A 121,896-nucleotide genomic window follows, 5' to 3' on the forward strand; every position below is an offset into this window, starting at 1 on the left:
CATGTGTGTGTGTTGCATGAATGGGTGATGCCTCAGTCTAAATGAGGTCTGTAGCTTAGACATCCCTCCTGGAGAATCCCCTAGTCCGCCCCCCACCCTGCCTCTTAAACCCTGTACACAGATTCAAAAGGAGAACCACATTAAAAAGGACAAGCAGGAAGGGAGGCAGTCTGCATCTCCGCCTTGCATTGAGATCCAAACAGCAGGCAAAAGAAGGAGAAGTGAGCCTCTGCCCAGTAGTCTCCCCCAGCCCCAAGCAGAGCCCCCAAGAGAGACTGTAATTCATCTGATGGTCACCTCTGAACAAAGGTCTTAACCTTCACTCATATTTCCTCAATACCAGATATCAACATCCCCATTCCTTTTTGTAATTAGTAGTTTTTGTTATGTTTTTCTTTTTTTATTTGAGCCATCAAGTTTATTTTTGTGCTTTTATATGTTTTTTCTCTGATTTTTTTATTCTAATTCTTTTAAATGTGTAAAGTCTTTAGGTGGCTGCAGAGAGCTCTGTGTAGTGTCACTAGAGACAGCTAAGGTGGGGGGTGGAGGTCAGAAAAAGTAAATAAAGTAAAATTACCACACCACTATCCATATCTGCCTTAAGCTAACAGCTCCAATGTTAAATAAAAAACTAATAGCATGACACTGTTGTTATTCTAGACTCCAGTTTGATAATAATATATCAAGCTGACAGTATTTAGATTTGTTTGGTGTCAGAATAGGCATTTTGGGTGGGAGCACAATAACTGTATGGATTTTCTGTCTAATTTGACAGAAATGTATACATTTTCTGTAAAAATCTGACCATTTGATTGACATTTATGCATGCTGTTTGGAAAATCAATCACCAAATTAGCAAAATTGAAACAGTTTTGCGATACTGATGATTTTTCATTTGGCTCTGCCTAAAACTTTCTTGGGAATGCCAACAATTGGTTTTTGGTTTTTTCTCTTTTATTGTTGGTCATGAGTGGAGTCAGCAGTAATATTTCAGGTGAACTTTTGTTTTTGAAAAGTTCACGTATTCCACATCAAGTGGTATCTTGCCATGTTTCTTGTGAAAGTTTTAATATATCTGACTCTAATCCTCTTGAATGCCACAGAAAACACTGAAAAATTGACCTTGATTATTTCAGCTGTAGCGTATCTGTCCAAAACCAATGTTCGCGATAGTCAGGATACTCAACAAACATCTCTAAGAACAGTTTTCTTCAGGACCGTTTCCTTGGTAGAAAACTCTTGTCATTTTTCCAGCTGGTGTTTAATTCTGCTTTTTGGCATTGCTTTTATCAGATCATCTTTTCCACTGCTGCTTTTATCCAGTCTTGGGTAACAGTAAGTTAGCAAGAGGGTCACTTCTTATTTAAACCAGTTTCAGACACACTGTAATGCACTTGCAGCCTTTTGCTTATAGAATTTCAGAAAGTCTGTACGCAGCAGGACAACCCAAAGTCTCAAATCATAGATTTGGTGTCAGGAAACAAGGTGAGGATTATGAGCTGTCAAAGAACAATGCCATTGTATATTTTACAGCTCACACAAATCCAGTGTGATTGCAGTGTTCCTTGAAAAATGTCAGTTTAGGTCTGTTATGTAATTTCGCAGTCCAGCCTTATCCGGTGTTATTTCCTAGTCAAGCCGACGTTTCGTTCACAGTGCTGTTGGAGAGTCACGCCTCCAGTTTCCAGTGTTGTCTTCTGCCACAGATGTTGTGACATTGATTGAATATTGAGAATGTTAAGGGAGTGAATCCTCAATAGAAATCTGATGGTTGTCCAAGACAAAGGGGATTTGTAGGATATTTGATATGGAGTTCCCCATCTTGCATATTTCCTGAATAAAGCCAAGGCTAGAATTTTTATTTATTTATTTATTTATTTTTTGCAATTTCAGCTAATTGGTTTTTGCAATGTTGACACATCCTTTTTAAGAGCTTTTGCTGCCTCACTCAATTAGTTGAGTAGAGCAGATACCCAGTGCCATTTTTAGCAGTTTTTTGTCGTTTGTGCAGTAATAACCAAATGTGTTTAACATCTAAAGTATTAGAAATCTGTTGTGCTCTATGCTTGATTGAAAAAAATCTGAATTTTGACAAAGTGAAAGAGAGAACAAAAGAAACAAGTGGTTGCTTTCCAGTTATATCACATTATTTCTCTCACATCTGCAATCATATGCTAGGAACAAAGCTGCATGCACAACTGAAACATGGACTCAAATAAATATATATTGTGTATATATAATATGCATGCACACAAGAATGTGCTGTATGTGTCCACACACAAACAAACATTCACAGAGAACATGAACATTCGACCCACCCTCAGGATGTAAGGAAATGAGGCCTTCTTCCTTCCCTGACCCTGAGCAGGCTGGGACTGAAGCCTGGCCTTTTCACTGCCGGCAGCTGGCCAGTCTCTCCCTCCCTACCATGTATTCTGGGAATTTACAGTCCAATAATAAGCCTCCCAGAAAGTAGCTGTTCATCACAGGATGACAAACAGCAGACTGTTCTGTGAATTTTGCTTTGACTTTGTCTGCTCTGAAGGAATTTGTGACCATGCGCTATTTTCATAGATTTATGTCTTTTTGAAAAAAACTAGGCTTCTCCAGAGGAATGCTGTCTTATGATGTAGGATAATAACCAGGCAGCAAAACGTTTTAGTTTGCTTTGCTTTCTGCAGTACTCCAGCTCGCTCGTGCTCAGAGGAATTCTTCCACCAGTCGTCGACTCTAGCAGCAAATGCCACGGCCGCCTCCGTGTTTCGAACGAGCCCCATCAACACAGCTGGGAAGCATTCACCTGTGACACACCAGGAGGATGTCGCAATGAGGAAAGGAGTTGCTGGTTCTCTGGTAGCTGCAGATGCAAAAGGAGATGATAAACAGACTTGTCAAATGCCGACCTCACCCAAATGTATCGTCGCCCTGAGTCCGTCTAGCTTCCTTCCTGTGCCCACTGCCATGGCAACCGCATCAACAGAAACGACGGATACGTGCCGACAGAAGGGAAAGCCACAGACTGAAAGGGATGATCCACATGAAGGCACGTCTTGGGTGGACAGCAGTCTTCCAGCAAAGTGAGCTCACTCCAACAGCTACACTGTTATTTAATGAAACTTTGCTGCATTAAGCTAAAACGGCTTAATTCACTTCAAAGTGAAGGGATCTTCTATTTCCATGATCCCTTTGAATTTTCTATATCAGCATGTGATCTTGACCTGAGACTGCAGTGCTTTTCTGTGAATGATGAACGTCATTATCTGAAGACTGCATGACCTTTTTTTTACCTGTTTTACATGAATGCAAATAGATAGTGCCAGCTAAAATCTGTTGTTGAAAAGGGCTGCATGGAAAGTCTGAAAAGTTGACTTTTGTTATCCTTGCTTTTTTGTTTCTGATCAATTTGGGAAAATAGAAACATTTGAGAATGTGCTTTTTGATTAACTGTGCATGACTTTAGTTGGCAGCTTTTGAGCTGTTCAGGGATTTCAAATTAGGAAACAACTTCAGTGCATTCTGAAGTAAATTTGATCCAGTTTGAACCAAAATTGATGAGTAATTCTTCAGTCTATATCTTTGAATCCAAATCTAGATTGGCCCAACTACTCTTAAGCAATCACACAATGGTAGTTCAAGTGTGCCAATAAAATTCTATAGTAAAGCTGGCTTTAAAGGATATTCTCAGCCACACATCTATCTACCCCAAAACATATGGCAAATAGATGTTTTACTACGACATACCATATGACAAATACCATTTTTAGCAAACAATCTGTCTGGTCTTGATTTAGTCTTTTTTTTCATCCTGTGAGATTCAAACCACAGGCCACACTTTCTCTCACACCCCTCCAACATCACAGAGACAGCTTTGTATGAAGACCTTTGTGGTTAAGGCCAAACCTACAAGTGGTGGTCACAGACACAAAGACAGCCGCATCCTTGATGTTACCCTTGTGCTGTCTAATAAAACATGCATGTGCTTTTTTTTTTTTTTTTGTTAAATAGTTTAGTGTCAACTGCATTCTAAGATCATGCCCATATAATGTGGGGGTTTTTTTTATTATTTATTTGTTTTTATTTTATGCCAGCAGTGCTTTTAGTTCTGCAGTAAATTTGTGTTCAGGATAAGACTGCCCCCTTGTGTCCGGCTTGAGCTTTGTCATTTAACCTAGGAGCTAACATAACACAAAATCACCACACACATTTGTTTCAAGCATTAGTAATCAAATTTAGCTGGTGCGTAGCCATAAACTAACTCATTATCAGCTGCAAACATGGCTTTTTAATATTTGCACGCGTGGATGAGATGTTTCTCTCTTCAGAGTGTAGTGTTCATTTGTGATTGTGCTTTCTCTCCATGCTTTCTGACTTCTGTAGATACAGCCACACAGATAGTGTGTCAGATGATCCGCAGTAAGTTGTCTTTTTACCACTCACAGGCTCAGCTGCCTGGCACTGCTCTGCAATTCAAAATACAGCTGGCTCAATAAGTCATTAAATCATTTGTTCATTGTTGGAAATAGGTCATGGAAGTTGGGAAATCTGCCAGAAATTGAAGGAATTTAGAAAAATGTCGCCACTGACAGCAATTTATATTTATAAAAGTTCTATTTTTCCCTTATTAATTTCATATTGACAATCTTGTGTTTAAAAAAAAAAAAAACCGCTGCATTATGGTGTCTTTTAACCAACATATGCTCTTACCAGGGTACGGATCATGTGAAGTGGCCCATAGAACCTCAAACTTTACTGGAATTGATACCCTAATGTCATAAATCATTCCTTTAATTCATCTTTGGGGCAATTTTGACATGACATGTTAAACACCACATAATCTAAAGAAGCATGGAATAGAACCAAAATGTTTTCTGCAATGACAGTAATTTATCTGATTTCTGTTTTCGTGGAGGTATTAGTGGGAATCAGTGCAGCCAGCCAGTGCTGATGTATGACAGCATTTGTTACAAGGCGATCTTATGTGACAACTTTTTTCTGCATGGAAAACATAAATGTCTCACAAATAAGCAGATTTTCCTGCTTGCAGTTAAATGATTTGTGGTGGACATTTTTGGCTGTGTGCTTCAACAGTGTCAAACAGTGTCCCTGGCTCTTAGGCTTATCATAAAAAATATGGCTTCAATAAACCTAGTGCTTTTTTGCCTTTGCCTGGCAACAATCCATTTCTCTCAAATTTATTCAAAGTGCCTGCTGCCAAGGATGTGGAGAGGACTTGCTAAACTCATCCTCAGTGCTTCTGCGAGCCAGCTGCATGTGTCATGTAAAGCAGCCATTTCTACCAGCCTGCCAACACCCAGTCATTTTAATCCCATACACAACAGCTAAAAGTGCAGCATGATGACAGGGGATGGCTTAAGTGCAGTTGCCCCTTGGTGTGAAAACACTCTCCTGCTGCAATGTTCTTTAATGCACACACTGCTCACTGAGATCCAAAAAGCATTTGTGAGTGAGTACCATCCAAGTGCCACTCTTTTGTAACTTTTATAACTGTAAGCCAAGCGATACCTTTTATGTGCTGGCAGCAGGTCAATTTTCAAAGTACTAAAAATAGGCAGGTACTAGGGATGGGTATTGATAAGATTTTAACGATTCAGATTCCATTTTCGATTCTGTTTAACGATTCGATTCTTTATCGATTCTCTTATCGATTCTTATTTTTAAAAAGGAGAACACTAAGGTCGATTAGCTTAGAACTGTTTTATATCTTCTCTTTGAACAAGATAGAAATTTAGGAGTAACATGGCCTTACGAACCCAACAGTGAGATCTTAAGAGATCCACAGCCTACGGCTCTTCAATGGGGTGTCACAGGGTCCCCGGGAAAAAAATGTAAATGTAAAATAATAAAATAAATATTGTTCTGTAGCAATAACAAATGTAGCAATTACACAAGAATATCCAGTAATGTCCCTGCCTACAATTAAACACATTCACTTACCGAAAATCGGGGGCATCTGCTGTGGCAAATGGGTGCAAGCCTTTAACCACAAACTTAGTCACTGCTCGGTGACAGTCGTCTATCCTGGCCTGAAAGGAGACGCTAACGGTAGACTGCAGCAAGAACTGCCAGCATCTGAGCCAGCCAGACTCTGTCTCTCTCATCATGGTCACCTAAATGCACAGTAATGGCAGGTTTTGTATTAAGGCAGATCGCGCTAACATAATATGCACTGTTAGTTGATTATTTACCTGCCGTATTAACGGGAGAGGACGTGCAAACGTTACCGCTGCTGCTGGGTTGAGATTCACGAGTCCGGAGCAGAATTAAAAACTCAACATTCATTTAAGGTTATCGCCTGTTTTGTGAGCAAATGCTTTTGCATATTCGTAGTGTTTCCTCCTTTATATGAAATATCTACTTTGCAAGTATTGCAAGTGGCCCCGTTGTCATCCATTCTCGTAAAGTATAACCAAACTTTTGAGCGTTTGAGCTGCTTAGGCGCCGTGTTTCCTGCCAGGTAAATGACGCTCCGCAACGTGGTGATGTCATTCGGGGCGACTGGAATCGATAAGGGAATCGTTTGCAAAAATGGCAAACGATTCCAAGGAATTGAAACAGTGGGAACCGGTTCTCAACAAGAACCGGGTTTCAATACCCATCCCTAGCAGGTACTATATTCATATAGTTAAGACAGTTGTCATTGCTCTTAGGCTTTCTAATTCTGTGATGAACATGCATTGTTGCTGCATGCCTCTAACAATAAAGCTGTACTTTCTGTCTCATCTGTAATATAAAACTGTTTCACCATTGCAGAACAAATGTAAAGAGAAATGTAAACTGTCTTTAATGAGTCAATGATTGTATGAACATCATACTGATTGTTGCATCCGATTAACTCACATTGAAACTGATATTAAATGTATTTAAATGTGTTTTGAAACCGTTCAGAATCCATCAAAAGAGCAAAGAGGCAGAAATTTTTGTTTGATCTTCTGAGGGAACGATGGGCTGGATAAAATCTTAGTACTTACTAAGCGAGCATGAGGTTTCCTTTAAAAACATGTTTCCATGGAGCGATGATTTTATTTTTGGTATCTCTCTGAGACACTGGCACCAGTTTATTTACCTTTCCTCATTATGATAAATTGACGTCGTTTGTGAATGATGTGGTTTGTTTGATACATTCTGTTTGGACTGTTCCATGGTATACACGGTGAAGCTAATTTTCTGTGTTTATTTGACATTAACCATTTCAGTGGCTCCGGTAGTATAATGGATTACACGCTCGCCTTATAAGCAAAGAAAAATCCCAGTTTTATGGGAAGAGAGAGAAATCCCTTTTGGGTTGCTTCAGGAAGGGCATCTGGTGTAAAAAGAAATCTGCCAGATCAAACGTGTAGGCCTACTTGCTATGGTGACCTCTTATGATTAAGTGAGCAGCCAAAAGTAGCTTTTATTCAACATTAAACGTGTTACTACTTCAAAGTTGCATTGAAAGTATAGAATATGTCAAAGCTGTGTTTTTTGGGGGGGGGGGGTTTGATATTGTGTTCCAGTGACAAAAAGAAAACCCCATTACAGTAGTAGTACATCATGTACTATAGAGTCACTAGTAGTATAGCTAATAAGCCCAATTTGATTTAAATAATTACTGCCTGTTTTTTTCCCCTTGCCCCCAGGAGTGTGAGTATGATCGACATGCGTGGTGAGGAAGAAGCCGCGTTACAGCCGCACAGTCAGGTGCGTCATGAGCGGATGCATAACCAGTACAACAAAATGAAGGAAGAGGACGACCACTGGCAGGATGTGAGTGTCTCAGGCATTAGGTCGCTCACTCTATATCTTTGGGTCTTTATTTTATGGGACTGACATTTATTTGTATGCAATTTTGTGACATCTTTGCATTACTTTCATTATTTCTTTTTAACTGCTATAGTTTTACTGCCTGTGGCCTGTTATACAAGCTCCTTCTAAAGTAATTTTAGCTGTGCCCCAGTAAAATAACAGGGAGCTCAAAGTGCTGCTGAACCAGGACATACATTGAATCTGTCTGTATGGGTGTCAGGACCTGGCCCGATGGAAAAATCGGAGGAGGAGTATTTCCCAGGACCTGATCAAAAAGGAGGAGGAAAGGAAGATGATGGAGCGCCTGATGTCAGGAGACACCTATACCTCTCAGAGGAGAAGAAGCATCAAGACCTATAGGGAGATAGTAGAGGACAAGTAAGTTACATCCACAACAACCTACTGAGAACTGCTTTAATGAGTGTTCTACAGAAAGCCAATAGCTCTTTGCACAGTATGATATCAGAAGTCAAGAAAAAATGGGTCATTCTCAAAGAAGATAATTTTATGTCCCCTGTCATTGCTGTCAGCGGGCACAAAGGTGAATGCAGCTCCTCCTGGAGTTCACTTTAAATAGGTCTCCTTCAGAAAATAAAAGGAAGAGCAGATTGTGCGAGTGATTGTGAAAGGACTAGAAGAAACTGATCTTTTGCAGTGAAGAAAAAAAAAGGTTTCTTGAGTTTGATAGCAACCAGTCAGTCTTTGGTAACAATTACAACTGATTTCTGTATCTGTCTTTTTAGACAAAGCTTGACTACTTTACCTCTCTTATGCTTTCTCTTCTTTCTAAGGGAGCGTCGTGAGGAGGAGCTACGGCAGGCATATAGGAAAGCCAAAACTCCTGAGGAGGCGACTGCCATTCTCCAACGTTACGCCCAGCGTTTCTCCATAAGCGAAGCAGTCCTTGAACGCCTGCAGCTGCCAAAGTTGTTGGACCGCAGCATATCCGCTGACCCCTCCTTCCCCACCTCACCTTTCCCACTCTCCCTCTCCCTGTCAGCCTCTCCCACGACACCAGACCCTTTCGATTCTGACTTCAACGGGCCCATGAGGTATCTGCGCCAGCAGTCTGCCCCAACTCCAAAGTTTACTTCTACATTTGAGGCACGAATCGAGGAGTTTCCCAAAGAACCGTCCTCACACCAGCGGTCTCAGATACGCTCTCGTTCCTCTGAACCGCCATCAACCCGAGCCCTGTCACCCAAACCGGTGCCTTTGCTGATGCCCAAGCCTTATTTCCAGGCCCGACCTGCAGGAGGTGAAACTTGGAACAACAAGGTAAGACTGACTCAGGCAAGGAGGTCAGATATTGACTTACCTAGATATATCTGAATGTGAGAACACAGATGTCAGATCCAGTATATTTTTTTCATTACACCACAATGAAAACATTTAAGATTAAGGCCTAAGATAACAAGAATTAAAATGTTCATAGTAGTCTATGAACAATATGAACAATATCAGGAGAATCAGTCCAAGACATTGGCCGATGTTACCCTCTCTCACATGTAGGGCACAGCAGGAAATAATCCCATTCATGTGTGATCTGTTCTCACTATTAGATATACCCAGTTTGGTTTAGGCTAGGATGCTGCCTGGGTATAGAATGAAGAAGGAAGCACATATGACACCCACTTTCTTAGTGTCTTTTCATCGAACATGTACATGAACATATTGGACTATGACTATGCACTAAGCAGCTGATGATCCAGCTGCTTTGAACATTTGCCTTCAGGTATTGTCACAGGAAACTTCAGGGCTGCTGTGGATATACAGTATGGTGCTTCTTGTTCAGGTTGTGTACACAGTGATTCTAAAGCTTTATTCCTATATACAAAAAAGAAGATAAGATCTTGTTAGTCTAACGGTGATTAAGGCCTTGACCATTTCAAATGTGGTTACTTGCAAGTGTCGGTTTCCCTCCTTGTGGGTAAATTCCTCTCCGGGTCTCTTGGCATTTACATTAGAATACCACAGAACTGCCATGGTGATGAGCCGGCTGGTTTGTAGGAAAATGTAAGACATCCCCTCCCTGAAGAAGCATGTAATGTTTCAATTTAGCTAGAAGTACTCTCAACGGGATCCATTTCCTTTTCTTCTAGAAAAGAAATTGCAAATGGGAATTTTCATGATGAGATCTTATGTTTTGGTGTGGAGAAGAGGGAGGGTAAGATTATTATCAGACCAAATGGAACAAAGCACTTTTCTGGAATTCCTTGTCAGGAGTCTGAGCAAAGCCTGGGTTTCAATGGAGCCCTCTGTTCCCTATTCACTTAAGAAGTTGACAAGTAGGACCCTCTCAATGTGAAGTGGGCTCCCGGCGGACAAAGAGAGCCCACACAGGCTGCAAGGAGAGGGATGAGAAGGTGGAGGCAGAGGGGGGCAGACTGAGCCTGCATTCACCCATCTTTACCACTGTGTCTTAAGTTACCGCTCACTAGGAGCTCTTCGCACATATATTAGTGCCTCTTGTTCATAGAGGGCAGTGTGGTCTTGTGAGCTGGATGAATAGCTAATTACTAACTGAGAAGAGAGGTTCATAATGACCACAAATGAGGCCACTGGGTTTTTTGGCGTGATTTATTTTACATTTTTATTTGCAGTCAGTGTTGTTCAGGATTTCTATATTTATCCATGTAATGAATGAAGAATAAATTGGACAATAAGTGCCTTCTTATCTACAAATTATTGGTTCAATACTGTAATCTTACCTTGAAATTGCATATGTTATGATTTAGAGCAAAATAAATAAAATTGAATGGTATAGCCATATCTTTCAGCTTGCTTTCTTAACATTAATGCACCTTGAAGCCACTTATTAAAAAGCAAAGGGTATAAACAGTACACACAGAAAATTAAACATTAAACCTTTTCTCTTTTTACCTAGGTGGATGGTTTGCTGCGAGTAAATGGTGACGTTGGAAGTGACGATGTTCCCACCACACCTGAGAGTCAAGGGAGGGACTCGCCTCCTCATTTTCAGGCATCCCCTTCCCAAAGCAAAAACAGCACTGTAGATGGAGCTGTAGATGCTCCCTCGTCAGAAACCTCACTCCGTCAGAGTACCCACGCCTCTTCTAGGGAGGGAAGTCCAGTGTCAACAAAGGCAAAGGAGACACAAGATGTTACAGAGATAGCTTCTGAGGACACTCAGGAGGTCCAGGAGGAGAAAGTCACTGAGTCAACACCACCCAGCCGGCCCACCTCACTCCCATCAGTGAGAATTCCGATCTTTTATACTTATTTACATATTTTTGTCTTTTAAAGAAGCATGGTTAGTGGGTATTTTACTCCAAGCCCGGTTTTCTGGGTGCAGAGTATTTTGCTTCTCTCAATAATGCCGTATATTCAATACTAGCCCTGTAATCGGTTCCTTGCCATGCATTATATCATTGCATCTTGCAATGATTTTGCCCAAATTTAGTTGAGATTGAACTCTTAAAGTCTGAAATCTCATGTTTCGTTTGTACTTCTTACACAATATAGGCCCTTTGATCTGCAGAATTTAGTTTAGCATTCAGAAAGAAATCCATATGTGACCCCTACAGGAGCTGCAGAAGCCACAGGAAAGCTTTGGAAAGACTGAAGACCAGACAGCAGCTGCTTCAGAGGAAGAAAAGCCAAATGCTGTAGCTCATCAAAACCCACCTGCAGGTGGTATGCTGCTATGCTGACACCTTGTGGTTACTTTTACAACAAACACGTGTTACTGAAGTTCATTCAGCACTGTGCAAATATATTAGTAGATTTTAAACTTCTTGTATGTCTGTTTTCAGAAGCCCAGCAAGAACAAGAAATGCCCAAACCATCTAGTGAAGACCTCTCTAATCTTGTCCAGTCTGGGGTTGATAAACAGTCATATCAGCCAGTAGGTGATATCAAAACTCATCATCAGCCATCTGTCTAGTAGATGTCTAGTGGATAACATGCACATATGCACTCATAACACAGTTCCACCCCCCCAATCCAAGGACTTTCCTTATAAATATATAACACCATTTATTTATTTATTTTTCCCGATTTGTATATTTTTGCATTTTAAATTTTGAATACTGTTCATATGTGTATATAGTGCTGCAGACCTGTGCACCTCATCCCCCTTTCTTTTCCCACATATCTGCACTGTGTAGGAGATGCTCTGTATCTCATTGTACATGCGTATACTGACAATAAAAGGCATTCTATTCTATAATCTCAAATCTACCTGCAGGCCAATGATCCCTGTTCCCAGGAGCTCTTACAGAAATCAGAGATGGCATCAAGCTCAGCTCCACCAGGATCATCTGGTTATCACCAGCAATGGGAAACAAAAGCAGGTATGTACATGTTTAACACCCAGACATCTGGCTTATTTACCATACTTATTGTTTTCTATGCTTGATCAGCAGATCCCTGTTGGTGCCTGTTTTTCTTTTTGCCTTTCAATATGACACTCTGCTTTGCTGCTATGATTAAAGGGGCATTCAAAGGTTTGCGATCAGGATGAGACTTGTTTAGCAAGAACAAAGCCTCGCCTCACTTTTCGTATCGCTGTAGTATATTCCATTTTATTTCATAAAGGAGATGCACATGCAGTCCAACAAAACATCAATCAAAAAAAAAAATCTGCCTTGCTTTGTTTTTTTCCTATTTGTTTTTATTGATAATTTGTATAACCAAACTGGAATAATTTTTTATGTGGGGAAAAAGTGTTACTCTTTAAGGGGTTTTTTAAAATTTTTATTTTTGGTTTCTTATACCAGTTTTCCAGTTTCCACTTATCAGTCAGTATCACAGGAGGAATGCTGCGATCTGCACCCTCTCCACCTCCTGGTTTTGACATCTATCCCTTATTGTTTCCTCCTTTCTTTCCCTTTCTCCCCTAATTCCCTCTTTTCCTTCCACCTGCACATTTTTTATTTTTTTTTCGCTATAGAGCTTGCAAACAGTGTCAGGTCTTCGCTGGCAACCAGCAGCCCTAAATTACGCTGGGAGTTCTTCGCTCCGCAAGGTAAACTCCCTCCACTCGTGGCGATCACATTTCTGTCCTTGAGTGCTGGTGCACAGGGCTTCCCTGCCGTTTCTCCAAGGGCTAGACCACTGACCCATCTCTTGTTTATTCCTTCATTTCCAACGTTTTTGTGAACAAACAGTGATGTTTTCTGTGTTTTAAATGTGTTTTGAAGTTTTTCATTCTTAATACTACTGGCTCATCAGTGTCTTGTTATTGTAAAAGATGTTCTCATCATGTTAGGATGCTTTACAGAAGATCTTAATGAGAAGAAGTCACCTTTGACAATGTATTAAAAGAAGATTACACACATTTTTGACCTGCTTAACTTTTAGTTTCATGCTTGCCTCAGTGTATTTCACATTGTGGGGGCTTTTCCACCAAAAGCTCTAACATCTGGTCTGTATTAGAGCTCTATTAAAGTTGTGATCAGCCTTAATCAGTACCCACTGCAGTGGGAAAGCCAGATGTTGGGTAGGGGAGAAATATATTCTCACAGAACTGTAGTTAAAGCCTGTAACTAACAGAAATGTATTTAATTGTGTAAGGTTTATCTGTTGTTTTAATCATTTGAACATTTGACTGTTATTTATAAGTTGTTGTGGACTCCTTTTGCATAGCAGTCTTTCTACATAAACAAGTGTGAATTTCAAAAAGAATAATGTTCTTGGCCTACAGCTGTTTTCCACACACGTGTTAACCCTACAAAACCTGACCTAGTAAGAGGCAAAGTTTCAATTTATATCAAAATTCATCTAACTACAAAGACAAAATAAAACCTTTGAACCTTTGACAAATTATTAATTTACTGACTATGATTGTAGCTCTTGGTGGACTCAGCTCTGTCTTTGTTTTCTTTCATCCCCATTTTACTCCTCAGGTTGTGAAATCAGCACTTGGCGTGTTGTCTTTTTCTCATTATCAGAGTGGCTTAGTTTGATCCCCTGTATCCAAATATCTCATTTGCTTTAACCGCTGTTTCCTTTCTCTGCAGAAGAGGCCGAAAAGGATCTCCGTGGAAATGTGAGTAAATTCCCAAAAACCCTTTTTACTGCTTCTCATCTGGCTTATCCCCTCCTGCAGTACCATGGGTACAACAGTAGTTTAACTTAATGTTGTAAAAGTAAAATTATCTGGAAGGGAGGGAATATACAAAATACAACAGGTAAGAGTGAAAAAAGGTGTTTTAGACTTTAACAGAAACGCAAAGCAAGAAAACCAATAATATGAGTGCATGTGAATCTTTCAGTTTTATTATTAAATGCTCACATATTGTCATATTTTAGGTGCCTCAGCTAATTATTATAGGACACACAAAGCTGTTTATATAGCATGCCAGATGATGATGCTCTAGTCGATGGCTGAGACTGCTTTTTTTAAATTTCATTTAAGCTCATCTATCTCTTTCTCTGTCTCTTCTCTCCTTAGTAGGAGTCCTTTGGCTAGCATTGGAGTAGTGCTGTTGTGGTAGACCAACTATTTCTGTCTCCTCCCTTCTCTTCTTCTACTTTTTTTTTTGTGGTGGATGTGTGTGCACTTTGGTGTTGATCTGTGCGTGAATGGGTTGTGGTTGGATGTGAATGTGTGCATGGATATTTGTATATGGTGATATGTGTGTGTGGGTGTGTGTGTGTTGGGGTCTATCAGGTGTCAGTTCCGGTGTTACCCCAGGCCAAGCGGGGAGACCGCTGGTCTTGGGACCCGGATGAGGAGCGAAAGCGTCAGGAAAGGTGGCAGCAAGAGCAGGAGCGCATGCTGCAGGTACACAGTATACCTAAAAGAGTTAAGCATGGTGCATGAGGCTGCAAAGTTAGGGGTTAGATTTCTTATAGAGAACAACACACCTACAGTGTGCTATAATGACATATATTGGGTTTTAGCAGCACAAACCAGTTTTGTGGAAAGACAGGCAGGTTGTGGTCAGTCTCGGCCCTCGAGGATTTAATTGTGAGACCTCAGACTCATTGCTACAAATGAGGTGATTTAAAAAAATAAATAAATAAAAAAATTGCAGCGAGTGTGGAAAGCAGGTGTTATTACTGAATTTTGCTATTAAAGATTATTTTTAATGTAATTTTCTGGAAAGCTTTTTTTTTTGTAACTGGAACTAAACATGAATCCAGACCACGCTGCTGCACAGCTGCACAGTCACTGACTTGCTCCGCTTACAGTCGGATGTATTAACCACATTTCATTGCTGCTCGCAAAGCTTGCCTCCATATTTGTTTTGTATTGAACACATCCTCCTGTAAGGGCAAACTCACCCCCACCCCCCCCCCAAGCTGCGTCTGTGCACACTTTAACCAGTGCCAATTTTGTGCAGTGGAAGAACCTCTGTTTTGGTTTTATTCCCTCACTGTCTCAATCTCAAGCCACAGACAGAGGCAAGGACTCTGTCCAAAGCTGCTGCTGTTGCTGCTGCCCAAGTCACCCTCTCTCTCCTCGATTTATAACAGGTGCATCTCAAGTCCACACACTTGTCAACATTTAATGGAGTTGCAGTGTCCATTATTTATCAAGCTCATCTACAGTGTTATCTTGAAAAAAGATGAAGCAGTGATCAAATGTTTTTTCCCTTCTTTCCAGTTGTTGCAGGATGGTTTGAGATGAGATGCGCTGAAATGGATGAATGTTTGGTGCATCAGTGTACTCATTACTTCCTTCTAGCCTCCCTGTGTCTGTGTTGTCTTGATCTGCTCTCTGTCTTGCTTAAATTTCCTCTTTTTGAATATCTGATCTTTAAATGTTGCCTTCTTTTTGGGGTTCTTACACAAGTCTAAAAGGTTAAAAAGGTAATCTGAGAAAATACCTTTGTGTTTTTTCTGCCTTTACTGGATATAGGCAGTTATAAACCATACTCCAAACTCAAGAACATTTAAGTGGAGTTTTGAAAATTGTGTAGGAACCCACTGTTTGAGAGCTTCTGCATGATATGCTTTCTGCTTTTGTCTGCACTGCCTGCTTTTGGTCTCCTTTGTTTGCTTTTTATTCCTAACAAGCAGATATAAAATCTGAACACGTTTTTAGGCATAACAGTGGATAGGAAGCGAAATTTCCCTTCACATATGTCTATACATCAACATTCATATAATTAAAGTGCATAATGAGGGTATTCTGCATGGAAATCTTGTAGCGTGTGCCCGTTATTGCAGCTCTCTGCCTTCTTGGACCAAGTTAAAACATTATCACAAGCAGAGAATTTTTAGCATTTGGTTGGTCGTTTGAAAAGTCTCTCAGTACTCTGTTGATGTCGGATATGTCTGCGCATTGTCTTTGTTTTCCAACTGCAGACAGTTTAGTCTTCCTCTTTGCTGTGCTGCATGTCATGTGTTGTGTTGCCATGGTAACAGGAGAAGTACCAGCGTGAGCAGGAGAAACTGAAGGAGGAGTGGGAGAAAGCACAGAAGGAGGTGGCAGAGGAGGAGAGGAAGTACCACGAGGAGGTGTGTGGGGGTGTTTTTTGCTTGACAGCACCTGTGATGGGTTTTTCTGCCTAACAATATCAACTGAACTGTAATATGTGTGTGTGAATTTATGGTTTAAAATTAATCTATGTTCATATTACAACAGGAGCGTCGGATACTGGAGGAAACCGTGACGCCTCTGACGCCCCACTCTTCCGCCCTGCCCTCCCCCAGTCGAGGTGAACTCTCCTCCATCTCAGCTGATCCTCAGGACACTATCGTTCGTTCTCTGGCTGACTGGGAACGTAAACAGGAACTGCTGGAGAGGCAGTCGGTGAATAGCGCATTGATCATAATATGAGCTGTGTACTGTCGCACTGTATAAATTCACCCTCATATGAACAGTGGCCAGAACCCCTGCGTGTGACATGTTTTTTGTTTTGTTTTGTTAATAAAGTGTTTTCATTTGTTTTTGGAGTAGCTCTACAAATGCTAACATTATGATGACATAATGATGGCTCCTTGATGCATGCACAAAATTACATTATTAAATTTGGGCTTGATCATATGTGGCTGTAAACATGCCACAACCACATAGAGAGCATTTCATTGGATTTTAATAGCATATGCAATAAGTAGAAAAGGCTAAGAAAAAACTCTGATAGTCTATCATGCATACCACACTAAGTTTGCAAGCTTATGTAATTTAATTAGTCTGTGGAGCTTTCTAAATTAAAGACATATCAGTACAACAGACAATACTTGTTAGAAGGTTCAGTTCCTTATGAGTTGCTGTCTATTCATTGGGATTATTGCTAAATTCATTACTTTTAACTGGCTCAAGTTATTTTTGAAAGTCACTTAAGAGGACATCGAGGCTGTTCAGCTAACAATTTGCTGTTTTTTACTTGCTGACACAGAGGGAGAGCACAGAGAGCGTGGATCTGAAACGGAGAGAAAATGACCGGACTAGTGACATCAGCACCGCTGATGACAGCATGAAAACAGGCAGAAGGTTAGTTAAGGTGTCGCCATTGAGTAAATGTTCCATTGTTTTTCAAATAATAAATTCTTAATCCACAGTAGCACTTAATGAGGCTTAAATGTTAAAATACTGCTCTATATTTGGTCATGCATAGGAGGGCGTTCTTTGTTTTGTTTTTTGCAGATGAGTTAAAAGGTTCAGTTTTAAATTGAGAGCCACTTTTGATTTTGATACTTTAGGTAAAGGTAAATCAGCTTAGAATAGAACTGCTCTCAGGTTAAAATGATGAACTACTAAATGATAAAATGAGATCAGTGAGACTGATCGGCCTGTTTCTGTGTGATGAAACAAATCCTGCAGCCTATGGCCATGACAGTATTTTGTTTTGTGTCTTTGTCTGAATTCTGTGTATTTTTGACAGTTGACCAATCATTTCAACACATTTCTCCCTCTGCTGTCATCAGCTCAATGAGTCAGAGCAGCAGTCAGGCGGAGAAATTTGGTCACAGCCTACAGAATGGCCAAAAGCTTCCTCCAGTGCTGGCCAAGTCTTCAACTCCAGTCAAGAAACAACAAGAACTCCCAGCAGACGGCAGCAAACCTCCAGGAGGACGAAGGTGTGTGAGAGAGAACAAGGCTTCAGTGTAGCTTCTGCCACAGTTCCTGAATATTATTCACTAATAACTTCCATTTGTTTTCCTCTTCTAAATAGAGGTGGGTTAGAAGCATGCATGCATATTAATGCAGTTTCTTTTCCTGACACATACAGTCTCCAAATATACCATGTGTTCATGTTGCAGTGTGATTCTTTAACATTATTTTATTCTCTCAAGTCCATTGTGTTTAGTTTAAAAAAAAATATGAAATTTTCCGCTTTTTAAAATATATATATATATATGTATTGTCTATGTTATAAATGCATATTTTAAATAATCACACCAGAAACCAGCAGGTTTCTATTGTGTTGGAGTAAAAGCTCCTGTTAAGCTGTTTGGCCACCAGGTGGCATCTTATACCTGCATTTTGCTTCATAGTCTTCCAGCACTTGAAGCAGCGTTATTGTTTGCCATGACCGAAGTGTTATAAACCTTATCAGGAGAATCATATACTATAGTAACACATAACAATACATTTTAATGGATGAAGTAATGCTGGATCTATCCAAACATCACTGAGCAGATCTGACTGTTGTTCTGTCTTGGATTGGCTTGTGTCTGACTCTGACAGCCAATAGTGTCGCTGTAACTGCGAGTCATCGTCATGTTGCATGTTGCTGTCCATTTCCAGGAGTGGCCCTATTGATAATAACATGGGCCGCAGCTCATCAAAAAACCCTGCAGCATGCCCACCATCCTCTGACGCACTGCCTCCAGCACCCAACAGGTATTGCATCACCAATGGCCCACATGGAGGAAAGGGAGCTTGTGATTCATTTCTGCATTGTCATTTTCTGCTTTGCTGCTTGCATTTCTCCACCCAGCTCATAACATGTACCAGCAGCATTTACCCTCTAACCTGTATGGAATTTGAATAGAACCAAAGAATGGTGGAGTCGAGGAGAAGTAGCAGTTTATTCATTAATTTTATGTAGTTTTGTTTTTTATGTTTCATCGTCGTGCAATGAACACATTCACATAAACTGCGCCAAATGATCCATTATCCAGCTTTAAGAAATTAGTTTTTCTTTCAGTTAACATGTTTTTAAAATGCAATTAACAGCACGCAGAGGAGACCAAAAGAATACATGTATACCATGATGTCAGCAAACAGTCTCTGCTGAACATCAGTGAAAGCACAAGACAGCACGTACATGAATCTCTGCCACAGATAACTGCCTGCAGAATCTATAGGGAATGAATAAGACTTCTGGCTTTCTGGTTTCTGTTTGCAGTTTTATTGGCAAATCGTGTTTGAGCAGGCTTAAGTTACACACAGGTGAGCAGTCCTCGTAGAGATCAAAAGAGGGGATGCATTTGCTGAAAACACATCTACTGTCTGATGATAATGTTGTTTTTTCAAATGTGTTTCCATTCAAAGACAGTGACTGATAGAAGGAACAGAGAGTCTGGATCTCTTGGCTACACCAAAACCCCTGAAATATTAGCTTTTCCCCAGGAGCTAAGTCAGCATACTAGTCGATGAATTTTCAATATTTTAAATATACAGACTCACAAGTTAGCAGGGGTCAAAAAGAGCACCACAAAACATAAGAGTGGAATATACTTCACTACTACACTTTCTTCACCCTTTGATTGAAATAAAGATAGAATCTGGTCTTCTGATGAGGATATTTATGCTTTGAGAATTATTATTTCTTTCTGTCTTTTCTAATTTTCCAGAATGAAAACAACATTAAAAAATAAACTGGTTATTAACTGGTTCCTTTTTTATTGTCAAAGTAGCTTAACTGGCGATAATTACACAGATGAGTGTTTAATATTGGTGATTTTCCTTCTATTCATCTTCCTACTTCTCTCTCTCTCTCCTATAGGTCTGTCAGTGGGAAGAAGCTGTGTTCCAGCTGTGGTCAGCCATTAGGGAAAGGGGCCGCCATGATCATAGAGACCCTCAGCCTCTATTTCCACATCCACTGTTTTAAGGTTGATGAAAGAGAGAGTGCTCTTGTTTGTCATTCTCTGTTTTGTGTATTATCCAGATTAGATTAGATAAAATGAACAGCAGTGTTAAAAGATAAGAGTGGTTAAATTATTGTTGTTTTTGTTCATTTTTTACTTCAGACAATAGTCTACAAATATTTCAGGTCAGGTCAAGTGCAAACGATTTTTAAATCATCAAACACGTGTAAGAGTGTCAGTTGAATCGATGAGGCTCTACAAGGCTTTGCTTCAAACACTGCCTGGTTACCTCTGCTCTTTGATTACATGTATGTACAGCACTTACAATGACAGGTCACAGGACATTTTAAAATGAGCTGTATCCAGTATTCAGCCTGAACTTGGAAAAGGACAGCCTGTATAAATAAAGGATTTAATAATAATCAGTCACCCATCTGTATGTGATCTGTCTTTAAAAGTGTCCACCTTTAGTAGAAATAATTGGTTTGAGGCTCAATACCAAAGAAAGGGTTTGAAAGCCAAACAGATTTAATGAAGTCTTTCATGGGATTTGTTGACTCTTAGAAACACTTAGGGGAACACCAGGCTTCTCCTTTAAGATACAACAGTTGGTAATAACATTTGCAATTTCCCTCTGTCTCTCTCTTCAGTGTGGAGTGTGTAAAGGACAGTTAGGTGACACAACCACAGGGACGGATGTCCGAATAAGAAACGGCCTCCTCAACTGCCACCAGTGCTACATCCGCTCCCGCTGTGAGTCCTCCTGAACCCTCTCCTGTGTCTTCCTCCACTGTCTCCCCCTTCATTATATCTATGTATCCCTGGGAGAATGGAACATTCCCAAGGAATGTTTACATCTGTGGTCAGGGTGTACAGAAGAAATAAACCACCATAAATAACTAAAAATAACCAGAAATAAATAACTCTCTGTTTACATCACCCTCACAAAACAGAAAGTTTAATCTTTGTATAAAATTAGAAAAAAAAGGGGAAGGTATTCTTCTGCCTTATTGTTTGCTAATGTTGGCCATATGTCTTATTTTCAATGATGAATAAATGCAGATTTTAATAATGTGAGCAGCAGCAGTAAATACGGCTCTCATGAACCAGGTAGAAAAACAAACCAAATTTATTTTGATTTATTGTTTTCAAAGTAAACTTGACACTATTTTCTGCTAAAACTTTTCAGTGTGTTTCAAAACTTAGACTCTTTATTGCAGCCTAACTGTGAGGCTGATAGGACAAGTGTATTTAATATGAAAATCCTCACCAGCGCAGCTTAATATAAATGCGCCAGATGCAGTGAAGCTGAAACGGGCAGGAGGAGGAAATGGGGTTGTTGCACTCAGAAGAGAAAGACAGTAACTTTGTCCCTTTCACCTTTACTGCACAACAGCAAAACTTTTTAAAACAACACAGCTCGTGTTTCAGTAACCTCTCAACAGTCGTTATCATTCGGGGATCAGTAAACCGCAAAATCAAATCAGAGCCTCTATCAGAAGACTCCTGAGTCTTTATCTCAAATTAAGAAGGTCTTCTTTCATTAAAGCTCCATGTCCTTGAACATTAAGTCCCAGAAAAACAATTGTGGTTTATAAAAATTGTCAATTTGATTCTCTTTCCCCTCTTTTCCTTTCCTATCAAGCTGCCGGACAGCCAACCACATTGTGACGCTCGACTGACAAACACAAGGTTCAAAGGAAGAACCCCCCATCCCTGTTTTAACCTGATTATCTGCAAATCACGTCCTTCGCAGCGTGTCAGAATCTTTGCATCCTCTGCAGTTCGATAACCATTCAAGATTCATCATGTGGCCCAAATGTGGAAAAAAAAAATCTTCATATGTGTGTCATCTGATGCATGAGTGAAATCTGGATTTGATTGGTCCTCATGCCACCACAGACTGTGTTTCATCATGCAGCAGCGAGAAAAAAAAGACTGCTCTGAGGCGGCAGCCATGTTGAAAAGAAAACACATCTGCAGATGCTTCAAACACAGGTAGACTATGTTGATGCCCTGTACTGTCTGAATGAACACACAAAAAGCAAACAAGGTGTTCAAAATGTGAATTATTGCCAGTATATTATATCACTTTTTATCATTTAAGAGAGATTTTCTTAATTTGGAGGGATAAGCATCCAAAAACTGGAAAGAATATAGGTTATGTGGTAAGGCAGCTAGGCAGACAGAGACCCTAGGTTTAATCCGAAACACATTAATAAATATATCCTCCTTCAATTAAGTGATAAATTAAAGCAAACAGATATAGAAAGTGCAATAAAGGTGACTATTTAGACTCAAATACAATATAGAGCAAGCCACTATTTTTTTATCCTTTGGCCCTTGCAGTGACCTCCAGTGTCTCTTTTTCTGTACAGAATAAAATTAGCTTCGATTATAAAGACATAGTATGGATGTAGGTTCATCATTAGGGCAATAACAGGACTTAAAAGCTGGTTTTGTGCTTTTGGGTCACAGCAGGTTGTTCCTCTTCCAATCTATCAGCTTGGAAAGTCAAGACTTCAATGTGCCTTAGGAAAGCAAGGTGATGCAGGAAAAAACACCAGCTGTATGGTGGTGTTTTATTTCTCCTTTATTTTATGTTGTTTTTATTTTATTTTTTTGGAGGGATCTGGCCAAATTTTAAACTGCAGACAAGAAGGCTGCAGCCCTCCCTCACATCACGCTTTATTTTAGTTGATAAGTACTGTTTATTTTCACTCAAATTTGATTTCATAATTCCCCCACCTCCCTTCCTCTGTGGTTTGCAGTGCTATAAAAAATGCAAAGACTGGAATAAAATGAAATAAAGCGTGTGATGTCTACTTGGTAAAAGACAGAGTATGTATACTGCAGGGGAAAATTTCATTTAATTTGAATGTTTTATTCTAGAGTGATATAGACTTCTCTATGCTTTTAATTGAGGTAATTTTGATAATGGCTCAATGATAGAATTCATTTATACATTGAAAATTAAAAAAAAAAATCATTAATACACGTTATTACTAGGTAAAGAGCAAAAATACTATAAACATATACCAGCAGCAGCTGCACCTGTGCAATATTTGGTTGGATGAAAGCTAAAGATTTGTGGCGCTGGCTGCACATTTTCAGTCACTTGCTTCTTTTTTAAGGTGTATGAGAAGAGCTCTTCCTGTTATGTGTTGTGGATGTAATGAAAAAAAGTGCACGTTTAAGCCTAAAACCAAATGATTTGCTGTATGAAAGCAAACTAGCAAACAGCCTCCTTTTTCTCCTCCTGAACTGTGTCCTATAGCCAAGCTTCCCCTCCGGGGTCATCTCTTTGATCTACAGTATTTTTAAACTTCTGTTATGATTGTGTATTTTTTTTTTCTTCATTTAGTTAACGAATAATTCTCAAGCCGAGTCTCTTATAGCGGGATCTTTGAGACGGAGCTCTATATTCAGACGGTCTTCTTATCGCAGGATAGTTGGGGAATGGAACCTTTTACGTCTGTTCTGTATTTATTGTAATATTCACCTGAGCACTATGCGAAATATAGATTAATTTGATGTTTAAATGCGTTTGCATTTATAGCATACTGTATGTTTATAAATAAAATGTTATACATTAACGCCCTGCTTCTGTCTGGTCTTTTTGCAATAAAAATACAGAAGAAAATTAAATAAATGCTTTAAAATTTACATTTAGTAAGATGCCAGTTTGTTAAAAGTGTCACAAAGCGAAACTCTTCAGGTTTGGAATCCTGAATAAACGGACAAATATTATGCTCAGTCATTTCACCTGTAATCACAGCGTTTTGTTGTTGTTGTTGTTGTTGTTGTTGTCCTTTTTATGTGTCGTGTGACTCCAAGAACAAAAAGGCTGACCGTAACCAATTTTCGAGTGTTATTTAAAGATTTACATAGAAATTGTTTAAAATGTTCAAAATGTGGCTTCCTATTGATGAACTATCAAATAATATCATAGCCCAGTGAGAGTAGAAATCTTTTTTTCCATGTGCGTTTTTATGACAGCACCATAAATTTCTACTGATAAAACACAAAACAACCGTTTGTAGCCTAATGATGTTTTCAGCTGATACTAAAATAATACTCAAGTTGGGTCAGAATAAACCGAGAATAACGACTCCGAACATTTATTTGGCCTTAAATTCAAAGATGTGCCTATTAAGGTCCTGATTTTTTGATTAGAGTGCCTTTTTATGTTTGACTTCATAAAGATTGAGTCTAAATTAAACCATTTACCTCGATGGAGTCTCTGGCTTATACATGAAACGAATTCTGTGTTCAACAAACGGATCTCTGTATTATTTTTGATCTCACCTAAAATCTGGTAGCAATTAATCTCAAATTGTGCCTTGAGTCAGAAAACTGGACTCGACGGATTTATTTTTTTTAATAGAAGAAAAAGTGTCAGCCAGTTTGTTTAACTCCTTATTTACCATCTTAAAAATAGACCTGATTTGAGTTTCATTTCTTAAAAAATAATTAATTTTTGTCTTTTAGTGTAGTCTAATTTCAAGTTCGTATACAATATTTCCCCCGAATTTAAACATTGCCTTCAAATAAGAGTTAGTTTCTTGTAGAAAGATTCTGTTTTTTTGTTTGTTTGTTTGTTTGTTTGTTTGTTTGTTTGTTTTAAAGAAACATCCTGATTTCACAAATCAAACTAAAGGCCGGATTACTTTCCCCCATTCTTGTTTTTTCCCCAAAAGTCAATCGGAAAGAACGAATTCTGAAACGTTGCGGTGCTGTCCGTGGTGCTGAAATCATCGCCCTTTTCAAACCCCCGAGACAAAATATGGTTTTTCAAAATTGTTCAAGAATCGTATACTACAAAAAGAATAATAACCGATAATTTCCACGATTTCTTTCCCAAAGAAAAACATGACAAAAACAATATGGACTATTATTTTTTTTTTATCATCAACAATCATTTCAATGGTACACCTGGAAAACTATGTGCACATGTAGAAATATTTCCTTCTTAAATATAAGCATTCATTACCTACATATAAATAACTTTCAGATCCTGGACAAAACATGTTACATAATGCTCACAAAATGGGAGGGAAATCATTGTAAAATCAGACAAAGAGACAACATGCAAATTATATAGAAATAAATACAATGTTTGCATCCATTCCCCTTTTTTACCCAAAATAAATTCTTCCGAGGGAATTTTGTAAAACATCAAAAAGACTTGTATGATCGATCTACGAGGGAGTATGGCCTATGGTTCAACTATAGGAGACAATAATACGTATTAACACTATACAATTTTGAGCCACAAAAACATTGCCGTAGAAAGACACACAAAACATACAGATTTCCTGTCAGAGGTGAACATTGCAGTAAGTTTGTGCCTTTTTTCTTGAGGAAATAATTGTGTTTATATCGATAATTTAAAGAAACTAAACTCTCAGCAGCCTTAGAAACCAAAACACAGCTGTAAGAGGCCACTTCCACACAGCAGGTTGTGTCTGCAGAGAACAAAACAGCAAAATGCGTCAGCGTCTTGTTGGATATTGGTTCATACCATATGTTTGTGGAAAGCATCCTCAGTCGTGGAGATTCAACGTCTCTGAACGAAACAAAGCATCTGATGAACACTGACATTTAATGTGACTAAACGAGGCTCCTTTGCTCACTGATGGCACTACGCGTTTCCAGCGCGGCGACGTTTGTTTATGCTCCAAATCTGAACAAAAAATATTCATCTTAACAAGTCAATTGATCCGATTTTAAGTATTTATTTCAAGCTTAATGTGTTTTTAATTAATGCATGAATAATGGATGTTTAGATAACACTGGTGAACGTAGAAAAAAAGACCTTTTCTGTCTTATTTTTCAGTGTATTTCGTCCCGAGACATGCTTGAAAAGATTTTACACAACTTGCACTTGTTTGAAGAAAATAACTTTTTCTTTTTTTTTTTTAATTATAAGACGATCTGACTTGTCAAGATGGATATGTTTGCCGCAAACTGCCAACTGGCCACAAGAAACGACGCAAGGCGTAAAATTAAAAGAACAGTAGTAATCTTTTTTTTTTTTCCTAACTGCTTTTTGTTGTCCTTAAGTCAGTCTTGGGCGATTGCTTTTCAGTCTCCAGAGAAGGAGGAAACGTATCTCTCTTCCCCTGCTCTGCTTCTCTTTTCCCGATGTGAAGCTTCATTAGAACATGCTGGTCTTTACTAACGTAGCTTTGGCTCCGTTCTGTCTTTGCAAAGACGACAGTACGCTGGCGAAGGGCCCGCCCAATGAGTCCGGGATAGAGGTGATGGTCCCCGGTGCGGTGGCCCAGCCTTGGCTTGGTGCTGTCACTCCCATGCCGGTGGACACGGAGGTCTTCACTTGGTCCGCTTGTCCGTTCCCGGTGGTGTTAACTTGGCCTGCAGTAGGGCTCGGTCCGCCGCAGTTGGAGGTGGGCACGGGGTTCGGGCCCGGTCCTCCTGTGCTGTCAGGGTCGGTGGTTTTGGTCTCTTTGCTGTCTTCATCTCTCGAATCGGACTTCTTTCCAGAACTGGACTTGGCAGCAGCTGCAGCCGCTGCTGCAGCCCGCTCCTGCTTGCGGAATTTGGCACGTCGGTTTTGGAACCATACCTGTTTAGTTGTGAAAAGGTGGAAGTAGAAACGTTAAGCGATCGTGACTTAAATTTCTAGAAGACTGACAAAACAAAGCGCGACAGAAAAGTTGGTTCTCTAAATAAGTTTAGTCATATAAAGACGTTTTAATATCTGAAAGCCTCTAAAGAAAGGCGTTGTCTATTTTGCCAATGTGTACACAGCAGTAGTACTCAGTACTTCACATTGTGAAAGCAGTTCAACTTTTACTTAAAATCTAGTGATAATGATTGATTAGACCGAGTATTTTGAAATATTTCTCATTTGCATCCACCAGTGCGTAACTGTGAGTAAAGGGAGCCAGTGGTTATGTACCTGCACTCTGGCTTCAGTCAGATCGATTTTGAGTGCCAGCTCCTCTCTAGTGTAGATATCCGGGTAGTGTGTTTCAGCAAAAACCCGCTCCAGCTCCTTCAGCTGTGCGCTGGTGAAAGTGGTCCGGATGCGCCTCTGCTTTCTCTTCTCGTTCAGTCCGCCGTGATCCGTGAAGAGTTTGTATGGAACTGTAAATGAAATGTCATGGTTACACGTGCAGTGGTCTTATCGGTGCAGTAATAGGGAGATATGAGGGTGTGTAAATGTGATGTTGTCAAATGGAAGTAAATTCAAATTCAATATTTTGTATAAAATCCGGTTAAGGACGCTGGGCTAAAGCTTCCAATTGTATTATGCCTTTGATTACCTTTGAATTAGTTCAGAACTGATAACGTTGCAGACCTGTGATGGGGTTAATTGTAATGTTAAACTAATTGTTCTCCTCAGATTGAGGCTCAAGTTTGAAAACTTGTCATAATGTTCCCATCCGCCCCGCTTGTTGCTACTGTAACTCCAATTCGGTGTCAATAATGAGCTTTAGTCTTTGGTTATCTAATTATTTTCGAAGCTTTATGTCTCATCGCAAAGTAAATAAATTATGCCTATCATTTTGGCAGCTTAAGATAATTCTGTTGGCGGTTTTGGGTGTGACTGGGATAGTATAACCCCGTAACCGAATTACCGCTTGCCTGCAATCGCTTCTAACGTGATAAATTCTTTCATTTGTGTAAGCAAATTTCGTTTGGTAAATACTAAACACATTTCCATTTTCAAATGCAATCAAGGCGTCCTATAATACACCGGGTTGAGGCTCTGGAGCCGCTGCTTACCTGCGGCGTACGGGCTGCTCTGGTGGTCCCGCAGGGTCCCCAGACTGCAGGACCCCGGCGTGAGAGACGGACAGCCGGAGGTGGCCCCAAAAGTGGTCCTGATGGGATTGTACTGAAACCCACTGGCTTGACTGCACGAACTGAAGTCCGCATAGGCCGATGCCAAGCTCGAAGTGTCCATCCCGGCCATACATGACTCGTAGGCAGAGGAATTTAGGTAAGAATACTCCATTTTATACATTTGAGAAGGCTCGGTAGAGTTAGAAAGCTGCACTTCCCTGGAAAAAATGTCAAACAAAAGCACCCAAAAAATGGGTTTGAAAGAAAAAAATAATAAAAACAAAAATGAGGAGGACGCGCGGTCTGAGTTTGGGGGGAAAGATGACTTGTTTGGTTTGAACTGGTTGGAAAAAAAGGCTGGACGGTGGGTAGATGTTCACTGCTCAGCGCCTGCTCCAAAACTGGCCTCCTTTATAGGAACCTAGCCCTGTTTTATGAAAAGCCCCCTAAGAGCCGCCTAGCCCGAGGTCTCTAGAGCATATAGTCCTCATAATAAACTTGGCTCTTTCCGCTTGGACAATAGCAAAGCGTTTGGTCTTATTGCTAGCGCTTTTTTACATGACAATAACTCATCAGTCTATTGGGCTGGCACTGGGGGCCCGGGCTGTCCAACCTCCCTATCATTGATCCCCTGCATCTCTAATTAGAATTTAATACCTCGCCATTACGCACCCCTCCACCACCACCGCCGCCGCCGCCCACCCCTCTACCCATCCACCCCACTCCTCTCCAACCACCATCTTGCCCTTTAATTCAATCACACCACTTGGAAATAATGAAAGTTGGGTGACGATTCTCCCTGATCCAATTTTCTCCAAGCTTTTAAGCCTTTTAAGCGACCGTATACCTTGGGCAGGATTTCACATAGTATTCCCCCTCTACCTCTTCTTTCTGCCCGTCTGCTCCGACTATTTTCACTGATCCTGACTCTGGTCTTCTGCAGTGAAGCCAAACGTGTCGGCTTTTATCTCTTATAACCATCTATATTTTTATTGGGGCTAAACAATTTGTTTCAAAAGCACCTGGTTTAATTTTTTTTAATTACCTGTTTTTATCAGCTTTGGAGAAAAAAAACCCCGAAATATGCATTCAGGTGAATGATTTTATATCAGTGGATGATTTTTAAACTGAATGTGTGCTACCTACACGCAGTATCGCCTGTCTGGATTTCTTCGGGTTTTATTTAACACGAAACTCTTAGACATAGTTCGATTTTAAGTATCATTTGTGGTTCACGACTTTGTTGCTGTTATTAAGGGGGAGGTAGAAAGAAAGGTAGAAATTGTCTCTATGGACTCAAAGCCCAACGTGTTGGAATTTATGCGCGGTAATAAACGTATTTTCCGGCTTCGATTTCATACTAAATTTTGCCTTTTCTGCCAACATTTTTCCAAATCTTTTCCTGCAGCTGCAGTATAATCTCCCCGAAACTTCCGGGTGTATTTTTATGATTCAAATGAGTTTGTAATTGTCTTTATTACTTTCATTATTCCGTTTATTTGGCAAATAACATCTTTCTAATGAAAGTAACGAACTGGCGAGGCAGTCATCGGACCTCTTAGGCTCACAATATTGGCTGAGTGGTTAATTTGGTTTGTGTAATAAGGTGAACCATTTTGTATGGCGCTTACACTCTCGATGTGTTTCTTCTTCTTCTTTTTTTTCCACTGGACCGAGTTCAAGTCCTCTGTTGAAGCAGCCAGCTTTCCCTTTCAAATGATCGAAACACAAAAAGAAGAAAAAGCAATTACGGTGCATTTATTAAATTTAGCACATAAGTGTTTGATTATTGAATTTATTATTCTGTTCATGCTTGGGTGATTGATATGAGTAGTGGCCCTACATCGAAGTGTTACAATAATATTCCTATAATAATCTGAGGATAAAATGATCAATAGAGTATATTAGTATTTTCTATTATTATTATTATTATTATTATTATCTTGAGGCTATCAGCTTGGACATTACATATTACAAAATTTTGTCTTAAAACCTATAAAACATCATCATAAGATTTTTATGGACTCTTGTAACTGTAGTACCTCGGAGATATTTGATTTTGTCATAATATTGAGTTTTATATATAATAATTTTATAGGCTGATATAAAAACAATGTAGAGGTTTACTGGAAAAATGCTAGCAGGTCAATATCTGAAGACACTCATAAAGATTTCATATTCTAAATAGCTGCATAGCTAAATAAAATAAATTAAAATAAATGACCTATATCTATATATTCCTATAGACTGTGCACCATTTATACCTCCATGACATAAAATATACGATTTTTTTTTTAAATTGTTGCCTTTTAGTGAAAATATTGACTTGCTTTGTTATTTAAACTGAAACAGAGGAGAATATGAAGCTGAATGTGGCACCGAACACAACAAGGTGCAGCTCCCGCTAAATAAAAAAATAGAAAACCTGCTTGCATTCTGCCATCAATTATTTTTCTCCACAATTGCTGACGTGTTGCAGTGTGTTTCTCCCTTTTCTTCCGTGTGTACATTGTCTTCCCAGGGATCAATGAGAACAGAAAAAAGTTAATTCTTTCTTGACACAACCCGGTCCCTATTATGTAAATGTTTTCTTTTTTTATTTTCTCTTTCTACACACGAGCTGGGACCCAAAAGTTGTACCAAATGGTTAATTTGATTATTGAAACCAAAGAGCCAAATGGTTCACCGTCCTCCCTCCACGCGTCTGGCAGCGAGAAAAGAAACCATCTCTGGGAATTAATCTAATAACGCTCAAAGAAACGAGAAGTCTTTTCTGATATTTCGCCGAGGCAAATACAATTATAGCTTTTAGCCATCGGTTTCTTTCACTGAAGCTGCTCTTTATTCTTGTGGTCTATAGTCCCTCCGCCATAGACCAGCTATTGAAACGCCTCCTTTTTTATAGTTTCAACATCTTTTAATTCTTTCAGCTGGTTCGGCTGGCACCCAAAGCCGCAGTTTGATTTTGTTTTGATGTGAGAATATAAAATCTGAAAGGGGAAAATCTGCAATGTGAGCTGACTTCAGTGACTTTTTAAAAGATTTTGCAAGATGCAAAAGGTGCAATCACCTTTATGTGGATGCACAGGGTCTGTTGGCTGCAGGTTGAAACACTCTCCATACAAAGCACCTTTTCCAAACACAGTGAGTGAGGAAGAAACAGTGATTTACACTAACATAATTGTCCTTTAATTCGTAATTACGGTGCAAATAAAAGGCCTCAACCATATGTATTCACTTAAATAAATCAGGAAAACGCGATGTGTGCAAGACCTTAAATTCCCTTGGCAAGTGCCGGACAATAGCAGGGATATGGGAGGAACTCCTCTCCATTTAGTGCACACTATCGTTGCTCAGCAATATAGGAATGCGGGTCGACAGGAGGGACAAAAAGAGGAACAAAATGCCATTGTCTCTGGATGGATTGGATGGATCCACTCCCCTGAAAAGGCAAAGTAACAGAGGAGGATAAAGAGAGAGAGAGAAAGATGGGAGGGTCCCGCTGTCACATTTCACCTACAATGTCTCACTCCTCCGCCCGAGGAAATCCTACGCTTATCAAAACGGTTATTAATAAGGCCGCGTGTTGCAGGGGAGGGGCTCTGGAGCAGATAAAAAATTCATTTTGGGGACGATCTCTCATGGCAATTTAGTCTGATGTCTCAATTTGACGGGATGGATAGAAGGTCTCGCTAGTTGCAAAATGCGTGAAAAATATCTGAGAAAAACGATTACAAGATGAGAAAGGGGCTTTGCTACATCTTTACACTAATAATTCGTGTTATTATTAATGGTCGGCAATTATAACATTCTGTAATAAATCACATTCGTGTTAGATATTTTGTCTAGGTGTACTTCGTTTTCACCATGTAAAACTGAACATCGCAAAATATGTTAACTCAAAAGGATGGTTGGGGTGGGGTGGAGGAATCAAACATCAGACTTTAAGGTGTTCCAGGCTGGTGCGTAAAAGGCGCATCGCGTTTCCAAGCGCACAGATGGAAAGTGACATCTGGGGAAGAGGCAAAATTAAATTAGAAGCTGGTGTCTTTCTCCATGTCTGCAGAAAAAAGCGTTCAGCCAGCACAAAAGACGCCAGGGATACAGCCTGCTGCGAGCACGCTCAGTCCCGTGTTGTTGTTTGTGTATTTTGTATTTTTATGGGGAAAATATTATGTGCCTTTACAGCTTGTTAAAAGCTATGAAATAAAATCACCAGAGGTCACGGTGATCGTCAGATACAGTAAAGGAGAGGAAGGGAGGGGGGAAAAAAATCAACTTAGCGCCATTTCATCTCGCCTTTATGGGTTTATAATGATCACGTAATAAATTGTGAATGTAACTGTTTTGATTTCGTGGACTACAGGTTGTGTTGTGTGTAATTTTTCCATCTTACTTTATGTTAACTGTCTTCCAGATGCTGCAGCCAGCTCCAGCAGAGCACAGCTCGTCTCCTCTGGCCTCTCTGGCCCCTCTGAGCCTTTATCTGCTCTTCCCAAGTGACCAAGAGACCAGCCAGTGGATTAACATAAAAATCTTATTCCAGTGGATAAGATTAGGAAACATATTACCCTCAAACGCGGCCTTGGCACGGGCGAGAGCCAGGCAAGGAATCAATTACTAAATTACTCCAACCTCTAAGTCGACATTAACGCAGAGAAATGCCATCGACCGGTCCTGAAATAAGATTTCGCAAAGATGTGATCATTAAATCTCTTGCCAGTGTTCAAGAATTTGATTCATAAAATCGTCTGAAATGAGATGGAATTAAATTCTTATCGGAGCTCTTGTCATCGTTTCATCCCGCACTGTTTAACGTTGGTCAATGGCCTTCATGAGATTTTCCCTGTAAATAAACTTCGTAATTGAATCCGCCTCTCCACGACACATTGTTTGGTTGTTATTAATTTATTGCAGCCATGCAGGCGGACGGATGGGGTATGCAGGCCGGAGTCAGGCTTAGATGGTCCCAGATAAATGTTTTAAGTCACAGACGCCGAACCAACGTAGTGATTTAGACTCAGTTAAACTGCAACAAGCTTTTTTGGGGAGGGGGGCAATCTGAAAAATCATCTGTCATTTTTTTTCTGGCCTCCTGCTCCCCCTCCCTCCCTCCCTCCCCCCCAGTGGGGTCAAAGCATATTTTATTTAGCATAGTCTACTGGCATTAACCCCCTTCCAACCCCCGCATTAGCAATTGACAATTATTAGCCTGAGCCTCATAAATCAGCTGCGTGACCCGTTATTATTGTTGAATTGAATAGCTGTTGGGGAAGTGAGGGTCAGTGTCATTAACTTGCCTCCCCTCTCACCCTCCGCACCCACCCCTCCTCTATCCTACACCACCCTCGGGCCCCCTGAAGGCATTTGGCTCTCTATACAAGGACCTGCTGGCTAATAATGCCGTGTGGTCGGCCTAAAAGCTTAATCACACATGCATTAAGCAGCAGACAGGGGCCTTTTGTGCGCACGTAGGTTTACTGGAATTAAGCGATTAATGGTCATCTGAGCGGCAGGCGACAAGGCGGCGCATCGAGGATGATGGAGCGGTTTTTAATGTCAAAAAAGGGAAGAGAGAAGGAGCGGAGGCGGCAGGGTGAAAGGAAGGAAAGAGGGAGGGAGGGCTGGGCAGCAATTACAGTAGGCCGTGTCTCCCAATCCATCATAAAACGTCAAGGTCATTGTGAGTTATATTGATTATTAGACTATACAACGCTTTGTAATGTTTATTACACACCCCTGCTTCGACATTACAATATGCAAAAATGCCGCATGTAAACACCTGCTATCAATTTCTAAAGCTGCTCATTTGTTTAGCCTCGTGCCCCGTTCTCAATTTCATATTCTTTTGATGCGCTGAGACTAAACACGTGGCCCCATTTGTACATTAGACTCTTTATTTTGCCCCCAGACTCCATCTGCATAAACCACCAGGCAGCTCATATGAATTATTATTTCCATATAGTCAAAAGAGTCCCAATAAGAGACAATAACCCTGCATGCACAAAAACAGGTCTTCTGAAATCTATTGTTTCTTGTACATCTGAGGTCACTAATGTTAATGAACTTATCAATATCACAAGCTGTCAGGGTGCTTATAGTGCTTATAGTGTTACTGCTGTGTTGCTCACAAACATTTTGTAAGACTGATTAAATAACCATTTATTTAAGCTTATTTACAGCCATCACCTGATCATACAGATGATTTGAGGTAGTTTTAGTGTGCATGTGTGTTTGACTGAAATCTGAACAGCTTCAGTCTACCCCTATTAACAATTAATGAACACCGTACTTATAAACCCCCACAGTCATGTAGGTTAAACTAATATGGCTACTTTACAATTCATTCATACACAAGCAGCATTTAGGGCCTCTTCTGGACATCAAATTCAACTGTTTTGCATCTGAAAGTTTATTACTGCAAAGTAAAACAGTCTAAATCTACCATGGCTGGTGTTTCTAAGCAAGTTTCTCTCCACTTTTACCACTGAGATGAGGTACTATATAGTTTTAATTTTACAACAAAAGCTTAAAAATAATAATAAAACAAATAGATCTAAACCTATATGCAAAGAAAGCTAAACATAACAGCAGAAATATTGAAGAAGCTGTGCTTAGTTGTTTATTTCCACATTTTTTTATAATTACTTAGTTGAAGAAGTTTACCACACGGGGTGGACATTACAGTAGCTCCCATTAGTATCACCCATAATAAAGATGGTATCATGATATAGCAGTTTTATAATTCTCAATACATGAAAATCTATTATGATAAATAAGGAGTAGGATCATATCGCTTTAGTTAATTAGCGCTCTAATTTATTTTCCATTGTCATCCCCTCCATCACTCATTTTCCTGCTGTGAGCTACTTCTTCACTAGAAGTTACTTAACTTCAGTTCACTTTAGATTTAGATTAGATAACCACCCTATCTATTTTCCACTAAAGCAGTTCCAGTACCCAAATATTTGTTCCATGCTTTTCCATTTACACACAGTGGCGAAAAGCTGGCACTGGCATGGCTAGCACAAAATTGCCAGGCCCAAATTTGAAGTCACTGTTTTCAGTGGCTTTAGAAGGTGAAACAACAAGAAACTCACCAATGGAGATGCATTCTGCAGATTCAGCATCTGCACCACATAATATACTGCTTGTGCTTCATAATAGGTAGTAGAACAGTACAGTACAGTCGTGACTGATAAGTTAAACTGTCTTTGTTTAGAGCATTTGGCTACAGCTTATTGATAAGATATTGAGAGAAGAAGTGAATAAAATCTATTTTAATTAACCATGGCACCATTTTAAATGATTTGCTTGTTTGTTTTTTGTGGATTTGACATGTTTCAGTCTAGCACTTACTACTCCAACTGCTGTTTGTGCATTACTTTGAATATTTTAATGGTATTGAGTCCCACATCCAATTTGTGAAGCTCTATTTGGCAGCGTTTCCTCATAAAAAAAGTTGTTAGTGAATTAATTGTTGAATACCAGATGGATGCTAAATTAAACAAACCTTTGTTTCTTCCCAAACAAAATGTATAGCTGTGTTTTTTGTACGTGTATCTTGGTAAGTGCATGGTATTTGATATTTTATAATCAGTTAATAAGTAATGATTAGCGCATTCATTTGCATGCTAGAAAATCATTTTATAAGATAACTGTGACGAGTTTTTCATGCGTAAATCCAGAGTTCATGTTGAATCACATCCATCTTTGAACAGCAAGATCCTGATACCATCATCTCTCTTCTCTCCAGCAGCAACCTCAAATTTACTAAACTGTACAAGAGGAAGTCAACTTCCTCGAAATTCATGCACACTTTGTCACCACTGCTCATCTTCGATGAAGCCATCCATATTGATGGGAGAGGGTGATTTATATTGCCATGACTACCATCCAATGGCAGCACTTGTTGATCAATCAAAGCAAATTTGATTGGATGGAATCCTTAAAGAACAGCCAGATGGGAGCCATCAGAGTCAGTCTGTCCACTGCAGACTCTGATTCACTTCCTGTTCCCAGAAGGCCACTGTCTGGGCTCTGAAGGATGATGCTGCACTACAGAGCTGGAAGACAAAGATTCGGCATTCTGGCTGAAATCAATAGATGCGGATGGCAAATTGGTCGGTAAACAAAAAGGGTGCTTTGATTTATAATGTTTTCTAATGTTTTCACAGAGGCTCTTGTTAGTGGGCTTCATCATTAGAGCCCATATCAAGTCACTAGAAGATACAGGCATAATTTTTTATGTATTTTTCATAATATGAACAAATCAAAAGAACACAACAATGATTTGATCATTATGATATGTTCTCTGTAGCCAAAATCTTGTTCATTTGTTTTGTCAATTTAAAAATATTGCAAAGCCGCCCTGTTGCTTCATTAGGATGGATAGATACGGTGTTTAGAGTCCGTCCAACATTCCCGCTTCTGGAAATAGTAAAGCACAAAATGCGTATTGATCAGCATTTGAAACTAGTCCATAGCAAATGCACTATTTACTCCAGCTTGACTAATAATGATGCCTGATCATTTTAAGAAATGCTTCAGCCTTTTTAAAAACACATTTTTCACCCACTTACTGTTGATGCTTTTGCAATTTTCATGAAATTTTCTCAGAGAAAAAAACAAAACAAATAACACCAACTTTATTTTTTAAATGACTTTCAGCAGCAGGGATGGTTTTGTTGTTGTTTGTTTGTTGGTAAAGAACATGAAGTGGGTAAGAAAAATGTAAAGGGGCTTCATGAAAAAACGGTCGAATATATGACTTTGTATGGAACAACAAGTCTTCGAAATAAATATATACTGCCTGAGACAATCCATAGATTGTCCAGAAATAACACGCTATAATACACTCAACAGCCACTTTGTGAGTTCAGCTACACCTGTTCAATCAGCCATGGCATTATCTTAGACATGGTCAAGATAACCTACTAAGGTTCAGAGCATCAGTATGGGGATAATTTTAGTGACTTTGAATGTGGAATGTTGTTGCCAGATAAGTTTGTCTGAGTCTTTCAGAAACTGCTGACCTACTGGGGCTGTCCTATACAAACATCTCCAAGGTTTACAGAGAATGATTAAAAGATAAGAACAGGAAACTAAGGCTAATTCACATGTGCTCATCACCCTTGACAACAGAAGACTGGAAAAACCTTGCTTGGTCTGATGAGTCTTGAGTTTTGCTGTAACATCTGAATGAAGGGATCCAAATTTGGTGTAAACAACATGAAACAGTTCAGGCTGAGGGTGGTGTAATGGCATTAGGGAAACATTTTTGTGGCAGATTTTGGACTCCTTAGTACCAACTGAGCATGCATTAACCCTTTAACACAAACTGTATTATATATGATACATATTCTTGTGGATTTATAAGAACATCTGCATCATCACTGTGATTTTTTTTTTTTTTTTTACCCAAAAAAGCTTTAAAAAATGGCACAATGCATTTTACACAATCAATTGCACAAAAATGCCAGATATAGTAAAATGTACACAAATGAAAACTGCTAATTGATCGTATTCTTTCTTTTTCCTTCTTTTTTTGTAATTTAAGGCACCATATTATGAAGGTATCATAGTGATAGAGAAGTCTAGGCTCTCTGTGAGACTACTGCAGCACTGCTTTTGGAAAATGATTACATTGTCATGTTTAGCAAGTACTGGGACCTCAATAATCATAGTGCCGTAGGAGTCGTGTCAAAAGCCCATAAGATAAATAAGAGTTATTCTGAATGGGTAATGATGCAAAGCTACACCAGTTCAAGAATAAACACAGGGAGCTAGAAGTGAGCTGGAAATGATCCACTTTACTTTTGAAGTGACAAAGTTCATGTTAAGAGGCAGGTAGCATGTCAGAATTTGACCAGATGGCTGGAATTTGAATATTTTTTTTACTGTCATTAGCTGTTCTTTCATTTGTATTTAGATTTAAGGCACCAAAACTATTTAGTTAGAGTTGGAGAAACATTACTGGTTTGAAATAGACACCTTTGCAACACAAGACACATCTCAGAAAGCTAATTTTTAACATTAGGGTGATGACAACAGCTCTCATTTTACATGAACTTAGTAACACAGCCCCCTACTGTTTGCTTTACTTTAATACATAACTAGGCTGTAATAATAGCTTTCCCATGTGATCTTTGGGGCCATATTATGAAGGTATGATAGAGATAGAGAAGTCTAGGCTCTCTGTGAGACTACTGCAGCACTGCTTTTGGAAAATCATTACATTGTCATGTTTACCAAGTACTGGGACCTCAATGATCATAGTGCCTGCTAAATACAGGTGCTGTGATTTTAATTTTTTTTTTTTCAAATATAATCAAGTACTGAAAAAACAAATCATATAGTCAAATGTCAAAGTTACTTATTTAAAAGCATGTTGAGAATATGTGAATATATTTGTACCCAGTTTCATGAAAAAATATTCAATAGATGCAAAGAAATTTTACCCCAGCCACAGACAATCTGGCGATGTCCCATAGGTAGAGACATTAGAGTATACATTTCAAAATGATAATAATTTGTAGGGACTATCCATTATTTTTGGAGCCAGTTGTGAGTAAAGACCTCCTGTGATGTGCAAGAGAGGGAACACAGTTTCCAAAATGAAATCTTGAAACCACTGGCTATTGTCATATGGTGATGTATTATTATTATTATTATTAGATTTAAAAATGTATCTACATTTGTAAACAATGCCCAGCACAGAAGAGAAAGTCTTGAATAAGGTATCCTGTGTCTACACCTTATACCCCAAACTACTGGTTGTTCTCCAGTAGTTTGGTCTATAGTCTCAACTATAGTTGAAATGCATCAGGTAAAGGGATCACTAATGTCAGTAAAATGTAAAACGTAAAACGTTTCAGACAATCCACAGTTTTTATTCTAGACTAAAGTGGTAGATCAACCCAAACTACAAGGCTAAAAATGTGTATGTTAGCTGAGTAAAAACAGAGTGCCATGATACACCTTTGAGCTTCCTTCCCCTCTGCAGTATATTATTTCTGTGCAGTGCATCTTCCCTCCTCTGCCTCCCCTTTGGTAGCTTGACGTGACAAATAGCTGGATCTGCACTTTTCTGCAGCAAAACCAACATGCCCCTCATCATCGCTGGGTGCAAATTTGATCAGAACACACCCAGAATCCCCTGGCTGCCTGATGATGAATTGGCATATTAGGAACGATGTTTATGCATCAGCCCAGCGCTCTCTGGCAAATGACAGTAAATTGCCTCTCAGACAAATCTCTGGTCTGGGATTCCACTGACTGGCGATGAATTGAGCCTTCTTCCTGGATCCCATGGGTTCCAGGAAACCTTGTCAAAGAGAGCAGATGATGACTCCTCTTTAATCAGCTGGGGTTTGCAGATAGTTTACAGTGAAATTAGAGCTTTTCAGCTCATTTGGTGAAAACAAAGGTGAGATTAGACACAAATAAACTGCACAGTAGCTCTGAGATAAATAAAGATCGATGCAGAGCATCACTGAAAACAACCATCTTTTTTCTACATGGTATTGTGATCAGATTTTTTGTATGTTTTGGCATTTTATAGAAATGAATATGACATCAAGCAAACCTTAATATAAAAAAGTACCAGAGGAAGAACATCAATTTACCCTTATTGCTTTGAGGGATTTGAGAAAAGCTACATTCATCAACAAATTACTATTACTGTATATTTACCTTTTAATGCACTCTGTCAGTTGTAATGCCCCATTGATGGAGTGAGCTTGGGAAGTCAGGAGTTGAACTTGGCTGTTCATATAGCTTTTATATGAATTAACGTCACTGTAAGCTGGTCTAGCTTGGCCTGGTCCAGATCCAGATTGAAGCCACAGAATGAAAACCAATAGCCCTGGGCTGATATAGAGTAGCAGTGAGAAGACAGAGGGAACCGTAAGAAGAGCAATAAAGCTAATGTGATCAAAGAAAATGGCTCTCTGAATAGAGGTGGAATGAAAGCCATACCCCTGAAATCTGGGTTTGCAGGCCCTGGTAGAGGTGACAGCATGATGAAGTTTCTATTGGATTTTCTGAGAGCAGAAGCAAAGTAGCCCTAAACCACTACTACTCATGTGTTGGATATGAAATTGATAGGCAATATGTGTTCATGAGGTAAATTGCATTGGCAGACTTGCTGAGATAGGCTTATATATGAATAACATCCCAGACACTGGCAAAGTTGACACAAACTTTAACTGAATTTCTTAATGGTTCGTGGAAACATTCGAAGGTCAGTTAAAAAGCAGGTTTCACTAGTTTTAGTTGAGGGTTGTTAATGTTGTTTTTCATGCTCTGTTATAAACGTGGAAAGAAAATCTGTGGACATGTTCTCCGTGCTTCTCAGAGGGGATTAAGTACAAAGTACATAAGTACAAAAACGGCCACTTGTTTTAACCAAAGGATGCAGAAGAGCATCTCTGATTGCACAACCTTGAAGCAGAAGAGCTACAGCATCAGAAGACCACTCTGGGGCCAACTCCTGTTGGGTAATAACAGGAAATTTAGGCTACAAATTGTATGGACTCTACAAAATTTGACAATAGAAGACTGGAAAAATGTTCCTTATTCTTTTAGGTTCAATCCAGTGCTAGCAAGGTCTAACTAATCAAGTTTAGATGGATTTTAACTTTCTCCCTTTACTTCCAGTCTTTACTTTAAGCTAATCTCAATATTCTGCATGAATTCTCAGGTAGAATTCAGATCACAGTTGTAAGTCTTAACAACTAAAACAATCCTGGGTGGGCTTTTATGGAGGTTTAAGTTTACGTCTTGCATCAATAAAAATAACTTTTTTAGGAAAGCTATGGAGTCTATTCATTCTTTTTTGGCAACTATTATAGGTGGGGTGGACTCCAGAAAAGGTTCAAACATTTGATTAAAAATGTATCATGGTGGATTTTGGCCACAACTTACAGTCTTTTTCTAAACCTAACCAAGCAGTTTAGGTGTATAAACCTAAATTTTAATTCATGCAATGGTCACCCAGTGGTTACAAACGTCAGTCTCCTAGATGAAAGTTCTCTTTGGACTGTATCTGTCCCTCAACACTTCTGCTTGCTTTAAATGAGGACTTTGTTGCTTTTTAGACTACCTCAACTAACTGTCCATCCTAATGAGGCACGAGCAAATCTGCAAACTAATATTTGCTGTTTTGGGCACCACTGGCAATCGACCTACTCTACTGTGTAGGTGAAAGGACTTCCAAATTCTCATGAAAATATCTGGCCTTGTTTGCTCAGTACTGCCAACATTATAGCCATAAATGTGTTTACCATGTCTTCAACAAAGCCAATCAGTCAGCAAACCAAGGCCACTCCTACAGGCATTTATTAGCATGACTGAAATGACTTTGCTGGTTGTGTTTGCATTGATGTACAATTTGACGCGGAATTAAATCAAGTAACCAAGTTGATGCATGTTGTGATTTGGTTAGGGTAACTCAGCTAATCTCATATTCTTATTATGACACACCCAGTTCATACAGCTGGTTTATTATGATAACACACTTTATTTTCAGAGTAAAACAAGACTCAATTATATGAAATAAGTGACAGACAGAAGCATTTAAAGTACCAGCCTCAATTTATTTTGCTACAAATGAAATGCTGCTCAGTTAAAGACAGAAACATATCGCTTTATTATATTTAATGAACTATTTTAGATGGTATATATTGTAATTGAATAAAGTCTCTTGTTAAGTGGTTTACTGCAGAGGTATGTCCATATAAGCAAATTAACCTGAATATTACATTTATCTGAATCTTTGACACCTTTTGATTACTGCTTTTAATACTTTATGATTAAAAGAGCTAATTGGTATTTCCTATCCAATCCTATCCTGTCAGCCAGAGAGTGTTGAGGTCTGTTTAAAAGCAATCACAAAATGCCCACCCGTTTGATACCAGCGTTTGTCCGCCCTCTCCTTCCCCTGCCTGCGTTTGCAGGTTTGCATTTGAATCAGTGGGCTGGTGGGGCCCAAGCGCTCGGCCACGTGGACCAGATTGATGTCATTGTCTCGGCACACTGACCTTTGCTGTAATACCCACGGCAGACATCACAAACTCTCACATCAATTTAGCCCAATTGGATGTGGCATGTCTTGGCTAACTCAATTTGTGGAGAAATGCACCTGTCTCTGCCTTCCCTCCCTATAGATTTACTCAAGGGGAGGGGGTGGTATTGCAGGGAAGAGAAAGGGAGAGTGAGGGGAGGGTTTTGGAGTGGAGTTGGCCGCTGATCCGCTGCACCCCTCCACCCTCATCCGACCCTCACCCTCCAAAACATTCACCCACATGCATATAAACACCATACACCAACTTTTCCCTTCTTCTCTTTCTCTCAGCTCTTTTCCCTCTGCCATACTTTGCAGACGTAGCGCCTCTGCAGCAGCACACACCCTGAACAGTTTGTGTGTGTGTCTGTGTGTGTGTATTTTCCAAGGTCTGGGCAGAGTGTCTGGGAGGAGCAGAAGGAGAGCCATTAGCCCAGTGGTAATCAGATTAGAACGACGTTAAAGGGGGATGTGAATTTAAACAGCCAGCAGAGAGAAGAAGAGGAAAAGTTGGAGGTGTTATTAAGGTTGTTCATTACTCATATGCTCTCAGTGTGTGTGTGTGTGTGTGTGTGTGTGTGTGTGTGTGTAGCATAAGTTTACGTTTGGTCTGCAAGGTCACTTTTATATGCAGCATATGTGGATTTGAGCAGCTGTGCATTATGTCTGTGTTCAGCAAAGCATACTAGTTTTTCTTTCTTGTGTGTTTAAGAGGACGCATTTGAGTTTTAGAGTTATTGTTACCTTTAGAGTGAAATTTTGGGAAATGCACATCCTATAAAACTGTTTCAAGGTCAAAACTTCAGAATCAGGTTTAAGTTAAGGTTAGGATAGTGGTTAGGAATTTATTTGGGATGGGTACAGTTAGAGCAAGGGGCTCAGGAAGGCATTCTATCGGTGAGGGTCCTCAGAAAGATGGATGTACAAACATGTGTGTATCTGTGTGATTATGAGTGTGTGTTTGTTTTATGCAAAGTGCGCAAGCTGTCAGAGATGAGTAATACGTGTTGGGATCTGAGCATTAGGTAATGAGCTCCATGCTGTGAGGTGAGGCATGAACCCTCCATCTGCACTGATAGTGCTTACTTGTAAACATGCAACAACACACGTTTGTTTTACTATCCTTGTAAGGACCTGTAGTCTTGTACTTTCCCTGATCCTGAGCAAAACTGAAGTCCTAAGTAATATTTTACTTTCCTGAAAAAATAAACAGATTGTGCATGGAAATATAAAGAATAGAGGAAAGAGACAGAGCATTTGACAGCATCTGCTGTCATTTGTTTGAGTTTGAGGCTATTAGTCGACTTTGGGATGATGTAGGTAAACATGCATGTGAAGAGCAAAAAAAGGGTGCAAATTTGATTAAACAAAACCTCAAAAATACCAGCTATCATCTGATGAGGATTTAGCAAGTTAGCATCTTATTTTCCAAACAATATTTAGTCGAGTCAACAGGAAGTCTCAATGTAATATGAAAGGCAGTACTTGTAGATATATCTATAACAGCTGTGCAGTTTTTAGGCCTTTGATTTGGTTACATACTGTACAACTGACCCTCTTATTAAACCCATTTTCATAAACAGCAAAAAGAACCCCAAAAAACAAATAGTTATTTCTTATTACAATAATAATAATAAGAAGAAGAAGAAGAAGAAATAACCATTTGTTCAACGTATTCTGCAGTTTATTCTTTGGTATCCAATGTTCCAGTCAAGAAAGCACTGCTATTTGATGATGTACAAAGTAAATGACTTTAGATCAGGATGATGGATGTGTAGCATTTTAGACTTTCATTCATAAGACTGAGGCTTGCACCACAGTCTGCATTTTTATTTACTGTGACCACAATTTTTCTCTAAACCTTATCAAACTGTAATTCACATTTTAGATACTGCCGTTACCAATATTTGTTAAATTTTTGTCCCTTAACAGTCTTTATATTGCACAATGCTCCACTATCACCTTTCATGCCTAATTATAAGTTTGTGAGGGCTGCACGACTGTCAGCTTGTTTTAAAAATCTAATGTCACCAAAGGGCAAAAGTTAATTCTTACAGTTTTATCAAAGGTCTTGTTGTTTTGTTAAAATCTATACATATTTCTGCTCTCATGGAAACATTCTTCCCATCATTCAATGACACAGTACATTTACACCATAACAACATTTCTCCAAAACAATCAATTTCAAGCACATTCTACTAAAATATTTTGAAACACCATTAAACCTCAGCATGCATGAGTGAACATGTACACCCGCAAATGGATGTTGAGATAACATTCTTAGGCTTTATAGATTTTCCCTGCAGTGGCATTGACAGGTGAGTCAATAAGCCAGCAGGGTAAAGACGAGCCTAACCTTACTATTCACTTAACATTGACTTACGTGGAATCTCCTGGAAAACACAGCGAAAAGAGCACCGAGTTCCACAATACCAAGATACCCCAGCATATTATACTGTTAGTGGTTTTCAAGTGATGAGTGTCAAAGTATTTACCGTTTCACCATGATTAATAGTGCTCCTATTACATCAATAGTTAATTTGTATAAAGGGTTTGCATACATATGTGTTGGAATAAATGGATCCAAGCCAAAAAATGTAAATCTTTTTTAATAAGTGGTAACAAACTATACAGAAAACCGATGTTGAAAATGATGGCTGATATAGAGTCACTATGCAGTTTATACTTAATTATCCATCATGTTTTCTGTAATGCTCTTTAATACTTTTGCTGGTAATTAAATGATAAAACAAAACTGTGTCCTGGTAATTAGAGACTTTATGAGGAAACTGCTTCTTTCTTACGTTAAAATGCACAGTCAAGTCTTTTTTTTAGTAATTTTTCTGTCTAATAGAGTATTGTGATTATGGTTTTAACCCTTTAAAACCCAAATCACGAAATAACTGCCAGAAATCTTTAAGTTTTGATAATGGAGTGTTTGTTCAACCTTTAGAAAAAATATATAAAAATATATCAAATTTTAATCTCCATATATGAGTTTTAATTTGTATCACATTTGCTACATTAGCCACATTTTTGCAATTTAGTCATTGCAAATGTGTCATGCAACTTATAACATTTTTTGAGGGTAAAAAAAAGTCACGCTGATCATGTAGAAGTCTCACAACTCACAAAACTCACAAAAAGATATTTATCAAATATGATACACTTGGCTTTAAAAGGTTAAGGGGCCAGTGTGACTCCCACCAATTTCACACTGTGACTGTCCAAGAATTGATTTGACGTAATAATACATTAACCAGCCAAAAAGGTCCTTTAGCTGCTCAATTAATTAGGGATCAAGACCATTTATCAATTTATTACTAATATCTAAAATTAAAACTCTTGCATAATGCAAACCTCTATGAATTTATAATGCATTTATTGCATTTAATGCATTATTACTGAGTATGGTATTATCAAATAATTTTATTTAAACAGAGTACTGACATAATTGTAGCTTTCATCAAACAAGAATAAGAACTTCATGCTTTTTAATAAAACAAACACATTTTAAAGCAGCAACATCATTTACCATATTAATTTCTTTATATTTGTATGACATTAAAGTGACAGTGGTTAAGATGACCACCCAGCGGTTTTATGTAGTTGTAATACAGTTGGCGGGACTGTCCAAAAATGGTGTTGTGCTGCATTGCATCACTTCTGTTTTCCTCATAACCTTGCAACTGCACTCAAGACAGCACATGGAGCAAGAAAACAAGTAATAACTATCTTCACTGAAGAGGTAAAGTAAAATTACCATGTGGGTTTTATTTATAATTACAGTTCCTAAAATGTTGTTTCCTCTGAACAAGTAGTTAGAGCTACTACCACATCACAGTGGAAAGGGAAAAATGTTTATAAAGAAAGCACACATTCCTATAGTCTAAAAGGAAGACATTACATCAGAATTATTTAGTATGTGAGGAAATGTCTGTCTAAATGATTGTATTACTAAAATCTAATATAATCCAATGGTGTTCATGTATCCACCATGCCAGCTAAGGATAACCACTGATATCAATCAAGATAAATCACTAGCGCTATCCAGTAGGCTGGTGGCAGGGATAAAAGAAACATTAATAGGTTATCGATCTAAGCTGTTAAATGCAAATAACATTTCTTCAAAATTTGGAAAAATACAAACAAAACTCATTTGCTAACTGCAGGTTTACCAGACACATCTTAGCCAATCAGAAACCGATATTTTTGTTGCCATGGTATGCTGCCTCAAAAATTATTTCATTTTGATAACGTAAAGATGTTTTATTGCTCAGATGTGAGCTCATAAGGCTTTGAATTACTGTTCTTTACAGAGCAGGTGATATTACAGTATAAATCCTGTGTTCGCTGATGTCCTGTGTTGAAGTGGAAACTATTGCAACATGTGCACTTAAATTGAAGCACATTTTTAAAGTAAGTAAAATAAAATGTCAGAAGAAACTTACATCACTTACACAATTCCTGAGTGATGTTTCCCCTTCTTTGACACTTTAATCTGATGAGTAGATGTGCATATTTTTGTGTAGGCAATGAATAAGAGTTTCCTCTCACTTCACATAAGCTGTCCTTGAATTAAAAAAAAAAAAATTCTTGCCACAACACAGACAGTTTCATACTGTGGTGCAAAAAAGAAATCACTCTCCAATACAATAATGGGATAGAAAAGGAGAATCTGATTCTGTTGACTAAAACTTCTTACAGCTGTTTCAAGCCTGCAGGGGCGGTGTTTAATGCTTGAATCCATCACTTAACGCAGCAGGTTTATCCTTCGTCCAACATTCTTTAAAGGATGACAAGAAAGGCATTCTGGGAAATGTAGGAAATCGCCAACTGAAGGAGAATGACCCAAAACAGGGCATGAAAAAGTAAATTATAAAAAATTATAAAAATGCCTGAACATAACAGATTTATAATATCTTATAACCAGTCTCAGCACACCTTAGTTTTTGTTTTTGTTTTTTTTATTTGTGAAGCACATGATTAGTTAACTTTCACACAAAGTCACCTAATCACAAAACAAACATATCTTTTCCCTCCTTTTCCCAGCCAAAGGTCCAGTCAGTGACCTATTCCAGCCAGGCTGCACAGAGTGACCCCCACTGCCCCCTCACACCAACACCACGACCTGTCCCTTTGCCCTGCTCCCCACCCAAATGCTGAGGCATCACTGCTCCTGAACACACAGTCCTGTAGCACCCCCTGACCCCGCGCTGTCCCCCATTATAGAGCAGTCAGAAAGCTTTTAGGGGCTCCGGTAACGCTGAAAGATTGATGGCGTAAAATGAGGTGGAGGAGGGGGAAAGAGCAGGTGGTTAAGAAGAGAATGTCCTGCTTAATGGGTTGCCAGGAATGTAATTCAATAATTATGAAAAGTGACTCAGGAGAGCTGGCTAGATGGATGGATGGCTGGATGGCTACTGAGGGAAACAGGGAGGCCACCAGCCCTCTGCACATGCCTCAGCATCCTCAGCCTCCTGGTCCAGCACAAAACAGGTGAGGTTTATTTGTCAGCCACATAGCTTTGACTTAAAGGAAACACAAATTCAACCAGGGCAACCCCCATTATCCCAAAGACATGTTGTATTTTTTGAATATAAATTAAATTCTTCCACTTGGATCATCAGAGAGAAAGACGAACACCTACATTCAAAATATCAGGCTTAATTTGAAAAAGAAAAAACAGAGCTATGTATATTGAGGATGAATTAATTACAACTTTGAAGTTACATTTCACCCAGAAGCATCCAGTAATGGATGCTACAAAGGGTGGATGCAATCTAAATATTATGTTAGCTGATGATACAGCCTGCAGACTAGATTAATTTGCCTTTTGTCTGTTCAAAATTAGATTAAAATACATCAAAATATGTGTAGGTAAATGCCCTCATTGTGAAAACAATTCATTTACAAATATTTTACTATATTATTTGATCATATTAATTGATACTAATGTATAAAATTGTTTCAGTTACTAAAGCATGCTTTTTTTTAACCTATAATAATTTATCACTTTTTTGGTTTATTATATTTTTAATTAATTATCATTTGCATTTTACCCAAAACCAAGAAAGAAATCAATGGAGTCAAGTCGAAACATAAGGACAACATTCAAAGGTATTCAGGTAAGCTCCATTAAACCCCCAAACTGCAGCCATGGTACTGCAGTTTGTTTCTTTACCCTAGTGCAATTCAGTTTTAGATTATCCATCTGTTTAATGTGTTTTATTGTTCCTATTTTCAAATATTATGTTTCTGTTTGCTTTTACTTTGTATATAACTACTTGTAAAGCATTTTCTAATTGCAGAATACAAACTAAAACCATTAGTTGATGATATACTAACTGAGTGATTGTCCAAGTGAAGTCTGGAGACCTCCAGTGGTCTATAACTATAGCCAAAAGGTTCACAAAATAATTTGCTATAATTCAAGAAATTGTTCCGAATCATTAAAAAGTGATTATATGTCAGTGAGGACTATTTGTGCCACTAAAACAAGCAAATCGTATCCATTAACCCCTCTGCTGTTGTGTCTGTGCCATTACAAACACTGATATGACTGTAACACATCATCATGCCAGTCTGTCCTTACACTTTTTTCAGGATGCAACAAACTGTCCCTGCTACTATGTGACTTAACTTATTAAACAGCTAGCTAGCTGGTGAGCATGTAGAAATATTTGGGTCATATCACATGATATCATCAAGTGATACTGTGACCAGTCTAGATAAATGGGTGTTAGAATTGTGAGAGTAACCTTATAAAATTGTTCCCTAGTCTAAGGAGTCCCATTAAAAAGTTTCATGGTAACATTGCATCATCACACTCATATTTTGCAAACTAGTCCACCTGATTTGCAAGCTTGTGCTATAGCAGAGGATCACGACACCACAATGAGTCACTGTTGAAGTGTTGCTCTAATGCCAGTTAACATCTCCCTGGGCTTGCATATCTCTGTAAACATGGAAGCGTTTGATTGGCTGGCGATTCACCACATCATTTGATTTGTCACTGGCTGTCACTTTGGAGCTTCATATCACTGCCTTCCATTGAAAATGACAGCAGCAGTGTTGCCTCACAGCAGAAGTGTCCCAGGGTCAGAGTCAGTGTGAGGTTCTTGTAATGGCATTGGCTTGCATTTATAAACGGCTTTCCTCTTCTTACTGACCGCTTTTAATGTGTGTTTTCTCCATGAGCTCCGGTTTCACCAGCTATTGGACGTGCGAGGTTTCCCTTCTTGGTTAAATTAAGTTAAAACAAAAACAAATAAATAAAGATAAAATTGTAGCGATTGTTTCTTCACTGTTAGTGTGAAAAAAGGATTACTAACAACTTCCAAAGACACAACTTTAACATACAGTGAATCACTGGTCCATCCTGGACCCTAAAGATATCATTGGAGAAATGCTGTTCTGTGAAGGGATACCATGGAAAGTTTAATGACATCCTGAGAGGAAATGTCCTTCAGTTTATTCTGATTTAAAATAATATTTGTCTCTATTTGTTAGAGCAAAATCCTCACTGGATGGTTAAAATCCCCTCAGAACATGACCTCAGTGTTCTCAGTGCCAAGATAACACACCGAAAACATACAACGGTTTTATCTGAGGTTTCTTTTACATTACCAAAAGTAGAAATACGTTATATAATTAAAATATTTTCCCAAAGTAGCCTCAACAACAAGCAGGTTTTTATTTATTTAATTGTATGGACATGCTCTGGATTGCAATTAGCCATTATTTTCTTTTATATTGTAGGTGTCAGGGGTCCAACAGACACACTATCAGCCGTCTTCCTATAAAAAATGTGCAATATTCAAACAAAAGAAAACCAAAGTTTTGAGTTAAGTCACCCAGTCGCAGATGATTAAAAGTAACTAGAAACACTACAGTTGTTTGTGTGAACCTCACCCTACTGCAGATACATTTATGTATATTTCAAGTATTAAAACACAAAATCCCCAAAGGCACTGCTGCTTTTTTTAAAATCTCATTTCAGGATGTATTTCTTCAGCTGTCTGTGTTTACTGTCTGAGTTTACTGATCAAATTAAAGCTATTGGTTTCCCTCAAACTCTGTGTCATCAATATTTCACAGGACAGATGCAAAGCATTGCAGACCTGCTGCATCGCCTTAAAGTGTAAGCATAATTCCTTTTTCTCTGAAGCTGTCAGAATCATTTACAGAATGAGAGAAAACAGAAAACTGTTCAGAACTGAAGCTATGTTGGAGCATCGTTACTGTTATTGTGTTGAGCGTGAAAACAAAGGACAATATCCACTGCTGCTTATTGCAATATTGTTTTTTGTCTTGTTTAAAAGTTGTCCCGATAATTTATCTTTATAACTTTAGAAACTTTCAGACAAGTACATGCGCTCATTTTTGTATCCCCGAGAATGTTATTTTTGTTTTGTTTTTTCATTCTTAGCAATGGTGAGATTGGGGTTTTTTTGTACTGAACGAAGCTTCCTTTCCACATTTCAATATATATATCCATTTACTTACTGGATTTAACAGGCACACAATAAAGTATCTTGTGTGCAGAGCACTATTTTGCAGTTTTTGATGTGATTTGCAAACTGTATCATATACATCTGACCCTAGTATGTCAATAAATCCCCTTTTCCAGTTGGTGAAAGTCTTCCCATCAACTCTCCCTCATCTTTCATCTACTACATCTACCCTCTCACTCTACCCAGGGTCTACTTTTGCTCTGTGTCTTCTTACTTTTGCTCTCCAAGATGTATTGATAATTTCCAGCAAAAATACGATTTCAGTTTATTCTACAGAGCAAAAAATCTAATAGCTGACTCCTCAATTCAATTGTGTTTTACCGGAGTGGAGAACAATAAACAGGGAGGAGGGCTCCGTTTCCAGACGTTCGCCATGAGATTATTGTTCAAAAGAGATCTGATACGATTACAGGAAGCAATAGATGATAATTACATCAGAACATGACTTTTCCTCAGTGAACACTTATATTCATCTGGGTTATGCATCGGCCCAAAACTGAAATGTGGCAACGCATGAGATGACATGGCCTGTTAGTTTCGAGGAGTGGGGGTGGGTTGGTGAGGAGGTGTTTCCAGTCATCACAGGGTCATGAGGCCATTTATGATGTTTGCTGGACTTCTTTATCCAAAATATCACATTTGGCACCACTGTGTGTATTTCTTAACTAAATAAATGTGTCATTGTGACATAATTTTCAGAACTATTGCCATCACTTTTGTTTATTTATACCCTCTTTTTTTTCTGAATTTGTTTCATATTTGACTGCATTTTTGACTAATTGCTGTATTATGTTTTTTTTTCTATGAGAAATTGAGAAAGTTACTGTTTCCATGAGTTTTGTAAAGAACATTTGTGGAAGAAATTCAAGTTATTGTCTTTTCTTTAATTTCCACATGGTTTCATAAATGGTAAATAATCATGCAACTGCAGTGTGGCAATATATCATACATGTTCCTCTGTGGTGTGTTTTTTCTAGATTTAGTGGCAAAATTGGGGTCTAACCAAGTGTTTTAAAATTCAAGTTAAACATATCTAAACTAAAAGAGGTTTTCAAGTGCATGTGTGTCAGATAGACTGCACTAAACTGTTAACGGTACTTAAAGTACATATTTTTTTCAGCAAGTAGGTGACAAGAAGGGAGTCCATTCAAATAATTTAGTCAAGTAAAGTGGATTTTATTTAAAAAAAGATAATAAAAATTTACAAATACCATCAATATAAAAATGTAAACATATCAATTTCAGTATTAAAAAAAACCCTGTTCGTACTGTGCACAGTTAATATACATAAACATAAATAGTGAATATTATAGTCAAAGCTACTATATATATGTATATATATATATTTGTATGTATGCATACATATATATGCATCAAGTTGGTCCCTCAGTGAGCTGACCACACAGTCCCTGAGCAAAACCTGTGAAGAAAAAGCAAAACAAACAGAAAAACAAACTTAGAGTAATGACACTTAGTGTTTGCCAGACTAGGCTATTTGGTGCAGAACGAGTGGTGGTGAGGGCCAGGCGGTGAAAGATGGCCACTTTTACAAGGCGAGACAATGCAAAAGAAAAATAACAAAACTGGCCAACTTTGATGGCCACTGAATATATTGGGCACTCTGCCTTTGCTCTGTGTGTGTGTGTGTCGTGTGTGTGTGCCTGCAGCAGCGGGTGGGGGGCAGAAGGGTTAAGTAGGATAGAAGGCACCCATACTTCAGATTGGCAGCAAGCTGCCGCAAGGATAATCTAATCAGGGGATGCAATTCAATTAGCCAAGGGTCTCTGGGGCCACCGAGCAGGCAGCCGGTGGCAGCGCTGCAACCAAGGGGGCTGCTTCCTCCACACCCGACACCCCGACGCTAGCCTCCGCCGGGGCCCTGGCTGCTCCACATGAATGCAGATGAAATTTGAAATATGAAAATCTCCAATAATTTATGGAAGTTGTCAGGAACACAGAGCCAAGCTGCTGCTGTTGCTGCTGGCTGAGGAGAGAGAGGAGGGGGAGTAGTGGGAGAGGGAGAGAGAAGGGTGTTATTTTTCTATAGAGGTAAAATTGTCTTACAGCTGCTGCTGCTGCTGCTACCGCTGTGTGAATACTGATGTTGTAACACATTATACAGCAGAGTCTATCAGTAGGATAATAAGAAAAACCTCAATATTATTGCCATTTTGATATTTGTCAGGACTTTTAGAGAAGGACAATTAAAAGGAAATGTATGATATTTTAGATATATCTTTATTTGCAGAAAGATAGATTGATAGCACTCTAATGTCTCTCCATTCATTATGAAACTACAGTCAGTGAGCTTGTCTTAGAACAAAGACTGGAAATAAGTGGAAACAGTTGGCCAGTCTCTGTCCAGAGTTATCAATGCATGTCCACCATCACCTCTAAAGGACAATTAACAAAACAGATAAATCGTGTTTGTTTAAGCAGCCTTAAAAATACGTTTAAAAATGTTTTTTTCATCTTCTTCTTTAGATCAGAAAAATCCTTATACAAAATTACAAGCATTCATTGTTTCTAGAAACTATTTCCTTTCTACTGCCAACTAAAATAAGGGTATAGCTTAGTCGCTGTATATAAAAGATAGAAATATCCAATGTTAGAGCAGCATTAAGGCACAAGCAGATTAACCAGTTGCTTAGGGCTCCCACAGCAACTGGGGGTGTCCAAAAGTGCTTAAAAGTCATACAAGACATGTGGATAAATGTATATTTGCTGTGCGTGTCATACATCACTAGCAATCGTGCAAGACTAAGCAAACAATATTTATAAATATGTTAGCTGTCTGCGAATTTAATACCACTGGTCTTATCATTTCTACTGCCTTTGTCAGAACTGAAATCATGTTCATATGCACTGTAACTGTTTGTAAGTAGATTTCTGCAAGTATGCCCCAAAAAATGATTTATCCCTCTGAGGGAGAAAAGCAAAAAATGAATGCACAAGCAGAACAAGCATAGACTGGTGGTGCTCAGACGGGTGGGGGCGAGGACCCCAGTTCAAAAACTTCTTAAGGCTCCATAACACCTTAAGCTGGCTCTGGCAGAACATTCACCAAACTTTTCAGTTGTCCCATTTAATACGGCAGCCAATGGGAACTGACCAAGTGAAAAATTCCATATCTAAAGAAGTGACAATAACTGCAGTTCCTTTAGGTGCCATTTGAGGCTGGCTCCAAAAGGAAGCTGATCCTCATTGACACCTTTGTTAAAATCTCCAACAGCAACGAGCATATTTTCCAGCCTGGTATAAACGCAGTTTTGACTTCTATGGATAGTTTCCACAAAAATAAAGCTAAACTCCATGGACAGGCTAGTCTGCATAGCAAGCCAGATATCTCATAACAATTCTGAATGTGGTGAGTTTTTATATACAGTAACGCATCCCAATCAGCATTTGTTTGGCCTCTGCTACTCAGAATGAGTAAACTGGAACTATTCGCTCTGTTTGTGTTGTCGGTGCATTTGGAGCATGTTTAATGGATTATCTGATTGATATTACAGCTTGCCAGTGGTGCAGACCACCCAAGAAGTATTTGCTTTAGTTATTGTGAAAGAAATTATACTGCTTTAGTAATCTGTTACTTAGCACCAATTAGCATGCCATCCTTTTATCCCTATAAGGTAACTTCTGGCCCCAAAGTACAGCAGTGGCTAAAACTACCAAAAACTGTAGATGTCCCAATGTTGCATGAGATGTTACACATCTTGTGCTTCATTTCACATCTAACATGAACTTAAGCTCTTTATAATTTAAACTGAGATGTTCGTGCTTCATTATGTTTAAGACACAAAGTGAAACATAAACTACATGTTGCCTATTTTTGTTGTTCTGAAGATATTTTTGTAAAACTAATTCAAGCCATATAATTTTTGCATAAAATGTAAAGTTCTGTAAAATAACTCCAACAAAGTCTCTTATCTTTATTTGAATCGGAGAAAAAGATGTTGTTTTTCAGACAAAAAACCTTGTTTTTAAGACATTTTAAAATGTTTAAACAGCATATTGGGTTGCTAGAAGATGCCTTTTTTGTTTTGTTTTTATTTTTGTTTTGTTTTTTGTTTAGTTTTGAAAACCTAGTACTTACTTCTGTGACCTAATGGTAAGAAGAACAAACACATGGCAATTTCCTGCAAAAACTGTGACATAAACATATAAAAATAAACAATAAAAGAAAATCATGTGCCATGGATATGTTGTGTAAACCTTTTCAACAGACTTTTATATGAATAAATACCAGTACTGTTGAATAAATGAATTATAAACATTTGATATTTGTCATGATGGAAATTCTTGGTGTGTACGTGATATTGAGATACCCAAGAAATTTAATTTGGTTCATTTGGATGCAACTTTTCCACCGCAAACACGTTCTTACCTGGATTATTGAGCATTTACAAAGACATGCTCTTGAGATACTCTCAATAAATACAGCCTCACTCCCTCCTCTTTCTTCCATATCTGTGTCACACAGCTGCTACATGCACCTTCCCAAGAATAGGGAAAAAGCTGATGAGAGCTGGAGAACTAGGGGGAAGGTGGGAGGAGGTGAGACAGGATGAGATAGAAGATGGAGGGAGAAACCAGGCAGTAGAGAGAGAGAAGCTCTTAGACAGATTATTGCTCATTAGAGGCTGCCTTGCACCGTACCATTATGTCAGGAGGAATCCTTTTTCATTTGCACAAATTTGCCTGGAATTTTTCTTATTTAGCCTGGCCTCCATTATCAGAGCTGGAAATCAGATTAGCCTATGATTATTCTCTGGCTCGCTTGCCAACATTTCCCCATGCGGCCAGCGCCGGTGGCTTGGATTTGTCTTGGCCTTTTGTTAACCTCTGCCCACCAACAATGCACACAACAACAGCAGCAATATGAAATAATTCAGTGCTGGATAATAGCTCCACCTGAGAGCACGCATATTGGATTTGTCCGTGCTGTACAACCATTCCCCCCCCCCAAAAAAACAAAAAAATGGGATGCTGAGTAAAATATAAATAAAAATACATGTGCATTTTAAATTTTACTTCAATAACACTTTTTAAAAAACAATTAGGACCAGGCCCCCAAAAAAGACTATAAAAAGCAGTAAACCTACAAAGAATTATAAAGTATAAAATATCGTTAAAAGACTCAGCGAATGTGACCGAATATTTGACCATCATTAATAACATCCAACATTTTGGATTTTCTTACCTGGATGATCAAGCATGCATTGAGACTACTGTGCATAAAATATATATATATATGAAATACCCAGAGAAGATCCCAGAAATAGCATTGCCCTTTCCAGGCCTGAACTTATTCAACATGGATGAAGTGGAAAACTCCCCTGTGGCAGTGAAAATTTAAAATTTTGGAGTCCATGGACAAGGAGCTCATCCCAGTCAGAGATAAGGGGGACTATACTTCATGTTACGAGTGCACATTTCAAAAAGTATCACCAGGGATTGTATGGGCATGTAAGTATGGATAACTTAACATCTCTGAAAGCACCATTCATGATAGTGGAGAAACATATGCTGCAATCAAGTCAATATGAATTTTCTTATTTCAGCAAGAGAATCCCGCAGCAATTCTGCACATAATGTAACAGGATGGCTCCAAGGTGAAAGAGTTCAGGTGTTATACTAGCCCACAATCTAAACCCGTCTCACATTAAAGCAAGAATGTGAGATTAGAGCACCTGTTCTCATCAGTTTCCAAATGGTTACAGAAAAAAGTGGGAAATTGTTACAAACCTTCTAATTCGTTTCCAGCATCAGTGAATACATTGCATGTATCCCCCTGATTTATACCCAAAACACCAGAAACTCCAGCCAGCACCACTGAGGTGAATTTGTCCTAGTTTATGACTTTGTTTCCACTGCCCTCCACTTACTTTGGAGTCTGACATCTGACAGATAATTTTCCAGACATCGTTTGAGGACAAAGAACTAAATGTACTTTCAGTTATAATTTGGAAGATTGTTCTCTGTCACTACATTAACATTTCAACCGCAAATATGAAAAGAGCACAGCAGCAGCCAGCTTTCGCTTTGAGTGTATATTGACAAAGTCTTTTTCAGCTTTTATTACTACTAACAATTGAGACCAAATTTTGGACACACACCATAAAAATAAAAAGTCTATCCAAATATTGCATTTTTATGACAAAGGGTGCATCTGAGGCTTTCCTTTTTACTGGTCCTTTAAGATATCTGACTAAAAATTGGACTAAAACACCAGCTGCTAGTAGGTAAACTAGTTTAAATCAGATTAACCTCATCCAGCTAAAATATTAAATTATGAATGGATGTCACATAAAAATAATTTACTGCAAAAGGAGTTTAGAAGCAGGGTTTGAATGCAGGGGCTTTTATTTGTAATGCAGAATTTGTAACTGTATGCTTCAACATGACTTTCAAACACTGTTGACTGTTTCACGTGTACAGAGGGGGGAACAGGTGGATTGGTTTCCCATTGCTAAATAATCACTCCAATTAAGCAATTAAAATATGAGACAAAATCAAGTTATGGATACCCCACGAATGAGCCCCCCACACTAATCACAAATCAATAAAGACACGTTTGATTGTTATCTTTCATCAACCTATTGCTTTTGAACTGCTCACACAAATTTTTCTTGTGGCTTTAATTGACTGTAAAGCAATAAGATGTAATTTGTTGCTAGCTAGGCAGTTTTAGGTTCATTAGTAAATAGTACAAGTCATTCATTCACATCATAAGAAGATTACAAAACCCTAATAACAGGCCGAGGATAAGAGGGGTTGACAGAAAAGCCAAACAGCTTCACGCTCCTGAACATTAGTCATTATGATTATTGTTTATTTCATAAACCTAGTTTGTTTGTTTGTTTGTTTGTTTTTAACCCAGTGATTGTCTTCCTGTGATGTTTGTACATATTTGAATCTTGAAACCTGACCAGTGTTTCCTAGCTTTGCTATCTCCTTTGTTTTTGTTTTTCTCCTTGGTGTAAGTCCGTCCCCAGAGTTCATACAGTTCATCTAAAAACCCAGAAGTCATGTCTGATGAGACAGTGTGGCCCTAAACCTGCTTTAAGAGGGTTTGTGAATTTTTGATGTGTAGAGTAATTGACACAAGTTACTTGTAATGTTTACTTCTCTCTCTGAAACAGTGGCTACATAAATAAGTAAAAGCTCACCCTGTGCAATGCTACTAAAATATTAAACAATTTAAAATGTTCAGTGTCCTGATATAATTGGTGCTCTATATATTTTGAATTAGTTAAATACACTACATTAATAATTAACATACAGCAAAAGTTGAGTACAGGTCTCATTTAAGATTATGTTGCTTTATGTTTATTTTGAACATTGTACGTTCACCTTTATTTCTAATCAAACCTTATGTGAGTGGATTATACCGGTCTGCCACCATTTTTGACAGAAGTACCTCTTCTCTAGTCTAGTGAGCTTCAATTGTTAAAATCCTCTTAAAATGTATTTTAACTCAGGGTTAATTCTTTGCCAGTTAAGTGTTTTTACTTCTTTTAAAAATTCTTGCCTGGTTATTGCAGCACTGCAATAGAAAATTCCTAAAAGACAAACTTAACTTTTTCTTTAGTGTTTAGGTAAGAAAACATGTATTTATAGTGCTTCTATAATACTCATCTACTTTTTTGCACCTTTAGCAGTCATTTCAAATGCTCAGTCCACTACCACCTTTGATTCAGGGTACAGTCTGTGTGGGCATTCTGGCCAGGTCAGCACCAAGGCATCATTGTTCAAGGACAGTCCCTGCACCTTCTTTCATTGTTTGACTCTTCGGCTGACATTCATTGACTCTTCCTTTACCTGCTAATCCACTGCTGGAGGTTAGGTTCTGTAGGTTTTGATGCTATTTTGCCTTTAATCACTTTAATGAATCGCATTTCTTTCTTGTTCAGGCTGTTCTACTCAGTTTACAGATGGAGTTTTTTCTTTTATGCTTTCAGCTTTAATAGGAAATTGCATTATTTTTGTTTCCGTATGTATGCAGTCTGTCTAACATGTTTTTTTTTTAATTATCCTTAGGATCAAATACTTAAAAATTCAGTGACTGATACAACTTTGGATATCCAATTTAGTGGTGATGTTGGATCGGTGATAAATATAACTGCAAATATCTTAAATTTAGACTATTTATTGGACTTTTTGTACATCTTACATGGCAAACATACAAATATAAAGCATGTTACAGCTATGCTTTCTTTATATTGGTGTTATGATAACATATCAAAAACACCTCCTCATTCTCTAATCTACTAAGATTACAATTTGCTATTAAAATGTTGTTGACTTGAATCTTCTGCTTAGGTTCACCTAAAATCATCCAGTTAACTACTGCTTTGAGGTCTCAACAGCCTGAGGACGTTAGACTTGAAAGCAAAAACTTGATTAGTTTTGACCTCGTAAGGCAATAAAAACTGACCTCACAGTCAATGCCTTCATTCACAGGAGAAATTTGTGCTCTGGGTTACTAGTAAGATTTGGAAGATGTGTGTTTATTCTGTTATTGTGATTCCATTTTTGACCTCCATTGTTTTGACCTCCTATGTTATCCCCTCCTTTCACTGTGCTGCAAGGACACATCAGCGGTAACTATGTCCTGGGATATTTTGTTCTTATTTGGCTTACAAACCCTTATACCTTTCCTTGAATCTTCATGTAGGTGAGAATCCTCCATTCAATGTCCAGTGCCTGATAACCTCTAAATTTAAACAATTTGCTTATGAAATCTCGACTTCCTTTCTAAAATTTGTGAGATATGGCTTGGACATGTGCTTATAAATATTTTTAATTTTTTATATTAATACATGGTGTGCAAGAACAGATGAATCAAAGAGCAGATGTAGTTGGTGAAAACTTTGGCAGATTTATTTTCAGAATCCGTTAACACAAAGATGTCCATTAACATGCGGAACAAATCCAACTGAAGAAAATGCAGATCTGAATGAGTTAAAATCTGTGCAAAGTATTGTTGGGAGAAGCGCATTCAAAACAGGCCGCAACTGTTATGAAACTTTCATTTATTTGTAAATTGATAGCAAACTTTTTTATATATTTGTCCTGATTAGCCCAAGCTCTGGAAAGCATTTCCATACAACTTTGATCTTTCCAGACCCTCATCAGGCCAACAGTCATCAGGCCAACAGTCCATTCTCTCAACTCCAGCCAGGAGGGTCTGCAGGACATCGTGTAGCCATGTTGGAGTCACTGAAAGCTGGCTTGGTAGGAGCAGATTATTGCCTAATTGTGCTTTTCAGAGTTGCTGTGAACTAGGGGTTGCAACAGGGCTGCATGGGGCCACAGCAGTGGACGCAGCACCGAAGGAATCCAACCTAGCAGGGTCTCATTGATTTGCTGAAGCAAAGGTCACCACAGTTATGCATCTGTAGGCTGAATAATGGCCACCAGAGTGGCAGCATTGAGGTCAGATCACTCAGTTTAAGTCTCCAGTCACTTTCTTGTGGTCAACTTTTTCGGCTTTTGATCATTTATAGTGTGCGTGTATGTGTGTGTGAAAAGCAGCCTGCAGATCTCATTTCCAGTTTGGTTCATCCGCTTCCCTTTTTTCCATTATGCATGCTGAGACTGGATGATCCATCTCTCGCTCTGTTTTTCCCTCTCTCTCTTTCCCTGTATCTCCCCTCCAGCACTCCACCAGCCAACCCCTGCTATTTTCACCCCACACACATCCGTCGCTGCACTTATCCAGCCTCAGACGGCTGCTGGCTCGATAGCTAAACAGATTATCCAACAACAGAGCACCTCTCCTTCTCCCTCTCTTCCTCTCCCTCTCTCCATGCACTCTTCTAGCCGTGGGTCCTTAGAGGCGGAGGGGCCCTATTGAGCGGGGCCCAGGCTCTCCACTAGCCAGGCTCTTTATTGAGGCATCTATGGGGCTTTATGCTGCTAGCGCTCGGCCTTGCCCTCGCCATCATCAATCATCCTCGGCTCCAGGGCTGCTATCACTGCCCAGACAGACGGCCAATCACAGCCTTCCAGGAAGCTCTATAGGAGATGGAGAGAGAAGCAGAGGAGATGGCAAAAAAAAAAAAAGTAGAGAATCAGTGTGTTTCTGTTGCTGCCAGTCTGATTTGATTGACATCTTCTGTACCTTCTGGGTGAATGACAACAGTGGACTGTGTGGTATTTGATTAGATCATGAACTAAGAGTGCGAGTCATGAAAGCACATATAACCATGTTAAAATAATAATTATAGAAGGCGCATTTGTCAGCAATATCAAAGCCTTTTATGACAGATCTATATTAATCTTGTAAGAGTTCAGTATAAAAAATATTGCAAACCTATAAATCCCAAAGGAGAAAAAGGCTATTCTGACAGATTAAAAAAAATCACTAATGAGTGCTGCAGCCACACTGGAGGGTTCTATAGTAATAATGTGGGTTTATTTAAAGAAAAGTCAGGCAATTTGTATGTTAAAGCCGGCTTTCCTCTTTTTCATCAAGCCTCAACAGTATGTTGAATTTCTACTCAAGGCTTAACTTTTTTAATAACGATTTTTTTCCCCCTGTTCTTTCTTTTTTTGCCCCATCTCTTTCTCTCCGCAGCCCTGAGCTCTCATCCTGCTCCAGGAGGAATAGGCGGAATCTGATTACAGACCTATTTTACAGCAGACGCCGGGGCGCAATAAAGGGAGAGAGAGCACGGAAACGGGACTCGGCCCATCAATTAGATCTCTATTAGCAGCCAATGCAGACCTCACCTCAGGAAACGCCGGGGCTCTGAAATTAAACAATTCTTCAAGCTCGACAAGCCAGTCAGTTCTGTTGTATCTTTTAGAGGGAATAAGGGAGGGGACGAGTCCTTACTAGAATGCACTACTAGCCTAAAATCATTAAAAGAAAATACGCAATATGAAAACAGAAATATAACCGTGGTGATAAAAAGCAAAAAGAAAGATACAAACCTAAACCGAAAGTCGCTACTTATAAAGTAGAAACTATAAATTCTCATTTGAATAATAAATAATCTAGGAGGGCCATTGATGGGATTTTATATGAGCAGTAAACACGAAGGTAAAAACCACCACAACAATGTCTGAGTAACATTACACGGCCTGTTATAGCCGAAAACATTGAAGTGAACAAAATCGTAAGTATTATATTGCAATAGAAAAAAATTACAGTCACGTTTCCTTGTTACCTCTTCCTACAACCTCCTTCCGGTGTCATTAATCTCAAACTGCTGACCTGTTGACCTGAGGCGGGACAATATGTCAATACTGGATAATTAGCCGCGGCATTAAGGCCATTTAGACAGAACACCTTCATGGGCTTCTGAATGGCCATTAAATCAAAACGGCTTTTGGGGGAAATTAAAAGTTTTAGTCCACTCTAAAGATGCTGCAAGTCTGTACATAATTGAGTTTTAGTCAATGGGATGTGACATTTCCATGTTAATAGAGGTTTATTGGATGGGAGGGCGGGCAGAGATAGTGGACCAGCTCCCTATAGTTCCAGGCCAAAGCCTCCTGTAAGTTTATGAGCCCACGTTTCATTTGTTACACTTAGTAACCTGGTAAAATAAAGACCAATATTATCGGTATGATATGGCACCTGTAGGTGAACTTAATGTCTGTCTGCCACTCACTGTTTCGGCTTGAGTAGTTGAAAAATAACCTTCAGGGCACTGGTGTAAAAGGAGTTTTAACATTTTTCTTAAGCATGCGTAATACTTATCATTCTGGTAATAGTGGCCATTAAGCTACTTAAGTTTTACATAAGTGTGGATCAGTTAAGATCTAGCCTGCTCTTAAGCCTTACAGATTTCCAGGGTTTGGGAAAATGCAGTCGCTTTTATAGCCTAATGATTTGTGGTGATTCATTTCTGGCATGATCTGACGCAAGACCATGAGTCCTCTCTTCACAATCTTCGCCTGTTTCTCAGTACTATGGCACGTATTTCTCTATTTGCTCAATCAAAGGATGGCCATTTATCATCGAGAAGGACAGCTTCGTATTTTCTACCTTGCCCGCTCGGTTCCAGGACCAAATTCAGCATTTTTATGGAAAACTGCAGTCATTTTGATTGATGAAATCCAAAGATGTCCAAAACAATCATGGAGATCCCCAACTGTGGCGCACCGGCGGGGTGCTCCAGTGTTGTCATTGTTCCGCAGAAAGAAAGGAGCGCGTCCGGAGAACACCAGGGGAAAAATCACGATTTTCAGTTCAAAAGGCCCAGAAAAGCAGCATTTCTTTACAGGCAGTGGGAAAGTGCAGGAAAACCTTTTTCCACTTGCAGACGAAAACAATACTTGCTTGGCTTTTTCCTCCTGATGCATTCAGCTTTAAAGACATGGTCTAATAGAAACAGGCCAGAATAATGAATTGATTATTTTACTGTGAGGGCTGATGTTATTTGTGTCTGAGCCAGCTGAATGGCTGGTGCAACACATCCCCCTGAAGTCATCCGATTTGCGCATACAGGCTCATTGTGTGTCATGTAGCTGCGAAAAGTAAAATAACTTTTCCTTAAAACCGATTTCACATAGCCTTTATTTACCCGCGCTTGTCTTGTTTGCTGTGATTCATAATGTCACAAGAAATGTCACCTGTCTGGCCTAATTGCCACCTTCTGTTATTAATACCAGGAGTGTGGCTCCCTTTTGCACCCGTGGATATAAGCCTATATTGCGTACTTAATACAGCGTCACCCAAAGGGAGATTCAATAAATCTCCCTTTAACGGCGTTTCCCCTCAAAACTCCTTCAGGCGAGTGGAGGCCGTGTCAAGATTGCGATTGTGCGCCAGTGCTTAGGACCAGCTGCTCCCAGGACAGACAAGCCCTTGTCAATTAGGCGGTGACAAGCAGGTCCTCCAACTGCCTGCAGGCGCTCCACTAGCCAGCAGTGTACAGTCCCTGCAATTAGTATCAATTTCTGTCGAGACCTCCTTGGAGCGCGCAGACACAGGCTGGGTAAATGGCCAAACATTGTCCAAATAACACCAAGAGCCACAAATGACAACGTGTAATGGGCCCAGTGTTAACCGCACGGCGCGCTGCAGAGAAAGAAAAACGTTTGAATTTAGGAAGAGCGGGACATAAACCCAGGATAGCTTTCACATAAACGCACAAACCTTTCGCTTATGACCGCCTTATTGCCTATAATTACCATTACTATTTGCGTTGCTCCAGTTTACCCCAGGCAATGTTTATATTGGTGGAAGAATGACAACATTATTAAATATTTAATCGGAATAATCGTGTTAACTAATCACTTCTCTGGCAGGCGATACATTCATTCATCAGTCTAATGAATAAACACAAAAATATGACGTAGTTGAACATTTTGCATTGCTGCGAAAGCACTTTCTGGTTTAAATGTTGCTGTTATTAGCAATTAATAGATAGTTACCGCTGTTAGACTGGAGATCGTTTTTATTTATTTATTTACTGCACTAAGAAAAAAGCTGCAGATTTCTACCTACTGCCTTTAAAATGATCCAACACAATGCTATTGCAAAAGTTACAGCGTGGGTCTACCAGGTTGTTAACCTCTGTATTTGATATCTTATTTAAACATATTAATACCTCACTGATAAATTGTATGTTTCTTGTCTTTAGTTATTAGCATTAAAAAGTTCTACGAGTCAGTAATTATTATTATCTACAGACTGTTCTCACCAGTCAGGTAGTTTTCATCACCTGCCAATTGACAACTTGTCATCATTAGTGGAATATAACTAATTTATAAAGCATTAGCAGATGCTTTCTTTACCTTTGAACCAATGTATAACTTGGCTCTTTGCTTAAGCCAAACCGTCAGTTTTGATCCTACGAGTGAGTAAATAAATGTCAGGCCAGCACTGTCACAACACTGACAACCCATAGAAGGATTGCTCACCAAGCCCCCTTTGTAAATGGTGTCACCGCAAGCAGCTGGTGGTGGCATTCCCGGGCCTTGGACGCTGCCCTTTGCCCTCTGTGGGGGTTGGACTCCGGACAGGGCGGTCCAGCCATCTACACAGCTTCGTGATAGCTCGGGTCAGCAGGGCCAAGTTTCCAGCGGGAGAAGTTGGGGGAAAGTAGGCGAACAAAAACCTCGAAGCTCACCAGGCCAGTGGGATCATTAGTATGAACGTTTGTTTAACTAATTAGCAAGCTGGGCAGCCAGAGGGAGGCTTGTATAGACGACATGGACGTCATATATGGCAAAGGTACGGGCATCCGTCACTCTGATTCAACAGAGGATGAATGCAGTTTGGATGATGTGGCTGGAGCACACAAATCCAGCCAAGACTGCGTGGATCGTGAGCATCAAGGATCAGATAATAATCCATCACATCGGCCAAATTATGATGCTCGGACAGTCCGTCATCACTCTGTTTTATAGCAAATTAAAGAGTGTGCAACATTTAAGGGACTGACTCCATCCGTTTGCGAACAATACGTAGTTTTTTTCGAGGGAAGATTTTACTGCAGAGTTCAAAGTACAGGATGAGGACAGGGCAGCGCACTGAAGTTCAAGAACAGTGCAAACAGCACATGCCAACAAAAGGAGCCACTGAGTATTCAGCTATGGCAGAGCAGAAGAAGTTGGTGGGGAGGAGGCTGCGGGTCCCGCGTTAAATATGGGAAAGTTTGGGGAACGAGGTCGGCAGGTCAAGAAAAGTCAACAAGAGAGCAGTCTTGATGACAGAAGGAATTTAATATCAAAAATACATAAATCTTCAAGTGAGGGCAGGCGCATAATGGGCACAATGGAGGCGAGTGTTAGAGTCAACACAGATTTGTTGGCGATTAAATGAATCAGGCCAAGTTGTTAACATTTAACACAAAACGTTGGCACTAGAATAGAGGTTGAGCGGGATGGAAGGGGGTTTCCTGGCTGGAGCAGAGCTGTCAGGGCGTGCAGAAAGACAGCCATGTGCAGCGACAGATCTGGCGCAACAGTGCACATTTTGTGCATTTGATATTATGCAGCAGCTTCGTTATTTTTAATTTGAACCAATAATTCCAATTTAAGTTATATGGGTGTCACTTTAATTAGACGATTTGCTGATCATTTGTGCCGAGCTGTTGGTTACACACTAATTTTTAGGAATCGGGTGACTTATCGCGCGTTAAGATAAACCCACCTCAGTTTGTTGAATCATATGTCACTGCAAGGATATCGGTCATCTCGAACAATAGGTATTAATCTTCCCATGGTGTAGGAAATAGGCCTACATTTGTTTCCACTTCCCCTCTGACTGCTGTGCCACACTGGACGCAGCGCTGAGAACTCTGTCTGACCTTCGCCCTCGCCCCTGCAAAGCCCTGCAAGTTCCCCGGCAGTCGCAAACAACTCTGAATTCCATAATTCTTCACGAAAAGGCACTATTAGGGAAAAATCCTTCCTTTCTGACAATTTAATAGTGCAAACTAATCATCTGGTTGACACGGGCCATTCATCTCCGTACAGGCAGACAAAGACAAGGCCTTTTCCATAGGTTCGTCTGGATCCTGGAGTCAGACCAGCCTCTATTTTGAGATCAAGTGCACAATAAAAGCATTGTGACTGCTTAATGGCTATGTTTGCGAAGCCACCCAAAACCCAGTGTATTAAATGCATTTTTTTGTAAAGAATGAAAAATAGGCAAACGTGGACAAAAGGCCGCGGAACTGACAATAAACCTGTTTCCACGAGAAACCGAATGGTATAAAACTTTGTTTGGGTGCTTAAAGCAATCAAAACACGAAATAAAAGAAAAGACTGGGGATAAAAACTGGGCGCCACAAAATTGCTTAAACGCCTCAAGTTATGAATTCGTTTCTGAATCAATTTAGCGGTGCAGGCATTTTCCAAACATCCTCTTGCGGGAGTAACAAGACAGGGAAATTGATCCGGTGAGACCTCACCTCTCGGTGCGCCTCAATAAAAGAGACATCAGCCTCTCTTGACGACTGTATAATTTTTAATATATATGCAATAAATGTTCAATTTGTTTCCAGAAATGACGGGAAATAATAACGTCAAATTTTAAAGCCATCCATTACAACCAAACAATGCTCATGCATAGGTGCTCTAGCGCAGAGTGCTTTGATTAATTCGCATTTTGATTGTGTTTGATAAAGCAATAACGTTACGGCGCTCGACTCTGGACCATTTTACACTCCAGGAAAACAAATACGATGGTGACTGAGTTTTGATTAAAAAATATATGTATTTCAGGATCATTTCTAAAGCCAACAGATCCTCTTTTAAAGGCTTTACTGCTTGTTGTCCGAGTGGAATCTGATAAACTTCAAGAGACCCTAGGAGTGAATTTCCACGGGAATTAAGTAAATCCAGTATGAAGAAACAATCTGATTGGTGTCACAGTTCTCGATTTCTGTGGTCATTAAGTGAGCAGTCACAACACCTCTCAACAGAACCTAGTTATTAATTCAGTTTTAGGGGTTATTATTAGCAATAAATTCATCAAGATCTTAAATAAACTAAACTTCAAAATAGTAAATAGTAAAAAGGCTGATTGGTTAGAAAATGCATAAAAAATAGCCCTGTGCTGTTTAAATTGTCTTCTACTCCAGACTCATACAGTCCAATAACATCACAAATATATGATTTAGCCTGTTACATAAATAACATTTTTTAAAAATAGTGCCATAGACACATAGCTACTTTCAATACCAGTAAATTTAACACCTAATAAGTACCTACAGAAATGATGAAATGACAACTCATGCTATATTATAAACAGTCTCTTGAAAAAAAGGGCAGAGACAATTCAGTTTTTGTGGCATAATAAATGTCCGTTTAAAAATTTGATTCAGCCAGGTTACAGTCCATGCATGGATATGTTCAGATGCAGGAAGTCCAGGTAGAAGGAGGCTGAGGTCCCAGATCACTGTAGACCTTGACACAAAGTGCATTAAGTTGGCTGATCTCTCTCAAACCATTTGATTAATTCACTCCCATTCAAAACCAAGCAAGCAAGGAGTGGAGGGACGTGACCAATGACATAATAGGTTCTGTCAAACAGCCTTGCAGAACGCCCAGACCATTTGTGGTGACAATCCTGATGCCATCAGTTCCATTATAGAACCCCCATTCAAGCTACAAACAAACATGGCTTTACTTCCAAAAAAGGGGAAAAGTCAGCTTTCTGGTAGATCCCTTTTTGCTTTTTATCTCAATAGATTTTGGCTCAGTGCTCAGCGTGGACACCAGATATTCTGACTGATTAGTAAATAATATACATTGATCAAAAAGAAAGGCAAAAACCAGACCTATGTGCATCTATGTAAATTGCTCTAATTTCATATAATGTAAGCTATAATATCGATAGGTGTACGTTAGACTTTAAAAAGAAATAAGGGCTCACATAATACATTTAAAATGGCTACACAACACAGTATGATTGTGCACATCTTTCCTGTTAAGGGAAGATAAATCTATTTAACTCTTTACCTTCCAAACAAGTTCATTTTCATTTGGCTGAAGTGTTCTGTGATCATTATGTCAATCAAAGTCAACATGTCAGTGAAGGTTTTATTTCTGTGCACATGCATAAAAAAGGCTGGCATGAAAAAAGATTTCAGAGATTTTGCAAAATGTGATAAAACAGTTTTCAGTGTGTAAACACATAGAGCAGCAGACAGTAATGGCCATCACAAAAACTGAGGGCCGTTACAGATGTAATGAAGAAAACACACTACATGTAAACAACAGACAAAAATGCGGTGCAACTGGAGCCACTTGTCTGTTAAATAGTAGATCACATCTCCTCCAAAAGTATTTCGTTCAAATAAATATTCCAGGTCTAATTCTCCAACAAGATGGTCCAATATCAGGGTCAACATGCTGTTTTTTGTCATTTTGCTTTATATAACAGCAGCCTATTAAAGCAATCATGTGTAAGATGACCACTTGCAGGATATCTTTTGAAAATTGTGCATGTTCTAATAAAATTAAGGGATAATTTGCATAACCTAAAATATTTGATCAAAAACATTTTTGTGTGCTGTTTTATCTCTTTCCTGAAAAAATATTAAGATTGAAAGAGAACCCTAATCCAAATAAAATCTGCCAAGAGAACAAAGTATATTTTAACCAGCTGACAGAAGTGAAAACAGGCACAGGAAACTAAAATAAATAACATAAATAACTGACAAGCTACTGCAGGTAAACGGGTATGCAAATATTTGTGAGTCTTCCCTTTAGCCTTGGGGGAGATCTGGTACGCGTGTCTGACTTTATTCCGGCTTTCTTTGGGAGTTTTAAAGCAGTTCAAATGTTTTTCCAAAATGTGTTTGGATAAAAATGAAACAAAAACTTATGATATTATTTATTTGTATAAATTATACAACTTCACTTTTTAAACCCGAAGATATAAAGATATCATTCGGCCTCATCAGTTCGTCTAGAGGTTTCACAGCCACCATTAATCACTGCAGTCATCGTGAAATAAGCTTGAAACGCATTCTTTGAGAAAAAAGGCCAGAGTCTGTTGATAACTCGCTTTATTGTTCCTTTAACCAGTCTGAGGGAAATTCACCGTGTCCTTCTTTTCCTCCCTACCAAACCGACACTCTCTTAACATCTTCTTCCTCGCTTGTCCCGATTTTCATCCCCTTCCACGCCCTGTTTGTTTTGTCCGAATAGATTCAGAGACTAAGATGGAGCCATTACAAGCGCATTCCTTTAAGCATACACGACTGTTTATTTCTTTAAGAAGCTTTTCGCTTTGGTCTGTCACTCACACTCCTTTCTTTTTACCCTCCTTTTTTCTCTCGAAAGCTGTTGAAGAAGCTTTGAAGGAAAAGATTAAAAGCGGAATAAAGTAAGTGCGTAATGCGCAAAAGGGTGTTTCTTTAGATCAAAGACAATAGATATTGTTCTGCTGAGGTCAATTTCTGTAAGTATAATATTTGCATAGTTTTCCCTGTTACTGATAGTAGTACGTGTCCTTAATATTCGGATAAATAATCATAATAACACTTGAAAATCGAAATATAAATACATATAAATACAGTTTAAAAAAGAAAAAAAAAGAAATGAAAAAACAGATTGGAGGGCCCCACATTATGAAGGCAAGATAATTTCAAAGCTCATCATTACTTTGGCTGGCTTCCGGGCTGTTTATTTTTTATTTTATTTTACTTTATTTTATTTAAACGCAGAGTTACGCTGTTTGTTTTCGATTCTATTTTTTTCTTACTTTTTAGGAAGAAAGTCGTGTCATATTTTAAGCTCGGGGCTCCTAACCCATAGAACTCGACGCACAGAAGAGGAAAAAATCGAGTAAATTATTCGAAACTGCGAGTTTGTTGGTGCTGGTGTTTGATCTCAAGGGGTTTCTAATCATTAAAATGATCAAAGGCAGTCTGGCTTTCTAAAAACCAAAATCGTGATAAATATAAAACAGTAATGATATTGTCCTATAATATATTTGTCCCATTTGCTTTCAAACGATAACGTTATAATTTCAATAACCTTCACCTTTAGAAAGCTTCCTCAGCTGGTTCTCATCCACCCAGCAGCAATGCGGGACTTATACTGGTATCATTAACGTCCCCGTAGTCTCACATTTCTGCAAAAACATCGACATTATAATTTTTGTGACATATTTCTCTCTGCGAAACTTATCAAATATCCGCTCCATTCTTCCGTGGGAGCTCGGCCGAATTAAAAGTTGGCCACATAATGTTCTCTCATTTAAATTCTCACCTTGAGCTCTCTAGTGACTGGTAATGGTCCGAGAGGAGCTGACACCTAAAAAAATCATCAAGGTCTAGTCTCAGTGTATGCTATCGTTCGGAGAGTTCTGTCATGCCCAAAGAAGAAGAAAAAAGATAAAATAGTAATAACGTTTTGAAGCAGGCAGGCGGAATTATCAATTAAACATAGAAAATGCATGCAAGGCAGGGCGCTGCAGCCTTACTTACTCTGTGCTGTGCTGAGTCTCCGCAGTTTAATTACAAGCCCTAATTTCCAATCGCAGATAGTGTCAAAAATCTGCGACTATTTCTCAGAGATTCCCTTTAACAAGTGGAAACTTAGTGTCCTCCTGCACCATTTTATACATGATGAGCCGTCAGTAATGGGATTATTAAACAAAAACGTTTCAGGCGCTGGCGTTAACCTTTTTTAATGCCTAATTAGGTTTTGCAAAGAAATAATTAGATTCTACAGTGCTTACACTGCCTATATTTTCAAATGGCATCTGCAGCAAACACATCATCCTGCGACACTCGTGCCAATAATCTGCGGACATATGCGCCACAGCAGCAGTCAGATGTAAGATTTTAAAACATGATGGGACCAAATAAGGTGCACTTAAAGCTAAAATAATTTTCAGCACATGCTATAGGCCAACCTGCAGCAGAAGGATGCTCTGGTCGACTGCGCCCCCTTGTGGTAGTACATTTGAGGTTCACCATTACTGAAGGAGATTGGTTAAAGGAAAAAAAATAAATTCGATATTGTTATTGTCTAATAAAAAGCCCAGTAAGCCTAAAATTCTTAATCCAAGCAGTACCGTTTCTGAGCAGTGCTAAGACTAAAATAAATAAATACCACTGAAAAGAGCTCTGTGAGAACCATAATATGGGCGTTGACTTTGACGCAGGCGCAGTTTTTCCCTTAAACTGAGCCTTTCAACGGGCTAAGTCATAAGAGGTGCTTTTTAGCAACACCAATATCGTTAATAGCTTTAGATAACGTTAGACTTCCATCTCCTAATTGTTTTGTTATGGCATATGACATTTATAATAGCATATCTCTGGTCCAGACTGCAGCACACATGCTATACCTGGTATCTGTGTCACATATTGCCAGACAGCAAAATGGACAATAAAGATGTATCCTCTATATGGGGAATAAATAAACAAAAAGAAGTTATCTCTTTCTATTCACAGAAAAAATAAATGGAAAATTATCAAATTAAATAAAATATTTATTTTTTATTTTTATTTTGAAAAGATACACACTGCTTTTGAAGTACTTCTAATCTTTCGCTTCGTGGTTTACCCTTCTCTTCATGTTATGTTCCTAGCTTTCCATGTTCATGTCACCTCTGAATATTTCGATTTTGTGTATTTCACTAACGTAAAACTGCTTTTAATGTTTTTGTTTTTGGTTATCATGTTCTGTGCGAAACCTATGTAGTTGGTAAATTCGCCAAATGTTGAGTTATTACAGCTGTTTATATTATATATCCTTTTTTATTATTCACTGTTCTTAATTTCGAGTTTGAGCTTTCAGTATAGTTTATTTTGGGGGGAGTTTACAGAATGGATTTTGTCGTTTCACTTCAGTTAGAATGCTTTAGATGTATAATTTTAGTTTAGTCTTCATTAGTTTCAGTTGTAGTATTAGTCGTTTAATTACTTATAGCCTAATATGGAGGGTATCTGTCAGGAACACAATTTTCAATAAACATAAAACAAAGCTTCATTAGGTACATTAGGTCAGTTTTTGATATATCGCGAGAAATAGCGTACTTCCCGTCTTACGCTACAAGGTCAGCTGATCGTTTACTAGAGTAGTTCCCAGAGTGCTCAGCTTCTGCCTGTCACGTTAACCGGTTAGCACGCGACGTAAATCAACACTGTAGCGCTGGTAAGCAGAATGCTTTATTATTGCCATAAATAGGGTCAGTTGTAGCTATTAATTAAGTCTTGTTTAAACTGCCGGGCGACCTAACGTTGACAAAGTAATCAGGGAAGCATTCACGTACGACCTAGGTAGCAACTATTAGCTGAGACGGTAGCTGACGTGCTAGTAACGATGGTAACAGAATATTCTAGACACACCTGCTGCTAAACAGCATTAGCCTTAATAAAATACACTCAGGACATCCTTATGAGAATATGCAGTCATCACTTTCGGATTTAATAGCAGTATCTGGATATTTTAACCATTTGGCCTTATAGTGTCTGTTATTAACAAGTCATTACCAGCATAAATTAGTACATCCGCCAGCTAGCTACTGGTATTTCCTTTAGAGGGAATGATCGTTGTTAGATCCCATGTGTCCCATTCATATGTAGTTTATACATACAAAGGTTAACCATTTAATCGTCCCGATTTTGCCTTAGCGAATAGATAATCTAAGTGTCCATCTCCAGCGTCAGTTAATAGGTGAATCCGGAATCTTTGTAAAAGTTAAAATTTACCAGTATATGGTGAAAAATTCATTAAGCCAAAGGTGACCTCTTTAAATTACCTCTTTTGTTTGTTCATCAGACTAAAATCTAAATGAAGCCAGTTTAAACATATCAAAGGATGGAAAAAAATAACTGAGTGAAACACAAAAGTTGTGGTTTCAGCTTGAAAAACTCAGAATTAATAATAATTAATGTTACTAATTATTTTACCTTTACAATCAGTCATTTTTATGAGATTTTTGTAGAATAATTGACAGATGTCTGGTAGAAGATTTATGTATGTATATATGTATGTATGTGTGTGTGTGTATATAGCACAGGAATGACAGCTATTGGACTGGAGAGGCAACATATATTTTGCTCAGGAAGCTGATAAAACTCAAGCCAGAGAGTGAAAATCACCATTGAGGAAGGCATGATATTTTCATCACTTGTACTCATGTCACACTGTTGTGATCGTGTGATCACATGTAAATGCTAGACAATATTATCGACTGTCCATTTAATCACAGGTGACCTGAAATTTCAATGAGCATGTAAAAACAGTTAGGGTTACTTCTAAGCTTTAATTTTTTTCCCCCAACAGAGAAACCAGCACCCCCAAAGATGGCTGATGCAAACCAACAAAACCCTCCGCCGCAGCTAGGCCCTGTGGTAGGTTGGCTGCTTTAACTCTGTAGTTCAAATATTCCAGTATTATTGTGCCCAAAGGTGTACTCTGATTGTACACATCCTGGTCAGAAAAAAAGAAAGAAAATTGTGCTTCATTTTGTGTTAATAGTTTAATCGCAAACTTTTATCAGATATTTTGAAGAAATTGGGAACAGTTTTGCTAAGATTTAAGATATCTTGAGGCCCTTACAAAATGGATGTGCTATGCATAGTTTTTTTTACTGAACAGTTTACTTTTTTTTTTAATTGGGATTATTTATTTGAGTGCTTTAGCCCTAGATTGTTTTATTTTCTACATATAATTGGAATGATTTCATCCCAAATCTGTAATTTTGACACCCAAACGTGTGTGTTTATCTTAGGGGGCAAGTAGAGTAGGCATGTGTGGCATGTATTTCAGTGCTGTTTGCAAGAGTTGGATGACATGTGCTACCAATCATTCACTTGAGCAACATCAGTTGAATGAGGATGAGCAGGATGAGTTGCAGCTGCCCCCTGACTTTTGAAGGCAAGGCGGTAAAATTAACTTGTAGATTGCATTAAGATGCTTTTTAGTTTGGATGAATTTTGTATGCTAGCCACTGAGAGAACCTGAGTGTAAGTTTAAAGTCAGTAAATCTGCTACCAGTATATATGAGAAGAGTGGAGACAAGAACAAGGGATTGGTTGGGTTTAATGTTAACCATCTTTGTGTCTCTGCAGCAATTTCTGATGAGCAACAAGCTGGAAACTGCAATGTGGCTGTCACGACTCTTCACTGTCTATTGCTCTGTAATGTTCATTCTACCAGTTTTGGGGTGAGTTCACTGTGGAAAATCATCTAATTATAAATGTTGATTAGCTTTAAAAGTAGTTATAAACCAATCTAAATCAGCATTTGAGTGTTTGTCACTGCTTGTATATTTCAGACCTTATGCAGCAGCTAACTTCTATCAGAGAGCGTTGTTAGCGAATGCCCTCACCAGTGCTCTTCGCTTACACCAGAGGCTTCCACGCTTTCAGCTGAGCAGAGCTTTCTTGGCCCAGGCTCTGCAGGAGGACAGCTGTCATTACCTGCTCTACTCACTCATCCTGGTCAACTCCTACCCCATTACAAGTATCCTTTCATTGTGAGCAAGTCTGCAAGTTTAAATGGAGATGATAGCATTGCTACATACATTGTGTGTTTTGTTTTTTTAGTTTTAAACAATAATGAAACACTATTTCACTGTTATAGTTGGACAGTGATTCACTATTTACTTGTTGCTGCAGTTTTTTTCCAAAGACAGTCTGATAGGATTCCTTAAAGGGTTCGTTTTGAGACATTCAATAGGATTCAGACCTGCAGTATTACAAATCAATTAGTCTTAGCAGTGAAAGATTTAGTTTTTCCATAGGTGCAATCATGCTCCCTTACTATTGTATTATTTAGGAGGAAGTTGTTCTTTTCTGTTATTTAACCTTAACCTTCTTGTCCAGTGAGCATCTTTCCAGTTTTTCTTTTTTCCTTGCTTCACGCAACTACCTACACAAAGAAAGTTCTTGATGTAAGTATGAGTCACCACAGTGACTTATTGAAAATTACTGTGAAATCAGTTTAAACATTATTTAGCCACAAGCTGGGATATTAGTACCAGCCAGACCACCATGTCTGAGGCAGCAGAGAAGGTTTGTGGTTGGATTCACACAATGGCAACAGAGCAGCGCTTTACATGGCTGCTCTGCTCCTGTTGGTGTGTGTGTGCGTGTTTGAGATAGATTAGGTAAATTAGAAACACATCGTAAAGAACTTTATAGTTAACTGTTACAGTTAAATGGAACTATGAAAGTATAATGTACCATTTAGACACAACTTAAAATCTGGAAGCTAATGATTTCTAATGTGTTTTCCTTTACCTTTTACTTCTTGCTCCCACTGCTCCTTTCAAAATGTTAATTTGCCAAATCTTTCATTTCACTTTGTGACTATTTTTTGTTTCTTTTAGACCATGGGCCCAAACAGCATGATGTTTATCCGGGGCCTCCTGGACAAACTGACATCTAATCAGCAGAATATCCTGAAGTTTATTGCCTGTAATGAGATCTTCTTGATGCCAGCAACTATTTTTATGCTGTTCAGGTATGCGTACAACTGTTTCTTTTGTGAAGGATTTCTTTTGTGAAGACCCATTGTAGCATCCCTAATCTAGTGATATGTTAATATTGATTACTGGCAGTGATTGTTTTGTTGTTGTTGTTGTGTTAATCTCATAAATATGTATCAGTTTTATCTCAACAAATGCAAGCCCTTCTTTGTAATCTTAATACAGAGTGTCCAGTTTTCACATGTTCATGTCAATAATATTTTGTCAACAGCGGCCAGGGGAGCCTATTGCTGCCTTTCATTTATTACCGATTCCTCACTCTGCGCTACACATCCAGAAGAAATCCATATTGCCGGTAAGATTTTGAATTATCTGTTATTGTCACATAGCAACATGGTGTTGCGCTGTTGCTTCACAGCAAGAGGCTCTGGGGTTCAACCCAGGACATGGCCCTTCTGTTTAGAGTTTTCATGCCCTGCTATTCAGAAGGTACAAAGATTAGATTAGATTTACTTTCAATACAATCCGAGTGAAGTACTTTTCTTTCTGTCTCAGCACCTTGTTCACCGAGCTGCGAATTCTTTTGGAGCATTTCATCATGAAGCCTGCCTGCCCTGCCTTCTTCAGGAGGATGTGCCTCAGCAGTATCGCCTTTATCAGCCGCCTCGCCCCCACGGGGGTTTGATTACACTAAATTTGTTTTCCTCATGTGTTGTTTTTCAGTAAGATGTACGATGTGACTTAACTTCGATGGGGAAAGACTTTGCCATCAATGGAAGGAACCGTTTTTTTGAATGTCAACTTTACAGTCTGTGCTCCAATTTTTGTGTATCTGAGTGCAGCTGAAGACCAGCCAGTAATGCACTGAAGGCTCATGCTGATATTTGATTTTCCATCCTTTTAATGTGACCTCATTGAAGCGGTGGACATCCTGTTGTTCTGTTACCTTCGATGGGCTGAGCACATTAGCTTGACATCAGCTGTGTTCCGTTTATCGGCTGTTATCATTCTTTCCTTTCATGTCTTATTTATTCATTAAAATCACTTATTATATAATGAAACATTAACATTCTGAGATTAGTAAATTAATGAACATGTGTTTATAAACAATGGATTCTGATCATTTCTTTAAATAATCATATTGTACTTTTTCAGGTTCTAACTATGTCTGATTTGTAAAGCATCCAATGCTCTTATTTGTCTAAAGCCTAATTATTAAATGTATTCTATCAATGCCATTGGCTCACATTTCAGCAACATGCAAAATCTTATGTAGCTATGATGTCAAATGGATGTTAAACTGAGAAAATAATCTGCTGTATTTTATAGGATATTTTAAGGTACCAGATGTTCTGCTGTATGATTCACAAATGGAATAACTTGCAGAAAGCATGCCATGCTTATGAATGCACTCTGACCTCATTTCTCAGTTTAAAAGCTGTTTTGATTTTGAGTCATTCATTTCTTATTAGGCTATAGGTTTCTTGCTTAATGCATGCTCTGGTATGTTTTTCTTTCCCTGCCATGTTAATTGTGTTTACTTGCCTACAGACAAACCACATTTTTATAATGACAATAAAGTTATCTCCTAAACAAACACAGTGTTGAAGAATGCTAATTGGGTTTGGTACCAATAAGTTCTTGCATTATAATAGTTGACTTCGATATGAACAAATCCTAATAAGGATTTATTTATGCCTGTTTTTAATATTTATTCAAAGCATAGATCTAATATAAAAGTATTTATCACAGATAATTACAGTGTTAATGTATATTGTTTCTTACTAGAGAAATGTGAGTTAGTGAATAATTGTTCATACCCTATGAGTACATTGTTTTTAAGTGGTTTCCAATTAAACCTAAAAACAATTTTACACATACATATCAAATAAATCTTATAGACACACAGCATGCCATTTATCTGGGATATATTTGCCAAAAAAATAAATAATGTGTGATATTTATGTATCATTTTAAATAAGAGTTCTTTGATTTTATGATGCAACAGGTATTTATGTGGGAGAGTAAAAAGAGCTTATTCTGTCCATTTAAGTTCAGACACGTATTCTTCCCTGATTACTTTTGACAACACCAGTTAGTCATCTGAAAACACAAGAAAGAAGACAATTTTCAAGACAACTCTGACAAGATACCATCACTAAAACCAAATTTGAGTTTCTCTACAGTATGTGCCAGCATTTGTGTAGCTAAAGGACTGTGTTTATTAATGGTGTGTATAAAGAAATATGACTATGACTTTTAAGCACCTTCAACATTGGCATAATAAATGTGTCACGAAAATTAAATGGTGTTTTATGTTTAAAAATGAGAGGTGCCAAGAGGGTCTGGATAAGTAGTCAATTTTGTATTTCCCAAAAATAGAGAAAGAGTAAAAGTTGGTACAGATCCTTTAGTAAAAACTAATCAGTTGTTTCCAAAGCTTTGAAAATTCAAAAGGCTAATGGGATTTTTCACATTACTGGCAAAATGGCACGCTTTGGCCACTTTTAAAAAGATTATGGTCATTATTTGCTGCTTTTATGTTTCATTTCTCTTTTTGTCTTTCATGTATTATTGTATTTTCTGCCAGCTGTAGAAGTGACATGACGCACAGGGTGGAAAACGTGAATGAGTTAGCCAATCAGAACACAGCTTCAATGTCTGTTACTCCCTTTCAACCAGTGGAATTGCAGTTTTGTTACAGCCTGCAACGTTGCCATTAGCAACGGCAACTGCCCTCTTCAAGTCTGAAAATGCTGCACAGATCGTTTATACCTGATATCAGCGTTTAATGAAAATTTATCCGCGCTCACATCTACACACATCGACTTCCTTCGTGTCTTTTTTAAAGATGATTTTCGGTCTTTGAGGAAGACTGCGTGCCAGTACCAGTTAGCTCCGATAGCTAAAGCTAGCACGTTGAGCTAATCCACTTGCTTTAGATAATCCCAGTCTCAGCTAGCATCGTTATCGTCTTGGAATTGGGTTGAACGTTTTTCTGACAAAATGTTAATGGTAACGGACGGCTATGGGGCAAGAGTAATGTCTGAATAACCTTCTTGGACTATTTGCAGATTTTTGTTTCTACTTAAGTTGAAACACAGTAGAGAAAGAAGATGGATCTTCGCCTCAATAGAGTTGATTACATTCAGGTAAAACAAAGCAGACCACGTCGGGTTTCTGCTGTCTTTTTTTCTTTTTCTTTTATTAATATTAGGAGTAAAAGTTCCCCTCCATTCTACCTCTCAGGTTGGCGTGACATCTCAGAAAACTATGAGGCTTCTTCCTCCACTGGGAAAAAAGGCAACCCAAAAGGTATCGTTTATGAGCCATACAGTAACCTAAATTAATTAAAATGTGTTTTCTTGTTTTCTGACTAAATCCAGATTGTTTTCCTGCTTTTGCTGAAGACTGCAGATGTTTAAAAAATGTAACCTTGTTTGGGTTTTAGTTTATTTAACTGTAATACTAATTTTGTTTATTAGATGGTAAGAAATCAAAACCAATGACATTGATTTTTGATAAATAATTGCTTTACCAGAGCCCTTCAATAAGTAAGACTTGTCACGCTGTGTAGTAATTTGGGCAGTTGTTTTGAAGTTTCAGTTTAATTGAAAGAGGCAGTTTTCAATGGGACATGTAAACTGCTTGTATAGTCAGTCAAATTTCATAAAAAACACTATAAAAATTAATAGACTTTGCCTCAAAACAATATTTAAACACCATTTTTCCAGCAGGCTTTAATTAAACATGTTTTCTATTAGTTCATTGTAGAAAACTTTAAAAAGTGCATTTTGGGTAAACCTCAAAGGTCATATCACCATTTGGGATCAGTGCTTGGTCAAAACAAATTATAGTATATGTAAGGTCTCTTTTGACACTGGGCTTATCTTCTAGATGTGATTCCTTGCCTTTTCTACAATCATTAATTAAACTAAAAAATGAAATTGGTAAATCTTAGAGTGCTCGATTGGTGTCTCCTCATGTTTCAGGTTGCTATTGCTGATCACGATGGAATACTCACATGTTTTGGTATCAAGAAGGGGGAAGCAGTGGTGAGTAAATATTTTCCTGTCATCACAGAGATTTGAAACAAACAGCTTGTAAGACTTTTGACTCTTTGTTTCAGCCCGTCTTTAAAACACTTCCTGGGCAGAAGATAGCCCGAATGGACCTTGGAGGTGCTGCGGGAACTCCCCAGGAAAAGATCTTTGTCTGCTCTGGTTCTCAGGTCCGAGGATTCACCAAGAAAGGCAAACAGTTCCTCACTTTTGAAGCCAACCTAACTGAGAGCATTAATGCAATGTAGGAACTATGTTTTTTCATTTTGATTTACATTACACGATTGAGCTGTGCAGAGCTGTGTCATCTTTACCCCACTGGGTCTTTTCCAGGCATGTGTCAGGCTCCGACCTTTTTGTGTGCGCAAGTTACATCTACAACCACTACTGTGACTGCAAAGATCAGGACTACTACCTCTCTGGAGACAAGATCAATGACATCACATGCTTGTCCACAGAAAACCTCACTCACCTCGTCCCAGTCCTGGCATGCCAAGATCGAGTGCTCAGAGTCTTGCAGGTAAACTGAGCTCTCATTTACTGTTCTGATTTTGAGTTGCTCTTTGTCAGATGAGACATGCCAATTGTTTTATGGTTTTGTATGTAGAGATCTGAACTTGCATATGACATAGAAGTTCCTGGCCCTCCTTCTGTGTTGGAACTGTATAAAGATAAAGGCAAGCTGATTTCTTTGTTTACTTTAACTATAAAGCATGAAGTTGCTTTATATGTACCAGTTTGAACTTAATTTCTTAGATTTCTCTTTAGGAGAGGAAATTCTCTATGGAACCACAGATGGAAAAATAGGATTGGTTGAGATTGGTGAACATTCAGCTGCGACCAAATGGGAAATTGACAATGACAAAAAGAAAGGAGGTATGTACAGAAATGCAATATTTTTACTGTCCAACAGAGGGTGATTGCTCTGAGTCAAAGCAGTCATAAAGCAGAGTCTACTGCAGCGGTCCCCAACCTTTTTTGCGCCACGGACTGGTTTATGCCTGACAATATTTTCACAGACCGGCCTTTAAGGTGTCGCGGATAAATACAACAAAATAAAACTAGTACCGGTACCGAAAAAAAGAAGATTTATTCATAACACAAGTGAAAAGACCCAGGAAAACCGAGTTAACGATAACAAAATAACACTGAAAACCGATAAAAACCCTGAAAACCATACATTTCACACCTGAGCCTCAACTCTCGCGGCCCGGTACCAAACGACTCACAGACCAGTACCGGTCCGAGGCCCGGGGGTTGGGGACCACTGGTCTGCTGCATGGGCGTGCAGTAACAATTTGTTTCTCAAACAGATCTATCTGATCTCATTTTATACACAGTCTATGTTTCCACAGTGTTTAAACTGATACTCATGCATACTAACTTATGCATTTTTTAACCTCTGGCAAAACGATCACGCTTTCTGTCTCCCAGGAATTCTTTGCATTGACACCTATGATATTATTGGTGACGGAGTGAGTGATATCCTGGTGGGGAGGGATGATGGGACGGTTGAGGTCTACGGCTTTGACAGCTCTAATGAACCGACATTACGCTTTGAGCATGTAAGTGATTAAAAATTCACTCTCCATAGAATTACAGTTGTATTTTTGTAACTGTTACAAACCTAAAGTTCTTTGAATAGTTGTTGCTTAATTTACATATATTAATGCATTTAAGTATTAAATGACAGACTCCCTTCTTAATCTTTAATATTTCCTCATAACAGGTATTGTCAGAGAGTGTGACCTCCATCCAGGGTGGTTGTGTAGGGAAGGAGTCTTATGATGAGGTCTTGACTGCCACCTACACTGGTTAGATGATAATGTTTCCCTTAATACTGCAGCTTATGCATTTTTTTTCCTCAGAAACAATAAGTGTCTGGTGTCTTGTGTCCACTCTTTTCTTCACCTCTTACAGGATGGGTGACTGGTTTGACCACTGAGCCTCAGAAGGCCGAGGCTGGCCCCGGAGATGAAGTCAGGATGAGCAAGGAGACACAGTCTAAAGTAGAAGCACTCAGGTATTAGCAAAATCTTGTTCCTTTTTTTTGTTTGGTTTACTCTGAAGTGTGATTTCAAAACAAGTCTGTTTTTCAGTTAGTAATGTTGTCAACTTTCAGGGCAGAGCTGGAGCAGCTGCAGGTCAAAGTCCTGCAGGGACGTGAGCAGTACCAGCAGACCTCTCAATCAAGCACGGCTGTCTCTGCTGTCCCCGTCTTCAGCATCAATGACAAGTTTACACTCTGCCAAGACGATGCCAGCTACAGCCTCACCCTGGAGGTGCAGACTGCCATCGACAACCTGCTGTTGCAGGTACATTTGTCTGTTATACCGCACTGTTAAAAGACAAGTTGCAAAACAAAACAAAAAGTACACCTTTCATTCTGTGTAGCAAAAGTAAGCTAGAAGAATATGACTGAGATTAATGTTCTACACAGAGTGATGTCCCCATTGACCTTCTGGATGTGGATAAGAACTCAGCTGTCGTCAGTTTCAGTGAATGTGACTCAGAGGTGAGCTGTGTAAACTATGTGCACACAAAAACTTCTACAAACTAAGTCATAAACCTGCTTCTGTGATCAAAGGCCTCATGTTCATTCTGTTTCTGTTTAGCAGCCCAATGGGAACTTCCTCCTGGCCACATACCGATGTCAGGCCAACACTACCAGAATTGAGCTCAAAGTAAGTAGTACATGAAAGTGTGGCATTTTTAAAATGGCTACATAATCAACTTGCCTCAGCTATTTGTGATATGATGTGTTACAGAAGAAGTAATATGTTTCATTCACAATAAACTGTTCTATAGGTGAGGTCCATTGAGGGACAGTATGGAACCCTGCAGGCGTATATTACCCCGAGACTGCAACCTAAGACCTGTCAGGTTCGCCAGTACCAGATCAAACCTCTGTCCCTCCACCAGCGGACTCACAGCATAGACCAAGAGAGGTAATTAAAAGAATGAAAGAAAATTTGCAATACTTTGAATTTTTAAAATAGCATTTTCAAGTATATTAAAATCATAGAGATGTGAATTGAAATTTGGTGATCTCATTCTTTTTGAAGCGGAACACAAAAGATAGTTTTAAAGACAAAAACAAATTATTAGCTTTAAACCTAGAGTTGTGAATGTTTCCTACATTTAGACCCTTGATTTGAAACTAAAATTGTCAGTGCAACATAAGACACAGTGTCCAATTTGCGTTCCATCACAGTGATAAAGAATCCAGAATTTAAAAAAAAAAAAAATCTGGATCTGAATTCCCAACAAATATAAATCAAGCCCCACCTCTGGTGAAATTCTGATGTTATTTTTCCATAACCTTTAGAGTAACAAACCTACAATCAAATAAAAATGTGAGTGACCACACACATATATACTGACAATTCATTTGACATCATGCATGCGTTCCTGGATCCACAAAGACATCTGAAGATTAGTAGCAACTAGAACTGCAATATCGCCCAGTTTTTGTTATTTCACTTTATTATGTGTTTGTAGTGAAATGACATGGAATTTCTAATTTTGCTTCCAGTTTTTAGCAGCCACATAATCTCCTTGGTGGGTTTAATATGTTTTTTATCATTTTTTTTGTGTTGAAAATAAATATGATTACTTACTTCTTGCTTTTAGTAACCTCTACTATGTTTTTCTATGAGATATGTGACATCAACTCTGTGTTGTATGTATAGATTACTGTTAATAGCAGCAACACAGAAATGTTCTAACACAGTTCTTTTATCAGGATTTCCCTTTTTTCTCATAAAACCATTTGTTCTCGTTTCTCTTTGCTTTTCTCACTCTATTTAAGGCCAATGAACAGGCTCAGTCTGGTGGGGCAGTTCAGTTTTGCAGAGATCCACTCCTGGGTGGTTTTCTGTTTGCCGGAGGTACCTGAGAAAACACCCGCAGGAGACAGCATCACATTTTATTTCCACAACACCTTCCTTGGCACACAGCTTGAAGCCACCTACTGGTAAATGCAGGCACACAGTAGACAAGCTCTAAACTACATACACTTTAAGTTTTTCAAGAGTTTAATAGGTAGTTTCATATAGTTTAATATATTGAACCATTTTGTATTCGCAGCAAAGGGGAGGGTCACTTTAAGTCTGACAACATCTCTACGATCTCCATACTGAGTGATGTTCTGTCTAAAGAAGCTACCAAAAAGAAAATCAATCTCAACATTTCGTACGGTAGGTGTATCATTGTTCTATTTCAATACCATCTGTCAGGTTTTATTTTTGTTTTGTTTTTTTAACAGACGAAATGGAAAACCTGTATTTATGTTTATTAATCTTCCAGAAATCAATGATGACTCTGTGAGCCACACCCTTAACATGATCCATCCAAAGCTGGAATACCAGCTGTTGTTGGCTAGAAAAGTTCAGCTCATCGATGCTCTTAAAGTAAGTGTAAAAGCAAAACAGATATCCGTTCCTTTGAACTGTGTTGTGTAAATTTGCAGTAAAGTGACAACTTTATTTCCATTGCATCCCTGCCAATACACTGTTGAAACTGTTGCAAATCTGCTGTGCACAGTTTAGTGAAACGATACAGTTTGCTCAGATGTTTCTTTGAGTGTAATTTAATGAAGCTACTAATATTTGCTTCCTATTTCCCAACATGCGTCTCTACCTCCTCTGTGGTCATCAGGAGCTTCAGGTTCATGAGGGGAATGCTGATTTCCTCATTCCAGAGTATCGCAACATCTTGGATGAATCTGCTAATCTCCTTGAAGAGTACAAGAAACAGCCAGCACACCTTGAAAGGCTTTACGGTGCAGTGTTTTAACAGTTTCATGTAACTGATCTCATTGTGATCCTTACCGTATTAATATTGTTGGCCTATGGTAGTTAATATTTTTCATTCTCTTTCCTGTAGGAATGATCACAGACCTCTTCATCGACAAATTCAAGTTCAAGGGCCAGAATGTAAAAACCAAGGTGTCCGCATTGCTGGAGATACTTGATAACTATGACTTGAATTCTCTGTTAGATTTTTTTAATGAGGCCTAAGTTTTTAATAGCTCAGAAGGTATTCATTTACTTGTCTTTGAATGTTTGTGCTATTTTTGTATTCTAATGAAACACCTGTTTCATGGTAGTATCTCTGTGTTTATGTAATGTTATTAAATATATTTAGTTAGTGTTTGTCATAGCTACCGAGCACAATATTTAAATATTTATGTCTTTTAAAGTATCTGGAAATAACTACAACAAAGTTGCCTATATGAATAGCTGAAATTTGAAGTGACCAAATATATGGTTGTTAAAGAAACATGTGATGTATATTTTTATGTTATGGTTTTCATAGGACTGATGTTCATTTCTTCAAATAAAAATGAAATGATGTAAAGTTCATCATTCAGTGGAATAATGCTACTACAAAAATCAACTTGTATAGAAGAAGACTTGCATAATACAGTGAATTTTAACAAAGAGCCAATCAAGTCTCATTCATTAAACGTACATCTACACTATCATGGATAGCAAATCTATAGATTGCTTCTATTGTCTGATAGAAGCAGAAGTACCAGAAATCAAGTCCTGCAAAATCACACTAACGCACAGTTGTGGAGGTTAATTGAATACATATACTTTGAAGGACTGAAAGTTCCAAAGTACTTTTTCCACAGAAATTGTATTTTTTGCTACTTTGTGACTTTACTGTGCATTACCATTTATTTGGTATCTAGTGTCCTTGCACTTTTAAATTTGACATACAAGTAGTTTAGAGAATATAAAGCAGAGGCAGATTTAGCAGTTTGCATTGTCATTTAAATTGATGCCATCTGAAACGCTCCCTAAAAGATGAGCAAATATATATATGTAACATGCTCTTTAAAGGGGAATTTCCTTTATTATTGTAAGTATATTTTGCTGTTAACATTTAGTGAATATTTAAACATTATATTATATTAAAGATTAAATATTTAAGCTTTTACTTGCAATAAAATACTCGAGGTTATTAAAATTGTTAACTAAATGACTGGATAGAATAGAATAGAATAGAATAGAATTCAACTTTATTGTCATTGCACATGCACAGGTACAGGGCAACGAAATGCAGTTTGCATCCATCCAGAAGTGCTTTAGCCGTGATATAGATATATTACAATATATATTAGCAATAATAGAGATGTGTAAGTATATTACAGAAATGGGTCTATTATGGTATGTTATAATGTACACAGTGTGAAGTATGTTATGAATATTCTATAACTATAAGTATGTACAGGCTGTAGTGAGTACAAGCTATGTACAGGCTATGAACAGGATATAAATATGAAATAAAAACTATACAGAAATCTGAGATATACAGTTATACAGAAATGTGAACTATGTAAGTTATAAACAGTTGTAGGATTAAAAATTATCGTATGTACAGAATGATTATTTACACAGAACTATACAGTAGTGATAAAGTGCTAGTGGTTGTGGGTGTGTGTATGTTCAGTCCATGAGTTTAACGTGGGTCAGATGTCAGGAGGCAGAGTTCAGGAGTCTGACAGCTGTGGGGAAGAAGCTATTCCGGTACCTGGTGGTCTTAGTCCGGAGGCTCCTGTAGCGCCTCCCAGAGGGCAGGAGGGTGAAGAGTCTATGTGATGGGTGACTGGGGTCTCTGATGATTTTCCCAGCCCTTTTCAGACACCGCTTCCTGTAGATGTCCTTTATGGCAGGAAGTGGTGCTCCGGCGATGCGCTGGGCAGTTTTCACGACCCTCTGCAACGCCTTCCGGTCCGAGGCAGAGCAGTTCCCGTACCAGACTGTTATACAGTTGGTCAGGATGCTCTCGATGGTGCAGCGATAGAAGTTCACCAGGATGTCTGAGGACAGGTGGTTCTTCCTCAGAGTCCTCAAGAAGAAGAGGCGCTGGTGAGCCTTCTTGACCAGCTTGGAGCAGTTGGTCGTCCAGATGAGATCCTCGGAGATGTGGACTCCCAGGAACTTGAAGCTGCTCACACGCTCCACAGCCGTCCCCTTAATGTGGATGGGTGGATGTGGGTCAGCATTCCTCCTGTAGTCCACGATGAGCTCCTTAGTCTTCTCAGTGTTAAGCAGCAGGTTGTTTGTGTCGCACCACTCAGCCAGACGATCCACCTCCTCCCTGTAGGCTGTCTCATCGTTGTCGCTGATGAGGCCAATCACCGTGGTGTCATCTGCAAACTTAATGATGGTGTTGGAACCATCAGCAGGTCTGCAGTCGTGGGTGAAGAGGGAGTAGAGGAAAGGGCTCATCACACAGCCCTGTGGTACACCGGTGTTCATTGTGATTGTAGATGAGCAGCAGTTATCCAGCCGGACATGTTGGGGGCGGTTGGTCAGGAAGTCCAGTAACCATTTGCAGATGAGGGAACTGATGCCCAGGTCTGTCAGTTTCCTGATGAGTTGTGAGGGGTGGATTGTATTGAATGCTGAACTGAAGTCTATAAACAGCATTCTGGCGTAGGTGTTGTTGTTGTCCAGGTGTGAGAGGACAGAGTGCAGATGGATGGACGTACAGGATGGACGTATAGTTCAAACTGCTTTGTAAAAAATATTTAAAAACAGTCATATCAGTAAAAGCTGACGTTTAGTTGAGTTTATAGCAGTGACTGCCTGTTCATATGTCATATGTCAACCATAGCGGTCCACTATTTATGCAAAAGTAGAAGGATATAAACTTTGGTTTTATGTGCAATTTACAGACAGCAAATAATTCGTTTCAGACTGATTTTAAAGGCAAGCACACTCACTTAGCCAGGTAACAACTTCTCTGATTATGTATTAATTAAAAATTAAACTATAACCAAGCCAATTCAAAAAGTGGTTTAATTAATTTTTGTATTGCATGCAGTTAGTACTTCCCAACACAAGTCTTCAGTCAGATTACAAATGGTTCAGATAAACAAAATGACTAAATGCCTTGGGTAAACTGTGTGTCTGAACATTTATGAAGACAGCAAAATAAAAAAGGAAAAAAATAAGATCTTATCCTCTATGCGTGCATTTGCTACACAGGCCCAGCTGACTTAATAACGCGATTTTACGATCAAACGTGCCAAACCGGTTTTGAATTTAGTAATCAGAAGATTATTGTACTCTTCGGGTTCCCGTACATTTTACGCGTCACTGCCTACGCGGCTTCTGATTGGTCTGTTTCAATCCTCGCGGGCTACTTGAACTGAGAGAAAGCTGCAGTCTTTACAGGTTTCTGTGTAAATGGATCGAGGTTAGCTCCCTTGTTTCCAGGTTGGTAGTGAATTCGAAACTCGTGAGTTATGGCCACTTAAATTGTTGTTTTTCGACTGTAGTCATTGTACCGCCGATTGTGCATGTCTTGTTTTTGTCTGCTTTGTTTTAGCACGGGGGTTCCAAGTGTGGTTACCATCTCAACAGCTTAGTTTTGATTGTGAACAATTATTTAAGCTTTCTTGGCAAGGCAGCAGCTAATGATAACCTCGCTATAATTATCCATATACTTGATCCCTTTCTCCACGCATCATATTTGAGTGCTCATTTCCCAGGAGAACAAGCACCCAACAATTGTAGTTAAGCTAGCGGAAGGCAGGCTGGAGTTGGAGGGCAACATGTCAGGCGCTAACAGAGCACAGGGAAGCGCGGCTAGTGACTACCAGAATCAGGAAAATGTACTGCAGAGACTCAGAGGCTCGCTCAAAGCCCGACCTGTGGCGTCTGAAAACCAAGAAAACCTTCCTCCGAAGCAAGCCGCCAACAGAACCGTGCTAGGAGCCCTGCAGAACAACCAGAGGAACAAATCCCAAGTCGGCGGAAAACAGGTAACAATGCTAACTGGTGGCTGCTTAGCTGGTGCTGCGGTTTGCTGTTGACTACATGTTTTGGAGGCAATACATTTTACCAAGTCCCTGCTTGTTAAAAATACTTGCTGCTTTTCTGATTTCTTAAAACTTTATATTTACAAACTCGCGAGTGTAGTTGTCTACGCCCCGTTCCCACCAATTGACCGCCATTTTAATATCAACATTAACGTGAAGTCAGTCATGTAGTTGGCTGCTTAAAACAATAGACATGCCTTCTTGAGGGTGCTTTATTAACGTTTCCCTCCCGCCAGTAGAGATAACAATTTAGTATTAACATTTAACCTGACTGGTGTAATATCATCTGAATGTTCTCAATCAAGTGCAGAACACTTCTTGTTCTAATGAGCAGTCTTCATCTAACCACTAAGTTGAGCAGCATGCATGCCCTTGGATGGTGTTGCTGTTTCCAATCTAACAAGTTTCTATCCTGTGGGCCATGGCTGAATTTTTCTCTTCTATTCCAGGATTCCACACAATCCCTGTCTTGTAAAAATGAAGACTTTGGGAAAAGCTGCTTTGATAAACCGCTGGCCAAGCAACCCGCTTTCCAGATCCATATTGATGAGCCTGATGGAGCCTGCATCAAGAAGCCACAGCAGGCAGTTGAGAGTATCAAAGCAAAGCCCACAGTTGAAGAATCCCCACTGGCGATCAATGCTGTGGCACGGCTCCGGCAGCCCCTTGCCACTATTGAAATTCCATCAGCGATGGATGTCAGCTTTGGTGGGTTTAAAGGAAATGATGCTAGCAACTGTTACTCTGATCTGGGTTTTTACTGGTTACTAAATGTAAAACTCTTCTCAGATTCTCCAATGGACATGTCTGTGGTTGAGGGGGAGGAAAAACCAGTGAATGTAAATGAGGCCCCAGAATATGCAGCTGAAATTCACAGCTACCTGAGGGAGATGGAGGTGAGAAATTAGCATACGAAGTGGTAAAGCTGAAAAGCATATCAGAATTTGCTGGCAGTGCTGCCTTCTTGGACACGTCCCCTGGCAACATTTTCCAACCTCAACCTGTTGATGGTGCTTATCTGATCCTGTTTGCAAACTGGCTCTTTCTAACCAGATTGTCACCCCACAGGTGAAAACCAGACCTAAAGCTGGCTACATGAAGAAGCAGCCTGACATCACAAATAGCATGCGAGCCATTCTGGTTGATTGGCTGGTCGAAGTTGGCGAAGAGTACAAGCTCCAGAATGAGACACTTTATCTGGCTGTTAACTACATTGATCGCTTCCTTTCCTCAATGTCTGTCCTAAGAGGCAAACTTCAGCTGGTTGGCACTGCAGCTATGCTGCTAGCTTCGTATGTACCCATTTATATGTCAGTTTCTACAAATGTTCAAAGCCCACTAATTCGCAAACATTACAGTTGTTCCTTTTGAATGTTTTACAGGAAATTTGAAGAGATCTACCCACCAGAGGTGGCAGAGTTTGTTTACATCACAGACGACACCTACACAAAGAAGCAAGTGTTAAGAATGGAGCATCTGGTGCTTAAAGTGCTCTCGTTTGACCTGGCATCACCAACAATAAACCAGTTTCTCACTCAGTACTTCCTTCAGCACACTGTTACCAAACAAGTGGAGAGCTTGGCAATGGTGGGCATGACATTTCTGTAATCTTAAAATGATCTAAGTGCATTGTCTAAACATTTGTTGTTTTTCATCTTCAGTACCTTGGTGAGCTCAGCCTGGTTGATTCAGACCCCTTCTTGAAATACTTGCCATCACAGACAGCAGCTGCGGCCTATATCCTGGCCAACACCACAGTGACTGGTGCCTCATGGGTAAGATCTATAGACCCATACAAATGGGGAACTGGGAGGTATTGGTCTGTGTATATAGGTGGAAATGCCAATGTTGTCCAGCAGAACAGCCAATAACTGCAAAACTTGTATCCACTCTTAACTGCGGTTTAAAGTTGATCTTGTCAAAGTTCATGCAAGCTTTAGTTTAGTGTGGGAAAATGTATTGGTATATTTGAAGACACAAACTGACCAAAGTTGTGCTCCTTAGCCCAAGTCCTTGAACGAGATGACTGGCTACTCTCTGGAAGATCTGATGCCATGCATTGAGGATCTTCACCGCACATACCTCAATGCCCCTCAGCATGCACAGCAGTCTGTCCGGGAGAAATACAAGGGCTCAAAGTAAGTCAGCAGATTTGCTTAAACTTCAAGGGCAACCTTTGTTTACATTTGGAGCTGTCTGATTATATAGTGCTAGATTTTAAGTCTAAACCCTTCTCTTCCACAGGTACCATGAAGTCTCAAGCATCAATGCACCAACTAAACTGCAGCTGAACTGACTGCTTCATTCCCTTCTATCCATGTTGTACTCCCCTGTCACTAAATGATGTGCCACAATGTCAAATGCCCTGCTCTTTTTGGAGTAGCACTAGGTATTTTAGATGTTTTTTTGTTTTATATTTTTATATTCTAAAGCCCAAGATTCATGCCACACTACAGGTCTTGGCAAAATCAAGAAGTTTTAATCAGACAAATTATAGGTTTTATAGCACTGTTGGGCAACTTGGCTTCTCAGTGTTGCTAATTGACCTGTACATGTACCTAAACCCACAGAACAGATTGTGGCCTTTCAATTTTTCTAGCTTAGTCTCCTAAGCAATTGTTGCAGGGTTGCCTTGTCTTTTTTTTTTTTCTCAGAGGTGTAACCTTGGACCATTTGGCCTCATGGGATGCAGATTAGAGTGTAGTTTGTCTGTCACAGAGTCATTTGACTACATTGGTGTCTTGAAAGTTTTTTGGGGCATCTTCTGCACTGTTAAAATGTGGCTCTTGTAAATAAAATTCTTTTAAATACATTTTTTCTGACTCTTTATCAACACCCTAGACTCAAGAGGGCAGCAGAGGACAAGTTATGTTCTTCAAAGCTTACATCAACTTAGGAATGTGGGCCCTGGTTGTTTGGCCTGGAGGAAACTATAGTCATTGTATTAAGGCTAAACTAATTTCTGAGTATCCAAAATGGGTTTCTGTTTGCCATTGAGTGGTAATTATAGTGGAGGTAAAGTCATCCAGATATTTAAACCAGTAAGGTGTTCCTGTGCAGTCTTGCTTACAACAGGATAAGCATTGGCTTTTGAAATATCAAAAGCCATTCAAGGCGTTTAAGGTTCTGTTCAACAAGGGAAAGAAAATCCTTCGATGTCTAAGGAGACATCCTCTGGTGCGGGGGAGGTTTTTCGTTTTGTTTTCTATTGTGGTTTTTTTTGGTTGTCAAACTAAATGCTTTTCCACTTGTCATTCATCAACGACTTGATTTTTATCTGAACGTGAGCCAAAGTCGGCCAATAGCATTGAAGGCATTGCACGCTCCCCCTCTCATGATAAATTGGGAGGCTGGCTTTGTGCAAGGAGTCTGACAGGAGAGGGGAAGCAGAGCCCAGCTGCAGAAAGGATTTTCATCACTTCATCTCAGAAGCATGGACCGCTCAAAGAGCATGCACACTCTCAGCAGGTTTCCTTTATCACTGACTGCACACACTTGTGACTAACGGGAGGATTTAACCATGGAAACTGATGGGAATTCTATAACATAGCCTAAACGGCTGGATACCTGGCTAAATGATAACCTGTGCAGCTACGGCATAACATCTGTTTAACTCCTAAGATCTAACTTTGTTAAAGACCATTTTTGGTAGTGTAAAGAGTGGCTTGCTGCTTAACCCCATGCCTGCCCCCAGAAGATTTGTAGTGGCGTCCACGTCGCTGCCGCTGGCACTGGGCTGGGGCTGGAACCTGAGCTTGTACGTGGGGATGCTTCTCGGTCTCCTGATTCTCATGATGCTTCTCCTTTGGATGCTTCTCAAACAGCTCAGGAACTCGGTGGCAAAATCGATGCTGCAGCCCGTTCGCTCTTTTAGGCAGCCTTGCTTTGAACAGAGGTTGGAGCGTGTGTTGTGAAATATGGGACAAATCTGCCAAAACACTGCCAGGACTGAGCCATTTTGGAGTGCTTGATTGTGCCTTTGCAGAACTGTGTAAGAAAATAACTTTAAAGATGATCTGTTATGGGCTCAAATGCTGAAACTGCCTCACAAATAAAAGCTCATGATTTTATTCATAGAAAGCACTGTTTGTTCTTTTACCAGCTTTATATGTTGCTTATTCTCAGATAAGCGTGAAGCAGGGAGCCTTATCTGTGTTCTCCTCCAGTAATTAAAATTACAGCTAATTTTATGCAAGAGCTATTAAGTGTATTTACACAGCCATAGCTCAAACATCTAAACTGCTGAGTAAAAGCAGAAGCCAAGATTAAATCTGCATTCTGATTCATGCTGATTAAAGCAGTGCATTCAGTAGGCCAATTTGCACTCCTCTCATCTCATTTTGGTGGATTGGCAGGAGGAATATTAAGGATTTCTGCTGATGAAATATATAAAAGGTGCTGTGCCGCCTTTTTTAAATAGTGTACATATCAAGGGGCAAAGTGTCATGAGACTTAAGGCAAGAAAGCTAATGTCAACTAAAAGAACTCACAGGGGTTAATGCCATTTAACATTTCCCAGTGATGTAAAAGTGGCCAATACACCTGATCTGTTGACCACAGATAGGGAGCTATTTTACTGCCAAGCGTGGAGTCCACTTTTCCGCTTATTGAAGGACATGTTTATGTCCTGATGGGAGTGGTCTTTTGCAGGATGACATAAGGGATCACTGAATTATCTGATGCATATCAAAATAATGTGCACACTAATGTACTAACATTAAATCATCAAATCCATAAATATCTTTCGAAAGAAAGACTTTCATCTCTTCAGTTCAGCTCCAGGAATAGAGTCAGTGCCAAGATAATTTATGTTGGGTTTTCCTTTAATTTGTCATTCACCTGCAATTCTTAATGTGTTTTATTTTTATTCCTCTTCAGTCATTAGTCAGAGGAGGTCATGCAGTATTTGAATGATTGAATAGTCCCAAAAGGATCAATATCCTGTTAACCTAGAGGGGAGCATGTTCATAACACAATGGCAGCTGATTTCCTTATACTTCAACACAAATGAAAACACCCATTGCTCATATGCAGTGTACCTGTGTGATGCAACTTATTTCTGGCAAATCACTGTTGCCAGAAATAACATTGTTAAGATTTCTCAAGATCTGTAAACATTTGCATTCCTACATTAACTTTATATTTAAAAGTCAACTAATTTGGAGGTTTTCTTACATCTTTGACTAGAAATAAATAGAAAGGGGTAGCGTGGCTAATCCAGCTGCCAAAACTACTAAAGGTCACTTACACAGATGTGATGGATGTAGAAATTTTTCAATGTGGCTCTCTGCAAGAAAGCAAAGAAACATATTGTTCCAAGGTGTCAAGCTGTTTCTGTAAATACTTTCTCTGAGACATGTCTGAAAACACTTCGCCATCTCTCAGCTAATTTCACACCAGTGAATCTTAAGGGATTCCTCTTCAGCAGATTCGTGTACGGGTTATTTCAAAATAATAACAGTTTGTTTATCTGCTCACTCCAGCTGTAACTCAGAGCTCTGCCAGCTCTGATTTATTTTGCGCATGTGCTTTTGAGCTTAAAATTCTCCTTTGGCTACAATACTATGATGTCTTTATTTGCAACATATCATAAAAAAAAAAAACTAACCTTAGTGCAAATCAATCTGAATACTGAAAAAATCAAAAGCAGCAGCATCTGCGGTGTAGGTTCCTGTAGAGTCTGTGCTGCAGACAACAGAGAGTTAGACTATGGCCAAGAAATAACCAAAGCATCTGATCTGATGAAGATGAAGAATTCTGCTGAAAAGAGCAACAAAACTGCTGAATCGGACTCATCTTCTGAGACTGTAGATACACTTTTTAAATAGAGACGTGTTCAGAACACCTGCTTGGCAATAATAATAAAATATCAACCAAGGTAAACCCTGATCAAAACACTAACCATTTTATGAACCAAATTTTTGTTCTTTTTGGTATTTTTAACATTTGGGTTGGAAAAAAAATAATAAAATTAATTACCTGTAAAATGGGTAGGCTAGCATTTTAATTTTCAGTGAATTTTCAGGTGTCTTTTTCTGGTTTTATTAATGAATTTTTAAATGTACTTATTTTGCATTTATCCTCAAAAAAGACACGTTTTCTTGCTTTAAAGTATAAACAATATATTCGAAAATGCTGTTAATCTGACATGCTTACATAGTTTTATGCTGTAGTCAATCCTAATAAAATATTTATTATCAGAAATATTAGCTGGAGTTCTATGTACTTTACATCTTTGATTATCAGAAATGAACTATGTATATAGTCAGCCCCCTACCCCCAAAAAGCTAAAAAAAAAAAAAAAAGGTTACATTTCATGAATATTTGCCTAAATTAAGTCTGCTCTCAAACATGACAGTAGTCTATTTGTTCCCTAATCGCAAATCTAGCACAACATTTATTCACTGGTTTCATACACAAGAGCCGTGAATGGTTTCCTGTTAGGAAAGGCAGTTTATCTGCTCTTTTAATATATTATGATGTACGTTCCTAAAAAGGTATAAGACACAAGTTGAGCCTGGCCTCAGCAAAGCTGTGATTTGTGGAAAGTAGTAAACATATGAACTATGGTGACCCTTTGATTGATGATAGACCTTATTGTCAGTCATTCAGTGCTGTATATATTGAGCTGTAGACGCAGTGCTCTGTAACACAGCTGTCGCAAGGCACACCGCTCATGAATGAAAATCTCTCACTGATTTGGATTTAAAGCTGACAACTTGGAAAGGGTAATGGGAAGAAACTGCTGACTTTTGGTTTCACTCCCCAGCAGTTTGCAGGATCACTGATTTAGACAATAAATAATCAATAGATGTTTTCTCACATAAAAACAAATAGATTTTAATACGTAAATGTCATATATGATCTTAGAAAGTGCAATTTAAAAAACAATGCTAACTCACTAACTTTGGTTTTAACATGATTTTCCTGCCACACAAATTGTGCCCCACATTGTGCACATTTGTCACACCTAAATGTTTCTGATCAAACAAACATGAAAATAGTTTTAATATAAGACAAAGATAACACATGTTAAATACTTTTTTATTGAAAAAAAAAATCCAAACTATCTGGCACTGTGGCATTGCTCCCTAAACCAATAAGTGGTCGTGCCACCCTTGGCAGGAAGAACTGCAATCAAGCATTTGTGATAACAGGGAATTAATGATGAACACTGACCTTAACTGAGACAAGTGAGGTCTGGAGTTCTTTGGATGATGTTTTGGGTTCTTTTGTGACCTCTTAGATCAGTTGTTGATGTGCTCTTGGAGTAATCTTGTTAGACTTTGGTAATTTTGGTACTGTTCCAGGTTTTGTCCATTTGTTGATAAGGGTTCACTGTGATTTGCTAGAGTGCAAACCTTGTAACCCTTTCCAGACTGTCAAGGACTTTGCTTCTCAGCTGTTTCTTTAGATGGTCTCATGATGTGTTGCTTTTTGAGAGCCGAAACTAAAGTCCAAACATTTTGATTAATCTCAGTTAACTCATGATTTAACAAAGGGGACCTTTACTTTTTCACACAGGGCCAGAAAGGTTTGGATAACTTTTTTCTCTTAAAAGAAATGAAATCATCATTTCAAAAGCTACAATTGGTATTAACTGGCATTACTAGAATTTGTTTGATGATCACAGTGACAAATGTGTGAAAAAGATAAGAATTAAGGAAGGAGCAAATACTTTTTCATGGCAATGTTTGATTTTTTTTGCACTAGTCTTCAACTTACAGAGAGTATGACCAAGTATGTCTCCTTATGTAGGCTCCTTTTTAAGTACATATGTATCATTAATCACTAACTGTCTGAATTTAACGGCAACAGCAGTGATTTCTGTATGACTTGACTTGTTTTATTTATTTTTATTTTTTTACATTGATCTTTAAAATTCAGGAAATTAGTTAGGTTTCAGGCAGAAAAAAAGACTTCAGTCATTGCGCATCTTAATAGATATAGTGTCACTTTGCAATTTTACACAATTTTAACACTTTGCAAATAAAAAAGTTGCAGTTTGTCTTATTTAGGCTTAGATTAATTATAGTTGTTTCACACAGCTAATGACATCAGTGTTTTTAAGACAGCCAATGTCATCCATCACATTGTCATTGGTAGGAAATTATAGGAAAATGCCTTGGAGCTTCTGAGCCATTGAATCAGCAATTGAATGAGCCATGGAATGTGGTGACTGATTATTAAAGGTGAGCACAGAGAGCTAATTTTCCTGATTTCATAAGTTTATATTAATACAATTGTGTTACTGGCATTCAAAGCTCCCTGCTTGCCATTTGATGGAGTGGAGATTGAAACAACTTTTGCACTGGCTTTTCAGACCTGGAAGTTATGGCCATCTTTTGTTTACTTACTTGCTTTATTTACAGTTTATAATCAAAACCATTACAAATAGATATGTATCTGAACATATCACTGGTATCACATTAAAAAAAATCATTTGAAAGATAAAGATGATCAGCTAAAATATTTTTTAGGTTAATTCAGGCATGAAGTTTGGTGCACTGTATGAGGATTCTGCTAAAAATATGAGTCGATAATTCAGTGTCCGTAGCGTTTTTAACAGTCATTATCTACGTGCACATACCATATGAGAAAAAGAATGAGAAATTTGTTTTGGTAAAAACTGCACATATTATCCAAACACTTCATATGAACCATAAATGACATGTTAAACTTGTAGCTTATCAGATTGTGAGATATTAAATACTCAGAGAAGTACATAATCCATTCAGTTTGTGTATGTCTGCCTCTGGTGACTAGACGATATCTCAGTTACCTGAAAAATATCTCCATTCAATCTGATATGTTTGTTATTAGCTGCTATGCGCTTGTTTATTTGGGAATCAAGGAAATTGGCTCCTTGTCAGCCTGGGACACTGTGAAATGAAACTGTGAGCTTCCGTAACTGGATCACCTCAGAGATGGTATTCACACTCCCATCTTCTCACAGGTGCTCACTTTAATTAAGGTTTGCTGCGAGGGAGACAACTATAATGATATGTGAGCTGCGCCATGGTGCTTCGCTCCGCTGATCCCTTCCCTCCTATCAGCCATCAAGCATCTCCTCTTTGTGTCCTGTTTGCACATTAACCTCTGAGTAGCCATGCTTGAAACCATGTTAATGTAGAGCATGAAACAAAAAGCTAAATGTAGACAGAGGCAGAAAGAGCACTGAATTAAACCTGCATGTTAAAATACTGATTTATTATTTAATAGAACACTACCTCTCTCAGGCATTGATTCAAGACACTGGAGTAATTATGGGCACATGCTATTAATCACCCAAAGACATTTTCTCATATGCCATTCTGGTTTCTGGGTGGAAGGCAGCCAAGTACTGCCAAGTACAATATGTGAGACATGGCTAAGTGGTGGGGCAGAAACAAAGAGCCTTTAACCTGTTCATCAGGTCAAGTGGATCAGTGTTTTATATTTAGTTTGACTGAAACTGATAAAAAAAAAAAGAAAAAGGTTGAGCAAATCAAATTATTAAAAAAAGAAAAAAAACCCAAGAAATTAGAAAAAAGTCTGCAGCACCTGCTCTTCTTGACACAACATAATGCTGCAGCTCCTGTCTATAAAGACAGTATTACCTCTGATTCCTGGAAATAACAACAGAGTAATAAAATAAATGATCTATTTCCTAAAATCTCTTTCCTAAAATCAACACATCCTGCAAACATCCCCCTTCTACTTGACACATTCTCCCCAGGAAGTTGACCATAAATGGAATTAAACAGGGCCCTGAATGGTTTTCCAGTTCTTAGATTCAAACAAGAGAAGAAGTGAGAATAACAAACAAATTAATCAATACACATGTTAAAGCTTGTGGCCTTCTTTCAAAAACTTGGTTTCTGCATTTCACTTATATTATACTTCAACTAATTGCTAATTACAGAATATATATAAGCTTAGCGATGAATGCATTTTTGTAAACTACTCAGTATTGTCCAAAAGATACAGAATTTGCCTCACCTCAGCCAATTGTTGGTCCTAAAAACAGAATACAACTCTTTTAACTGTCAAACTCAGAGGAGTATAAAGAACTACAGAGTACTACAGACTTTAGACTTAGCAAATAATTAGCAAATGATCAACCCCTTAATAGGGTCGCTAAAACGATAAAGAAAATGTATTTCTAGAGTGCAAACAAAATTTTCCCACAGAAAAGCATGGGAACAAAAATATACAACACTAGTAATAAAACTTGAAAAAAACATGAGAAAAGAGGAAAGAATAAATGATTTTTTTTTTTAAAGGTATTGCTAACAGTTTCAGATGAACTGGTGGAACTTTAACATGTTTGCAATTTTTTAAAAATAGCTCAAATTAATTAAATATGTGCAAAGCTGCTGGGCAGCATCACACATTCTAAGAAATAACAACTGCTGTCTGTGAAAATTTGTATAAACTTTAACCGCTTAATGAAAGTCACACAAAGGTGACTTGAAGTATGAGCTAACCAGCTCACGTTTGACTGTCAGTGAAAGGCAACACTACCTGCAGATGAGGATGTGCATCTTGTCAGCTTTCCTTCGTGAGGGAGGAGTTTTAGGGGGAAGAAAATAAAGAGCTTACCTGACTCCAGATCATCTGTGTGGAGAAGAAGACAGACATCAGTTGGTAAGAACAGAAACTTGTTACTGTTGAGTAATTCCACTGGATTTATACTGTTTTTGAATAAATCCAGTGAATCTAAGCCTTTGTTTCAATAATTTTTTAAAAATTGTTTCGTTTCCTTTCAGTTGACATTAATTATCTTCAATCATCAATAAAAAAAAGCATGGTAAGTGTGTCCTTTCATTGTTTTGTGCTCTGTGAAAAGAGAAGCTATGCAAAGTGCCAAGAATCCCTCCTGTTTAGCTGCAGCTCTAGGACTTTGTTTGTGTAATGAAGTGTGGCTTGACTCTTGAAAGGTCATTCCCTTTTCAAGTCACTGTGACATTCGTTCTGAAACGATGCCCATCACAAATAGCTCAATCAACTGGCTTGCATGTAGCCCTAAATTATTTTTCCCTCTATATATTAGGCTAAATTCTCATTTTTCCAATTTCCCTTGGTGTGTGCGGATACCCTGACTCTTTGATGAGCCTCATTTCACTGAAAGGAGTTTCTGTGAAGATGCACTCATTAGAAAAACATTAGTATGCCTTGCGCTGTATACTTACATTGGCACGAAAAGAGAAGCAGCAGCTTCATTTGATATCCTTGATTTGATTTTATCCCCATCAGTGTGCTGAGATACCTCAGACTGTCTAATGAGGACACGTAAAGAAAGAACTCAGTTTCAGTTGATGATGGTGGTCTAGTTTGTACCATATTGTATTACCATGTACATGGAAACTGCAGGCACCTGTCTCTATTGTATCCCCACTGGCTTACAATTTCATCAAGGGACAGTTGGGAGATGGCACTGCGTGATGGTTTAAAAAAGGAGACTACTCCATCTTTACTTAAAAACTAAAAAGAGTGAATAAAACAACCACATTTTGAGGTTGGGTATGACGTCTGAATGAACTAAGGCTAAAACCATTTATTTATTACATACTACATAGTCTAGTTGTGATTGAGGTATATTAAAAATGTTGTCATTACAAAATACAGAAACACAGGAATAATGATGCACAGCAGGTGAAGTTTTTAGATACTATGAACAAAGGATATCCAACTTATTGCCTCCAGAGAGTTTATATTTGTGTTTATGCTCATTTTATAAAAAGTGCTGGACATAATACCATCTCAATCCATTAAATAATAAAAACCAAACAAACAAACAAACAAGCAAAAAAAAAAAGCAAAAAAACCCAAACTTCCCTCTGAAGTTTTTGCCTTGAAAAAAAAACAATTCAGGTGAAGAGACACTTCTTAATAAGAATAATCCCTAAAAAATCGCGCCGTCTGATCTCTGATGGTAGAAGCCTGTATGTAGGTAGGGGACTGATATTGGTTTTTTGTAGCTTTTCATATGCAAGGCACATAATATTCATGTAATATAATATTCAAATAATGTGAATAGTTTTACAGAAAATATTAAAAAAGCATTCAACTTCAGTGTGATATTTCTCATGTATGACATCATATACCAAATCCAAATGAACTTCTTTGGAAAGAACAAGTTTCTGTTAAAATCCCCGTATGAATTTTTGAGTTCAGTTATATGTTTATAGCAGCCAAAGACTGTTTCAGAAGCAGAGCAAAATATTTTAATTCAATTTATGCACGTTCACTGCCCAGTAAGAATTTTGTTTTTTCCTGGCCAAAAAGAGAGCATGTATGTAATCAAGTGAGTCCTATCTTCCTTACAGAATTTTTTCGGGCAAATCCAAGACGGTCAGCTAGGAGGCAGTTGATGAACTGACATGGAATGATTCATCAGTCGTTTTGAGTTTTGTCACAACAATCTTTTTGCTTTTTGTGTGTTATTTCATGTGATGCAGATTTGGCTAATTATCCTTCAGAGCTTCTTTATACCCCAATGTTCAGTGCCATCTGGACAATAGGTTCATTCCCATGTCAGAGTAAGAGTTTATAAAGGACTTGTTCACATGGTTTTCTCTTTCAGTCACACATGACTTTTTATCGTAAGGCTGTTTTGTAAAAGGCGACTGTTAGGATTATTAGTGTATTTCATTACACTTGATCTGATAAATGCTGAGACACCTCACGTAATGTTGGGAAAAGGCTAAGTAAACATTTCCAGATGAATTTCTGTTCTAGATTCAAGCCTTTGTACCATTTTTAAAACACCAAGATTTAAACAGTGAAAATGATACAGTGAAAATGCCCAACTAGTGGGAGATGTTAAAGCAGATGTCCATCTTTTGTATATAGTCTGTGTCTCAGTAGAAAGGTGGCTTTAAACCATAAGTGGTTTAAATTCTAGTGCAATTCCAGCCAGAGACACAAATTCCCTTTTGTGTTGCAGTAGGAAGGGCGTTTGGGATAAAACTCAAACACGTTGAACTACTCTTGTTACAAGGAAGCATCTAAAAAGAACTGTTGTGTGTCTTAGTAGAAAGTCTGAATGCTAAAATTTGTAGCAAAAAGCAGGATGAACAATAATGCTAAAAACTTTAACATACAAAAGCTTTTGAGAGGTTGTGGTGCCAAATTGAACTGGTTGACAGTACAGGCAGAATAAACACAGTGACAGTAGCACTGACACTTCAAGGAGACGCTGTCAAGTTGCAGAAGGAGGTTGCTCTCTTGAGCACGCTGTAACATTTATAAGCCATTTTCTTATGAAAATACAGAATAGCACACACAAATGATCAACAAGAGAAATAATACAAATCTTGATAAAGAGGTGTAGGCAAAGATATTTGTTCACTTCACCACCTGCACATTTTATTACAAGGCTGCAGCTGTGGCAAATGTTTTACTGCTTCTTCTACAAATGGCCTTTTCCCTTAAGAATGTGTGCACATCCAAGTAAGATGAAAACACATTTTTTAAAATTACCTGCTGACAAAAACCAGCAGTCAGACCTGATTTAGGTTTTACTTAAAGTATTGCCTCACTGTTGGGTTAGACAACATTTAAACCCATGCGGGTTTTTGATGGCCCTTGGCAAAGGTTTATAGTGCTGCTACTAACAGTCGCTTGAAATTTTCAGTATCTTAAAATTTTTATGCCCACAGAATAAAAAATTTCTGCTGGAGTTTTATTCTCTGCCAGAGAAGGGCATTGCATAAAGCACCATCTACCCGACTAGCTGAAATGGTGGTTAAGTTATGAGAGTCTTGTACTAATTTACTACTACTGCACTACCATTGGTTTTAAATTGAGAACTGATCTGGGAAAGATTTAATTTTAAGTGCATTAGGTGCACAAAACATAATATAATTGGGGGTTTTTTTCATGTATGATTCTGGCCAGAATTGGTAATAACCTATGTGTGAAAGTACAGTGAGTATTGGGTATATAAAATGCATGCATACTTGCACAGCATCCTAACTGTTGTTAATACCAAAGAAACATGAAGGAAACCTTTGCTCGTCACAAATCTTTTATTACTTACATGTGTTGCTCTCTATCTACAGGCATACCGAGGCAGCGTTAGACCTTACGTCAACTTCAATGCCAAACATGATGCTGAAATCCTCCATAAGGCCATGAAAGGGATTGGTCAGTATCCTGGTTAAATGCATTGCTGCTCACTTTCATTTTACATTGACACTAGCATGTCATACCATATTAACTGACTATTGTATGCAACATTTCACAAAGATCACCATAACTACAAAAAATGAATTCTTTGCACAGTTGAAAGCTTTTTTTTAGCTGCTTAGGTGTGTTTTTTTATTTATTTGGCAGGTGCCTGTGTAAGTAATTCAATGGAAAAGCGGTACCTCTGAAAATGGGGAACTAAGTATGAAACGACTGTAATTTCTAAATAGTCAATGCACAATTTTTGTAACATCCCTTGGATTAAAGCTGAAATTCTGCACGTAATTACATATTGATTGCTTGATTTAAAGTCCACTGTGATGATGTAAGGAGGCAAAGCTACAAAAAGCATGACCAGTCATTTCATCCCATATTAATTTCGAAAAACTGTCATCTTCTTATTTGTCAGTAGAGGTTGTAAATACAGGAAAGACTGTGAAAACAGATAATGAACACATTACTGACACAGCTGTCAGAGGATCTGAACTGCTCCCTTTTGTAAGCATCATCTGAAAGATGGGAAAACATTTCATTTTTCCAGTGTGTTTTACCAATTAGAGTATCACCAACGTTAAAACTGAAACTTTAAAAAAAAATTTTTGACAAGTACTTTGTGGTCTGAGTCTCTTTTTTTGGAACTACTTCTCAGAAGCTCTGTGTGTGTGTGCGTGTGCATATTTGCATGTATGTATGCATGCATGCACACGCGTGTGTCAGAGAGAGAAAGCGATAACACTGTAAATTATTTTTCCTAACACTTAATGACCAGTACGAGCAGAACCATTACATCTAATTAATGGTTTCCCTGTCTGCAAACCACTGTGGACTCAAACTTGAAACAGCAGACTTGTACTACTTAAGTACAGTTCTTTAGTCAGTGCTGTCATTGCAGATCAGCTGGGCTTTGTGCCATAATTACCTTTCACTAATTTAACATTTGATCCCTGAGTGAGAATGACACATGCTGCTTCAGCCTGTTTGCCTCTCCGAGCTTTTTTTAAGAAGGTGCTGGTGACTTCAGAAGGCTGTTGGTTGTTAGATCATCTTCCATGCCAATCCTTTTGAATCCTGATCTCATGCTCTAACAGGCTGACTCATTTAGGTTAGGATATACTGGAAGCTGTCATAATAAGGATTTGTGTTGTGTTTGAAAAGAAAGACTTGAAATGAAAAGCTTTTTTTGTCTTGACCCACATGGCAGATGATTTCAGAGTCATTTTCCACACATTATTTAAGGTTTATATGATTTCTGGTGCAGGTACAGATGAAGATGCCATCCTCATGCTTCTTACAGCCCGCAGCAATGATCAGCGCCAGCAAATTAAGGCAGCATATAAAAAGGCCCATGGAAAGGTGAGAAGAGCCACTAGGAATTAAACAGAGAACTGATATACAGTTACAGGTTGTGTCATCCACTGTGCATTCCTCACTTCACAAAATCAACCTGGCGGATGGTCAACTTCACCCCAGACATCATCCTTAATCATCCTTAATTAAGTTTTACAGTGCTGCATTTAGCACTGTCACCTCACAGCAAAAAGGTTCTGAGTTCAAAGCTTGTGGGTTTTTTTTTCAGCTATTCCAGTTTTTTTGTTAACTGGTACTTCTAAATATGCTGCAGGTGTTTCACTGAGCATGAGTCTTTCTGCATTCATGTATTAGCCTTATCAAGAGTGTACCCCACCTCTTGCACACTGTCAGCTGTTATGTGTCTTCAAACCTTCCTGCACCACCATGTGTGTTGTAGAAGCATTTATGGGGCTCACATATAATAAGCCCAGAAATGAGTATCTGTCTACAGTAGGTTTGTGCATGTGTAACATCGTGACTGTTTAAAGAATTGTGTATTTAAAGTGCACTAAACTAAAAATCCATTAAAAAAAACAGATCTTTGGACTGTGAGAGGAAATCTGAGTACTGGGAGGCATGGAAAATCCACACAAAGATGCCCCACCCTGAATTTGAATCTAGGACTGTTTTGCTGTGAGGCGACAGTACAAAGCCCTGCACTTGCATGCCAGAGTCACATTTTAAAGCTATTACAGAATGAATTATCTATGTTTAAAATACAAACAAATGTGCTTAAGTAAAAAAAAAAAAAACCCTCAATATTGCAGTTGACTACAATTTTGAGCTTTTCCAAGATCTCCAATACCTAATTCATCAATTAGGTTGCAGGTACAACTTATGGAGGAATGAATCCTAATGACTTACAACATTTCCATTCCTTCTTGTGCACCTGAGTATGTGAAATTTTGCATACAGGACCTTTGTTTGTATTTTTTCACATTGTTATATTACTTAAGTAAGGAATCTTGATGGTTTTTCACCATTGGCTGTCTTCTGTTCAACAATTTTTAACAGTAAAAAGGCAGTCAAAAACATCAAAAACATCAGGTTTTCTGTGATTTAAAGGGCAAGATTTTTGATCAAGACTGAACAGTCCTCAAATAAGTGGCAGGAAGGGCAGTTCTCCCCAGTCTCTACGGACCAGAATTCAGTGCAGCTAGTTAGACAGAATTTTAAGCATTCATAGTCTCACTGTTCTGTCACACGGTGAAGATTTTTTATGCCCACCTGTGGATTGAAAGCTGAAAGCTAATTAGCTTTCTGTCTCAAGTATAAGTAGATGGAGGAGTTTGAGAGAGCATAGATATATCACAAAGCAGCTCCTGGGATATCTCTGTATATTACAGTGTTTTATCAAAGTGATCCAGAACGTGAGACTATTTTCTTTGCTCACTATTGCAGAGAACTTTTATGCGATGTATTAAAATGTAATGACGCCATTACACAATTGTGCTCAAATGCAAAAATATCTGAAGCCCGAGTCAACTTTTTTTCTCTATAACAGAGCAAAATATTACATTCTCTGTCATTTTTTCCCATACTCTTTGTTGGGATTTGATTAGCTTGAAAAATTAAACTCATTTTACAAAACAAAAAAAAAGAACAAATAGATGGATTGTGTTATCCAGAAATATGGGGGATTTCTGCTTAATGTCTAATGTATTCTGCATGTATTATTTCTCTGTATGATTTCTGGACTTTTCCAAAGAGCACTTGGGTGAGCACAGTGCTGTGGGTGTTATTGTATACACAAATAGAGCCACATACTCAAATAACAATGGTATATGCTGTTGTTCATTTGGTTCCTGCAATTCACAAATCATTGGAGGCAGAAAACAATTTAGAGAAAGCCAGCTGTGAGTAATTTGCAAAGTAAATATATTTTCCTTTTCTGCAGGTCACACTGAATACTCTAAGTGTAAGTGAAGCAGTGAGGTGTCATTTTTTTTCCCCTCATCTTCTTCACATCGAGATCCTGAATGGCCATTTTGTGTTTGTTTTTTTTAACTTATTTTTCTGGTTTTAATGTTGGGATCCGGTGTGGTTTATATAAACGTCACTGTTACTAATATAGTTATTACTGTTTTTGTTCCTCTCATTATTAATCATTATTTGACCACAGGACTTGGTCAGTGCACTGAAATCTGAGCTCGGTGGGCTGTTTGAGAGTCTCATTGTGGCCCTGATGACTCCATCTGTCTTATATGATGCTACTCTACTGCATAACGCTCTCAAGGTAACAACTTAAACCATGTTTTGGGTCTCATGTAAATGTAAATGAAGCCTACTTGTTTATTGTGATGTTTTTTGAATAATGTTTGATTAGGAAACACTTCATAGTTGTTTCCCACAACAGACATTTCAACTTTTTAAAGCAAGACAAACAAATGAGTAAATTAGGGACCACTGAAATTTCAATTTTTGGTGCATGTGTGTGTTTTGCTGTTATTTATTATCCACTTTGTACATAGAAATAAAATAATACTGTTCAGCAATGCAGTGACTTTTTAAACCAATAGGTGATGTCATTATGATTATGTCCATTTTTTTTATACAGTCTATGCACCATATTCATATTGAAGCCACACTACAGATTTCAACTACAAGAGTTGAAAAGGCTTATTTTTTTATCTACATTACACAGAGTTTCAACATTGGCAAAAAAGCATCTAATACATGAAAAAAGAGTAGCAAACATAATTGCTACTAACATATCATGCACACTACCAGCTCCCTCCCTCTCTTTAGCCCACATAAACGGAACTCAGACATTACTGAAAAAGTGATCTGAAAAGGTTGGTTGCAAAGGTAAAATGTTTGCCACCAGAAGGACCTTTTTCCAGTTTGTCTTTTTAACTAAAAGCAACAGCAGCAGGAACTCTTTCTACATAATAAAAAAATAGTTCCTGCCACTGTTGCTACTAGTCTCTTAACTCAACTCAGCTTCGTTATAAATCTTTAGGCCAACAGGTAGGCTATCTGTTTTCCCACATGACATTCAAAACCTTTCATTTTATGTTAACAGCATGCGATAGAAGCTGCTTGACAACTCCACAAAGACCATTTAGACCAATCTCTGCTGCCCATTCTTTTTTAGTTGAATATTTTGGTATTTTGGTGTTACATTACATTTACTGATATGTTACAATGCTATCATCAAGCTCAACTCCAACAGCAGGAAGCAGCTGTTTTCAGCCAAAAGCCAGGGCTCGTTTCCAGAACACAATGGTTTAGGGTGCATCTAAAATAAGTGGGAGTGCACTTGTACTGACAGCCCAAAGTGATCATCAGCCATTAGAAACTCATTACTCATACTTCTTATTATCTGACTATTCAGTTTTTGTAGGTCTACTAATTCATATATCTGAATCAAACAGAAATAGAATGAAAATGCAGTCTTTGTAAGTCTTTAATATTCTGAACAAGCAAATTTTCAAAAGAATACCATAATAATGCATGCAACCACTAAAGTATTATTTATTTCTGATTAATTCATACAGATTTGTTATTTCTAATGCCTCCTTTTAGACTTCCGAGATTAAGAAACTACAATTATGTATTAATGTAATAACAGCGGAAGTAGAACAATGTTAAAATCTTGGCTGTCCAGCAACAAATAGCTAGTGGAGACATTACATTTATCTAAGAGTTAAAATTCAATTCAATTAATGTTAAATTATAACTTTTATCTGGAGTTGGTGGACACAAAGAATAATATTGGACCTGTTTGTCAAAAGTTTACTGGATGTGTAATTCACTACAGTTTGATGGCAGTAACAGCTGTGATGACTGCAGAAGGTGATCATACTGCTGGCTTTGAGTTTGTCAGCTTGTCAGCTCTTTTCTTTCAGATTACTTTGTTTGTATTCAACAGCTTGCTTTAGACTTCAGACAATGTAGCCAAGACTAAGACATGTTTAAAACTGAGAACAAAGGCAAGGACAAAAACAATTAAATTCATGCACAAAAGACTTATTGTTGTTTTGTCACAGGTACTACATGGTAGTTTTAGCCTTTTTGTTTTCGTTGTTACACTAAAATTGAAACTGTCATCTGATGACTTAGCTGCAGGGGGTAATGCCAAATGATTCAGGGGTTTTTGGTGACATCCAGACAATGAATGACTGATAATCAATGGCCAAGACTTTCTGTTCCATGCACTGGATGAATGCAGATAATTATATGTAGATAATGTATTTAAGTTAATTCCTAGTTAACTCGTTGGCAGACCATAGCTCAATATTTTGAGATTGCATTTTTGACAGTTGGTTCAATTGCCAATACAATTTTAAATACAAACAGACTAAAACTAGAATCTAGAAAGTCTCAAATACCATAACTCTTTTTTCTTTTGCCAATATATTCTAAAAATTCATATACAGATATCTTTAAATTGGTTAAACTTTCTCTATATATCTCCTGCAAACATTTTATTTTGCAGCATTGGAGCATTGGAGCCCATTAGATCTATCTTTTGTACCTTCAGTGAAACTCAAATGAAAAACATGTCAGATCAAACTGGACATATTATTTTGTAGCTTAGACATTTCAGACATTTTATGAGTGCTCTTTTTCACGTCACAAGAGGCTCATAAAGTTAGAAGGGAATTGCATGAGGGAAAAACATTTAGCAAACTCTCAGATCCTCATATGAGTTACAAATGAAATTTTTTTCTGTCTCATTATTCTTCAGACACATTTACATTTGCATTACCCATGTGCAAATGAAGTGTTTAGTCAAAGTGAAAGCAAAGCATTTAGGACTTGGCCTCAACATTCCCATCACACCCACTCCTCCATTAGTTTGGTTTGTCAGACAGTCTTTGCTGTAAGGTTAATTGCAGCATAGAGAAGTGAACGTCAAAGATAATTCTCTTTAGTACTGAACCTATTCGTTCTCTAATTGCAAACCTTTTAACTCTGCTGTGCTCTCAAGTTGTACATCTCTTATTATCTTTTATTATTTCTATATTTTTCTTTATCCACTTTTAGACTTTCTTTTTTTTCATATTACTAATCAATGATATAGCCTAATATATAATAAACATGTACTAAAATTTAATATTGAACAGATATGGATATTGGTTCACACTGACTCCATTTATCTCATGCGTCGGGTTCCCAGGGTGCCGGGACTGAAGATGAAGTGCTAATTGAGATCCTGGCCTCCAGGACTGGCGAGCAGATTAAAGAAATCACCAAAGTGTACAAGAAAGGTGACACACTCCACTGATGAAGAGGCAGAGAAAAACAGACAAACATGGTTACTGTGACTACTACAAATAGTGACGCATCTAGAAGAATACATTAAGGTGTTTTGTTTTACCGGCACTTCATTGGCAGAAGATATCTGTGCCTTTAAAAGCTTTATAGCTTTTTACTTTTTAAAAGTAAACTGGCACTGATGTTTTGATAGTTTTTGGCACAGAGGGGATTTGATTTATTTCAAGATCATATTTTGATTAAAGCTTCATTTCAGGGGCAAGGTTATAACTGTCATAGTTAAAATAATAACAACGAGGAAATGAGTCATAATTAAAAGAATCCAGTTTGAATTATTAGTGGCAAATGAGAACTTACCAAACCTAATTTAGCTACATGCAAAGTATTCTTTGGGCGCTGAAAATAACACACCAGTTTATAAAAGTACTAAGATGACTATGACCCTTCCAAGTCATCATTTTGCAATGTGTAGGGTTACTGTTAAGACAAGGGGACATTTTAACCCAAGCCACAATCCTTTCTAATATTAAAAGTGCCTAAAAATATCCAGAGAGTGGATGTAAAAGCAAAAAAAATCAAATGAAAACGAAACAAATTGATGAAAGTGAAAAAAGTGACATTAAGTGTAAAAACAAAGGTCTAAACTGGCCAGTCGTCCAACCTTTTTATGTACTTTATATGTAGCTAATATTGCATTGATAAAGCATTAATACTAAAACATATCTTGTGTGTGTCTTATGTTGCTATTTTCTTTGGTCTCCAGAGAGCTTTAGCAGCTGCCTGATTCTTCAACACAGGCAAGTGCTAAAGAATCAGGTGGCAAATTCTTCTGATTGGCTGGCAATCTTCAAAGAACAGGTATTGCATATGGGGCGACCGTGGTTCAGGGGGTTGGGAAGCTCATCTTGTAACCGGAAGGTGGCCGGTTCAATTCCCAGCTCTGTCTGTCTTGGTCTTTATGTTCTTGGGCAAGACACTTCACCTACTGGTGATGGCCAGAGGTGCCGATAGCACTCTGACCCTGAATGGAATGGGTCAGCTGCAACGCTACAGGCAACTGTAGCGTGCCTCCACCAGTGTGTGAATGAGTAGTGGAATATATAAATGCAATCCATTATTATTATAACTGTGTGTGTGTGTGTGCCAACAAGGCCTTCAAATATTCAAAATCAAGACACCCAGTCTGTGTCTGGAGTGATTTTTATAGCAAATTAATTGGCTTAAAACTATAGAGATTAAATTCCATCCATCCATTTTCTTAATTGCTTATTCCATTCAGGGTCACTTAGTAGCAGGAACAGTGTGTAGCAGTGTGAGAGGCGGGGTACACAGGTTGCCAGTCTATCACAGGGTTAAGGATTACACAGACTTGCTAATTAGCTAATAGGCTGAGTTAGCTGAAAATGATCTGGCCTTTCCTTGTGCTTAAAATTCCAAGTTGTCCAACTTCTCACTCAGTTTAATTTGTTCCACCTCTTCGTTAAATTTATATGATGGTTGTGTAGGAAATTTGGGGATCTATGTTAGAGTACACAGCACAAGTTTGAATCTCTTTATGCTTATGACTCTGTAAGCAAACATAGATTTTACATAAGACAAATGTGAATAAGAAATTCACATTTCGAAGCCAAAACTTTAGTTTTGGACACCACAAAAGCCAGAAGTGACCATATTTAAACAAGATGGTTGAGTGCTAAGTTATTAGCTGAGGGCAGCAAGCAAGGGTATACAGCTTGGATATCCAAGCGGTATAGGAGCAATGCACAGGCACTCATGCTAACTTTTTGCTAGTGAAGTAAAGGTCTGGTCTCATTCCCAAGGGCTCACCACAGCAGATGGATCTGCATACTTCAGTTGGAACAGATTTTACATTAAATGCCCATCCTAATGCAAACCCCTCCCTCGAGTATTTTAGTCCCAAACCTATGATGGCGTGCCTATTGTCAATTTACTGCATAGTACAGAAATAACAGTAACAGTATATCGTATATAGTTTCTTTATTCATATAGATTTATAATATCTGCTCTTTTCTTTAGAGTACCATGCTTATTTAAAGCCCATAGCGTGGTGCTGATCCTTTTTATTTTCAGTGTAATATGTTCTGTCATCAGAGTAATAAACACACTGCACCTCTGTATCACCTGTCACACTTTAATGAAAGGTCTCTAACATAGCAGCTGTGACTTACAACAAACCGTGATGGAAAATATGTGACAACAAAGGCTCAAATGGCCCAAGGCAGAGAATGCAGTTTATCTGATCTGGACGAAAGCATAGACCCTTAGTCAGCTAATCAAATCTCTCCTCTCATGGCTCATCCTGCAAAACAGAGGACAGCCTACTAAGGTCGACTGAAATCATTAGCAACTGTCGTGAACAGGAACTGTAAGCAATCGTCTGCCCCCCTTCTCTTCTTTCCTCCAGAGTTCGGCGGAAAGCTGGAGAAGGATATCTGTGGTGACACCTCAGGGCACTATCAGAAGCTGCTGGTGATCCTGCTGCAGGTAAAGAAGGGCACTGCTGGAAAGACTTATGTTTCTTTTCCTGATAATGAGATCCTACAGTGATGCCATTAGAAAGTCATGAGAGGTGTAGGCTGGAAAGGGGGAGGGGGATGACAGCACATTTAGTTTCTTTCATGTGATTTTTTTACAGGAAGAAAAGTAATTTTCATGGTTCTTGTACATTTGAGGGATCATTTAATTAGGTGTTCAGATGTTACCTGGGTAGAGAGTTCTGAGCGCACCATGTTTCCATCCACACTGACCTACTTTACTTTATGTTTGTCCACCTGTCTTTGTACCTGTCTGGTTTCCTACCTCTCTGTTTTTGTCTGGCTGCAAAGGGGAGTAGGGAGGAGGGAGTAGACGAGGAAAAGATCGAGAAAGACGCTAAGGTAAGAAGGAAGAACATGAGATAAAAATACACATGGCAAGAGCTGGCTTTCCGCTTTTGCTTTGTGAGTTTGTCCAGTGAATTCAAGCAACTTCAACACTACAGTAACAAGAAATCACCTTTTTTTATTATTACCCAATTACACACTGGTGTTAATCAAGCTATTTTTTAAATGTCTAGTTCCATTGTTTTTACAGGACTACTCTGTTTTTCCTTAGTTTTTGTATACAGTACTGTGAAAAAGTCTTGAGTCACATTTCATTTCTTTATATTTTACTTGAAAATGGGAAATAAGTGTAGCAATTTATTTCAATGTGGAGCATATATGACAAAAACAGAGCTTATGCTATTCTAAAAAGGATGAAAGTCAATATTTGACCATGTTTTAACACAACCTGAGCTTTTTTGTCATTTCTTTAACTAGCCTTCAGGAGTAGTTGCCCAGCCTTCTTGAAAGATATTCAAAGCTTTTCTTTGGAGGTCGGCTGCCTTTTTGTTCTGTTCTCTATCAAGATGATCCCACACTGCTTCAATAATGTTGATGTCCAGGCTCTCCTGGGAGCAGTCAATGCCCATAATAGTGTTCCATTGTGTGTTTTTCTATCTATGCATGCTTTTACTGCCCTGACAGTGTGGCATCATTGTCATGTTTAAAAATTAAGTTGTTGTTATCAGCTGGTATTGCATGCTGGATCGGAATCTAATGGTTCTTCTCTGAATTAATAATTCATTATTCCATTACTTTCAATAATCTCCAACACCTGTGGCTGAAATAAAGCCCCAAACCATGACAGAGCCTCCACCATGTTTTAAAGATGACTGCAGACACTCACTGTTTGCCTATCAGAACAAGCTTAATTTAAATAGGAGGAGAGAAAATGGGTTGTTTCAGAGAAAGAATAAATAGAGGCATCTCACCAAAGCCCATTAAAAAGGTAAACAGGGATTACTTTAAACGTTTCTTCACTTATCCCAGTGACTTTTTCAGTCTTCAGTCGAGACTGAAGAAGTCACTTGGATGAGTGACAAAACGTTTATCCCACTGAAATCGATACGTCCAGATCAACAGAATTAACTTTTTGGGTATCGTATAAAGAGGCTCAGAAGATCATTTTTATCATGGCAAAAAAATGTAATAAATAAAAAATAAGGAATATTTCTCAACTAGTATTGATTTCCAGCCAACTGGTGAAGATTCCAAGAAGTTATAGCTCTCTACCAAAAAAGTCCGGCACATATCCCCTGCAGTAAATTATTGAACTGTCACGTACACACTTCGATCTTTGTACTGGATAAATAATGTGTGAGGTGTTGAGGTGTAGGGAGGCGGATTTTGTTACCTTTGGAGAGACACAGTCTAACTCTTTCCACATGTCTAGTATATGTGCTAAGCTCACTGCATGGTGTTTAATAGATAGATATTGGGGTATCACTATAAATATACAGTTTTCCAAATATTCAATAATTCTGTTTAAGCTTAAGGAAATGGAAGGTCTGTGCCTCAAGGGGAACTTTACACACTGATATAATTTGTATTACTTCCTATACTTGCACCAAAAGTTGGCATTAGACATGCAGAGGTGTGTGTGTAATAAGCAAACATGAATATAACTCAAATTATTACCCAGCTGGTCACTGTACATATCTGACCTACTAATTAAAGCCACTTAACCTTTAATAAAGAGCAATATGATGAGGTCAGCTTAGAAATGATAAACTGGAACAACAGACTCTTTCCTGATTTATGATACAACATGTTTTTAAAGATTTACAATAATTACATTTTGATATTAATGTGAGTGAATGAACTTTATTAAAAAGAAAAAAACACAATGTTAAAAAAAATCCTGAAACTGACTGTATATTATGTGTATTATTCATAATTTGATCATACTGATTCATGCTCTCCAAAGGCCAGTGAAGCTAAAGGGCAAGAACTCTGCCCAAGTCTTTTTTTTAAGAATGATAATTAAATAAATTAACAGCAGGAAATCAACCTTTAATAATATGGCATCTTGTTTTAAAACCATTACATCTAGCAGACATTAACATTCAATAACATGTATCTAAACACACACCAAATTATCATGACTAGCAGTCCTTCTTGACTCATAACACCAGAGCAGTGTTAAGCCACTCTATGATCAAATTAGGAGAAATAAACAATGCATAATTCATTAAAAAGCAATAATAAATGACTCATATGAATATGTTATTATTTTGGTATTTGATCATATGATAACATATTTCTGAGCAAGGATAGAAACAAAAAATAAAAACCTTCCTTTGGTGAAGGACATAAAATCAGGAAATCTAGATTTTCTTTATAATAACAAAGAGGGGGAAAAGACATTGTTGATTTGGCACAGTGCAAGGCTGTCATTTCTTAACATGTGTTTCAATAAATCATGTCAGCACGAGGTTGCCGTGTGTGTGAGAGAGAGAGTATGAACATCGGTGTGGTCTTCCATTACAGGACTTGTATGCTGCTGGTGAGGAAAAGTTTGGCACAGATGAGGAAAAATTTATCACAATTCTGGGCAACAGGAGCGCTGAGCATCTCAGAAAAGGTGAGTTTGCCAGTTTGCCTGTGCCAGCCCATTTGGATGTTGTGATATGCTCGGGGCATCCGTTAGCTGTGTAAGACAAACACTGAAAATAAATGAAAACAAAAAAGTCAAAGTGTAAGAAAATGTGCAGGAAACATCACTGAAACACGTTTAAACAGCACAGATTGTGGAGACTAAGTTGAGAGCATAGAAAGTGCAATGGTTTAGTCAGATGTGAACAAACAACAACCAGATCGCCATACTTATAGCAAGTCTTTTAAAAAGTCAGTTGTTGGCAAGTTTCTATCAAATTACTCGTTTGACTGCTCGTTTCACTGTTTTTCTGATCTAGTAACTTTTTAACTTTTTTAATTAAAATAAAGAAAAACTTAATTAGATTTAGATTAGATTAGCCTTTATTGTTTTCCTTGAAAGAAATTTACTTTGGAGAATTGAGTGGAACACGTCATGTGAGATAACACACATATAAACACTTATTTACAATTTCACCTATTACCATTCAGTAATGGCACTAGAGAAAATTTTAACCTTAAAGTGAACACCTAAATACTTAAAAGTTGTCACTTGTTCAACCTTCTCTCCACTAATGAAAACCAGACCGTGATCTCCAATAGATCTTGGATTTATTGGAGATAATAACTACTTGTTCCATCCTTGAGAGCAACAACAACAGTCAAGCATTTGCAATAATTGGCAATGAGCCTTTCACATCACTATGGACAAATTTTGTCAATTTTGACTTCTTTTTAGAATTGCTTTAATTCAGCCACATTGGAGGATTTTGAAGCATGAATAGCCTAAGCGTCTCAATCTGACTGAAGTTTGATTAAACCGCTCAGAAAAACCTTTTTTGGGCTGGACACTCTCCTTTAGGATTTTCTGATTGAAAACAAAATTGATGGTTCCATTGATGGAGTTTGGGCAAGTTGTCCAGGCCTTGAAGCAGCACAGCAGCCCCAGGCCATCCCACTACAACCACGTTTGATGCATGTCATGCACCAGATGCAATGGGACTCAAAACTCCCATAAAGCTCAACCTTTGTCTTGTTAGTCTACAGAATATTTTTTAAATTCTTGGGGATCATAAATTTTTTGGGCAAATGTGAGACGAGCCTTTGTGTTCTCTTTGATTAACAATGGTTTTCATCTTAGAACTCTCCCATAGATGCCATTATTACCCAGTCTCCTCCTTGTTGTTGAATCATGAACTCTGACCTTAACTAAAACAAGTGAGGTTTGCGGTTCTTTGGGTGTTGTTCTGGGGTTTTTGTGACCTCCTGGATGAATCGTCAGTGCGCTCTTAGAGTAATTTGGTAGATAGTTCCAAATTTTCTCAGTTTGTTGGTAATGGTTCTCACCATAGTTCGCCGAAAGTCTTAGAAATTGCTTCGTAACCCTTTCCAGACTAACAGATGTCAGTGACTTTGTTTCTTATCTGTTCTTCTATCTGTTTCTTTAAATTGTGGGATGATGTGAGGTCTTCTAACCTACTTCACCTTCTAAGACAGGTTCTATTTAAGTGTTTTCTTGATTCAACAGGACTGACAGTAATCAGGCTGGGTGTGGCAAGTGACTGAACTTGGCTTTCCAAAAAATGTGGTTAATCGCAGTTAATTCATGATTTAACAAGGGATGGCCAATTACTTTTATACACAGCGCCAGGTAGATTTATATAAATGCAATAAAAGAAATGTAATGCAGTGAACTCACCAAAACACACTCATATTGTACACAAAGAGATCATCTAAGGGCTGAAACTGACATATTTTTGCCCTGAAGTAAAAACAGATTCATGTTGAAAATTGCTTGATGTGTTTCTCTCTAATGAGGATGTATGAGTGTCTGTCACTGTGGCTGTTTTGGGTTTTTTGCAGTATTTGCTGCCTACAAGAAGCTCTCTGGCTCTGACATAGAGGACAGCATTAAAGGCGAGACCACAGGGAATTTGGAGAACTTGCTGCTGGCTGTTGGTAAGAGCCACAATTTATCTGGGTGATAATTTAGGCGTCACATACGGGGACAAGTAATCAGAATCTCTCTGGGGGGAAAGATAACACTTGATAGTAAAAAATAAACGTCAGACAGTGTCAGCTTAACATGACAAGAAATGCAGTCTTGCGCATAGCCTCATCAGTTTTTGTCTTTTTCCTCCGCAGTGAAATGTGCTGAAAGCATCCCAAACTTCTTTGCTGAGAGACTATATAAATCTATGAGGGTATGTGTCATTTATCACATCGTCACATAGTCCAATTAATGAAAATACTCACCGATCACTCACCTGTAAAATGAATATATACAGGTGAGTGGTCTACTGTAAATAACAATCTTAACAAAGGTTGGTGTTGGCGTCATTTTTAACCCTCCATGATGCTTCAGTATTTGTTTAGTTTTGGGGGAACATAAATACAAATTATTTTCATATTAGTCTTGATCAAATATGAGGAGATCAATATACTAAGAAGATTTTAAATTCAAATCAGAAGAGCATCTACAATACAAGCTGTTGCATTAAAATGAATTAGGCAACAAGTGTGAAGTCAAATGAAGGAGCAGTGACTGTGTAGTCATTTTCCAGTAAACTAAAAGGCTGTTTTATACATCTAAACAGCAAAAACACATCAAAACTAAATTGTGTTTACAAGGATATACTTTAAAAGCTTAACTAACCTGGAAGAGACCTGAATCTGCCTTCAACTCTTAAGAAAATGTACAGGCATTTTTTCCAGAATGTTGAACTAATATTTGAAGTGCAAACTCAAGGTTCACTGTGTAATAACTGAGTTTGGGGGGGGGAAAGTACACCTTCCATTCTAAGGTTAGAGTCACCTCTAAGGAGCACCACATGACATCATTCAGCATGTGGAAATTTTTTAAAAAAAGCCAAAATGCTGAAGCTGTGTGTGGACAGTAAGTACACCCTTATTGTAGCAGCCAGCTACTGCTAATCAAAATCACTTGATCAGCTGATCATCAGCAAGTTTAATTCTGTTTAGAAATTTTATGTTAACAAAATGTCAAGAATGAACAACATCAGCAATCACTCTGGAGAAGTAACTGTTGCTGCCCATCAATCAGGAAAGGGTTAAAAAGCTGTTTACAAAGAAACTGAAGTCTATAATCTAAAATGATAAAGACTGTTAATATAAAGAAAACATTTGAGCCAGTTGCCAATCTTTCCAGGACTATTATTATATTATTATATATTATATTATATAGTTGCCTATATATACTATTATAGGCAACTGTTGCTGTGATTTGGTGCTCCAACCCAGTGTTAGACCACACAATGCCACAGAAATTGCAAAAGACCCAAGAGCTATATCTCAGACTCTAGTGGCCTCAGTTAGCAGATTTTACTTTCTTTCTTTCTTTCTATTTGTTATGCCCTGATAATTGAACCTTAGAACTAAAGAGGGTGCACCTTCTTTTTCTTATGACTGTACAAACATTGACTCTTTCAAAGACTACTAATAGACTTTTTCATTTTACTGTACAGTGACTTCTGAAATGGTGGGAAAAAAGTTCACTAAACCAACAAATCTGTACAGGCTTCTTTCTTTTACTTCCAGTTATTAAAAAGACCATTATTAATGGCAGATCACCACACTGGGAATAACCTTTTTTTTTATAAGACTTACACTGTAGTAAAGCAGAACACCTTGTGCCCGAAATGTTCTGCTTTGAAAGAAGTGAAAGAAAATTTGAATGATGATGTTTTGTGTTTGTTGAATACAGCTGGATTGAATTTCATGCATGGTTTACTCTGTCTGCTGAGCAAGATTTATTTTATTTATTTTTTCTGTGTATTTAGAGAGCTGGAACTGATGATGACACTCTGATGAGGATAATGGTGTCCAGGAGTGAGGTGGACATGTTGGACATCAGAGCCAGTTTCAAGAAGATGTACGGACAGTCTCTGTACACCACCATCCAGGTACTGCTTCAGCCCCTCCAGGATTTCTGTTTATTCCCTTGTGCTCTTTTTTAATGAAACATACTGAATAGTCTATTACTTCAGAAGAATAACACATTTCTGTAAAATGTAATTTTCCACAGTTGTCTCCATATTCTGCTAAATATACTCATCTGTCCCTCTGCATGACTTTAGAGCACCAGCTGGGTTTACTATGGATATGATGGCTTGTACACTACTCACGTCAGTGTAGTGATGGAGTGGGGATTAGTGATTTACTTTAAATGTCTCCCTCAGTGTGCTTCCCTTCTTTTCACATGAGATGAAGTGAATAATCCATTCTCCTAATGCCAGATGTTCCTCCATTGAAGAGTTATTACGATCCTCCTGTAGAACTAAATGGCCAATACTGAATAGATAATAACACATTATGAAATAATCTTGAATAAATATATTATATATTTTTTACAGTTCAGCAGAGTTCATTTTTCCTTAATTATGGCAGTTATTCTACAATTTCTCCACTTTTTAAATAATTTATAATTCATTCTGCATGTTCACAGTCCGCGTACTGTGCACTATTCACTTTGCCTTCCAAACGGATCAGAGCTACATATAGCTAATGACATTAATTACGCCTGTGCTTTTCCTGCTAGTATAAGAGAATGTTTATGTCACACAGTAGTTGCCACAATTAATGGTATCTAACATGTAAATAATGATAATGTCAACGTACAAGGCATAATTATGACTTGGAGACTTGCTTTTCAAATATTTTCTGTCAAAGAAATACATGAAAACCAGCCAACCATGGATGCCTGACATTAAAAGTGGAATAAAAATGTAAAGCCTTAACTAAGCTTATTTAAGGCTTTACATTTTTATTCTAAAGTCAAAAGCTATTTTAAGCTTTTGGCTCATTGCTTATACTTAGGCTTACACACTAGCGTCCACCATTGTAACTGTATTTATATGAGAGAAAATAAAGAAAAGCTTAATAGGTCTCCTTTAAAGGACAGTGTGCTAATGGAAGTTTTTAATGAAGAGTGATTATGAAGTGATATCAAACAAATTCTTTGCTTTTCCTTATCAATATGATGTAAACATGGATGGTGTAATCTAATGTGTATTGAATAATAATCAACCGTGAGTAATTAGAGTGGATCGCTGCAGTACTGTTGAATGCAGAGTATTAATTGTCTTGAAAATAACGTCTCGATTATGCAGTCAAACAGGAAGCACTTATAGTCACCCCGGCTAGCTTTCCCTCAGTAGAGGAAATGACTGATGGTAATAGAACTTGAGTACCTGTGGAAACATTTCCCAGCAAAATAGGAAAAGATCCAGAGGAGGCAAAGAACATGAAGAGAGAGAGTCATCATGCATTAAGCATGCTGGAGCGTGACCCTAGACTTGAGAGATTTCAAAACTGACATTTAGTTGGCATTTCTGTTAGATTTTTCATGTTTTGTTGCTTAATAAACTTTAAATTCAACTGTCTGCATGAAAATCTCTGGGATGATAAATAATGTGCAAGCTTATAAAACCATACCACACCATACCATACACATGGTAGCTAGCTGGATAGCCATGCAGCATTTTGCTCAGAGAAGCAAAGGAAATTGATATTTTATTGCTGTATTTATTTATTTACAGCAGTACCTAGGTGACATAGCCCTGTGATGGCCTGGTGATTTGTCTATGGTGTCCCACCTCACCTTTTGTTCGATGACAGCTGGGGTTGGCTCGAGCCTTCCTTCGAATCTTAATTAGATAAGCAGTTAAGACAATGGATGGACGGGTTAGCTGACCTATTAAGAACATGAATGCTCTAGATAAAATATCTGTAAACGTCAACATTTCAAGGTTTTTTCGTCAACAGTTGCAGTTATTAACTTGATATTTTGAGATAACAGATGAAAAAATGGGACTTTTGATGGCAAAAAATCTCTACTGATGTCAATGAACATGTCAGGGGGAAAAGGTGCTGTGATTAATCCAAACTAGACACTCTTTACCTTACTCTGTGTAACATCAGATCAGCAGAAATAGAAGTCAATGTGGAAGGAAAGCTCATATATGTTTATAGCTTTAGCTTAGATTAGCTAAATGTTAGCAGCATTCGCTAAGCTGCCAAAAGACACTGGGACAAGTGACTAACTGGAGGATGTTGATGTTGAGTTCAATGATTTTACTCAAGGACAAACTGACATGTGGAGAGGAGGAGTAGGAGAGCCAAACACCTGAGCTAGAGCTACCCACATGTCACTATAATCTCCATTAATTTTTATCAGGTCGCCAATCTGTCACCGGGCAAAACTAACTCTGTCAGTACTTAAATTAAATGAAAAGAATTCAGTCATTTCTAAAACGAACATATCAGAGTAGATAAATTAATGTTCAACCTCTCAAATTAAATGAGACTCTTTTTTCTTCTTATTTTTTCTTTTTACAGGAAGACACAACTGGAGATTACCAGAAGGCTTTACTCTACCTGTGTGGTGGGAATGATTAATGCAACCTTATGACGCATTTAGCAGCAATGAATGATGAGCCATCATGTTGCTGCAGGACAAAGCTATACACATGAGATGAGGATATTGATCTATAGTTCTTCTTTCTGTTAGTGTGTGTTTATCGAGTTAGTGTGAATTACCTGAGTGTCATTTTGACTTATGGCAATATTATATAGTATGAATATTATTTGCAACGCACTGTTCTTTTTTTGTTTGTTTGTTTTTTAAATGCCAGACAGAACATACAGCTCTAATTTAGTCCTTGGTAAACAAGCAGTTTTGATTTTAATGCAGATAAGAATGTTTTCTGAAATGATGAAATGCCTGATTAATTTAAAATCGATCTTTGACCTCTTTTTCTTGTCAAGCGTACACACAATGTTAGCAGCTGTTTACCTTATTTGTGCTCGCTTCTCACAGCTTGTGTTAAATGCAAGTTTGAAAATACAATACCGCTGCTCAATTATTAAACCCTACATGTTGACAACCCTGATGCTCTCATTAATAAGAAATGAGGCTGTGATCCAGACTTGACGTGCAATGCGGCTGTCGGTGATCAATAAGTAATGGGACGCTATTAGACATTTGTTGATGCATATAATGAGATCTATTGCTTCTATGCCTTTCTGCACGATGAGGCCAAATGTCAAACAAACGGTCCCTATAGGTCACTCGGTGGAAAATGATTTTATTATGTTGGAACTGAACCACAGGGTGGCAGCAGAGTTAGAAATGAGGACATAATGTCTTTATAATGTTTCTCATTACAGTGACTGATGAGATAGTGTCAATATATTTTACTTAAAATTTCTTTTCTTTTCACAAATTAACAAATTCAAATGTAAATAAACGGAGTGATTACACTAGGGCCTTCGCAGACTAGTACTCAGGCCCTAACTGTATGTTTTTCAACCCTCCCATTTTAACCACATCGCATATCTTAAGCAACATGTGTAATCTTTCCCATATATCACTGCAATGTTTCCTCATTTTCTTATAATTTAACTTCACATATTTAGTAACTTTTGATCTCCTGGAACTTTTAAATACAAATGGGTATTTAAGTAAAGTTCTTGGTTGGTGAATTTGCAATAATATGCCCATTAGTGAGTGCTAATTGATGCCTGTTATTGATGAAATTCGAGGAGGATGCATGTAAGGATGAGTCATATAAATGTTGATCTGTTTAAAATTATAAAGTCATTAAAATAACCCAGCACAGATGTGCATGTCAATATTCTCGAAATGTATCATTTCTCAGTGTGGTTCAGAAATATTCAGTGTTTCAGTTCAGTGTGGTTATACATATTTTACAGTCATGTGACCTA

The 121,896-nt window shown here is 38.3% G+C and overlaps 6 protein-coding genes and 1 long non-coding RNA gene across 22 annotated transcripts in view; 5 read left to right on the plus strand and 2 right to left on the minus strand.

Moving 5' to 3' along the window:
- The window catches only part of LOC100711287 (LIM and calponin homology domains-containing protein 1), an 86,570-nt gene extending 63,216 nt beyond the window's left edge, over positions 1-23,354 (plus strand). For 4 of the 12 annotated variants that reach the window (XM_013270285.3, XM_025910043.1, XM_019363895.2 and 1 more), the window contains 21 exons: positions 37-309; positions 2,682-3,077; positions 4,378-4,413; positions 7,638-7,764; positions 8,024-8,181; positions 8,595-9,081; positions 10,691-11,020; positions 11,352-11,460; positions 11,580-11,671; positions 12,014-12,119; positions 12,719-12,793; positions 13,788-13,816; positions 14,441-14,554; positions 16,144-16,236; positions 16,364-16,531; positions 17,118-17,212; positions 17,647-17,799; positions 18,470-18,565; positions 19,674-19,782; positions 20,409-20,511; positions 21,404-23,354. In XM_013270285.3, the coding sequence (XP_013125739.1) occupies positions 37-309; positions 2,682-3,077; positions 4,378-4,413; positions 7,638-7,764; positions 8,024-8,181; positions 8,595-9,081; positions 10,691-11,020; positions 11,352-11,460; positions 11,580-11,671; positions 12,014-12,119; positions 12,719-12,793; positions 13,788-13,816; positions 14,441-14,554; positions 16,144-16,236; positions 16,364-16,531; positions 17,118-17,212; positions 17,647-17,799; positions 18,470-18,565; positions 19,674-19,782; positions 20,409-20,511; positions 21,404-21,429 (3,175 nt within the window). In that variant the 3' untranslated portion in view covers positions 21,430-23,354. The remainder of the gene's footprint in view (positions 1-36; positions 310-2,681; positions 3,078-4,377; positions 4,414-7,637; positions 7,765-8,023; positions 8,182-8,594; positions 9,082-10,690; positions 11,021-11,351; positions 11,461-11,579; positions 11,672-12,013; positions 12,120-12,718; positions 12,794-13,787; positions 13,817-14,440; positions 14,555-16,143; positions 16,237-16,363; positions 16,532-17,117; positions 17,213-17,646; positions 17,800-18,469; positions 18,566-19,673; positions 19,783-20,408; positions 20,512-21,403) is intronic. The other 8 variants (XM_013270286.3, XM_019363877.2, XM_019363880.2 and 5 more) reach the window with 8 other exon arrangements.
- A 1,274-nt stretch (positions 23,355-24,628) lies between these two features.
- phox2bb (paired like homeobox 2Bb) lies at positions 24,629-28,176 on the minus strand. Its single transcript, XM_003443352.5, has 3 exons — positions 27,514-28,176; positions 26,684-26,871; positions 24,629-26,347 (listed from the first exon to the last, which is right to left on the minus strand). Exons 1-3 carry the CDS (start codon positions 27,752-27,754, stop codon positions 25,919-25,921), a joined length of 858 nt encoding a protein of 285 aa, XP_003443400.1. The 5' UTR covers positions 27,755-28,176; the 3' UTR covers positions 24,629-25,918.
- A 30,839-nt stretch (positions 28,177-59,015) lies between these two features.
- Positions 59,016-70,399, minus strand: LOC106098092 (uncharacterized). The gene is made up of 4 exons (XR_001224194.3): positions 70,065-70,399; positions 69,847-69,943; positions 69,619-69,709; positions 59,016-60,177 (listed from the first exon to the last, which is right to left on the minus strand). It is a non-coding gene; the product is annotated as an uncharacterized LOC106098092 (long non-coding RNA).
- Positions 70,400-71,617: 1,218 nt separating this feature from the next.
- Positions 71,618-76,619, plus strand: tmem33 (transmembrane protein 33). 2 transcript variants are annotated; one of them, XM_005467234.3, is made up of 9 exons: positions 71,618-71,739; positions 72,603-72,700; positions 72,874-72,941; positions 73,662-73,756; positions 73,868-74,055; positions 74,418-74,485; positions 74,924-75,057; positions 75,294-75,377; positions 75,578-76,619. In XM_005467234.3, the coding sequence occupies exons 3-9, from the start codon at positions 72,894-72,896 to the stop codon at positions 75,705-75,707; spliced, it is 747 nt and encodes a 248-aa protein (XP_005467291.1). In that variant the 5' UTR covers positions 71,618-71,739; positions 72,603-72,700; positions 72,874-72,893; the 3' UTR covers positions 75,708-76,619. The 2 variants fall into 2 exon arrangements, with proteins under 2 accessions (XP_005467291.1, XP_003443399.1); XM_003443351.4 differs by lacking the exon at positions 72,603-72,700 and having other exon boundaries at positions 71,620-71,739.
- A 1,093-nt stretch (positions 76,620-77,712) lies between these two features.
- On the plus strand, positions 77,713-84,534 carry bbs7 (Bardet-Biedl syndrome 7). Of its 3 annotated transcripts, none has more exons than XM_025910046.1 (19): positions 77,713-78,174; positions 78,272-78,337; positions 79,015-79,077; positions 79,152-79,327; positions 79,417-79,603; positions 79,691-79,760; positions 79,840-79,959; positions 80,518-80,648; positions 80,813-80,897; positions 81,004-81,106; positions 81,206-81,398; positions 81,524-81,598; positions 81,702-81,767; positions 81,892-82,031; positions 82,895-83,059; positions 83,173-83,282; positions 83,392-83,495; positions 83,743-83,866; positions 83,971-84,534. In XM_025910046.1, exons 1-19 carry the CDS (start codon positions 78,139-78,141, stop codon positions 84,102-84,104), a joined length of 2,148 nt encoding a protein of 715 aa, XP_025765831.1. In that variant the 5' UTR covers positions 77,713-78,138; the 3' UTR covers positions 84,105-84,534. The 3 variants fall into 3 exon arrangements, with proteins under 3 accessions (XP_025765831.1, XP_025765830.1, XP_005467293.1); XM_025910045.1 differs by having other exon boundaries at positions 77,714-78,174; positions 81,699-81,767; XM_005467236.4 differs by having other exon boundaries at positions 77,714-78,174; positions 79,852-79,959; positions 81,699-81,767.
- A 2,639-nt stretch (positions 84,535-87,173) lies between these two features.
- Positions 87,174-90,737, plus strand: ccna2 (cyclin A2). Of its 2 annotated transcripts, none has more exons than XM_003443416.4 (9): positions 87,174-87,320; positions 87,433-87,868; positions 88,375-88,633; positions 88,715-88,821; positions 88,994-89,217; positions 89,308-89,512; positions 89,587-89,700; positions 89,930-90,063; positions 90,170-90,737. In XM_003443416.4, the coding sequence occupies exons 2-9, from the start codon at positions 87,659-87,661 to the stop codon at positions 90,219-90,221; spliced, it is 1,305 nt and encodes a 434-aa protein (XP_003443464.1). In that variant the 5' UTR covers positions 87,174-87,320; positions 87,433-87,658; the 3' UTR covers positions 90,222-90,737. The 2 variants fall into 2 exon arrangements, with proteins under 2 accessions (XP_003443464.1, XP_005467294.1); XM_005467237.3 differs by having other exon boundaries at positions 87,239-87,342; positions 90,170-90,221.
- Positions 90,738-98,390: 7,653 nt separating this feature from the next.
- anxa5a (annexin A5a) lies at positions 98,391-121,680 on the plus strand. Its single transcript, XM_005467238.3, has 13 exons — positions 98,391-98,554; positions 98,677-98,717; positions 101,974-102,058; positions 103,359-103,453; positions 105,573-105,686; positions 108,576-108,666; positions 111,099-111,178; positions 111,520-111,570; positions 114,046-114,139; positions 116,014-116,109; positions 116,296-116,354; positions 117,951-118,073; positions 120,508-121,680. Exons 2-13 carry the CDS (start codon positions 98,715-98,717, stop codon positions 120,565-120,567), a joined length of 951 nt encoding a protein of 316 aa, XP_005467295.1. The 5' UTR covers positions 98,391-98,554; positions 98,677-98,714; the 3' UTR covers positions 120,568-121,680.
- The last annotated feature ends 216 nt before the right edge of the window (positions 121,681-121,896 follow it).

Source organism: Oreochromis niloticus, linkage group LG2 (assembly GCF_001858045.2).
Source record: "Oreochromis niloticus isolate F11D_XX linkage group LG2, O_niloticus_UMD_NMBU, whole genome shotgun sequence".
NCBI classification, from domain to species: domain Eukaryota; kingdom Metazoa; phylum Chordata; class Actinopteri; order Cichliformes; family Cichlidae; genus Oreochromis; species Oreochromis niloticus.

Excerpts from the sequence above, each read along its gene's own strand:
- phox2bb (XM_003443352.5), bottom strand. The coding sequence starts at position 27,754 with ATGTATAAAATGGAGTATTCTTACCTAAATTCCTCTGCCTACGAGTCA. Across the intron at positions 26,872-27,513 it reads GAGCAGCCCGTACGCCGCAG|TTCCATACAAACTCTTCACG; the intron begins GTAAGCAGCGGC and ends TTTCATTTACAG. Across the intron at positions 26,348-26,683 it reads TGACTGAAGCCAGAGTGCAG|GTATGGTTCCAAAACCGACG; the intron begins GTACATAACCAC and ends ACAACTAAACAG.
- tmem33 (XM_005467234.3), top strand. The coding sequence starts at position 72,894 with ATGGCTGATGCAAACCAACAAAACCCTCCGCCGCAGCTAGGCCCTGTG. Across the intron at positions 75,058-75,293 it reads ACTATTTTTATGCTGTTCAG|CGGCCAGGGGAGCCTATTGC; the intron begins GTATGCGTACAA and ends TTTTGTCAACAG. Across the intron at positions 75,378-75,577 it reads AGAAGAAATCCATATTGCCG|CACCTTGTTCACCGAGCTGC; the intron begins GTAAGATTTTGA and ends TTTCTGTCTCAG.
- bbs7 (XM_025910045.1), top strand. The coding sequence starts at position 78,139 with ATGGATCTTCGCCTCAATAGAGTTGATTACATTCAG. Across the intron at positions 80,649-80,812 it reads CGACATTACGCTTTGAGCAT|GTATTGTCAGAGAGTGTGAC; the intron begins GTAAGTGATTAA and ends TCCTCATAACAG. Across the intron at positions 80,898-81,003 it reads CTTGACTGCCACCTACACTG|GATGGGTGACTGGTTTGACC; the intron begins GTTAGATGATAA and ends CACCTCTTACAG.
- ccna2 (XM_003443416.4), top strand. The coding sequence starts at position 87,659 with ATGTCAGGCGCTAACAGAGCACAGGGAAGCGCGGCTAGTGACTACCAG. Across the intron at positions 89,218-89,307 it reads GCAGCTATGCTGCTAGCTTC|GAAATTTGAAGAGATCTACC; the intron begins GTATGTACCCAT and ends AATGTTTTACAG. Across the intron at positions 89,701-89,929 it reads CAGTGACTGGTGCCTCATGG|CCCAAGTCCTTGAACGAGAT; the intron begins GTAAGATCTATA and ends TGTGCTCCTTAG.
- anxa5a (XM_005467238.3), top strand. Across the intron at positions 105,687-108,575 it reads TACTGCATAACGCTCTCAAG|GGTGCCGGGACTGAAGATGA; the intron begins GTAACAACTTAA and ends TCGGGTTCCCAG. Across the intron at positions 108,667-111,098 it reads CACCAAAGTGTACAAGAAAG|AGTTCGGCGGAAAGCTGGAG; the intron begins GTGACACACTCC and ends TCTTTCCTCCAG.